Genomic DNA, 144,179 nt, shown 5'->3' on the forward strand with positions numbered 1-144,179 from the left:
GGAAGTGAAAGACGTCCTCGAGGACGCAAGTGGGATAGTTGCCGGGCAACCAGCGAAGCCCTTGCAATCTAACACGCATCAAGCGGGAGCTGCCGGTATGGAAGGGAAAGAGGCAGTGACGATCACGGTGAGCAGAGGGGAGAGTGGGGAAGTGAATGGGGAGCTGGGGGCGCTTGAAAGCCTTGAAAAAATGAATAACACACAGATGATGGATGCTCTACTGACAGTAGAGGCTGGATTAAATGTGGAATTGAACAGTAATTGCAAAGCTAAATGGGGCAGTCTGGCGAGTTTAGATTCACAGCAGCAGGCTAAGATCAGAGGTGCTAGGGGGGGGATCTCCTGAGTTCTATTCTGTTAATGAAGGATCAGACTCGACGGATTTAAGCGAGCAGGAGGGGGGCAGTACTACTGAGGTCACCACCTCGGGCTCAGATTCGGATAATTCCAGACACTCAAGGGATAAAAATACTCAAAGAAAAAAGAAAACAGGAGCAAGAAGAGGTGGAGAGAGTAATAAAAATAAAAAGTTGTCTTGGGATTATTCAGCAACCTCTGGGATTTATCAAGAGTCTGGTGATGGAAATGGGGCCGGTGGGGGGTCACCAGTAAGGAGTGCATCCCAGAATATAACTATGGAGATGATGTTTGGTACTTTAAAACAGATACAGTCTGAGGCCAGGGTGGAAAGTCGGAGGGCAAGGCGAGATACAAAGAAAATACAGGCGTCAATCAGAAAATTGAACAGGAAATATGAGGTGGTGGAGGAAAGGGTATCAGAAGTGGAACAGAGGACAGGAAGAATGGAGGATGAGATGACGGACTGGCAGGACTTTAAAAATGAACAAGGGAAGAAAATTGAAGATCTTCAATGGAAGATAGAAGATTTTGAAAACCGGCAAAGACGGAACAACGTAAGACTACTTGGTATTGAGGAAGGACTGGAGGGGCAAGACCCAAGGGGTTATGTTATCAAACTATTGAAAGGAGCTTTCCCAGACTCCCAGTGGCAGTGGGAGTCGGAAATTCAAAGAGCGCACAGATTCCCGCTCATAATGAAGAAAAATCATAGGGCCCAGCAGAGTGCATTGCCAAGAGCAATGCTTGTGTTTGTGGGGAACTTTCTTGCTAGACAGGAGATTATGGACAGAGCAAGACCAGACGCCAGGAAGACTTTTGATAATGTTACATTCTTTGCTAGACCTGACTTCTGTCATGTTACAGTTGAAAGAAGATGGAAGCTACGGCAGTTGATTTCCCCCTTTCAGAAACTAGGTGCAGAGGCGTATTTACTTTACCCAGCAAGATTAAAGATTGTTAATCGAGGGCAGATCAGGGTGTTTGCGTCAGAAATTAAAGCAGGAGAATTCTTGGCTGAGCTTACGGAACAGAGCAGAGGGGGAAAAAATAATAAAGAAAGAAATACACCTAAAACATCATAGAATATGATACTATTAAGCAACAGGCAAGGGCAGGAGAGAGAGGCGATCCTACAGCTGAAGAGGCCACACATAGGTCAGGATTGACATATTTGCCCGTAAAAGGGGGGGAGGGAGACAGGGGGAGGGGGGAGGGGTGGGGGGGAGAGGGGGGGCAGGAGGGGTTGGACATATGGTTAAATACAACACGCAAAGAGGAAACAAAGGGATACAATGCATTTGAGAAAAGAGTACTACAGGCAAAAGCTTATGGGAATAGAATGTGGTATCAATTGAAGGAAAAATATAAGACCTGGCGATGACTTTGAGGATTGCCTCTATAAATATTTGTGGTCTCAATAACGGAGGGAAAAGGCAGAAAGTAGCAGCAATGTTAAGAATGCTTAAACTGGATATAATTTGTCTCCAAGAGACACATATTGAAGAAAATAATAAATATCTACTTGAGCAAATCGGATTTGAGGTATTAGCCTTTACCAGACAGGATACCAAGACCAAGGGAGTAGCTATATTAGCTAAGAAGGGAGTCTGTAAAACAAAAAGAAAAAAAGAAGATCAGGGGGGAAGATGGGTTATAATTGAGGGAGAAACTAGTGCAGGATGCTGTACCTTAGTCTCGATCTATGGTTCTACAGAAGATGATCCAGAGGTTTTCGAATATTTGGATCAGGAATTGTCTTTGTGGCCAGAGCCAAATATCTGCTGTGGGGATTTGAACATAAATGGGATGAACGGTTTGGGTAGGACGGTATGACGGGTGGGGGGACGTACGGGGGGAGGAAGAAGAGGGTTTGTAAGGCTGTATGTGATCTTATGAGACATAATGCGTTAATCGATCTTTGGGCACAGAGACATCCACCTGGAACGGGCAGTACATACTATTCAGCACCTCATCGACTGGTTGTCAGATTAGACTACTTTCTGATCTCTAGCTCACTAATAGGTGTTAGTCAATTAGAGAGGCTGCCTAGGATGTTATCAGATCATAACCCGCTAGTATTGACACTCCCACAGAAGATAGCAGATGAGAGGAAGACTTATAACTGGACTTTTGAGAGAGGACTCCTTAAAGATGAGGGATATGTGAATAGAATGACATATTGGATTAAACAATTCTGGGAAACTAATAGAGGGACAGCAACAACTGCCATGGTTTGGGATGCCTTTAAGGCAGGCATCAGGGGGGGAAACTCTCTGCTTCACGCTTCAACGGACTAAAAAAGAGAGAGAGGAAATGGAAACAAGGATAAGGGATTTAAAAGAACTAGAAGACCTCCTAATACTAGCAATTACCAAGCAAGATCGGTTGGAAGATCTACTGTTAAACATAGAGTTAAAAAAGGCAGAGGCAAGTGAAAGTGTAGCAAGGAGGGCTGCGGCCAACTATTTAGCCAAAAGAGAGGAAGGATATGAGTACAACGAGAGAATTGGGCATCTCCTCGCTATTAAAACTAGACAGAAGTCAGCAGCGGGGGAGATCAAGGAAATTAAAAATGAGTTAGGAGTAGTAGTAAATAAGGTAACAGACATACAGGACGTGTTTAAGAGATTCTATACGAAACTTTATGAACAGGATATAACTAAATCAAAATCTGAGATCCCAGAATACTTAAATATTATAACGCATCCAGTATTAGAAGAGGACGAGAAAGATAAATTGGACCTTAAATTCACACTACAGGAGATTCAGGAAGCTGTGAATAGTCTCCCCTCTGGGAAAGCTACCGGCCCAGACCAGATTCCAGCAGAATTTTATAAAACATTTTGGGACATATTAGGGAAAGACATACATGAAACTTTTATTCAGGCACAGAGGGGAGATTCAGTACCACAATCTTGGGCAGGGGCTGACATTATTGTAATTTTAAAGAAAGATAAGCCTCCCCTAGAACCTGGGTCATATCGCCCAATAACACTTATGAATGCGGATGCTAAAATATACACAAAATCACTTGCACATAGGTTAAGTAAGGTTATAGAGCACTTGGTTAGCACATCACAGCACGGATTCATTCCAGGGAAGGGCACTACACAACACACAAGGCAAATGATTACGATTATGGACGCTATGGAGGTTGCAGGAGATCCTGTCGCGGCTATATTTCTGGATGCAGAGAAGGCCTTCGACAGGGTCTCTTGGGACTACCTATGGGAGGTAATGGAGTGGTATGGAATTGGCAGAGGGTACATTAGAGCAATACAGGCAGTGTACTCTAGCCCTACGGCTAGAATAAGGATAAATAAAGGGTATACCAAGACAGTACAGATACAACGAGGGACACAACAGGGTTGCCCAGCATCACCACTGCTATTCGCCCTCTATATAGATCCCATTTTACGGAGACTGGAAAAAAACAATAGGATTCCCCCAATCGAGTTACATGAGAGAAAATATAAAGTATTTGCGTACGCAGATGATGTGGCTGTCATCACCAACAAACCAGATATAGCAATACCAGAGATAGAAAGAGAAGCATCAAACTTCGGAGCACTTTCAGGATATAAAATTAATAGTGGGAAAACACAAATAGTACAAAATAACTATATGATATTTCAGGATAGTAGAGTCGTGAAGGAAGCAACATATTTAGGAATAAAAGTCACGGCAGATCTGGATATGCTGGTAGATCTTAACATCAGACCCCTATTAAGTAAAGTTAAAGAGAATACAGAAAGGATGCATAGATTACATTTGACATTGATGGGACGAATAAATGTAATCAAAATGATAACATTCCCTAAATTCTTATACCTATTTAGGGCAATACCGCTATATTTTGATCACATATGGTTTAACAAGATAGAAGCTATGGTAAATACATTTATTTGGGCACATGGTAAAACCAGAAGAGCATATCGACATCTTACACTTACAAGGGAAAGAGGGGGGTGGGGGGCACCTGACTTTAGATTCTATTATTGGGCGGTAGCTCTGCAGTACTTTCAGGGATTAATTGGTGGTGGCAATACAGAACAGGGAGTTAGTTCACAAGGGTTTTTCAATGTTTACACTGTGTTGATGGGGGACGGGGCACTAAATGGATTTTTGAATACAGTTGATTTCAGCTATTTCAAGCACACAAGATTTAAAACTCTTAAAGCTGCCTATACTATCTGGAAGACGATATCAAAGAAAATAGGGATAGGAAGATATAACAGGTACACACAGTTGTATACTAACAGATCTCTCCCGGGGGAGATATTTAGAGATTCAGTAATGAAGGAATGGGAGGACAAAGGGATCAAGAGAATCGGGGACTTACTGGACCAACAGGGTGGAATCATGCAGTTTCATGAGATCCAAAACATTTTTAAGGTAGGAAATAATAGCTTCTTTAAATATCTTCAGGTTAGAAGCTATCTTTCAAATAAACAAGGTGGATCTCTGGGCTTTGGCTCATGTCGTATAATGGATTATATAGAGAACAGCACTCATTGTACAATTCAGTGTCTATATGCAGAATTGGGTAAATACAAAAGTGATGATAGGGATAAATATGTGAGGAAGTGGGAGGAAAAAATTGGTTTGCAACCAGAGGGTTTTCAATTATCGCTTGATTTGGGTCGAACAACTCTATGCTCTACAACCTTACAGTCACAGCACTACAAAACCTTGTACTCGTTGTACTATACCCCGGCAAGGATCGCACAATGGGGAGGTACAACAGGAACTACGTGTTCCAGGTGTGATGCTAATGATGCAGATATAATTCATGTATTTTCAAAATGTCCGCAACTGTATTCTTTGAAAAATGATATTGAAAAATGTATTGATGTTTCACTAGGTTATAAAGTTAAGCTGACTGATGAATTACTATTGTTGGGGGTGGTGACAGGGGAAGATGATATTCCTACTGAGTTTATGTTTATGGTAGCCGCGGTATATCGTATATGTGTTGCAACATTATGGCTTGATAGAGCACCACCAACTTTTCAAATGTGGATTGCTAGACTATTGTCAACTTATAACCTAGAAAAAGCAATTTATGATAGGAAAGGGAAAAGAGGTAGATCTTTGGGTAAGAGGATTTGGAACCCAATTGAAAACTGGAAAAACAGGCCGATAACGTAGGAAGGGGAGGAGGTTGCGAGGGCATATAAAGTAAAAAAATATTAGTTGGTAAGATTTGAAAGTTAAAAAATATTATTAGTACTGTTTATCTGAATTTGTATGTTTATATTTTTCTTGGCGGGAAAAGAAATATGTCAGTATTGTAAACATTTAATTGAGTAATGCGTGTTGTAAATGTAACTATGATTTCTGGAGAAAATAAAAAAAGTTAAAACATAAAAAATAAAAAATAAAAGAAAGATTCCCCAGTCTAGGTCTTCGTCTTGCAGGTCCAGTGAAGAACCCCCCTCTCCCCACATTTGAATTAGCTGACACTACTCAGGGTTCGTTGTGGTGTGGCTCACTGGTTAGAGGCGACAGACCCGGAAGCAGAGAACGGCCCGGGACCAGGGTTCAATTCCCGACGTGGCAGGGTCGTGGATCAGGGTCAGCGGACTCAATAATTCTCGCCTCGGTGCCTACTCTAACCAGGGATCACACTCGGCAACTCTGGGCATTAGCTTGCCTCATCTCTACAACGGCCCCCCACATTCGCTGGGGATGCCTGGTTTCACCTTGGAGATACCCAGTAGGGACCATCTCACAGGGATAGCCAGGACGGGTTCCCCAGCGGTCTACAGCGCCACGACGCCTGAGGGCAGCAGTGCGCTTTACAAGACACATACATTTACATTTACATTCGTCCCCCCACCCCCATACAGCAATGTGTTCTCCGCCTTTCCTATTTAGTCTTCCCAGTTGTGGTATTTGGTCACCATTGAGGGCTCACCCTCACTCACTGCTGCAAACAAGCTTCTGTAACTCTCTAGATGTTGAATTTCTACCCATGTATGTCTTAAGATGCACTGCGTTTGTTCCATGATCATGTTACTGTATGTGGCCCTACAGCCTCACAATAACGCTTCAATGTCTTATGATTTGCATGGTGACTACTGTTTTCTTTGATAAACAGATTTGACATACAATCATGGCATTCAACCTGTCAACAGAACTTGCCACAGTGGTTTGGCTCAATGAACCTGTATCCAGTCCCATCTCTTGTGTCGCTGAATTGCTAAGCACATCCATTTTGCAAAGTATAGTCCTCATACCTCCATGATAACCTGTATGAAACTCCTTTTAAATAAATAAATCCTGAACACTAATGACCTCACAAACTACTGACCTCAAATTAGTTTGAACACCTTCCTTATTAAAAAATGTCCATGCACTCCACCGCAGACTGTTAAGTGAAACAGAGATTCAAGAGTACTGAACCCTCCCTAACTTTTCTGCAGCATTCAGGATGGTTTCCCACTACGACCTGCTCTGAACAATGCAGGAACGAGCAGGCATGTCTGTAGGCACACTCCACAGGATCAAGTATTTGTTTTCACAGCACAGTCTGAATGTCAATGAAGGCACATTTCAACATAGGGGAGAACGAGTTACATGCAACATTCCTATCTGTGTTATTATTGAAAGTGCCCATGGTTGTGTCAGGCATTTTATTCAGCCAAGTCAACTCTGTTTTCAGATTTAGGCATGACACCGACAAGCATTTCTGATGCGATCCGATCTAATATTACTAAGTGTCTTTATTATGCTTTTTCTGAAGCTGAAAGACAGCCTACCTACCGTCTTTGAAGGGAACAAACAAGGTGTTCCTGATTAGGGTAGAAATAGTGATACATCTTAATCAAGTGCCATTCCTTCTTGAGCACGGTTCCGAGTAAAATTATATTTTAAGTTTTGTGTTCTGTACTGAGATGTGGTTTGGCCCTCATATAAGCACAGTGGATAATGACAAGCATTCACAACAATTCATTTTAGGATTTTCTAGTTTTTTCAATCTAACCTCCTCATGGACCAACCAAGATCCATGTTAGTGATGGGCGCACGTCTTTGCTATTACCAGGGAGCATCTTTCAACCGGTGTACAAGGCACAAACAGGGACAGCACACCCTATTGTCATGAATGCCCTGCCCTGGGGCCACATTCAGTGAAATACAGAGCGACTGCATCAAAGCCACTCCTTGTATCACAGTAAAGGTGATAATCCACCTGCACTTTGAGGAGGGGAGAGATGCACTTGTAGGCAGCTGCAGTGAGTGACTGCACCCAGCTGTAGGGGGATGTCTGAGAGGGGTCCATGGGGACCCCTTCAATCCCTCCAGAGGGCAGCCCTAGGACGCGCTCTGACAGTTTGCCACCTTTTTGTTCATTATACGGCATGGGACAGTCAAAGCGATTTCCTCATTTGCATGGGGCCACGCATCCATGCAAATTACGAAACACCCTCTGAAGACAGGGATGTATGTATGTATGTATAGGCATTTATATAGCGCACTACTTACCCGTAGGGTCCCAAGGCGCTTCGACCGCTGCGAAACCCTTCCTGGCTTCCCTGAGAGATGGTCCCTTAATGGGTATCTCCAGGGTGAGACCAGGCATCCCCGGCGGTCTGGTGGGGCCGTTAGTGAAGATGAAGCAGGCTAATGCCCAGAGTTGCCGAGTGTGATCGCTGATCAGAGTGGGCACCGAGGCGAGAGAATTATCGAGTCCGCTGACCCTGGTCCAGAAACCTGCCGCGCCGGGAATCGAACCCTGGTCCCGGGCCGTCCTCTGCTCTCGGGTCTGCCGCCTCTAACCAGGTACTACATGTGCGCCCATGTTATCAGTATTACAGAAGGGTGTCACAGAAGCATCTGTGGCCCCTTCTGTAATATCGCAGTAACCTGGGGGCGCAAGAGCAAGTGCGTGCCCCTATTGTGACTTTCTATATTACCACCCCATATCTTTTGTCTTCTCACAATTAGTACATGGTTAGTGTATTGTTTCACACTCTGAAATATGTATGTCATAAATCCACAGACTACAAAGGACAGAGAATCAGGTGGCCAGATTGTGCTCACGCCTGAATAAACAGGGACATATAGCATTCGCTCAGATAAGCCGCTGCTAAACCTAAAAAGGCAAACTCTGCATTGTGCACATTGCCTTCCAAGAAGAGATGATGCAGACACCAGTAAAATATCAGTGGATAAAGGGGCCCAGATCCTGGAACAAAAATCACTCCACTCAGTTTGCGGCCTACCATGCCAGAGTGGGAGCACCCTGATTACCTCCGCTGTCCTGGTAGACTGGTCAACATGCCACCAGTTTCATACTCATCAAAAGAGGGTGAAAAAATGATGTATAGGATCAAAACAGTAGTGTAAAAAACAAGAAACAAATATTTTTCCTAAATCTCTACATATATACTATACTTTATACAGGTTTAGGAAATAAGTCAGCAACTTATGTTAATATCATACATAGGTATGTAAATGCAGTATGCCATCCTTTGTCTATGCATATGGAATAGCCAAAGGTTTGTGACTGTCACAACTCCTTGTAAACGACTGACATGAGAAAGTGTAAACTAAGCCTGTGGCAGTTGACACGTTTTTGGTGAATGTTCCCCTAAAATGAATCTTCATTTGTCCAGGTATTTTCAATACTAGTGGTAAACAGGAGTCTGAGTAAAGTTCATATGTGAAAAGCAACGGGGAAGGATATTTCGCTTGCTCACTCATGTAAACATGTTTACTGCAATTCATGATATAAGTATACAATTCAGGTCTCTCAGTCAAAGCTATTACATGTTAAAGCAAGCTCAAAACAGTTCTAACAAATACACACACAGGAGGGAACAGTTAACAGTTAAAAGAATGGTCAAGAGAAAAATGTAACCATATTTGTTGGCGAATAACAGAGTAGGGAAGGGTGGAGTAGGGGAGAACACAGTCCATAGGTCAACCAGCTGATGCAGAGTGTTGATCTAATATGGGAAGGAAGATCTGAAGACTGAAGAAAAGGGTGAGATTTTAGAAGTCGTGACTCTGACTTAATTCCTGGCATAAGGGGACTCACTCATGAGGAACTCAGTTTGCACTAAATTTCAGCCTTATGTACTTTCATCACAGACCTCCTGTCAGTGGAAGATCACCAGCCGTGGGCTTCACGCTCACCACTGCGTACTGCTAACTTCACTGAAGATGGCGTCCAGTCCATCGCTGGTGGTGGATAGTATGATGGACTCTTTAGTGTGGAATCTAGAGCATGTCAATGGTCTTACTTTAGTCTGAGACAGAATAAAATGAGCAAATGTCTATATTTTAAGCATAGTTCTTTAAAAACGTATTCTATCATTTACATTCACAGGTTATAAACTTGTAACACTTTTAGGCTTGATAAATAACTATATGTGCTTTAAGTCTGTTATATATGCTTGGGTCATTTTTTTCAAAATACCTCCCCAAGAGGCTGTAAGTTGTTTGATTCAGTAATGGGGTTTGTAAAATTGAAAGCTGGTTCCAGTACTTACTTTCTAGTCTGCTAAGTTGTTCAACATAACCAAATCCTTTGATTTTCACAGAACAATTCTGCTCCATATAGTTTGGGAATGTATGTGACATGATTGCTTTCCACATCAGCGGCATCACTCGTTAGGTAAAGTCAGATTTGATCAGTGTATACAATACTAAGACCAATTATATGAAGTTAAACAATTTAAAGTTTGCTGTACATACTAACCTTCATGTTTTAAAGAGTATTCATTGAAGGCTCCTGTGTGGATCTGCAACTGTCCATGGACAACAGCATCTATACCTGTATTGCGGCATGCGTGACCCTAACAGCAATGGTGTTTGCGATGAACGTCCTTTTATTGGGTAACCAAAATAAATTTGGTAGCAATTTATTAGTAAAAATTCCTGAAGTTCTACCTCACCGTCTTGCCACCTACACCAGCAGACCTGCCTCCAACCTCACTTGAGACGAGTCTGATCATCTCGAATGCATTGAACGGTGCCATACCTCAAACTGGCAATAGCGTGTAAGATAACTAAATTGGTGGTGCCCACCTTCTTTACTGGATTAACCTCCATTTAGTGTGCTTCAATCATGCAACTGGAAGAGAGCCTTTCCCTGATGCAGGTCGAGGGTGCACCGAGTCATCATCCAAGTAGCCTATGAAATGGTCAGGGGCATAGTTAGACCTTTTGCCATAGCTAGTCTTGATGCCACCCCTGCGTTTGCCGCCCCACGACGGTCGCAGGTAAGTGCGGGGGTGCTGCCGATTCCTACGTTTGCCGCCCTGCGATGGTACCAGGTAAGAGCCCCGAAAACTCTTACCACCCCCGCCCCTTGGTACGCCACTGGAAATGGTTACAGCAGCATAGGAGCAGATTGATACCACAGCTGCTCTCGTAAATGTGTGGCAGGAAGGTGCTAGCAGAGATGTTCAACAGACAGTTTAAAGAGCAACTAAGTACTTCTTCAGATCATGGTGTATGTCCTTCTTGGAATGGCAGTGAATGTTTATGCTTCTGTATCATGGAGGCAGCAGAGAGGGCAGCCTTGGCGTTCATCTCGGAGCTGTAGAGACCAGAGGCCTGTGAGAAGCGGCAATCCACCGAGCCCAGGACGCTGGAGCTCTGGACTTGGCCCCTGGAGTCGGTGTGTAGGGGAAGGTTTTCATTTGGGATGTGATGCATCACAATCAAAATGATCCTTCTTGCAGCTAGGACACGGAAAAGCAAAACACATGTATTAACATCAATGAAATTCAACTACAAAGCCAAATCAACTTAGACATGCATGTTGAATTAATGTATTTGCTCTCACTAAAGGATAAGAATAAAAATAAAAAACTCGAAGTCTGAATTATGGCTTATTCCTGTAAAGAGATATTTTACAATATTTATACAAAGGTATTAAGTAACCAAAGAGAAGCTCTGGTAAAGCTCTGTTACAAGCATAGCCCATGTGACAAATGTGTCAATTGCATGTAATTAAAATGTGGGTTTTAGCAGCGCTATAGTGCCTCATGATGCAGAGTGTACACGCCGCTTACATATGCGACATGCACATGATATTAAAATATTACAAAACATTTACAGATTGAGGGATATGAAGTCCCTTGGTAGGATCAGGTTAGGAAAGAAGCAACTACCAGTTTACAAAAACAAAACTAGAAAAACACAGAGAAATAAACACTATCAAAGCAAATTGGTGTGATGTTTGTAGTGCAGGCCACTGGCTTTGCCTATGGTTGTTAGTGTACCGGAGAGCGAGTGCAGACAAGCAAAACAGATGTCGTTGACTTCGTTAATGATTTTTAGCCATGTTGTACAGAGGCACCATAATGCGGTCATTGCATCATTTTAAAGGCGGGCGCCAACACAGGTGCGTGTGCCTACAAATTGAGGAAAGCATTTTCTTTCTGTTTACCTAGCAGAAATAGATTAGTTTAAAAAAAAAATTGCACATTTTTAATGTAACTAACGTGCTTTCTTTTTTAGTTTTTTTTTTTAAGACCACTATGTTTGGGTGGAAAGCAAGTGCTGACAAGGTAATATGGAGGGACAGAGAGTGTGAGATAAGGACGAGGGTGGGAGAGGTGGACAAGCAAGAGAACAACAATGGGAAAGCACACAGACAACAGAGGGCGGGCGAAGTGGACGATACAGACAACAGAGGGTGTATGGGTGGGTTTGGGAATGGGGATGCACTTTGATAATAAAGCTTGGGCAGGATTTGCAGCATTAGGCAAGACCTAAAAAGGTTGTAAAACAGTCCCTCATAGATTCCAATAGAGTGTAAGGACACACATAAAACAGCCAGCAGAAAAACGGTGATACCAACACACTCCTCTGGGCTCATCCAAGATGTGATTAGTAGTAATGTTGCAAGCCAATGGCTCATGGTTCCAAAACAAAAGAAGTCGACTAAAGTAGGTCAACCCAAAGCCCATTAAAGTGAAGTATGAGACACGCTATGTTCACTGTGGTGCAAGGTATGTACAATTCAAATCTACAAAGTTACAGTTTCTGAATGCATACTTTGTTACATGCGGGATGGAAGATATGCATTCATATGGAAATGTTCAAATGGAATACAGTCACAGATTTTCAGGACTACTCCCAAATATTTGTGAAAAATGTGTTGTATATTTATTCATGTAAAAATCTTCTGAGCAAGTGTAAATTCACTTTATAAAACATATTTTTAGGTCTCGCTACGCAGCGCGCAAGCGCTGCTATGGGGACCTTTTGGAATCGATCCGGGCTTTATTGGGAATTTGTGCATGTTTTTGCACTGTTCCCAATAAGCCCTCGTGCATGTGTGGTGACTACCTTGCGGGAGCGAGCAGGCACCATATGTTAGCAATCATTGCACCTGCCGCTGCTCGCTCCCACAAGGTAAAGACTGTCCCTTTACAAGTGAGCCCTCCCTCCTTCTGTTTCCTTGAAAGGAGGCTTCACTTGCGCTCTGTACCCATCTTGAGTGTAATTTTCTCACGCGTTCCCTTTTGTTTACACTGCGGTGAAATAGTGCCCTTGGATAAACTGGAAAGTAAATATGCTAAAACAGCTCACTTTCAGAGGCATGCTCTGCAGAAATCACAGCCGCGCTGCTCCCCAAAGTGATGTGTGTCAAAAATGCTCTGGGACTTTAGTGTGCGTCATAGAAAGTAAACACTCAGGGAGATTCCAAAGAGTTAGTGTCCCTTCTAATCTCTTTTTTTTTAGCCCAGTATTGTAATTAAGATTCAAATGCGCAGTCAAACATGGTTATATCAGAGCATGCTTTATCCGAATGGCGGGAAGGTCACCTTCCCACTCAGAACTTCTCGGTCACAGCTGCACCATTACCTTGGTAATTGTATTATAACGTTGATTAATTAGTTTGTGAAAGTTTGGGTATACAATATTAGATTTCAAATCATTGGCGTGTTTTATAATTGAATAGAAGTTGGCATCTTTGGAATTTCCTGTCAAAAACGTGCAACGTGCCTTGTGTGCAGTCATAAATGAACGAATGGAAAGCATGCGTTATCAAAGCTTCAAAGCATGCGATATTAAAACCTCATGGGCAGTGCGCTCATTCATAATTCTCATACCGACTACTTCCTCCCCACCCCTATTTGTCTAAAACTATGACATCACCTTCAAAGATTAGATTACTATCATAACTGACAAATTACCCCATGGCAGGCGAGCCCTCTTGACATTTTTTTTTGCGGTTTCATAGTGCTCGTCCTGGACCCAAAGGCATTTGAGCCGTTTCTGGATCTCTGAACTGCGGCCATATTTCAGTAGAAGAGCCGGTGACTGCTTTACTAAGCGGCACGCCGGATGCAGCTTTGGAAAGGGTCTCTTTCACTGCAGATTTTATCTGCATGTAAGGCGTACCTTCCTCGCTGTGGTAGGTGGCAATAAAAACACAACAGCATGAAAACACGTTGCAACATCTAAAGGATGGGCAATGCCTAGAAAAGTAATCATTCACCTGAACACCAGATTTGGATAATTTTTCCCTCCCTCGCTCACTTGTTCCCTCGTTTATCTCCGGACTTCTGTTTCATGTTCCCTACTTCACGCATACTTCCATTATGTTTCCTATTCCCTCCCATCTGCCATGAGCATACCCATCCTCTTCCCTCCTACCCTCTTTCCTGATCCCTCCCCCTTCTCTCCGGTTCCCCAGCTCCCTCATCTGTTCCATTAATCCCTCTCCTGTTCCCGTCTACCCTCCCACCATCGTTTCCACTCCAGTTAATACCTTCCCTGTCCTCAGTCCCTGACTACCCTATTTCCTCCTCCTTTATTTCCTCTACTGGTCATTCTTTTTGTTCTCTCGTTCCTCTGTTCTGCCACTGTTCTGTCTTTCCGTTCTGTTCCCTCCTTGCATGTCCTATTCTATCTTGCATCTTTCGTGCATTGCTCTATCTTCTGTTCCTCCCTAGTCTCTCTTGTTCCCTCATGCCTTCTGTCCTCCCTCCATGGCTCTAACATTTCTCCTTACCTCACTCCTGTGCCTCCCATTCCCTTTATGCATGTACTGGTCTCTCTTTTCGTCTCACATTCTCCAGTTTCACTCTCACATACCCCTTTCCCAGTTCCTTCCTTCTCTTTCTTATTTCTCCTGTTGCCTTCTTCCCTTTCCCGTTTGTTCTTCCATCCGCTTCTAACCTCTACAGTCTATTCCTTGCTCCTCTGTCTCCTCATTCCCTCTCATGTTCCCTCCTTCAACACCTGCTGCCTCTCGGTGCGTCGAAGTGTCATTTTGTCGGTATAAGCGATATTCCTCCCATGAGGGGAGAGGATGTGGGGTAACGGCCAGAGCTGCTGATTTTTTAGCTGGAGAAGCATGTTCGAGTCTCGGCACCGGCTCAACATACTGTGATTGTGGGCAAATCACTTATTGTCCCCGCGCCTACCAACAATGAATATGCCCTTGTGTAATAGAAATGGTGCTAATGTAAAGCGCTCCAATACAATAGGGTCGAGTTCGCGCTAAAACTACAGAAAACAAGCATTGGCATAGACAATAGTTCTCGTCTTTAGGACCTTATAAGTGTTTAGCCATGCAACAGTTAATTTTATTGCACCAAGTATATTGTGATGCATAACTAAATACTTATAAAGTCCCACAGGCGAGACCTATTGGCTATGCCAATGCTTGTGTGGAAAAATGGTTTACCTCACAAAGAAACGTATTGCACTACAAAAAATATTTTTCTCCTGCTTTTGTCAGGTGTACATTATCAAACTTTCCCAGAGTTGGAAGGGATTAGGGAGGAGTTGGCGAATACCGTTAAAAATGCAAGTTTGTGGTTGTGCACAAACCCACTGGACACTCTGGACACTCTAGCCTAGAAACTACTACTTACCGCCTGATTTTAGTCCGTGACTAAATTTGCTCACACGAAAATCTACATATGGGTAAATATTTTCATAAGAGAAAAAACAGTTTTGCACAAGTAAGCCAAAAATTCAAGGGTACACGTGTAAATAGCTTTAAGATTGAAACACAACATATTGACTCCAACAAGATCTTGCAGTTCAAATAGGTATAAAATGTAAATGTCCATCAATTGCCAAAAAGATTTGCACAGAAGGTAACTGAGGCAAAGTGAGATGAAGTTTGACACAATATGGTCAAGTGGAAAAGTCAGACTGTCAGCAGTCTTGTTGATTCGCATTTACCAACCTAAGTATTGGAATAGCAAGAAGAATCTAGGTATATTTACATTTTTGAGAATCCCTTGGATGTTTAAAAGTAAATTTTCCAAGAGGCTTCCTCAGAAAGTAAAATAAGAAACAAAGAAACGTACTGATCTCTGGTGGAATGTGAACTCTGGAATAATGAACGTGCCTTACCTTGATCAGAAAGCTGGTGTTAACGGATCCCATTCATAAACAAAACCTGTGCATACGTAGAGACTGTGAATAGGTATCAATGTGACATAAACAGATCCATTGTATATTCAGAGTCTCGTCAAATCAGCAAGGTGGAATAGGGAGGAACTTGCTAGGATCCTTACCCTAGCAATGTAAACCCTGGCATATTTCCAGATACTTTCATCAGAGAATTGACGGGATCAGAAGGCTGCCATAAGTTATCAAATCCGAGAATGCAATCCAGGGGCGACAAGTGGAGTTTTGGACAGGACAAGTCGTTTTTTTAATCATCTTGCCTGATGGACAAGTAGATATTTTATAAAAATTCAACATCCCTGCATATAACATTTAACTTCTGCAGCAGCTGTGACATATCTGTGCCCCCTTCCCTCCAGAAGAACTGAATAAACCAATTGTGTGAAATTATTTTGACTGTACTGCTTCAGAGGCAGAGCATACACACGGAAGCACTGAATATGAGTAACATAAAGGCAAAATCATAATGCTACCAAAACAAGGACCACAAATTCTTTAAAAATCTGCGGAGACCATGCAGAAAAGGCAAACTTGCTAAGCCCAGTGTTATTTAATGAAGAATAGCTGTGGTCACAATAAAGAGCAAGGTTGATCTTCCGCAGGAGGTTATTAGCATGAGGGAAGAATAAGATATTGCAGAAACAAATGGTTTTATATCATTTCTGAATTACGGGAGCACTGGAGACAGTCTAGTAAAGGAAGGGTCATTGTGTGGTCTGATCGCATACAATGCATCATTTTAAGAGTCGGCTCGTAGGGCAGAGCACGCACCTTCTGCAAGTTTTCAAATTCAAACTTTGGGGCACTAGAGAGAAGTCTTATTATGTGCTGCACCTTTTCCATAAATCTATGACATAAAATATTGATTAACAGCTATTTAAAATATGGTTTTACACAACCTCAGTCTATACAGATTGAGAATGAGCCTTACACCATCACCATACTAGTTGTCTCTAGAAAATCTTTAAATATTGCGCACAAATGAGTGAATAGACAACATGAGTTAATATTTATCAAATCAATGACCAACAACTTAATAAAAGAAGGATGACATGATGAAATGGATTTTCCAAATGTAAAATTATATTTTTCGCAGCAGTGTATTACTCCACTATACTTCACCCCCTTGACATCAGTCAATTGGAAAAGAAAGATATTCTATATGGCCTACTTACCGGAAATGTTCTCTAATGCATTGCTGATGTCTGTTCCAACACGAGAGACAACAGGGCAGAAGAGCAGTAGCAGCCTGTCTGAATTTCTTTCATAATTCTCTCTCCTCAGATGCATTCCACTGTCCTTTAGGTGCCGATCAATTTGATGTATGAACTGCTGCTCAGATCCAAATGCCTGCCCAGTAACTAGGACCTGTACACAAACGCCTTCCACAAAACACAAAGAAAATAATTAGACACATTAAAGTCAAACATACATTTCGATTTCATTTGTCCCACCCTGCCCCATCGTCTTTTACTCTTTTTAGATCGGAAATAAAATAACATGCATGTGTTTGCACATATCTGCAGATTTGAACTTACATCTTAGGTAGTTATAAACAATTCACCAATAAGGCCAGATTATGACTTTAGAGGTCGCGGGAGTAGGCGGTACGCCACTGCACCAAACCGTTGGAGGGGCCACTCGCCAGATTTAGAGTTTCTCCCTGTCTGGCAGGCTTTTTTGGGCATTCCGACAGTGGCGCCGCTAAAAAAGGGCACCACAATGGGAAAGCCAAAAAGAGTCCCTACACGGTATGAACGATTAAGGCAATGCCTTGTAGGAGCTAGTGTGCATGCACATAGCGGGCCACATGTTCTGTCCCCTTGTGTGCATCCGCATGGCGTGAGGCACCAGGAGGTCCTGTGGGGCCCCCGTTGTTTCCTCTCCACCACGGTTTTCATGGCAGAGGAATCGCCATGAAAACCGTGGCGGAGAGGAAACTTGTATTATGCTTGGTGGGACTACAGTTGTCCGGCCAAGCATCTTGCAACCTCAGGACTGACACGCCACTGCCATGGAATGCCGGGTCCCTGGTGGTAGTCCTATGGCAGTCCGACTGCCTAAGTCTTAATGGGACAGTCGGTCTGCCGGTGCGGCAGTGGCTGGACCGCCGCCACGAGTCTCACGCTCCTCGGGCCGACAGACTGGCCCCAAGTGTGTGCCGTCTACTTTTTCAATTCCCAACATGTGCCTCCACGTACTGTTTTTATTATCAAAACATGTGTTATTATCACTATTCATTTTTGGCATCAATGTAATTCCATTTCTCATTAACTGCACCATTCAAGTACATGAAGGCAACCACCAACTTTACAAACAGAACAAAAAAAAAGTGCATAAGTGGGTCATATTTAGCATTTACACACTTTACCTATAATTCTACATGCAGTCTTCTCCACCCACATGACTTAAAACTTCATTTTCATATTCTTGCCCTTCAAATCCTACCCTGGGACAATGGATTTTTCCCAGTGATATCACAGGCATATGCTTGTCAATAGTAAGTGTTACAACAGCATCAACACAGTGGTTAGGTTGCTTCCATTCCATCAGGTGCCTCTCCAGGACATTGTCTTGGTTTATAAATAAAATGTTCTACATCTTCTCATCCATACATAAAATATACAAATGTTAAACAGTTGTTTCCTGGATCTATTTATATTCCCCTCGATCATCTTTGTAAATGCGAAATTTCAACCTTTTTCTCTGACCAGTTGTGACTTTCTCCTGACTTACAAGTGACAGGTGAGTACGGCAACCTCAATGACTGAAATAACCTTCGTGAATAATGCACAGCGCTACATATTTGTTGGAATTGGATTTCCCAGGGTCAGTCGCTCACACACAAAAGGACAAGGATCTATCTAGACACATGCCTTGGCACAATGATTTTCTGTAACGTCACTATGTAAATAACTTTCGTGTGCATCAGGTACAATAAAGCTTTTCAGGTGGGTCTATGGATATGTAAGAGTTTCACGAATGATCTGCTAGTATAAAAGTTCTACAAATATGTTCCATGATGTATTAATGCTTAATACCAATACAAAAAATTAAAATACTCTCTATTCCCAATTTGTTGAAATACACTTAATTTCTAATTTCTGCCCTTTAACTGTACAATGAAAATTGGGATCTTACCTTTGTGCATGCATTGGGCCACACAGCATACCATTACACAAATTCCAAATCCTTTCTACCATCATTTGTGGGTTCCCTGAATTTGTCTGGATAATGTGCCTCTTGTGTAAGAATAGCTCTTGATGCTACTGGGATATGACAGTGGCTCTACAAAGACAATTGTATTGCTAACATTACCAAGGAAAACATGGACTCCCCACCTACCTATGAGAGGCACTTTGGTTTCTAGCACCCTAGCCGAATCTCCAGCCTCATGTGGGTCACCGGTAACTGTAGAAGAAATAAAGAAACATCACAAAAGGAGGATTCTAGCAGTAATACAATATGCAGCTGCAAAAACCTAGCACGCTAAATTATTAGTAAAATGGATCAGAGTATCTACTGGAGTAAAAAGGGTCTAGGAGACACTATAATTCAGCAGATATCGGCAGCAGCGTTAGACAGTATAATTTCCAACACCCACTCGCTGTCCCTACTGAAATATTTCTTTCAGGGCACCCAGTGCTAACCCAACAGGAGAGGACTTCCAGAACAGTTCTGACGTCCTGCAATCGGGCTCCTGATATATGCTTTTCATCAGGGACAATCTATCATGCATTCAACTACCTTACTAGAGTTCTCTGGGCACTAGCAATGCAATTATAAAATAACAGTAAACATTCACCACACATAGTTGTAATTGTGTCCAACTCCCAATCTTGGGAGTGATCATACTGCATGCCATAAAGTGCCCTAAAACTAAAAAACAACTAGTCCTTTCCTTAATGGTATCCGTACAATATGCAACTTGTAATAAAAGAGAAAGAAACCAAGTGAGTTGATCTATATATAAAGTAACCAGGAGGACATAGCATTCGACTGCAATCCATTGGTCGATAAAGGTTTTTGTGTAAAACAGAAAAAAAAAACCTTGTTCCACATCAATAAAGTGGAGTCACAATTTTTGCTCCCTTATTAAGGCTGCCCTCCCATATAAATATACATTTTCCAATATACTATTGGATCTACGTAGTGATTTAACGAAGTAAAAACCTTACCCGCTATGTACATATTAGCAGAGTTACGTGATTATCTCCACTTGTCAAAAGTACAGTTACAACATCTGCTTCTTTACTACGTTCTCCCAAGCACAGCAAATGTACACATTGCATTAACAAGGGTTACTTATATTATTTCATCCATCAAAATGCTTAATCTCATCCATCACCCCGCATAGGCAGATTTCTCATATGTCATGCACTCACTGTTCCTTCTGAAGGCTTTCTGCAGTTTACCCCTGCACTCAAAGGCTTACCAAGACTTTGCAGCATTCTTCCGCCTATCGTTCCGTGGACCACGAAGATTAGCTCCTTGGCCCACTTCTGGTCAACCACTCACTTGCCCACTTCTGTCACAGCAGTGTTGTAGCAGATGGGTTTTCCGAGCCCTGCCTTATTCTCAAGTAGCTAGGAAGAGAATCCTCCCCAGCTAATCAGACTACACACCCCAATGCACATTTCTATAACTTGTGAGAATAGTGAGGCAACTGAACCAAAGTTTATTGTGTCAGGGAAGGCACAACCGGAACCTGAACCGGAACTCAAGCAACCAAGGACCAGTTTCACCCTCGGTATGGGCTCATCAGCTGGGTATAGCTTGGAGCCAGTGACACGGTGTGCACGGGACCCAGGTCTGGCCATACCCATCCCACTTAGGGCAGCATTCAATAGTTTACAAAATAGTGATGGATTGAATGCTTGAATTAATCTCAGCCACTGGTAATTACTCGGGCCACATCCCAATCCATTGTTATTTTACACACCATGTCACCTCCATGTGGACCCAGCTATATGCAAATTAGTCTTGACCCTGCTCCAATCAGACAGCCGCATTGTTTCACTGCCTTGTGGAATGTTGTGTATCTTTATGCTACAATAAGCAGCTTGTGTGTTCTTTGAAAGACACAAGGTGTAGCGTCTGCTCATCAAGCTAGCTGTCATGTATGTGCACTAAATGGTAGTGGATATCCTTATAACTTCTTTTTCAGTGGGGGGCTCCTTGATGTGATCCGTGGCTTGAGGGTGGATATCACTCACTCTTTGAGGAGGTACGGTATCCATCATAAAACACAGGAAATGACTGCAAAGTTAACCACTGCTAATGAGTATTTGTGTGGTTGCTAAGCACTGTTAGATTTTGAGCACATGTTTCTGACAACATTTCTACATACGTAGTTAAGAACCCTTATAACTTAGCAAAACATTGTGGGATTGTGAAATGTTTACTTTCTGTTTTCTTTTTTACCTTTCTAGAATGACTGTGTACCCGCTACATATTCGGGCCAACATTGTGGCCGTTTTGATCCTTGACTGGCCAGTATAAATATTTTTTTGCATTATATAAGCACTTTGAACAGAGTGATTAATCAACTAAGGTCCTGATGAATACCCGGGAACCCCTTTAACCCTCTAGTGGGCAGAAACATGTTGACCACTGAGAGGGGTATATTTGGTTTACAACCCCAGTCCTTTTTTTAACTCAACCCCTTTGGACCTACATAATAAAGTTATTTTGGCCCTCTGGAGGTAGTTTTCACAAACATCACACATTATATTTTCACTAGCACTCTGTCCCTCACGGACTCTATTTCCATTGCTCATCAAAATACTTCAACTCCTCCCACTTTGGGAGTTGTAACCCACACCATGGACCTTGCAGTCCGGGTGTGAGGAGTAGACCCAATGATGATGCAGGTCACCCTCGGGTGAGTGAGGGTTCTCGTGCTTAAAAAGGATTCCTTCCATGTAAACAATTTCATTGCATCACACACATGCTATTTTGATAGGGTTTAGTTTCAGGCAGTGTACTAGCTTCTAGCCCTTTTTGTATCATAAGACTAGGTGTACTTGAGTGTTACTTATATATCATAAATTGCAATTATCACCACCCACAGTTACTAATCACCTTGATTATGATACGCAGGGGTATCATTCTTAGCTCACTTTAGCTTTTAATCAGTTGACCCCCACCAAAACGGTCAGCAACATGAGATTAACTCCCTCCCAACCCTAGTTCTCTGAGAAACTCAGACAACTGAAGCAGCCATGCAGAAGACAGGAGCGTAGTTGGAGGCAACAATACGACCTCAAAGAAAAAATCTTATAGAAACAAAGAAAATCTCAGATTATAAAGCTCTGATTTTCTCCAGAAAAGTGGCGTATTTTTCCCAAAAATACTGTCAGCAAATAATCCATCCAATGAAATGTTTAGTCAAGGTTTTTTCTCTAAAGTCTAGAAAATAGCTTCCATTTTACCTCTGCTAAAAAAAAAATGCATCTTAAAGCTTTGGACCCAAGCAATTACAGGCCCATTCCATCCAAGATTGTGGAGAAGGCATTTAATAGAGAACTCACTTTCTAGCAAATTGTTGGATCACACACAATATGGTTTCGTGAGCCAGCACAGCACTGAATATGCTTCGATAACTTCATCAGAAGAGCTGAGAGCCATCTTGGATGGGGGTAATCATGTGGCACTGACTTTGTTAAGTCTCGCGGCCACGTTCAATAAGGCCGATCACACAAGGTATTGATCGACGTATCGATTCTCTGGGAATCAGAGGCTCAGCTCTTGCACTGCTTAAGTTCTTTCTATCTGACAGAGAGCAAATTGTAGCTATTAACCGTTACCCTTCCAGTCCATTCTCTCTCCCATGTGGAGTACCCCAGGGCTCTTCATTCCGCCCTACACTTTTTAGGCGATATGTTACACGCCTAGCCAAACGTATCAAATTATTTGGGTTTTCTGTGATTTTGCTATGCAGATAGCACCGAGATCGTTGTCTTCGTGGCCAGAAACCAGCAGGAATCAGATGCCAGTTTTCGCAGCTGTATACATCTGATTAGTTACTGGATGACTAATATCTGTTTAACTCCTTCGGTGCTTATGACAAGCTCAGCTCATCATGAGGCATAGTGGAGTGCCACGGAACGCCCACGCGGGGATAATTCCCCTCCTGTGCGTGGCGTTCCATTGAGTGGGCGGAGTCGTGACGAGCTCAGCTCGTCATGAGCACAGCTCCACTTTGCTGCATGACGAGCTCAGCTCGTCACCAGCACCGCGGGTGGCCCCCCTCCCCTCTCCCGCGCCGCGGAGTAATTAGCCCCGCGGCAAAGGGGTTAAAGTTATCTCCGGCAAAACAAAAGTATTGCTTCTAGGCAACAATACCTCCTTTTGGTATCTAGCTTGGTGGCTGTCAGATATGGGAAAATTACATGTTCCTGTCTCCAAAGTAAAAAACTTGTGGATAGTATTTGACTATCATTTGTCATTTGAGAAGCAGATAATGCAGTGACCTCCTCATGCTGCTTTAACTTAAAGATTCTGAGAAAGGTTTTCCCTTTTATTCCTTTGAAACTTAGGAAATTAGTGGTCACTGCCCTCATTCTCTCAAGGTTGGACTACTTCAACCCCATGTACATTAATTTGCAGAAACAGTTACTTAATAAGTGACAGATTCTGCAGAATGCTGCAGCAGGATTATTGGTAGGAATTCCTAAGCATTACTCTGCCTCTCAGGCCCTGTCAAACTCCACTGGCTACTGGTGCAAAAGCGCATAGATTTTAAGGCATTATGCATTGCTTTTAAAGCCCTTCATGGCAAAGGACCCAAATATTTAAAAAATACATTTGTCTGGTACGTTCCTCCCAGAACTCTGCGATCTTTATCAGCCCACAGTTTGGTTGTTCCTAAATTTTAGAAAGCCCACTGGGGAAGCAGAATCTCTGAATGCCCCGCCTTTACATATGAAGGAAAAATCTCAAAACCTGGCTTTTTTAGGTCGAGCTGACCTAGCATTCAATGCGAAAGCATTGAATGCTGTCAGCAAGACCACTAATGTTACCCGTATTTGTGAATGTGGACACGAGAGGGTGCACGAGCGCAGAGCGCAGATGTCACCTCGTGGGCGCGCACGGCGCCGTGCCCCCTCTCGTGCCTCATTCCCATGCGCAAACACACTCCACACTCACGCATGCGCACATACACGGCCACACACACACTGCATACACACACGCAGACCCACGCGCACACACACAGACACATTCGAACACACACAGACACACGCGCATACACCCCCCTCCCCTCCCACTCACCGGGCTCTTTCGGTGTGTTCCGTGTCTCCTCTGCAGTGCTGGTCGGGCACTCACCGGGCTGTTGCTGGGGATCGGGCTCCTCTCTGCGGCAGTCTCGTCTCGTCTCGTCGCGGCACCAGGGGGCAGGACTTCACTTCCGGGGCTCCCTCCTGCACCTGGGAGCCCCGCAACACTCTGGCTGTTTTGCTGTTGGCAGCCCCGGGACTCTCCTCAACTCATGGGAGCCCCAGGCTGCGGAGAGGCCATCAGTCGGCCGGCTTCACTTCTTCCTCGGCGGCGGCGGGCGGGACTTCCTGCCGGATTGCAGGCCCCGCCCCCGTCTCGGCCAAAAGTGCCTGACTTCCGGTTTTCACGGAGCAGGGCTGCGGCAGTGATTTCTTTCGGGGGCAAGAGCGGTAGGCATCCTCGAATTAAAATATAATTATATATGCGAGGTGGGCACTCGCAAAGGACCTAAAAACGGGTCTCGTAACTAATTAGATAAAGTGCACTCGGGGCAAATGCCGGGTGGGCATCGGCCTGGTAACAAAGCGCTCTTAAGCGTACAAGCATTTTTTTAATTTGAATTCAGTTTCTCTTACTGCAGGCACGATTTGCTTTGGCGTCTTTACCGCTCTCCCTCCCTCCCGTTGTTTTCGTTGTTTACCCCACCCTTTCTCCTCCCTCCCGTTGTCAGTGCCTTCTCACTTCGGTGGAGCATGTGCACGATTTGTTTTACAAATTATTTTGGAATATCTTCCGCTAAGCTGGACACGCTGTTAACTGGCGAGAAGTAGCGCTGTAAGGCCCTGTGGACACGGTTCATGTGCTTTGTACTGCTGACGCACATTCTGGATACCATGGGTCTCGGCTGCACGTGCCCAGCTTCACCGATCGGGACATACACATCTTTGGGTCACGTGACTTCTGTGGGTGAGTTACTCCAGTTGGCGTCAGATATGTGGTGGCTTCTGAACATCTCCATGATAAATGACTGTTATTCTTTTTGGATTATTGAGAGCGTCATCCTGTCTTTAAAATGTGTTGGTGTCGCCCAAAGGGTGGGTTCTTTGAGACACTGCTGGGTGCCCAGAGCGTGGCATTGCTATGTATGAATATCAACTCTTGGTTGAGTCTCCTGGACTGACGTGACCCTCCCTTTTTAGCTCCTTTTCCATGAAGAACTGTTGGATCCCCGGACCGCATGGGACTGAGTGTTCAGTGATTGTGACACGTGATTGACAGAAGAGAGTCCAGTTAAGTCTCTTCAGTGAAATGGGGATTTTATGTCCCCAGTGATTGCATTAAACTTGTTTTAAGGGGGACTTAAAACAGGTCTCTATCGGGCTCTGTCTTGTGTCTTGGAACAAGTGGTCAGTTATTTTCCAGAGTGACAGCAGTCCCATCACATTTTCTCTCTGGATTTCCCTTCTTTTGGAAACTCGGGAGCTGCAACAGTATTGTGGGGTCACCAGGGCTTTAAGTGGAAGCTTTTTCAATATTATATGCAAACCATAGTTGCTTCTTATTTATCATATGCAACTAACAACCATTGACAAAGCCAATAGTACTGACTTGCTGTATGTATGATGTTACTTGTTGTATCATATATCTGGATGCAATGATAGAAACAGCACGCTATGCTAAGCACAGATTTTTAGCTTATGTTTTTTTTTTAAATCATGCGCTTATTTACACTGGCCACGCCCCTTTGAGAGACCCACTAGCTTTTTCATCCCACTTAAAGCCCTGCCTAGCAGAGATGGAGCTGGTTAACGTGTCTGGTGGTTATGCAAAGAAAATTACGTATTTGTGCCGCTCTTTGTTAACTGCTTTCAATCACAGCTTTTATTATTGAGTATTTTTTACTGACGTTAATGTAAAGGGTAAAGTTTGTTACGCAATACACAGATCACGTAATGTTTCAGTGATTGGTCTTTTACATGTTTGAGGCATACCAAGTGTCCTGGACTATGCATTACTTTAATGCACATGAGTTGATTGACTGCGTTCCTGCTCAGCACGGGATTTGTCGTATTGTTTAATATCCTATTATCCAGTGTCAGTAAACTACACTAATCTGCGTCTCCTGATGAAGTGAGCACTAATCCTGCCTACAGGTCCATACTACAGTACAAAGTACACATCTTGGTTCATACTGGGTGCAGTGTGTGCACAGGCTTGGCGCAACAGGGTGGATCATGGCCTGGCATCGCTGAGATGATCTGCTCCAACCACACATCCCATTGCGTCCAGCCCCCCTAGATTTAAACTTTGCTCTAATCTTTGGATTATGAGTCGTATACCCCGGCCGTATTTTATTTGTAAAATGTTTTCTTTTAAATTCACGAGGGCCCAGTAGCTTTCCCAACAGAACCAAACAAGAATTGACAAAGTCAGAAGTCTGGCAGCCAACACCAGACTTTGCCAATGCTTTTTTTACTACTGGTAGGGTGCTTTGTCTCGATTTTCCTTTTAATTGTGGTGTTTTTGTGACTCTTGGCTCCCGTTGGTCAAACTACTTCTGCATCTGCGTAATGTGTTTGCGAATCTGTGGCACCACTGAACGCCACAGCATCATTCAGCACCACTCAACACCACAGCACCACTCAACGCCGCCACAGCACCACTCAACGCCACAGCACCACTCAACGCCACAGCACCACTCAGCGCCACAGCACCACTCAGCGCCACAGCACCACTCAGCGCCACAGCACCACTCAGCGCCACAGCACCACTCAACGCCACAGCACCACTCAACGCCAGAGCATCACTCAGCACCACTGAATGCCACAGCACCCCTCAATGCCACAGCACCCCTCAACGCCACAGCACCACTCAACGCCACAGCACCACTCAACGCCAGAGCATCACTCAGCACGCCACAGCACCACTCAACGCGACAGCACCACTCAACGCGACAGCACCACTCAGCGCCACAGCACCACTCAGCGCCACAGCACCACTCAGCGCCACAGCACCACTCAGTGCCACAGCACCACTCAGTGCCACAGCACCACTCAGCGCCACAGCACCACTCAGCGCCACAGCACCACTCAGCGCCACAGCACCACTCAACGCCACAGCACCACTCAACGCCACAGCACCACTCAACGCCACAGCACCACTCAACGCCAGAGCATCACTCAGCACCACTGAATGCCACAGCACCCCTCAATGCCACAGCACCACTCAACGCCACAGCACCACTGAATGCCACAGCACCACTGAATGCCACAGCACCACTGAATGCCACAGCACCACTGAATGCCACAGCACCACTGAAGGCCACAGCTCCACTGAATGCCACAGCATCACTGAATGCCACAGCATCACTGAATGCCACAGCATCACTCAACGCCACAGCACCACTCAACGCCACAGCATCACTCAGCACCACTGAATGCCACAGCACCCCTCAATGCCACAGCACCCCTTAATGCCACAGCACCCCTCAATGCCACAGCACCCCTCAATGCCACAGCACCACTCAATGCCACAGCACCACTCAATGCCACAGCACCACTCGATTGCCACAGCACCACTCAACACCACAGCACCACAGCACCACTCAATACCACAGCACCACTGAATGCCACAGCATCACTGAATGCCACAGCATCACTCAACGCCACAGCATCACTCAACGCCACAGCATCACTCAACGCCACAGCATCACTCAACGTCACCGCATCACTCAACGTCACCGCATCACTCAGCACCACTGAATGCCACAGCATCACTCAGCACCACTGAAGGCCACAACATCACTCAGCACCACTGAACGGCACAGCATCACTCTGTGCAACCATTCAACAACAACTGGTTCTAATAGGTTCTCTCAATGTTTCAAATCTTTATTACAAATGTCACAAAAAGATGTTAATATTTCACTTCTGTTCTTGGATTTTCATCACAATAAAATACACTGAACATAATCTTCCCAAAAGTTATTTACAAAAGTTTAAGCTATTGCCATTATAAATTACAATAACTTTTATTTAAGTATTCATTATTAAAAAAAAGCCATTGTTATTTGTAATATTAATACATCTAAGTCAAGCTCGCATACTGTCTAAAGTACCTAATGCGGTTTGGACACACTCTATAGTACACAGTGAAGCACTGTGACTCTTGGCTCCCGTTGGTCAAACTACTTCTGCATCTGCGTAATGTGTTTGCGAATCTGTGGCACCACTGAACGCCACAGCATCATTCAGCACCACTCAACACCACAGCACCACTCAACGCCGCCACAGCACCACTCAACGCCACAGCACCACTCAACGCCACAGCACCACTCAGCACCACAGCACCACTCAGCGCCACAGCACCACTCAGCGCCACAGCACCACTCAGCGCCACAGCACCACTCAACGCCACAGCACCACTCAACGCCAGAGCATCACTCAGCACCACTGAATGCCACAGCACCACTGAATGCCACAGCACCCCTCAATGCCACAGCACCCCTCAACGCCACAGCACCACTCAACGCCACAGCACCACTCAACGCCAGAGCATCACTCAGCACGCCACAGCACCACTCAACGCGACAGCACCACTCAACGCGACAGCACCACTCAACGCGACAGCACCACTCAGCGCCACAGCACCACTCAGCGCCACAGCACCACTCAGCGCCACAGCACCACTCAGCGCCACAGCACCACTCAGTGCCACAGCACCACTCAGTGCCACAGCACCACTCAGCGCCACAGCACCACTCAGCGCCACAGCACCACTCAGCGCCACAGCACCACTCAACGCCACAGCACCACTCAACGCCACAGCACCACTCAACGCCACAGCACCACTCAACGCCAGAGCATCACTCAGCACCACTGAATGCCACAGCACCCCTCAATGCCACAGCACCACTCAACGCCACAGCACCACTGAATGCCACAGCACCACTGAATGCCACAGCACCACTGAATGCCACAGCACCACTGAATGCCACAGCACCACTGAAGGCCACAGCTCCACTGAATGCCACAGCATCACTGAATGCCACAGCATCACTGAATGCCACAGCATCACTCAACGCCACAGCACCACTCAACGCCACAGCACCACTCAACGCCACAGCATCACTCAGCACCACTGAATGCCACAGCACCCCTCAATGCCACAGCACCCCTTAATGCCACAGCACCCCTCAATGCCACAGCACCACTCAATGCCACAGCACCACTCAATGCCACAGCACCACTCGATTGCCACAGCACCACTCAACACCACAGCACCACAGCACCACTCAATACCACAGCACCACTGAATGCCACAGCATCACTGAATGCCACAGCATCACTCAACGCCACAGCATCACTCAACGCCACAGCATCACTCAACGCCACAGCATCACTCAACGTCACCGCATCACTCAACGTCACCGCATCACTCAGCACCACTGAATGCCACAGCATCACTCAGCACCACTGAAGGCCACAACATCACTCAGCACCACTGAACGGCACAGCATCACTCTGTGCAACCATTCAACAACAACTGGTTCTAATAGGTTCTCTCAATGTTTCAAATCTTTATTACAAATGTCACAAAAAGATGTTAATATTTCACTTCTGTTCTTGGATTTTCATCACAATAAAATACACTGAACATAATCTTCCCAAAAGTTATTTACAAAAGTTTAAGCTATTGCCATTATAAATTACAATAACTTTTATTTAAGTATTCATTATTAAAAAAAAGCCATTGTTATTTGTAATATTAATACATCTAAGTCAAGCTCGCATACTGTCTAAAGTACCTAATGCGGTTTGGACACACTCTATAGTACACAGTGAAGCACTGGCAGCAGGAAGCCTCATAAAGAACTGAGTGATATTCTGAAAATAGTCAAAGTGGTACATTTTATTAAAAGAAGACCCATGAAAGCGAGATTTTTGCTAAGTTGAGTGACGACATGGGTTCTGAATACTCATGCGTCTTGTTCTATAGCAGTTCTCAATGGCTGTCTCTCGATAACTCCATGCTTAGAGCGTATCAGCTGAGGAATGACATATACTCGTATCTACACGATGATGAACATTGTTTCGCTGACAAATGTTTTTGCACAGACACTAATCAAAATGGCTTTTCTTTCTGATCGTTTTGAAAACCTGTATGCACTGAACAAGTCCTTGCAGAGCAATAATACTAACATCTTGCAACTCTCAGCCAAAGTTTCAGGCTCTAAGAAGAAAGTGATCCTTTTGAAAAACAGTGTAAGCAAAGGTGACTAAAAATGTTTTCCTTCATTGGACCAGTTTCTGCAAAACAATGAGATGGCGCTATAAGTGGAACTGAAAACAGTTTTTGTTCTGTATTTGTTACACATGCACCTTGATAAATATTTTTCAGAGGATGAAGTGGAGCCAATAAAATAGGTGAGAGATCTCTTCAATGTTGAGATACCTCAGCATTTCAACAAAAAGGAAGCAGAACAGCTCATTGACATTTGAAGTGGCTCATCGTTGAAAGTAAGGTGCCAGTCTCAGTCACTGCCAAACTGAAGATGAATACCCAGTGATAAGCAAGAGAGCCCTGGATGTTTTGATCTGGTTTGCGACTTCAAACCTTTGCGAAGCTGGTTTCTCAGCAGTTGCTGTGATATCAAAATATAGGGCGAAAATGAACCTTGAAATAGAAATGTGTGTTGTGATCTCAAAAAGAATGCAAATATTCGATGAGGTATGTAAGGAAAAACAAGCACATCTAGGATTTTTTAAATAAATGTAGGTCTTTTGTACTTTTTTTTAAAATTCAGACTCCATTTTTTTTCTCTTGCTTAATAAAAAACATTTTCTACAGACTTTTTTTATGTTTGTGTAGTTAATCTTACATGTGTTAAAAAGGGTTGTCAAGTCACAAACATTTTTGGCAAACAATATTGTATTGTTTCTGACTTAATCAATTAAACATTTTTTACTAAACAACTGTTTTATTGTGTTACATCTATGATTAGAATACCTTTATCAGCTTCATCCCAAATATTTTTAGGGAGAAAAACTGGAAGTACTCTAGAACTGGGGCTTACATCCCCCCACCCGCCAAAAAAAGTACCATAATGGGGAGCCGCAGCCAACAGGTCAAGAGAGCCGCGTGTCTAACCTGTTTGAGAACCACTATACTAGTGTATTGTAATATGGTTATATATTATTGCACACTGCAGTATTATCTGTATATCATAGTTTGTACATTTAGTGGTGCACAAATGAATCCATGCAATTTGATCCTCCATCAAAGTTCTTATAGCAATAGGTAGAACCACTAAGACTATTGGGCCAAATGGAAGGAGGTATTTGTGACATATCCGAATGCAACACAAGGTGACAAGGTAGATTGAGGTAAAAACATACTTTTACATTGTTTAGGTTCGTGTTAGAAACGGGACCCCCGAATGGCCAGGGCTCGCGCCAAAGTCAGTCAAAGATCACCATTCCCAATTCTGGGCAAGGGAGTTACACACCAAGATAACCCTGCTCACCCTCTAGGTAACGTGACGCGAGCAGCAAGGCTAATCTCGGAGGTGATGAGTAAAGCGTTTGCGCGCGCACCCAGCAACAACACCCACGGCCCACCACAAAGGGAACTCCACACAAGGTTATATAAAAAATAGCCTTTGTATTATAGCAAAACACATTAGATAAAAACACACACTTTACAATGTGCCAACAGGCACGGGCAAAATTTACAGGGGATTATGTACAGGACAGGGCCACCTGGACCACTGTCAGGGGTATGCACTTTCAGAACTAGCACTTGTTGTAATTAGCACTTTGTAGGAATAATAATACTTGTAGATATAACACTTAGCACATAGATCCTATCATAACTGTAGCATCAAAAATAGTACATGTAGCACACAACCAGTAATTACTGGTAAAGGTAGGTACCTTCTACGCCACCCTAACCACCTTAGGAATATCACGCAGGGAACTAGGACCTTCTAGCAGGACCTATGGAAGGAAAAACAATCACCTAAGCATATAACACATAGCATAGGGAAGGAAGCAAAACACATGAAGCATAAAAACATTCAGATGTGTAAGAATAACAAATGCGCAGGAATCACATTGGCAAGTAAATCATAAATTGCGCAAGGTGCACATAGGCACCGCACTAGAACTGTCCCTTAGGCCAACTGGCCTCGCAAGGGCTGAAATGCCCTTAGTCCAAAATGTCAGGGCAGGCTGAGCAGGCAGCCAAGAACACAAACCTAAACGTGGCAACTGCCCACTAAGTGCTGGGCAGCTGAAAATACTGATGGGGCCAACGTTGGAGCCTCGTGGGCTCAAGAACAACAATGGGGCCAAGCACAGCGTGGGAGCCTCGGGGCTCTGACCAACTAACTGTGGGCTGGGGGCCTCGTGGCCCTAAACAAATACAATGTCACCCAAAAGCCTCTCAGGGCTCGTAAACAATGTGGGCTGTGAGCCTCTCTGGGCTCTAAAACAACAAAATGCCCCCAGAGCCTTTCGGGGCTCTGCACACAACTGCGGCGTCGTTGGAGTCCCACTCCTGGGGCCTCTGAAACAAGGAAATGCCGCCTCGAGCCTCGCGGGCTAGTAAATACAACTGGGGCGCTGAGCCTCTCGGGGCTCTCAAGACAAATGTGGCGCCGTGAACTTCTCGTGGCTCAAACACTACTGTGCCCCCGCGAGCCTCTCGGGGCTTGAAAACAACTGGGGCCTTTGCTCTGGAGGGGAGGGGCGGGCACCGGCAATGTGCCCCAACACGCCCCTCTCCTCTGTGATGACCTGCACTTACCAGCTTTCTGTAGGCTGTGCTCTGCGGCGGCTCTCTCTCCTGGGTGGCCGGGCTCTCCTTCTGGCAACGGAGCCCCGCCCACACCTTCCGTCACCGCTCTTCTCGCTGCCCGGCTGCGGGCGGCCCGGGGGTGAATTAGAGGGGTAGGCTCTCTCGGAATTACTCAATACAGGCCAGCAGGGTCAAATTCAAAAGCAGCAAATACCGCAACATGCGGCGTGGGCAGCCGCGGAAATGGAATAAAAGCGCTACTACGCGCTTGGGGAAAAAGTAAAAGCGCTCCCAGCGCTACAGGTAAAATACAGCGCTCTTAAGCGCTATAAGGGAAATAAAGCGCTCCCAGCGCTAGGCAGGGGATCACAGCGCTCCTCAGCGCTGAAGGACAAAATAAAGTGCTCCTAGCGCTATGAGCAAGGGGGAGCTTCACCAAAGTTCTTAGGTAGGCAGGGGGGCAAGGCTGGGCCCAGAGCCAGCTCACTGGGCCTCCAGGAAGGGAGACAATCCAAGTGGCGGTCCTCCTGCCCAGCAACAGCAGCAGCCCCCTCAGATAGGACCCTGAAAGAGAACAAATTGTAAGGAGACACAGCCTCTTCTTATACTGTAAAATCCTTTGTCTGGCTTCAGGGTGAGGGGAAAAACCAGTCGCAGCTGGTTTGTGAGCACTCTTGATGTGCTCAGCCCCTCACTCTATTCACTGGCAGGACTAGGGTCATTAGGCGCATCACAGGGGGTGGAGCCAGCATTGTGTGGGGAAAGCCCAGCCCTATTCAGGACCCAGTTGCAACCCTCCCTCACATCACTCATGCTAATCTCTCCACTCACCACCGGGCAGACCTATTCAGACTCCTGGAGCCAGGCTCACCAGCCAGCTCCAGACAATCACACGCCAGCACACTCACTGCACACACACATCAATGTCTAGAAGTGGCACTTCCACACTAGACACATACATGCTGCATACATCTTTGTGCAGCATTCAATCTCACGAGTTCGCACATACCAAACTCGAGCCTGCACTCCCCACACATCAGGAATTAACATGGACACACACATTCCCCATGCATTCCTATCGGAGGGCAGGCCAGTCTCAGTACACACACGCACTTTACCCTGGGACACAGGAAAAAATTGCGCAGAGACCAAAAATCACCAACACAGATCACATACTAAAAGCAAAAAGATTAGGGGTGAACCTGCCAGAAGGGCCAAGTCCAACAGTTCGTATCAGCGGGAGGTATTCTGGACTTTTCTTCCCATTGTGCCAGGTGACGGTCAAGGTGAACTAAATGCATTTGATGAAACCATGAGGAGTATGGAAACAAGATTCATGTCGAATACCAGAATAGCTTTAAATTTTACATCTGTGTTCAAAGAGAGGGCAAATCCTTTGATCCGGTCCTATTGAGTTTGGGAACTCTATATCTGCAATTTTGAAATCATGTCAGATGAGGCATCACATTATCATCAATTTAAGAAGAAGAACAACCAAGAACAAGTTTGAGTGCAAGGAGATCCTATTCTTAAGGAAAATGTTATTGGTTTTTGCCCATCACGGCCATCCAGGTATGTCATCTATGAAAAAACTACTGAGGATTTGTTTTGGGTGGCCTGAAAGCGATGGGTTAGAGAATGTGAGGAGTGCTATAACAACAACAGATCATTACTAAGGATTAAAGGATTAAAGGGCACCCCTTACATCTGTCTTGTGGCCTAACACCCCTGGCAGAATTTAGCTTTGGATATTTCGGGGCCATTTTGTTGCAGTCAGTTTGGAGATCTTCATTAGTAGCTATTAATTATCAATCAAGATGGCCAGGTGTCACATTTGTTGAGGGTTTTCGTCTCAAATAAGTTCCCATTGCACTGTACGGCCCCCAATCCAATGCCTAGGTGGAGAGGTTCAACTGTATCATCAAAGACAATGTTGAATGGGCATTGTCAAAGTGCCTAGACTGGAAAGAGAATAGAAGGGAGAAAATGAGGACATTCCACATTATGCCACACAGTACCACGGCAGAATATCCATTTGAACCATTGAAGGGAAGGGAGCTTTTCTCTATGATATGTCACTGGTGGTTTAAATTGATAACTATAAGTAGAAATGTGCTTGGTGTTTCGAATACCTTGCTTAAATAAATTACCATACACATGGAAATTAAATAGTTAGCTATCAAGTCTTGTTGTGACAGGAAGGACACAATGTGCGCGAATGATGTGAAGGTGGGTGATAGTGTCCACATATTTAAACCTGGTCAAGTACAGAAAAGAGATTATATGTATGGCAGCCCAGCAAATTGGTCAAAATCAATAGGAACAGTGTGGTGTCGCAAGATGGTAAAGTGTGGAGTGTGACTAGGGTGGCAAAGTGTCATTTGGAGGAAGATAGCTTGCGGTTACCATCTTATGAATCAGGTGCTTTAATTGTCGATTCTAGATGTTTGATTGCCATTCCTATTCAGGATAATTAGAATTTGAATTTGAATTTAAAAATATTTATTTAGCGCACTTTTACCCAGCGGTTTCATGGCGCTTTTCAGATTGCGAACAGCAGCGGTGGCAAGGAGAGATTAGGCAGTAAAAGCTCGGGAGAAAAGCAAAGTTTTAAGACTTTTCCGAAACTCAATGTAAGAAGATGTAGTGCGAAGTCCCATAGGGAGGGAGTTCCAGAAAGCTGGAGCGAGAACAGCAAATTTTGTTCCACCGGCCTTCTTCTTTCTGAACCGTGGAGTGGCCAAGAGTGCCATGTGGGTGGAGCGGAGTTCTCTACCTGGCATGTAAGGCTTGATGGCAGAGCATATAAACTCCGGAGCGGTGCCCATTCTGGTCTGGAAGGTGAGGCAGCCAAGTTTAAATAAGGCTCGCTCTTTCACAGGCAACCAGTGTAGTGCCTGCAATAAAGGGGTGGCTCGATGAAATTTAGGCAGGCCATGAATCAGGCGGGCAGCCTGGTTCTGCACTAGTTGCAAACGGTGAATAGCATAGGCCGGCGCGCCATTATAGATTATGTTGCCATAATCAAGGCGTGAGAGCACCATTGCCATCATGATGATTTTTAGAGCCGGGAGGGAAAAGAAGCGGGAGATCTTCCTGATTGTCCTGAGGGAGAAAAAACAAGAGGACACCACAGAACTAACCTGAGTGTGAACAGAAAGTTGGGAGTTAAGGATGCCAAGAGTTTTAACCTTAGGAACAGGGAGTGGGGGAGCACCAAGTGAAGGGGGCCAATGGGACGGAGACCAGGGGCTGCAACCACCTCCGGTCAAGACCAGCTCCGTCTTGTCCGGATTGAGTTTGAGGTGGTTGCAGTTCATCCAGTCCTGAATGAACAGCATAACAGTTTGGACATTCAGGGCGGATGAGGGAGAATGGGAAAGGTTGAAAATTAGCTGGAGGTCATCGGCGTAATTAAACACCGTGACCTCGAGCTGCTGCAACATAAAAATGAGGGGATAGATGTATAAATTAAACAAAAGAGGGGAAAGTGAAGAGCCCTGGGGGACACCACACACTACCTTGCGGGAGGCGGCAGTGAAGCCGGTGAGATGGACCGCCTGGGCCCTCTCACTCAGGAAGGACTCGAGCCACGCAAAGGCCAAGTCCTCTATGCCCGCCGCCCTGACACGGGTGAGAAGGATGGAATGGTCCACTGTGTCAAAAGCGGCGGACAGATCTAAGAGGATGAGGGCTTGTGGGAGGTTGGTGTCGATGCCTTCACGTAGCCCGTCCATCACTGAGATCACCACCTTCTCCGTAGAGTGGAGGGGCCGAAAGTCCGACTGGCAAGGGGAGAGGCAATGATTTATCTCCACATGGGTGCTCAGGGTACTAGTCACATGGGTTTCTAAAACCTTGGCCAGATAAGGCAAGAGAGAGATGGGACGATAGTTAGAAGAGGATGATGGGTCGGCGCCGGCCTTTTTTAAAATAGGGATGACGACCGCAGATTTGTGGGGGGTAGAGACAACCCCATTGCTAAGTGAATCGTTGAGGAGTGTGAGGGGTGGGGTGGGACAAGCTAGGAAGATTTCTCTAAGGATATGAGCAGGGGCAAAGTCGAGGGGGGAACCCGACTTCACCTTTTGAAGCAGGGGGAGGAGTGTGGCTTTAGTCAGTGGAGGAATGGTAGTTAATTTAGGGATGGTGGGAGGGGGGGAGGGATTAATGAATGTGGGAGATGGAGAAGGAATGTTGGTTTTACTCTTTGCGACCTTTTCAACGAAAAAATCATTGAGCGAATCGCAAAGAGATTGGGAAGGGGGAATCGTGGCCGTGGCTCTGTCAGACGAGGCCAGTTCATGCACAGTCGCAAAAATTTCTTTTGATTGAGACTCCGCTGCCAGTATCCTGTTTGAGTAGAATTCGGTTTTGGCATCAAGAATGCCTTGTTTATATATCTTGAGGATAGATAAGTAGGTGGCTTTTAGAACAGGGCAATACGCTGTTCTCCATGCTCGCTCGGCTCTGCGTGCAGCAAGTTTCTTCTCCTTAAGGTCTAAGGTGAACCAACGGTTAGCGGCGTGGGCTCGCTTGACCGTGATTCGCCTCAGAGGGGCGAATTCATCGCCCGCTTGGGTCAGCCAGTTGTTGATGGTAATCAGCTGAGCAGGGGCTGCAAGGCCGGAGAGGTCAGGGCTGGATTCGGCCAGAGACGAGCAGAGAGATGGCATGTCGGCTTTGCCCCATTTCCTAACCCAGGTGTTCTTAGGGAGCGGGGGCTTTGTCTCTGGGGCTAGGGCAAGGGAAAATTAAATTAAGGAGTGGTCAGACCAGGAACAGGTGTGCAATATCAACACATTGAGACCTGATTAATCAAATTCAGTCTTTAGTAATGTAACAGAAATCTGTGTGTTCAATTACACTTCTGCTACTAATTCTATTGCTTCTTAATGTTAAGCTCAATGGAAGAATTAGAACTCAACCACATAGGTTGAAAGACTACATTTAATTGTTAATTTTTGAAAGGAAGAAAATGTGTTACACTTATTTTTCTTTAATATTATAATGCTAAAATCTTTTCTCCATTACTAGCCAGGCTCGTACTTCGTATCTGTGCCTCTTGTCAAGCTCAAGAAATCTGTATGTGTCACGCTTTTTAAATTTTTCAATTGATTATCCCTGCATCTCTTTAAAAGGCCTTTTATTTGTGTCAGTTCTGGTTGCTGTGTCCACTATCCATAGAAATAATGCTCCTGCTCATCTACTGCTGTGTGCTGCCTCCTCAATCAAAAACAAAGTATGCAATACTTGACTCTGCTCTAAAGAGGGAAGAATAATTTGAAAGTGTTCAAAAGATCAATTAGACACCTTTTTTCCATTATATGGGGGATCTCCTAGCTCATTATAAACAAAGTACAGATTGAAGCATACATGAGTAAGTTGTGCCAGAAGTAATTAGGTAGTCAAATGTTGAGTTACGGGTACGATGTACCTACAAGAAGGTAATGGAGACTCTAGACAGTGTGTTTGCCCCAGTATTGGAACTTTCATAGATTCCCATGCTTTGTATCATTCCCCATCGTCGGAATGGAAGCCTCGGTAAATAGAAAATACCTAAGTAGTAAGAACAAAGTGAAAAAATAGGCCTAGGCCTCATCTCATTTTGTAGCTTATCCACCTCTTTTTGTAAAAGAGACAACATTCTTGCAGTAGCCAATCAGAGCAGCCTCACCCCATAGAACCTTCCTGAGAGAGCCTCAGATTTTCTACCGCACGTTGTGCAAGGGAGTCTCCATTGAGCTCTGCTCAATTTTCTTCACTTCTGAGTATTTTTCTTCAACTTTTGCCTATTTTTTCGTCATATCTGACAAAGAGAAGAAAGCACTTTTTAGAGCCTGTGCTAATTGCTCAAAAAAGAGGTTGTTTGTTGAGGACAAACATGAAGACTGCATATACTGTTTATATCTGGATCATAAGGCCACGCCTGCTTCCCAAAAATCTCCTCACCACGGTGAAAAGGAGAGGCAGGGAAAGCTTGAGGAGTCGCAACCTTCAAAAAAGGCTAAGAAGATCGTCCCTGTGACTTCACCACCCTCTGACAAGGATAGAGGGGTGAAAAAGCCTTCTACTGCGACTCAGGAGGTTGTTTCAGACAAGAAACAGGTTCATCGACGGTGAAAACCACAGGTAAGCCGATGATTTCTATCAAGAAAGACTTGTCTGTAAAATTGGCCTCGTCCACGGGCTCGTCGACGATGGCTACGACGACGGCACCTGCGCCGTCAACGATGTTTAAGACGCCTGATGTCTGTTCGTCGTCGCCGAAAATGACTTTATCCACGTCGACGACGACCATGTCGACGACACCTGTCACCTTGCTGCTGACGACGAGTTAGTCGACGGTTCCGTCGACGATCCAACCATCGTCGACGATGACCATCTCCCCGTCGACGACTCAATCCTCGACGACGAGCGCAGTTTCTTCGTCTGCGCCTCCGTCGACGAAACAGTCTATGAAGATACAACCGTCGACAACGATTCCGTCGACGACTGGAAAAGTTGTTTTTTCACACAGAAAGAGACAAATAACACCGGAAATGACATCTCCACCACAAGCCCAACGGTTTCCTCCTAACCTATTGCTGGATGAGGACTCTGAAGAAGAGGCTTATAGCGATTTTGGCCCGGCTTATAGCCCTTCTGACTTACAAGTAAAATTACAAGACATCAGTTCTGAGGAAGGTGAAATGGAGCAACAACACTATGTTCCACAGGATTTTCATGAACAACAGGAGATGCCAAGCATGCAGGTTCCTTTGCAGAAACCTCCACGTCAATCTCAGCAGGAGATGGTGGCGATGCCATCCACTCTCATCTCTGATCTACAACTAATGTTGCAGGACTATCGGAGGCGATTTCCTACTCCTTCAGGAGGTTCAACAGGTACGCCCTCCTACACCTCCGCCTCAGTTATCATAGCCTGTGGCAAGACACTCTTTGCGTTCAAGAGGGCATGACCCAGAGCCCGTAGAACATCCACAAGAGGTGGTGCCCATTCGGGATGATACAGATGATGATAATGCCTCATCGGATGTAGATCAGCAAGTGGACCCTGACCAAGACCAGAATATAGACTGAAATCAGGATGACCTTCGAGATCCAGACGTCACAGGGCCTGATACCGCAATCTCTCCTCCAGCAGATATCGGAGGCTTTCACAACTTGATGGAACGAGCTTCCAAGAGATTTGGTCTTCCGGTTACCACAGTTCAGTCCAAATGTTTTTTGAACGATTTCAAAGAACCATTACCCGGAAATCCGTACGTTCAATCCCCATCATTGAACATGTTTGGTCTGAAGGCCTAAAAGCTATGCAGAATCCGGCCACGGTCCTCCTGGTGCTCCCCAGACTGGAGAAAAAATATAAGGCGCCGGCATGTCTACTAGGTCAACCAAAACCGGACTCTGTCATTTCCCAGGCCGCACAGAGTAAATCTACAAACCCATCCACGCCGCTAACGACGCCACCGGATAAAGAGGGCAGGTGTTTGGACAATGTTGGAAAAAGATTCTCCACAATGGCCAGCCTCCTCGTTAGGGCGGCTAATGCTTTGTCGATTCTGGGGAGATACGATCGCCAGATGTGGTGTGACCTCTCCCCGTTTGTGGAAGAACTTCAGGATGCATCTGAGGACGAGGTAAAAAAGATCTTACTGGAAGGAGAGCGAGCCTCTTCTGAGGTAAATCGACTGCGCTATGGAGCGCTAGCCGGCTCGGCAGTTCTGAGACGCCAGGGTTGGTTAAGAGCCACGTGGTTTAGACAAGAGGTACAAAATAAAATTCTGGATCTGCCTTACGATGGGGAGATGTTATTTGGCAAACACGTGGATGACGCCTTACAGGGCATAAAGAAAGATACGGATACGGCCAAGTCCTTAGGAACTTTACAATACCGCAAAGTGCCTTTTAAAGGAGCAAGAGGAAGAGGATTTTCCTCCTATAGAGGCGGCAATCAGCACCGCTACTCTTCCTACTCCCAACCTGGCCAAACATACAAACCCCAGTATTCACAGAGAGGTTCTTTCTCTCGCCAGCCACCGAGAGGACGACAAGGGCAGCAGAGGAGAGATAATTCCAAGAGACAATAGCAGCCAGGTGGCTCTTTCTACTGTTCTTGTGCCCTCATTAACACCAGTGGGGGGCAGGATGGTCCATTGCCTCCACAACTGGATGGTCATAACAACAGACCAGTGGGTCCTAAACATCATCAAGAAAGGACACACGTTGGAGTTCCAAGATCTTCCTCCAACGAGAGCTCCAGACGCCTTTACACCCAAACATCTGAAACTCCCTCATCTTGAGGCCCACTAACTCTTCACCAAGGGGGCAATAGAACCTGTACCTCTCTCCCAAAAGGGGAAAGGGTTCTATTCCAGGTTCTTCCTGGTTCGGAAGACAAAGGACAAGTGGCGTCCGATCTTAGATCTACGACAGCTCAACACTTATCTCATCAAGTTGTCCTTCAGGATGGTCACTCTTCAGGACATCCTCGGCCTTCTCAATCCAGGGGACTACATGGCGACCCTATATTTGGAATACGCTTACTTCCATGTACCCATTCATCCAGCTCACAGGCAATATCTTCGATTTACAGTAGGCAAGAGCCATTTTCAATTCAAAGTACTGCCTTTTGGTCTCCGGTCCACTCCGCGGATCTTTACAAAGGTACTGGCTCCGGTGGCAGCCTTTCTCAGAAAGCAGTCTTTCGAAATCTTCCCATATCTGGACGATTGGCTGCTAAAGGCTCCTTTGTTCCAAGAGGCGTCCAGGGCAGTCACGAGCCGCAGACAACTGTTCGAGCAGCTGGGCCTTCGGCTCAACAGAGAAAAATCGATTTTGCGCCCCTCCAAAACAGCGAAGTTTTTGGGTGCGATCCTAGACAGTGCTGCCTGGCTTTTCCTTCAGAAGAGCACCAAACCAAGCTAATTCTTTCAGCTCGCTTTCTACGGACACGGAAGTTTCTGTCAGTTCGCAAATACAAATCGCTTCTCGGATCGATATCATCCTGCATACCATTGGTACCACACTGCAGGCTGCGAATGCGTCCACTGCAGGAACAGTCGGACAAACAATGGCGTCAGGTGACAGGCTCCTTTGACGACAGGATTGTCATCACTCCGGAAATGCGGAAGGAAAGCAGCTGGTGGTTGCTAAAAGACAATCTTTCAGTAGGTTTGCCATTCCAACTTCCACCATCTCCCATGGTATTGACAACAGATGCTTCCATGGAGGGATGGGGAGAGGTCCTCCAAGAACTAAAAGTCAGTGGTCACTGGAGCTCAGTCCAATCAAGTTCCACATCAATCTACTGGAACTTATGGCCATTCGTCTAGCCTTACAGGCTTTCCTTCCAAGGATCCGCAACCGTTCAGTGCTGGTTCGTACAGACGTGTTATAAGCAGGGGAAAACCCAATCAACACTTGTAGGCTTGGGCGCTAGATAGTTAAGGTCAAAGTATGCTACAAGGGACTTATTTAAGAAGGTAGTCAATCTAAGTTGTGAGTCGTACATATGTAACACACTCAAATGTATCCACAGGTTATCATACTTAGTAATTAGTTGAAATAAATCAGTGGAAGGTAAAAAGAGAGCACACAGAGAAAGAAAATATATTCAGAAAATGTTGTATTTACTGATGGAACATCAATTTAAGGAGACAAATACAGAAAAGTGAATTAAAGCAACAGTCATGAACGGAGATAGACAATAATTTCTCTACAGTTCACAACTAAAACATCAACTCCTTGTGTATATAACAGACAACAAAAAATAATTAATAGAAAGATGGTCGTATGTTTGTGCCAACGCAATGTTTCTGGAGATGATGGAAGTGTCGACGTTTCGGTCTAGTGGGCAGTCGTCATGTAGACCATCATCAGGACAGAATATTTCATTGCTGAAAAAACTCCCTACATAAAACAATGAATTCAAATTACTAACAAAGCATCATCTCCAGAAACGTTGCGTTGGCACAAACATACGACCATCTTTCTATTAATTATTTTTGGTTGTCTGTGTTGACAGCGTGGCTCCTGAGTTCAGAGAGTTCCAGGGTTTTAATCTTTCAGGAGAATGTAAAGACATTTTGGCCAGGCCCGAGCGCCTAGTACGAATAAAACCTATCGGGCTAAGTGGAAGAGATTCTGCCTTTGGTGTCGGAGAGAAGGTCTACATCCATATACTTCTGGAAAGGGGCGACCACTCGGTCCCCCCGAACGTATGGATGAGTGCCTCGATCCCCCCGGGAAGCCATTTTTGGGCGGGAGGCGCGTCTCGGCTGGTATGCCCGAAGCGGCGTAGCCGGGGCGCGCCTTTTCCCGCCCTAGAGTGGGCTGGCCTAGACACCGACGCAGCCAGCCACGCCCCCGGGGCGGGCAGGGGCGGGTTTTCGCCCGCCCTGAAGACGGATAAAAGAAGGCGCAAGACCAGAAGACGTCCTCTTGTTCTTGTGCTCCGAAGCTGCACCTCCTCGCTACACGTGAGCTCGGGACGGAACGAAGAGCCAATTTTGAGCGTTTTGATCCTTTTCTTTGTCTTTCAGAGACTTCGTCGGAGAGATGCCCAAGAAAGGCCCAAAGAGAATGACGACCGAGCAGATGGTTCGGGCCCTTTTCAAGGATATGTCCGACATAAAGAAGCGGCTGGCGGAGCGAGATGGGGAGGAGGGATCGGGCCAACCACCGGCTGGAGGGAGACCTAAGAGATCGAAAAGGGTTCCAGCTGGGGGGGACGCCCCGGCTCCCTCTGCCCCGCTCGAGGCGCCGACCCCAGTACCGATCGAGGGGAATCCAATCCCCGTTGTCGTCACCCCGACACCTAAGGAAGACATGCCCCCCGAGCTGGCAGCACAGCTAGCGGCATGGTTGGGGGATAGCAGTGATGGCGCCACGGCTGCTGAGGCACAGGCGCTGATCAAAAAGCTTCGTGAGAAGAAGGAGGCAGCTAGAGTGGCCGTACCGTTGGCAGGGATAGACAAGCCGCAAGCGGCAGAAGCTGCGTCCGGTTCAGGTAAGCGGCCATTGCCGATTGCACGGGACGAGTCAGCACCCTCTCGTAGAGAGAGATTGGGACAGCATGTGCCTTTGGCCATAAAGGAAAAGATCTGGGCAGGGGAATACGTGAATATTTTTTCCTTGCTTGTTGATCATTACGATGTGGAGCATGTAAAAAGTCAGAAGGACCTAATGCATCCGAGTGTTTGGCGCGCAAAAATGGCCGCCTTTAAGGTAAATGAGAACATTGGGAACTGGGGCAATGCCTGGGGTATTTTTACGTCGATTTTGGGGGAACGTAGGCCCGAGTTGCTTCCTGAGTTTCCCGTTTACCAATCACGAATTATGGGTTACTCAACGGCGTATCAAGGTAACCATTGGTTTTGTTATGATAATCTGTTCAGGAAGGAAAAGGAACATAACAAGACTTTGACCTGGGATTGTTACGATTCTTTAACGTGGGATAAAATGAAAGAATCGGGAATGTTACGAATGCCATTGGTCGGGAGCAATGTTGTTGACTACTCCCGCCAAAATGTGGGGTCGCCCTTTCGACCAAGTACGAGCACCGACGACCAGTCGAGGCCCGCAGGTAATAACGGGAGAAAGGGTTTCTGTTATAACTTCAACAAAGGGAAATGTACCAGGCCTCCGGGGTCCTGTAAATTTAAACACGAATGTAGTACGTGTGGGTCATCCCATCCTGAGTCAGCGTGCAGAGCCAGAACGGGTGAGAATGGGGGCAAGGGAGGCGCCAAACAGGTCTAATTTAGTCCGAGGGGCGCCTCTACCGACCCCGATTGATACCTTGGCAATGATCCCCTGGCTCAGTGATTACCCGGATCGTGCGTCTGCCGGGGTGCTGCGGAACGGTTTTACACATGGTTTCCGCATCCCGGTAGGGGACTTTCAGGGTGTAGGGATTTGCAAGAATCAGCTTTCTGTTTTACAACATTCATCTGTGGTGCAGGAAAAAATTCAGAAAGAGGTTAGCCGGGGACGGGTCGCCGGCCCGTTTAGTGTACCCCCGGTACCGGATTTTGTTTGTTCTCCGTTAGGGGTGGTCCCCAAGAAGGACCCAGGTGAGTTTCGTCTGATCCATAATCTGTCTGCGCCACACGGCCTTTCGGTGAACGACGCAATTGATCCTGAAGTTTGTTCGGTGCGATACGCATCGTTTGATGAGGCAGTAGCCATCTTGAATCGCCTGGGGCCCGGGACGTTGATGGCGAAATCCGATATCGAGTCAGCGTTCCGGTTGCTCCCGGTACACCCAGACGACCAGCGTCTTTTGGGATTCGGGTTCCAGGGATCATTTTACATGGATAAGTGTATGCCAATGGGATGCTCTATATCATGTGCCTATTTTGAGCAATTCAGTACTTTCCTGCAATGGGTGTTTACTAAGAAGACGGGTTTTCGAAATGTGATGCACTACCTTGACGACTTTTTGTTCCTTGGCCCCGCCGGAAATCCCGAATGTGCCCAGGCCTTAAACGAATTCTGTGGGTTGATGGGTCATTTGGGTGTGCCGTTGGCACCGGGAAAAACTATGGGTCCCACGACTTGCCTCGAGTTTTTGGGGATCGAGTTGGACTCAAGGGAGGGGTGTTTCCGTTTACCGGCTGGCAAAGTGTTACAATTCGGGTCAGCCCTCCGAGTATGTTTAAATACACCCAAGGTTACACTGCATCAGTTGCAACAATTAGTGGGGAAGTTGAATTTTGCCTTGAGAGTAATCCCAATGGCTCCCCCTTTTTCCCGCTCCATTGCCCAAGCGATGGTCGGCCTGAAGGAGGGTCATCATCGCACGAGGTTATCGGCTGAGGTCCGCCAGGACATGCGGATATGGTTAGCATTCCTGGCGGACTTCAATGGCCGAGTCGTCTGGAACAAGCCAGCCGTGTCCTCGGAAGAGCTTGGGCTATGGACGGATTCAGCAGGAAGCATAGGGTTTGGCGCCATCTTCGGCACGAGCTGGTCTGCTCAAAGATGGCCCCTATGGTGGCACGAGAAGGGGCTAACGGGTAATATCGCTTTCCTTGAATTATTTCCCATTCTCGTTGCCCTGAGAACCTGGCCAGAAGGTTTCAGAGATCATTCTGTAGTTTTTTGGTCCGACAATATGACCGTGGTTGAATGCATCAACAGTCAGTCAGCCCATTGTAAATTGATTTTGAGGCTGCTCAAAGAAATTGTCTTACTATGTATGCAACTGAACGTGGTTTTCAGAGCAAAACATGTCCCAGGGGTGATGAATCAGGCTGCTGATGCACTGTCTCGTTTTCACATGCAGGCTTTCTCGGGTTTCCTTCCTTCAGCGGACCCGGAGCCGGCACCCTTCCCCGAAGCTCTCTGGTCTCTCGGTGCCCCGAACTTCGTCACCTCGTGGGAGAGAGTCTAGCACCCAGGACAAGGAAGGCATATGAAGGGGCGTTCCAGGCCTATTTAGCCTTTTTGGGGGCAGAGAGAGGGGGTCTTTGGGGTCAGGAAGAGTGGGTAGTACTCTTTCTTATGTCTTTACACAGGGCTGGGAAATCGGTGGCTACGGCCCATAGGCATCGTGCCGCCATTTCCTTTGTTGCCAGGGCCCATGGCATCCTGGACCCAACAGCGTCTTTCACAGTACAGAAAGCGCTGCGTGGGTGGCAACGCCTAGAGGGTCGCAGAGTAGACGTGAGACGACCGATAGGTCTAGACAGGTTGTCCCTGTTGCTGGCCACACTCCCGAATACATGCTCGTCCCCATTTGAGACCTGTTTGTTCCGGACTGCATTTACGCTGGCGTTTCACGGGGCTATGAGAGTTTGTGAGCTGGTTGCAAGGAACAAACAGGATGTGACGGGGGGCTTGTGCAGGGAGCATGTTCAGATCAGGGGGGACGCGATGATTGTCTCCTTTCTCCGGTCTAAGACTGACCAAGATGGGAGAGGGGACTGTACGATCATTCGCAGGAACCCCGAGTCATCCATGTGTCCGGTACAGTGCTTAGAAGATTACCTAACACAGAGAGTGGCATCATGGGGGGGGACATTGTTGAGGCATGCAGACGCCACCCCGCTGACGAGGTTTCAGTTTCAGCGGGTGCTTGCAATGGCCATTGCCGCAGCGGGCTTGGACCCGGGCGAATTTGGGACCCACTCCTTTCGTATAGGGGCTGCCACTGAAGCTACAGCCAGGGGTCTTAATGTAGAACAAGTGAAACGTGTGGGGCGTTGGTCCTCCAATTGTTATAAGAGGTACGTGCGATTGCACATGTTGTGAAGCTGTATTCGTGTACTCACGCCTCTTGTTTTTTGTTTATTTTCAGTTGTGCAAGCTTACGCGGCAGGGCAGACTGAGCAGTCGACCCAACACCAGGCCAGCGGTCGCACGTCACCGGCTGTGAAGAAGGAGGTGTGGGTCGTGGGCCACTCATACGTGAGACGGGCCGCAGACGTATTCAAAGCAGGTGACATGATTCACATAGCTGGGGAATACGGGTACAGAGTGTCCTTCTACGGAAGGGGCGGTCTCTGTATTGACCAGTTTCAGGAATTTTTTGAGGGCCTGTTAGGGCGGATGAGGTCACCGCCGTCCATAGTCATAGTACATTTGGGGGGCAATGATTTGGTCACCACCGGTAGACGACTGCTCCTGGAGGCTATGCTTTCCACGGTAAGTTGGTTAGCGAGGAGAGTTCCGGGGTGCCTAATTGCGTGGTCTCATATGATTCCACGAAAAGTGTGGCGGGGGGCTATCTCGATCCCTGCTTTGAATCATTCTGTTAAAAAGTTGAATAACAAAGTAAGTAGGTTGTTCCGGTCCAAGACATTGCATTCAATCTCGCATAATTGTATTAATGATGATAGTATGTATCTGGGGGATGGTGTGCATCTGTCGAGGGCGGGGAACGAGTTACTCATAGGAGACTTCCTAGCCTGGTTAAAATCTTTAAAGCATGACCTTTAGGTAGGAGTTTTGTGGGGGGTCCGGATAGCCGGTCAACTATCCGGACCTGTGGCGGTAAGGTCATGATCGGTGAGCACTAATTGGTAGATCCCTATGAGTGGGCGTCACCCAACACGGATGGGAGCGCTCGGGAGAGGTGGCCATTGGCCCCTCAGTGGGGAGGCGGTCCCGTCTAAGGGCGGGTCGCCGGAAGTAAAGGAAAGGCGGTCAAGGCCCCTTCCTTTGTAGGAGGGGTTACAGCCCCCTCCTGGGGAATTTCCCGGGGCTAGTGTCATCTGCGACGGCAGATGCGGTAAGTTGTGTGGGGTGGGGAGAGGTCAACGATACCTTCTAGATACCACACACAAGTGTTCGAACGACCTTTAAATGGCGTCGAGTCTTAAGTGCCCCCGTCAAGTCAAGGGAAATTGTTAGTAGTTGCACTTGTGGTAAGCCCCTGTGCCATCGCCCCTCCTAAGTGGGAGGGGTAAGTCTGGTTAGGGATCTTGACACCGGTTATGACCTTGCCGTTGGCCCTTAAACGTTAGGATGTACAATTTCAGTGTTCTTAGAGAATGTTTTGTAGGATGCTAGTTCGGCTAGGAGAACCTCTGTATTAGAGATTATGTTAAGGTTAGCCAAACATCGTAATGTGATAATGAAATTGTACATAACATGAAAACGTTTAATGTTTTAATTTTTTGTTTTAATAAATACGGCCGGGATGGTCACTCCATCCCACATCCAAAAACTTTAAGAACAGTTTCCGGTTTCCCTTCCTTTTGGGGATTGTGTTGAGAGGGGGTGGCGGGTATCTCAGCCATATGGAAAGGGGCGACCACTCGGTCCCCCCGAACGTATGGATGAGTGCCTCGATCCCCCCGGGAAGCCATTTTTGGGCGGGAGGCGCGTCTCGGCTGGTATGCCCGAAGCGGCGTAGCCGGGGCGCGCCTTTTCCCGCCCTAGAGTGGGCTGGCCTAGACACCGACGCAGCCAGCCACGCCCCCGGGGCGGGCAGGGGCGGGTTTTCGCCCGCCCTGAAGACGGATAAAAGAAGGCGCAAGACCAGAAGACGTCCTCTTGTTCTTGTGCTCCGAAGCTGCACCTCCTCGCTACACGTGAGCTCGGGACGGAACGAAGAGCCAATTTTGACCCACCCACCAGCCCCTGAGGACAGCAAAGTTGTTGTGCAATAAAGTGAATTGATAAGTTTGTTGTTCCGTTTTCGTTTACAGGCTTTAACAGTATCAGTTTGTGGTTAATAAAGATGGTGAATATCGTTTAGGTTGTTACGATTAAAGTGATTTGATGTGATGTTGCATTTTTAGCATGTTCCTTCGGTCGTAGCGACCAATGTTTTCATAGGTTGAAGAATTGTCGTATTTATTTTTTGGTAGGCGGTAAGGTCATGATCGGTGAGCACTAATTGGTAGATCCCTATGAGTGGGCGTCACCCAACACGGATGGGAGCGCTCGGGAGAGGTGGCCATTGGCCCCTCAGTGGGGAGGCGGTCCCGTCTAAGGGCGGGTCGCCGGAAGTAAAGGAAAGGCGGTCAAGGCCCCTTCCTTTGTAGGAGGGGTTACAGCCCCCTCCTGGGGAATTTCCCGGGGCTAGTGTCATCTGCGACGGCAGATGCGGTAAGTTGTGTGGGGTGGGGAGAGGTCAACGATACCTTCTAGATACCACACACAAGTGTTCGAACGACCTTTAAATGGCGTCGAGTCTTAAGTGCCCCCGTCAAGTCAAGGGAAATTGTTAGTAGTTGCACTTGTGGTAAGCCCCTGTGCCATCGCCCCTCCTAAGTGGGAGGGGTAAGTCTGGTTAGGGATCTTGACACCGGTTATGACCTTGCCGTTGGCCCTTAAACGTTAGGATGTACAATTTCAGTGTTCTTAGAGAATGTTTTGTAGGATGCTAGTTCGGCTAGGAGAACCTCTGTATTAGAGATTATGTTAAGGTTAGCCAAACATCGTAATGTGATAATGAAATTGTACATAACATGAAAACGTTTAATGTTTTAATTTTTTGTTTTAATAAATACGGCCGGGATGGTCACTCCATCCCACATCCAAAAACTTTAAGAACAGTTTCCGGTTTCCCTTCCTTTTGGGGATTGTGTTGAGAGGGGGTGGCGGGTATCTCAGCCATATGCACCGCACCAACTCTTGCCTTACATCCTTTCTCTTGCGAAATCTGGATTGGCTCCTTCTTCTGTAAAGGTACATCTAGCGGCCATTTCTAGATTTAGACGATCATCATCAGGTCCTTCCCTTTGGTCTGCAAGGATCATTAAACAATTCCTGAAGGGTTTATTCAGGGTTTTTCCACCAGTCCGGCCTCCACCACCAGCCTGGCATCTTAATTTGGTCCTGTCACATCTAATGAAGGCCCCATTTGAACCTATTCATAGGGCCGACCTGAAGTTTGTCTCATGGAAACCGGCTAGAAGAGTTAGTGAGCTCCAGGCTTTCACAATTGAGGAACCTTTTCTACAATTCAAAATGATGTTCTCATCCTAAGGACAAATCCTAAATTTATTCCGAGGGTACCCTCAGAATTTCATCTGAATGAGCTGGTGGTCTTAAAATCCTTCTTCCTGCGGCCCTCCACGCCAGCTGAAAGGGCTCTGCACTCTTTGGACATTCACAGATGTCTCAAGTTCAACTTGGAGCGCACAAGACTGTTCAGAAAATCTTCCCAGCTTTTTGTTTCATTCAGTGCTCCACGAAAGGGGTGTCCAATTTCTAAACCCTGCATTTCCCGCTGGATATCCAGTGCAATACACTTTTGCCATCAAGCAGCGGGGAAACCACTTCAACTAGCAGTTCGTGCTCATTCAACGAGATCAATGGCTTCATCTGTGGCTCTTTTCTCAGGTGTCCCGATCAAGGACATATGTAGAGCGGCGACATGGAGCAGTGTCCACACCTTCACTCGCCACTACTGCTTGGATTCTTCTGTGAAAGAGGATGCGGCAGTGGGCCAGGCGGTTGTGAGGAACCTTTTCCAATAAGTCGGTGAGCTTTCCTTACTATCCCGCCTTCCTGGTTGCATACTTTGTATTACTTGTAAATGTTCTGCTTTGTGATGCAAATGTGTATCTGTTTTTCTTATCAGGATTAAGTATGACATTTACAGGTACACATATTACAAAATATGCTTTTCTCTTTACTGCTAGCTATTCTGATACAAAGCAAGAATACAAGTTACTTACCTGTAACTTTGGTTCCCTAGTATTGGTAACTTTCATAGATTCCCATGCGCCCACCCTCCTCCCCTGGGAAAGCTCAGCCTTATTGTCCAATGATGTTGCTGTTCACAACGGCTACGAAAATCTGAGGCTCTGAGGCTCTCTCAGGAAGGTTCTATGGGGCGAGGCTGCTCTGAATTTGGTCTCTTTTACAAAAAGAGGTGGATAAGCTACAAAATGAGATGAGGCCTAGGCCTATTTTTTCACTTTGTGCTTACTACTAAGGTATTTTCTATTTACCGAGGCTCCCATTCCGACGACGGGGAATGATACAAAGCATGGGAATCTATGAAAAGTTGCCAATACTGGGGAACCAAAGTTACAGGTAAGTAACTTGTTTTCTTAGATGAGAAAAGATCCCAGGAGGGTTAATCATATATCTTGACAAATAAATTATTTTCTTTTGAGATGAAACTTCAGAAAAGGGCCACACAGAATTGACCTAAGCATGAATGTCCCAGTGAAAATAACAATCAGGATGGTCAAAACAAGCAGTCAATTGACTTTTTTTAGAAGACTCTCCAGGAGAGATGTGTGTGATCCTTCACTCCAAGGCGGTGTGTGAGGCGGTGTGTGGCCAAAATAAGAGGTAATGAGTCAATAACCATGCTAAATGTCGACTGGCTGGAACTGGATGGGGAAATGTAGATTGATTTGTATATGGCCCACACAAGTGCTCTATAAAGGCCAAATTCCAAGGTACAAACGCAGCAGTGAAATTAGGGATGCAATTATGAAGAAGGTTGGTAAACCAATACCCCTATTGAATCTATCAACACACAATACAGTAGCAAGTGGGACACTAACAGATGCCCCTGACATTTTGTATACAGGCAAAGAAGGTACTTAAAAAAGATCCTTAACAATGCTTGTAGAGCAGAACTAGGATATCCATTACTGCTCGAGATTGAAAAATAGATCTCGAAATTCTGTGTATATCTCATTAAAAACAACTAGGTATTCCGCTTCTAAGACCCCAAGGATCAACAAAACAAAAAAAGTAATACCGCTGCGAGATAAATTCTTCCTATAACAGACAAGAAGGAGCTCACTACCGTAAAAACATAGTGAATGACAGAATCATCATAACTAAACCATTGAAACAAGGTGAACAACATATATAATCCACTGGGACACAGGGACAGACAAAATACAAAACAAATTAGCAAATACTATGGGACAGGAATTATGCCATAGCAAAATAGGTGTTCTCCTGAAAGGAGCTTCATACTACAGACAACTAATTTCCTCATACAGAATCAGCCGTTCAGGCAAGCCCCAGAACTATTATGCCAAACAACGTGGCCTGGGCCAGGCAGAAAATGAGGTACACGTCTTCAAGCACTGCTATAAGTAGGATTAAAGAGTAAAATACTACTATTCAGAAATCCCAGATAGGACCACTGTTTTACCAAGATTTATGGAATTACACGAGATGTGTATTCTACAAGCTAAAAGCCCACAGCTGGCTGTAAAGACACCAAGATATGGGTCAGCAATTAGCACAAGATGCTTAAAACCCAAGTTCACAACTCTTAAAGGAATCAAGATGTTGGTGCAAAACTCAGTTGCTTCTCAAAACCACACCAATCTACCCTATATAAATATGTCAAATAACTATAAAAAACATAACTAACAAATACAGGAAATAACTTTCCTGACTATATTCTGGGGCAATACCTACTCAAAATGTATTGTCAAAATGGTTGGGATGGTGGTCGCTTACCTGAAATTGATTCTTCTTGGGGGGGTTGAGATGGTTGTTCCTCTGGCGTCATGGACATCCCCTTCAAATGTAGCAGAACATTAACTTTTAGTAAACAAGAAAGAGCATTACCAAGAGCAGACTATTTTTATACGTAAATTTTTTTTAAAAATCCCCTAATCATAATGTTTTGGTTATATTTACACCATACAGCAAAATTGATTCACTGTGCTTACATATAACCTGCAACCAATATGTGAAGAAGCTTTTCATAACTAGCTACAAAGAAAATTCTAAAGGGAAAAAGTGAATTTGCTTCTAAACACTACAATGAACATGTATTACCCAATGTATTTGTATTAAATTTACTTTCTTGATGGAAGGCCATGTAGTCATTTTCAAATTGGTGGCAAGCGTTTAATTCATTAAGCCATCCTGTAAGCTATATAAGGGAAATTGCGGAAAAAAACAAAACCGGTGTTAATTTTTCCTTGCTGAATGACAAACCATGAATCTGGTTTGCCGCGGGAATCTTTCCTGCTAGGAGTTCCCATGTATTGCTATAGGGTAATATGTTTTTTGAAGAGGATCTCATGCCTCACAAGGGCTTTGAAAGCCAGACCTGTACTCACATCACCACCCTCTGAAATCTGAGAGGTTAAACTGGAGTACCTGGATGGTGCCAAGGAATAAGACTTGCAGATAGGTTGAAAGAAGGGATATGAAAAAGGTATGAGGATATTAACTTTTGGTCAATACCATGTTCTCAAAATGTGCAACAACGGAAATCTTAAGTTAATGCTTAAGTTTCAGAGCATTTTTATGTCATGTGTAACTGGAACAACAGTGTTAACACACATAAGCCACACTTTTAGGCACGTGTGCGGATAACACAGGTGCTGTATAGCTCTGGTTCACCCACACAAAGGTGGCACCAAGATTTGTAAATAAAAGAAAGGGCATGTTAGGTTACTTTCAGAATGAGTTCCTGTAATAAGTCTGGAGAAACAGGGATGGGCAAGAGTTGCAGTGGTCATCGTAACGGTGAAATACTGATGTGCCTCAGCGTTTATTGGTAACATTATCTGAATGAACCTGGAGCAGCTACATTTTTACGGACACATTTTCTATTCAGCTGACTGAGAAGGCGTGGGAAACAGATGTATGGATGTACTGATCTGTGGAACAGAATTTGTCTTAGCATTGACAAATCTAATATGGCTGTGAATACTTTACAGACTTTTTATTTCATCTATCACTATTTCTTTTTTAACCCCACAAGCTTGAAACACTTCTCTAAATACTTAGATGTGACCTGTTTGCTCTTTAATTGCTTAAAAGCAGATTTAAAGCATGTTATTTGAATGTCCCCTTGTTCACGATTTTGAAAACAGGTTTTGCACCAAATTAATATAATTTTTAGGTTTTGCCTGGCGTCCGCTGCGCAACAGCGTTCGCGCAGGCGAAAACTTTTGAGAAGCAGTCTGGGGCTTTTCCCGCCTCTCTGTTCCATTGGCTAGCTCCATAAATGGAGGCTAGCCATTGGAACAGAGATGCGTCACTCATTCCCCGAGCAGATTCGTGGGCGTTCTTGCGATTTTTTCGCTCTCTGCCCCTTTGTGAACGTCATTGCGGCGGTGGGCGTAGTTTTTTTTATTTTTGAAGGTTTGTTTTGGTCATTTGTCCGAAGATGGCGGCCGGGCAGTAGCTTACTTGAGAAGCTCCGCCGTGCCGTCTTGAACCAGCGTGTGCCAGTTCCCGCCCCCTCCCGCTGTCCGTGTGCCCGTTCCCGCCCCCCTCCCGCTGTTCGTGTGCCCGTTCCCGTACCTTACCAAGAATCAGCTTGTGGAAGGGCTGCAGCGCCGCAATGATTGCATTGCTCTAAGAGGCTTAAGCACACCCCGGCATGTTGGATGCTTAGCTTGCATGCGAATGTAGAACAGGGGGCAGCTGTGCGGGCACTGTTTCGACCTCCGTCGTTTAAAAAAAAATTCTTTTATTTTGCGGCTGCGCGGGTCCTGCACATATGCGTTAATGCATGAATGAATGTTCGTGTTTCTCCTGCACGCATGGGTGTATATATGAATGAATCTCCGTGTTTCCAGTACATTACCATCTGCTGTCCATCCTTCCACGTTCTATGAGGTGCTAAACTACGTTCTCCTGCTGCAGACAGACCATCTCTGCAAAAGAACCTGCCAGTGACATGCCAGTGGTAATTCTTTGGTCTACACTTATGTATCCTTCCTCTTACTGTCCACTGGAATCTTATCTTTTTGCCTCTATGTAATGAATCTCTCGAATGAGCTGGTCACGTAAGCAAATCTGCAATGACAAGCACTGGCTGTCAGTTACAACCAATGAAAATAGGCATTCTTATTGAGCAAATGTTACTTTGTGATACCTCGGAATCACCTAGCTGCGGGACAGTGGCCAGGCCTCTTATCATTGGTCCATTTAAGAGACCCTAATATTGCTGGTGCCGACGCTGATCAAGCTAATGCAATGCAATTCGATTTCTTGAGCACAAAGCGAAGGCTGAACAATATTTATATTACCAGATTATAATTTTTTTTGCAGCACTCTAGTCACGCGAGTTCTGTCTAGGTACAAATTTACTTTTCTATTTTCTCCTTCTGCTGCTAACTAACAGCACAAATGAAACTGCCAAATCGGCCCTTCTCTACTATGCTGTGCGTGTTCTCCCGGCCGCCTGCAGGCGTGTGTGGACAGATGGCGATATTTATTTTCCTGTCATGTTTGGTGACTCCAGATGCAGAGAGAACAGATAAGATTGTTTCCTTTTAGCGAGCCTCCCTCAGTGGCCCTTAAAACGACATGCAGTTGTGTTTTCAGTGTGCTTCAAGATACAAACCACAAAGCAAGAACATTTCCCTATACCCATGAATTATTATAACGTGCTTTTACATTTGTGACCCGTACATCGACAATATGTGAATTACCGTGGAATTCATAATATTTCATTTTATTGTAATTGCATGTATACAGCGTTTACCACTTACCTACATCTTTGCTAAATCGTTTTCTATTTAACACTTGACAGTGTCCCTTCCGCTGCTACCCAGTTAGTCATCACTTTTTACACAAATAATTTACTCCATTCTGTTTATTAAATGTTTGCCTCTAGCTTGTCTTCAGTGCAGGGGTTATCTTAACTTCGTGTGCCAAGACACATTTTTTTCATAACTCTTTTTCTAACCGTACGATCTTTTTCAAATGCATGTTTTATGCATTTTCTTGTCCTCCGCAAATAGAAGTACCTAAATGTATCTCTTTTATGTTTCGCTATAAATTATAATTCTTTTGGTTCCTTGTGAAACTTGAGTGAATGCAGGTAGGCCCTTTTCTTGTTTAGTATTTCTAACAAACTAGCAGCTTCGTCTCGTACCTCGCGTTCCCCATGCTGATAATTTTCGACTGCACGGAGAATTACACCCTTTGCAGACGGTAGGGTAAAAGTTGAAACGTGCTCCCACCACAGGCATTCCCTTTCTGCATTAAGGGAAGCTAAGGTTTCACATTCTGGTTTTTATATGCGTGAGTAAGGACTATTCTTCCATAGGAGGGAAAGAAAGGGCTCATCAGTTCCCTAATCCTTTTAATGTCGAATTATTCTGAAGGAAAAAAGACCAGAACTAAGGATACCGCTGTGCAGTGTGACGTGTGCATGTGGAATGTTAACACTTCCTACTGGGTCAGCCAAAGCCCTGTAGGAGGCAGTCATGGAAGATGTGCTGTGCCCCCTCCTAGCACTGCGGTGCTCCTCAGACCCTGCCTGGACTTAGTGCTGTCCTGTCACCCCAGGACTGCCCATGCACATATGGATCCTGTACGTACGCGTGACCCTGAGCTGCTACTGGTCAGGCATTCTGATTTCTTGAGCTTTATAGGGCACAGACATGTTGCCTCCTGGCCACACCGGACAGCATGGTTACAAGTGATTATCAAAGAATTGCTGACTATTAATGTTATTTGCAAACTTCATGCTCATGATTGTGCAAAGTGTAGGTGTGGTGCATCAGTTGTTATGTTGTTTAAGGGAGGAGCAGAGGACAGACAGTTAGGTGGTAAGGGGCGGCATTGAACATCGCAAGCAGTTAGAGTTAAGTCTGACGGAGAGATGGGATACACTTCAGATTGTTGTGGGTCACAGATGTGTTCGCAATAGCGGCAATGCATTGAAACCTCGCCTATTAATCAAGGGATCAAACCTGCCGCACAACAAATAGCTGTTTAGAACCCTGCCGGCTGGCGAAGCAAGTGGTGTGTTTTGGCTCTGGTGCCAAGACTTTGATGAAAGAGCAACCAAGACATTCATTGTAAGGTTTAACCTGCAAATTGAATGAAAACCTGTTCCATAATTGTAAGTGGATCCAAACATAACAATGTAGTCATAAGTAGGAGAGCTGAAAAAGTGGATTTTGTTGCCTGTAAAAAAGGTAGCCAGAAACTCTTTCATGAGATCAAAAACAATTTGTGTTTTCCTTCAAAAGATTGAGTCTGGTGTGTATGTCAAATATTACCTCTTCAGCTAGAAAATTGAAAGCCTGGTTAAATGGTGAAAAAAGGCATAGCATTTCAGCAAAATAATGGCACACATTTCTATGTAGGGTGCTACAGTAATAAATGTCAAAACAGTTTTGCTGCCCTGCATTAGACTGAATTTGGAAGCAGAATCGACATAGAAAGACTACTTAACCTTACCCTTGCGACAAAGGCCAATCTAGACACAAAAGAAAACTAAACTACAATGACATGCTAAATAACCAAGACACTGAACAGGGCTGTGCTGAATTATGAGCCAGAGGAAAGATCTTTCCCCTCAGCTAGGACAAGGTGGAATGTCCAACTATCATCAACCAGTCTTGGCACACAAGCAATTTCCAACCCTTGCCCGCTAATCAGGATTCATAACGAAATTCCTATTCCTTTCCAACCAATGAAGAAACTGAAGGAAATTCCCAAAATTTGCTGGCTAATCAGAACAGATTTGGACATTCCCACCCCTTACCAGCCAATTACAATACAGTTAAAAAGTTCCCCAAAACAAGCTTTATAACAAATTATCAATATCATCTGAAGCATTTCAAAGCCAAGTCAGATCATCTAATCTCTCTACCCTTTTCCTAAGCCAGACTGTTAATACACTGAAGGAGGACTTGCCTCTGGACAACCACTCAGGCCACAGAAGAAAATGTTGGCCCTTCACCAACCACTCACAACACAGAGAACATTCTCACCCCTTCCAAGCCCACCAGGGTACAAACATTCATTTTTCTACACCTCCTAAGCTTTTGAGGATACACAAGAAAATGTCATCACTGCCAGCCAGTTAGAACACAGAAGGACATTTCTACCACAAGAAGCGTTGCCACAAAAAGCACAGTAACCTTACTTCGCCTTATTCCCGTCACTGATGATTAAATCCTATTCAACATCCTGGAAAATTGAAAAATGTATCTTACTGACTTATCTCGTACCTTTTCAAACAAAACCAGTCCATTCATCTGGGCATCTATTGGCATTGCAAATGACAATGCCATTTATTTATCTGTTTTCAAAACCAAACAAATTGTCATTTACAATGCCAATAGCTCTAACTTTTGCAAAGGTGAGACCGTTGCATTGTAAATGCTTGTTAAAGTTAATATCTCTTTCTCATTTTTAAATCTTTGCTTAGGTATTGTCGCTCCAGATTGGTCTGTATTTGCTCAAGGTCACAAATTAGTGACATATTCTTTTCCTTCAAAATACTAGTTTCATTTTTTAGTAAATAGACAGTCCCCAAACATCAACTCATCATTTTCATTAAGTAATCATATGTACAGACGCTTCCCAGGGACAGAATCCGCTTTAAATATCCAGGCTTTAAGATCTTGGATGCTCACCACAACGCAATTGGATGCCTATAATATGCCAATAATGTTTACCATTATATCAGAACCACCACTGTGCAACGGTTGGACACCATAAGAGCAGGGATCCTCACAAAATCTCAGTCACAGCCATTATTATACCAGGGCAGCCATCATCATGAGAGGGCGGGCCAAAATTAGGTCAGTCATGCTCACAATGTTTCAGTGATGGATGCCAGTATGCAATCATGGCCCAAAGATGACCAAATTATATCAATGATAATTATTATGTCGGGGCAACTATTAAGCCAGGAACAGACACAGTTGTCCCAAAGATGAACCCAGTATGTTGGGGAGCAACATGTTCTTTTGTGATCTTAGGCACCAGGTCTAGCTTCTAGGGAGTTGCGCTGTCTTATCAGGGAGACAGACAATGCCAAACACGCAGACAGGCACCCACATAAATATGCACACAAATATACCTGCACAGTGAGGCTTAGAAATTAATCTCAGCTTTGGATCCAGCCTCTGCTCTCCTCAGCTTCTGGTCTGATCAATTACCTAACTCACACATGTCTCTCGGACTCCTGCTGGCCCACACTTAGGTGACTCCACTCCGACTCTAGCTCTAGCTACTGCAGTCACTTTTCTTTCCATACCCATTATTCACACATAAAATACAGTACAAACCTGGGTCCATGACATGAACCTGGACGGCTTCAAACCCCAACTTTCACTGGATGCCAATTCTATGTCAGGAAGCAGAGGCGAGGATTATGCTTGTCATTTCTCCATTTATTAAACAGTAAGTTCAAAGTACAAGAAAAAACAGCAATGAACTACATGGCCCGAAGCGCTCAGAGGTAGTCATGGAAACCAGGCAACCAATCACAGTCCAGCCGAGAGTATATATGGAATCCCACGTCGTAGTCCTTCCTCTTTCTCCATTGCTGCCCCGTCAGTTAAGTCCCTGCTTTCCTTACTACGACGTTTTTGGGCTTGTGGCGTGGGCAGTTTTGTTTATTGTGTATTTTGTATTGCTTCTAACTGCTATTGCCTGTTGACATTAGCGGGTTTCTCCGCTTGCTTTCCGACGCGGTAGGCTTTGCCCGAGCGTCTTTGCTAGGCGTGTGCGCAGTAGGAGGCGTCCTGTCAGACGCTTGTTACCGCCACTTGTGTTCTCCTCAGCGCACTTCACCGTGCTTGTAGCTCATACGCGCTGGAGGCTTTGCGCTTCACTTTTGGTTATTTTAGCCTCCTCCCCCCTTCACTGCCACCGCGTGTGCAGCGGTAGGTTGGACGGGCTTGGCCCAGGCTTTTGCTTGCTATTGTGTTATTTTAGCATTGCTGTTTTACTGACTTGGTCTGTGTTTTTGGGTACCTGTGTTGGGGGAGCACACTATAATTTCATTGGGTGTTGTGTATGGGTGCCCATCCTTCTGTCACCATGCAGTCTCGTCAGGACCATGATTACACATCCAATGTTGATGTCATTGAACAACCGCCCTTATGCCGCCCTCCTGCAGAGGTGGACAAGCTCCTATCCTCAGCAATTGCCCAGGCGCTTGCCCCCTTGCAGGACAGCATGGCTAAACTGTCTGCTCATGTGTTTAAATCTGCTGGTCTACTGGGAGACAGTGGGGCTGGGCCTAGTGGTTTACACTATGGGGTACCACGTAAGGCTAAGAAGCGTGACGCGGGGCACTTAGAGGGCTTCAGCAAGCTTGCTGAGGTGTTTCATAAAAGTGCACGCACGCTTAGAGGCGCAACCTACCGGGAGGACGACTCACCCGGCTTTATTGGTGGCGACGCCACCCAGGACCTTGACCCGGAGGAAGGGTTTCCCGAAGAGGGAGATGGTGACACAGACGATGTTTTTGATGATGATGGTGACGAGTCATCTGAGGATTTGGTGGATTCTGGAAGGTCTTGGCGCCCTAGGTCCTCTAGCTCTGAGGTTGGTGATGGCGAGCCGGTTCTTCCGGAGATGTTTGACCCAAATTGTATTTTCCGCCCACGTTCCACTGAGTGGATTCCTGACAAGATGACTGCGGATTATGTAGCCGCAAAAATTCGTCAACCATTGACTCAAGATGTACGTTCTCGACTGCGGTCTGAGTGCCCTCGTCCCACTCTTCCTAACGGGGTTGCAGCTACGCTTGAACTTGACCCTAAATTGTGTACTTTCTTTGTGAAATACATGAAAGATCCGAAGAAAGGGATTGATAGATCATGGAGGGCATGCCAAGATAAACTCCTGGACGTGGTTGCCCCCCTGACGAAAATTATTGAATTAGCTCAACGCTCTAGGGAGTCAGGTCAGCCTCTTCCCACTGACAATGTTGCGGGGTGGGCTCAGAGAGCCATGTGCCTTTTAGGAAATGCAAACTGTGCACTCTCTGCCGATCGTCGCCGTTCCCTTCTCCTTAGGGACCCGAAGTTAGGGGAATTATCCTCGTCTGAGGCAGGTGCTGTTGCACAAGGCACTTTGTTTGGTGATCCTTTTGTGAAGGAGTTGGGTAAATTTGTAGCTACTTTCTCGGCTCTCGACAAGGCGCAGGCCTCAATGAAGAAAATTTTTCTGAAAAAGGTTTTTGCAGGGGCCGGCAGAGGCAGGGGTCACTCTTCCAGCCGCCAGTTTCAACAAGGCTCCAATAAAAATCAAGGCAAAAGAAACAACGGATGGAACAATGGGAGACAGGGCTCCTTCTACCCATCTCGAGGAGGCAGAGGCCAAGGTAGAGGCCGTGGCGGAAACCAGGCCACTTTCAAAGGATTTAATGGTAAGCATTCCTCTCCTCTCCCCGGTGATTCTAGGGGGCAGGATTGCTCAGTTTCTAGCCACTTGGTCAAGTCTCACTTCCGATTCTTGGGTTCTAGAGACGGTTCAGGGGTTTCACATAGAATTTTACGGAACTCCCGTTCAGCTCTCTCGTCCTCGCCCCTTGGTTCTTTCCGCCTCAGATCAGGAGCTTATAGACAGAGAAGTTCAGGATCTGCTTCTAAAAGGTGCCATTATTCCGTTCCACCTTCATCCGACAGGTTTTCTCAGCAATATCTTCTTGGTCGAAAAGAAGGACAAAGGGTTCAGACCAGTGATCAACCTCCGTTCATTCAACGAATGGTTGGTTTATCGTTACTTCAAGATGGAGGGCATCCATCTTCTCAGGGACCTTCTTCTTCAGGAAGATTGGCTTGTTCGGTTGGACCTCAAAGATGCTTATCTTTCGGTTCCAATCTTCCCTCCTCACTGCCGCTTCCTCCAGTTTCTGTGGAGGGATCAGGTTTAAGAGTTCCTTTGGACTATCCTCAGCACCCTGGTGCTTCACCAAACTCCTACGCCCGGTAGTCGAACATCTCCGCACCAAGGGGATTCGACTAATTATTTATCTGGATGGCATTCTAATTATGGACCAATCCAAGGATCTCCTTCTCATTCACCTACGGGTCACGATTTCTCTTCTCCAATCTCTGGGGTTCATCATCAATGCCCAGAAGTCGGACCTAGTCCCACAACAGAACATGACTTTCCGCGGTTTTCGTATCAACATGAGGGACGCTACCTTGCATCTCCCTCCGCCAAAAATTTCCAAAATCAAGAAGGAGATTCGCACGGTCTTGCGCCTGGACAGGATTTCCCTTCGACAACTGGCCAGGATTGTGGGCTTACTGTCTTCTTCGATCCAGGCCATTTTACCAGGACCCCTGCATTACAGGGCCCTTCAGAGGTTAAAGGCTTTTCATCCCCGTCGAGGTCTCACTTATTCGGAGCTGAGCTCCCTTTCCACGGTGGCAAGAGCGGAACTTCTTTGGTGGCTGGACCACATGGATGGCTGGAACGGGAGGACGATTTTCGGCTCCCGTCCGGATCTGGTGATCGAATCGGATGCCAGTTGTCAGGGCTGGGGAGCCCAGTGCAGCCCCTTTCTGTGGGGGGCAGGTGGACAGAGGAAGAATTACATCTCCACATCAACTGCCTAGAACTCCTGGCGGGCTCCTTCGCTATTCGTTCGTTCACCTTGACCAGGGTCTCCTGTTGTGTCCTTCTTCGGATGGAAAATACGACAGCTGTTTGTTATATCAATCGCCTGGGGGGCACTCATTCCAAAGTCCTGGCGGACCTTGCCAAGGACTTTTGGAATTACTGCCTTCTTCGCCAAATCTCTGTGACGGCGGAGTACCTTCCGGGGGCTCAGAACAGTGTGGGGGACAGTTACTTCAGGAACTTTCGGGATGCCAGCGACTGGAGGCTAGATCCGGCTGTGTTCCGACAGATTTCAGACCTTTGGGGCTGTCCTCTGGTGGACCTGTTTGCTTCCAGGTGGAACGCCCAGCTTCCGCGTTTCTTCAGTTGGAAACCGGATCCGGGGGCGGAAGCGGTGGACGCCTTCCTACAGGATTGGTCGGTGTTCCCAGCTTATGCGTTTCCCCCGTTTCTTTTTATTCAGAGGGTGGCAGCCCAGGTCCGCAGACTGCGGGACTCTCTAATTTTAATCTCCCCAATCTGGAAAGCTCAGATTTGGTTCCCGTCCCTTCTGGAGCTATCATGGGACAGTCCTCTTCGGTTACCATCTTTCGACCACATTCTGACAGATCCATTGGGTCATCCTCATCCTCTGGTTCTCCAAGGCCATCTACATCTGGAGAAGTGTGGCTCAGTGGTTAGAGGCGGCAGACCCGGAAGCTGGGATCGACCGTGGACCAGGGTTCGATTCCCCGCCTCAGCGGGTCTCGGGCTCAAAATTCCACGGCCTCGACAATTCTCGCTCCGGTGCCTACTCGACTCACGGGGTCTCACTCTGCAACTCTGGGCAATAGCTTGCTTAATCTCCACGACGGCCCCTCGCAGCGGGATGCCTGGCTTTCACCCTGTGGACACCCTGCCGGGGCCTCTCACAGGGGAATACCAGGACGGGTTCCCTAAGCAAGCGCCAGGAAGCCCTTTGGGTGACAGGTTGCGCTATATAAATACACCTACATTTACATTTACATTTCATATCCTGGAGGATTTCAGGGGACGATGGTCTAACAGTTCGCTTTCGAGAGAAGCTGAACTCCTCATTCAGCGAGCCTGGGCCCCAGGCACCACCAAACGGTACCGATCAGCTTGGAACCGGTGGATTTGTTGGTGTGTGGCAAAACACCTGGATCCCGTGGGCTCACTTATCACTGACTTAGTTAATTTCCTCGCTGACCTTTTCCATAAAAATTTGGCATACTGCACCTTTAATTCTTTCAGGTCAGCAAATTCGGCTGGTCACTCCCTTGCCGATGGGTCTCCTGTTGGGGAACACCCTTGGGTTTGCAAATTGTTGAAGGGAATTCGTCTCTCCCGTCCCCCTGAGCCCCGCTATTTGGGCCTTTGGGACGTTAATATAATTCTGCGTCTTCTCTTATCTTGGCAGGACAATGATTACTTGTCCCGTAAGGAACTTTCTGCTAAGTTGGCGATTCTCCTATGCCTTATCTCTTGCAAGAGGGCCTCTGATGTTCGCGCTCTAGACATTTCTGCCAGAGTTTTTACGCCTGAAGGTGTTACCTTCACGGTTTCCAGAAGGACAAAATGTAATACCAGGTCAGTATCCTATCCTGCTTTTCCTGATTCACCTAAATTGTGTGTTGTCCGTTGCCTTAAGGCTTATGAGAATATAACTCTAGAGGTTCGCCCTCCTGGAGAGAGACAACTACTTATTGCCATTAAGAAACCCTTTCAAGCGGTTTCATCTCCCACCATTGCTCGTTGGGTCAAATGGGTCATGTCTGAGGCTGGCATTGATATCAGCAACTTTGGCGCTCACTCCAGTAGAGGCGCTATGGCCTCCAAGGCTGTCCAAGAAGGGGGCAGATTGGAGGACATTATGAATGCAGCTGATTGGTCTTCTGATTCAACTTTTAAAAAGTTTTATTTTAGGCCAATTCACGAGGCCGCTACTCTGGTGGTAGGTAAGCTTTAAACTTGCATAATCCTCGCCTCCGCTTCCTGACATAGAATGAGAAATTTCCTAGTTATCACAAAGGAAAGTTTCAATTCTATTAAGGACGCGGAGGCGAGGATTATCCCCCCCTGGCTTCATCTAGCCTCCCTCCCTTTGGGTTTATCTGGATCGACAGCTGTTTCTTCATATCAGAGGAGTATTGCTTTTATGATATTATGATTATATTTTTATTATTGCTGATTTTCTCTTTTGTCTGATGACTTACTCCTTATTTACTGTTTGCTTTGTTTTCAGCATTCCCATGTGTGGCTTGCTACTTCCAATCTATTTGGACAAGATGTTATTATATTCTCTCTTTCCCTAGGTTCCGATCAAAAAACGGACTAGAGGATAGAGGCCTTCCCTTCTGGCAGCAGCAGAGAAAGAGGAAGGACTACGACTTGGGATTCCATATATACTCTCGGCTGGACTCTGATTGGTTGCCTGGTTTCCATGACTACCTCTGAGCCCTTCGGGCCATGTAGTTCATGGCTGTTTTTTCTTGTACTTTGAACTTGCTGTTTAATAAATGGAGAAAGGACATGCATAATCCTCGCCTCCGAGTCCTTAATAGAATTGAAACTTTCCTTTGTGTTAACTAGGAAATTTCTCATTTACTTGAATTCACCATGGACACCAATCACTCTCTTAAGGAACACATGGCCAAAAAAAAGACAAAGATGGCCTGGTAAGAGCTCTTTCTTCTAAAAACTTAGAGTAAGCGACTTCAGAAATGCTGTTTAAACACTTGTATTCTTGCATATTGATGGTAGTAATGCCCTATGCCATCGTCTTCCAGAAGCCACACTGTCACCATTTAGCGGCATCCTTAGTGCCACAGCATGTCTCGTTCAGAGCCTGAAGAAATATGATTACACCACGCCCATCCTGACGGAACTCCATTGGCTTCAATTGCTGGCCTGTACTATCTTCAAAACCTTTTGCATCATTAACAAAAATATCACAATGAGCATCCCTGCCTATCTTGCAGACAAGCTCACTAACTGGCAGATCACCCGAGTCCCACTCGACCCCGCTTTCCTGCGTGACCACAGGGGAGCTGCCTACTCATGGTCAAAGTCCAGCCTGACCAGGAGTCGACCTCGCTGCATTTCTCCTCTAGCGACCAGTTGCCAGGCAACAAGACGGCTGCCATCTTCCCGTCTGACGACAGTAGCGCGTCGCAGACCCGGCCCACCCCCACAAGCTACTTAATGGCGGCCGTTGCACTGCATTAGCAAGCCGGAGTCCCATGCCACCCCATTCTCCTGCCTGACCACAGGTGTGCTGTCTACTCCAGAACAAAGTCCAGCCTAACCAGGAGCAGCCCCAACCTCGCTGCATTTCTCCTCTAGCGACTGGTTGCCAGGCAATCGGATGGCTGCCATCTTACTGCTTGACAGCACCAGCATTTCGCAGAACCCGCCCACCGGAGCCACCGGTTACATAATGCCAGTAAGCCCGTCTGCGCCCGTCCGCACCCAGCACCGGTACCCCTGGTCCTCCAACCATCCAGCTCTACATCAGCTCCACCCTCAGAGGATTGGACCCAGGGCACCGAACCGGAATCCATGGTCCTCCAACCATCCACCTGTACATCAGCTCTGCCCTCAGAGGATTGGACCCAGGGCACTGCAGCACCCGCTCACCCACAGACACTGAAGGAGCTTTCCACTGCCCCTACACCAACGCCTCCACAAAGACCATTGAATGCCAGCTACTTAATGTCCGCACACTGACCAAACACACCCTCGAACTCTGGAACACCATCACCACCACCAGCCGGACGTAATCCTCACAGAGACCTGGCTCAATGATTTCTCAGCCCCTGACATAGCCAACACCACTCCTACCAGCTACAAAATGACCCACAGGGACTAGCCAACCAGTAACAGGGAGGAATTGCCATAATCCACAAGAATTTCATCAGGCTCATCACTTCCCATGACCCCTACTCACCCGACTTGGAGTACCTCAACTTCCACCTCCAAGCCAAAGCCCACTCAGCCATCAGAGGTATGCTCACCTACAGACCACCAGGACCCTGACCACCCTTCTGCAACTCCATACCCAAAGTCAGTGCAGCTCTCGCCTTGGAATCCAGACAGTGCCTCTTCCTCAGCAACCTGAACTTCCATCTCTAAGACCCCTAAGGTACCAACTCGGCCACCCTGCAGGACTCCATGGACAACCTGGGCCTCAAACAGTTTGTCACCAACCTCACACACACATCCCCGCCACACCCTTGACCTCATCTTCACGTTAAACAACAAAACCCAGTTCCGCCACACGACTGCACTCACCTGGACGGACCACAGAAGCGTTCAATTCACGATCGCTTTCAACCGAAAGACCACCACCACCGCTGCCGGCTGCAGCTTAAACACCATCACAAACCTCAATCGACGACCGCCCTCAACACCACCACCCTCCACACATCCGACGACGTCAATGGAGCCTCCACCCACTCATCGGAATGGATCACCACCAGCGCAGCCTCCATCGCACCCATCAAAAACACTCCGTAACAGAAGAACCAACAAACACACCAACTGGTTCACCCTCAAATTCAAAGCAGAATACTGGAAATGAAAACCATGAGAGAAACGCTGGCGCACCAGCAAAGATCAAGGTGCATGCACAGCCTTCAAATTCTATTACAGGACCGGGGGCTTCGGATTAAGCTTACTCTTTCTTTACTGTAAAAACACAGCAGCCAATAAACACACAATTTAGTATATAAAAACTACATTGTCCATGATGCTTTGCATCAACCATGCATCCTTTGCCCTCATAAGAGCCCTGGGAACAGTCCCATCTTCCTCTTTTTTTGCTGCTCACAGCAAGAGATAAGTACCCTACTCATTACTGCTTACATGGCCTGGTTTATGGTTTATAATCTTGGACTGTGGCGCTTTGTTGGGCATTTATGCAGAAATGTATGGTTTAGCTTGTTTTTTCTAATTTCACTGTGGCTTTGGTAAAAACCTTTGTTTTTGGCATTGTGTAATTTTTCCCAGCGTGGGTGCTTCCCGCGATGTTGTAGGGTCTGTATTCATTTATTTTATTTATTTGGTGGCTCTGATTTATTTCAGCTGTTTGGCTATGCTGTATACAGCGTTTCTCTGACGAGCGCGAGAGCGCTCCGTGTCGGAGCTCAGCTCCGTGCTCTTCCTCTTCACTCTGCCGCATCGCGCTCAGTAGTGCAGTCTGTACCCGGCCACTAGGCGGCTGATTTCACCGCTGTGAGCGGTCGCGCTGAGGAGCTGAAGCGCTAAAGGGCTCTCCCTAATCGCCCGCAGCGCTCGAGGAGCCTTTCACCACCCGGCCGACGTGGGTAGCGTCCATTGGGCTTGTTTTGGTAGGATTTGGACGCGTGTTGGGCTGCACACGTCGGATTAGTTCCGATTTTCACATTTTCACTGCGTTTCCGCCTGGAGGCTGGTGGACTGGGACAACTAACTGGTTGTAATAGAAATTGCCCTTTAGGAGTGTGCACACGCTCCTTATACATCTTCATTTCGGCTCCTACGCCTTTCTTAGGCTGCAAGAATTTGAGTACAGCTCAGCTTTGCTGAGGGGGTCTGGTACTTGTATTGACTTTATATATACTTTCAGGGGGCAATTGGGCTGAACCCCCCCCCCCCCCACCCCCCAACACTCCTCCTGGATTTCCTTTCCTCGTAAGAGCTTAATTGATCATTCCATTGCCCCACTGTAGTGAATATTATGGAGGAGTGGCTGCAATATGATGAGGAGGCGGAGGATGAATATTATGAGGAACAGCCTGAGACTGTTATTGAGGACAAGATGGTGGAGGCTCTGGTTGCTTCACTCCAATCCTCGGTTAACAAGGCAATTGAGAGCGCAGTACCCCCGACTGTGCAACAAGCATTGGCAGCTGCTCTTAAGCCAATAACAAAGCAGCTTGAAGGTTTTGCAAAGCATCATGGGTTTACTAAGGATAAGTCTAGCAAGGTTACTCCACCAGCTAACAAGTCAGTGAAGGAAAGTCAATGGCCGCACGCTAGTGCCTTAGGTTCCCTTCCCCCGGCATCTGGCGCGGATCATGGGTACGCTTCCAACGGCAAAGCGAAGAGCAAGCAGAAGGTCTATGTTGACACGGTCACTACCAATACTGATACTGACACCACCGATACCGATACCGATGAGGAGGCCCCTCCCAAGAAAAAGGCAAAGAAAGTTGCCTCTTCCAGTTCAGTGACTCCTGCTAATACACCTTTTACTTTCAACCCTAGTGAGATTGTTCACCCAAGATCATCCGATTGGGTTCCGGCGCCAGAAGTCGCGGAGTATCTACAAGAGAATATTAGGAAAGGTTTTGATAAGGAGGTTCGGAACCGACTTAGGTCAGAATGTCCCTGACCAGATCTAGCCCATAAGTTCGCTGACACCCCAGAGATTGGTGTTAGTTTGCTTACATTCTTAAAGAAATTTGCAAAGGATACAAAGAAAGGGATCGACCGCGCTTGGCGCGGTTGTCAGGACAAGTTACTTGATGTGGTTGGACCGCTCGCAAAGATTCTGGAGATGGCCTTAGCGGCCAAAGAAGCCAACATCCTGGTAGATCCCGATATCCTTGTGGGTTGGACTCAAAGAGCCATTTGCCTGCTAGGCAATGCCAATTGTGCAATCTCCACAGAACGTCGCAAGTCCCTACTCATGAGAATGGACACTAACCTGACAGATCTAGCGGCAGCGGAACCAGGGCCCCTGGCCGAGGGCAACCTATTTGGTGATCGCTTTGTGAAGGATGTGTCTAAGTACGTTGGCACCTTCACTTCGCTTGATAAAGCGCAGGCAGGAATCAAACGTGTTTTCCAACAGGGCCTTTTTAACAGGGCCGGGCGAGGTAGGGGACGCTCGCCAGGCCGTTTCTCCAACCAGGGTCCCCCTAGAGGTGACTACGGATGTGGTAGAGGAGAGTGGGACTCGACAAGAGAAGGCACCTTTTATCCCACTCGACAGCCCTATCCTCTTCAATGTGTATCTTATACCGCTAATTAAATTGATCCAATCATTTGGGATCAAAACAATCAATTATGCGGATGACACACAGCTCATTCTCTCGTGGGAAGGTGAAGATGCCATCCCGTTCTCAACCTTCCACGACTGCTTAAGAGAGACGGCCAGATGGCTACATAGTAACTCCCTCCAGTTCAACGCCGCGAAAACGGAGGTCCTGTTCTGCTCCGGCACCAAGATACCCCGTCAGTTCCCACATGAATTCTGGCCCCCGGAGTTCAGTGTCAAACCTCTACCAGTGCCTTCCGTGCGCAACCTGGGAGCCATGTTGAACAACAACTTAAGCATGGAAACCCAGGTGACAAAAACTGTGGGGATTTGTACTGCCCTGCTCCGATCACTGCGAAAAATCTTGCCTCTTCTCCCGGCACAAGCCAGGGCGTCGATAGTCAGGTGCACGATACTCAGTCGCCTTGATTATTGTAACGCCCTGCTCCTGGAGTCTCCAGTCACGATGCTGGACCGACTCCAGCGTATTCAATCTGCCGCCGCCAAGCTGGCTCTTGGCTGGACGAGAAGGGCCTCAGCCACAGCTGCTCTGGCTGAGCTTCACTGGCTGCCCCTGAAACAAAGAGTGGCATTCAAGTCCCTCTGCATTGTCTTTAAGGCTCTGCACGGACTTGGACCCAAACCTCTGCAAGCCCTATTCCAATGGTACACACCTGCGAGAAACCTACGCTCTTCTTCTGCTTGTCTGGTAAAGGTACCCAGATTTAACAGAACTAGAACAGGGGGCCGATCGTTCAGCGTAGCCGCGGCCAAGCTTTGGAACTCCCTACCCACTGACATACGTCAGACTCCACAGCTTCTCCCTTTTAGGAGACGTATTAAGACTTGGCTCTTCCCCAAATAATCTGTCAGCCCAATTGTTCTCCCGGTCTACCGTCAATAGAGTATTTTCCAGCGCCAGGAAGCCTGCAAGGTGTCAGTTCGCGCTTTACAAATTCTCTAAATAAAATAAATAAATTTAACAGACGCAGGTTCCAAGGTGGTGGCTAAAGAGCTGGTTTCCACGCCCAGAATTCCTCAGGTGAGTGTACTGGATTCTTTTCTTTTACCATTGGGGGGTCGCACTCAGTTCTTCCTTCACAATTGGCGCCTCCTTACTCAGGACACGTGGGTCTTACAGACGGTACAGGGATTTTGATTCGATTTTTACGAAACGCCCAGGCAGGACACACCTCCGAGGACTCTCCATTTTTCCCAATAAGAGAGAGTTTTTATAGACATCGAAATAGAAGAATTGCTTCAAAAGCACGCCATAGCATTGTGCTACTACAGTCTGCACGGGTTTTGCAGCAATATCTTCCTTGTTCAAAAGAAGGGTGGAGGTCACAGACTAGTTTTGAATTTGAGGGACTTCAATCATTTCCTAGTCTACAATCATTTCAAAATGGAGGGAATCCACCTGTTGGCAGATTTGTTACAACAGGGAGATTGGAAGGTAGGGCTAGATCTCAAGGATGCATACCTGTCCATTCCCAATTATCCTCCACATCGTCGTTTCCTTCAGTTTCAATGGAACGGTCGGTTGTTCAAGTATTTGGCCCTTCCTTTTGGGCTTTCCTCTGCTCCTTGGTGATTCACGAAGGTGATGAAACCGGTGGTCGCGCATCTCTGGGAGCAGGGAGTACGCTTGATAATTTACCTGGACGGCATACTGATCATGGCTCACAGTCCAGAGTTAGTGTCACAACATCTGCAGACGACTATTTCATTGTTACAGAACCTAGGGTTTGTGATCAATCAGGCCAAATCGGCATTGAGCCCGTCCCAGTCGACGGACTTTCTGGGCTTTGTGATAGATTCCCAGAAGGCTCAGTTGAGCCTTCCGAAGTCGAAACTGAAAGACCTGAAGAAGGAGATTGTGTCTCTTCTCAGCAAACAGATGGTGTCACTCAGGACGATCGCCAGAGTAGTGGGGTTATTGGCGTCGTCCATCCAGGCAATTTTTCCAGGGCCCCTTCACTACAAGGCGCTACAGAGTTTCAAGATACAACATCTTTAGAGAGGTCTGGCTTATACGGACCTGGTTCCCCTTTCACAGGAGGTGCGAGACGAGATGCGCTGGTGGCTGAGCCACGTAGAGGCGTGGAACGGAAGGGCCATTTTAGGCTCTCAACCCAAAGTGGTCATAGAATCCGACCCCAGCCGTTGGGGTTGGGGAGTGCGCTGCGGTGGTGTTTCCACAGGCGGAAGGTGGTCTCTTCAGGAGTTAGCATTGCACATAAATTGTCTAGAGCTCCTCGCAGGGTCGTTAGCGATCCGGGCTCTGTCCCCCCAGCAGGCCTCATGTTGTATTCTTCTTCGAATGGACAATGTGTCTGCGGTGCGGTACATAAACAAGTGTGGGGGGACGAGATCATCCATGCTAGTGGAGATAGCCAAAGACTTTTGGCACTACTGCCTCAATCGTCAGATCACAGTTATAACAGAATACATACTGGGACAGTCCAAAGTCATAGCGGACTGGAACTCGAGACATCTCAGGGATTACAGCGATTGGAAGCTTCTTCCCAGGGTGTTCCGATGATTACAGGACCTGCGGGGTCCGTGCCGGATAGACTTGTTTGCATCCAGGCTGAACCGGCAACTTCCCAGTTTTTTCAGTTGGGAGGCCGGATCCAGCAGAAAAGGCAGCTGGCGGTTTGCCCTATAGATCAGTGAATAATTTCCGGTCTGCCATTTCCGCGGGCCATACCCAAATAGACGGGAGACCGGTGGGTATGCACCCTATGATATGCAAACTTCCTAATGGCATAAGAGTAGCAAACCCTCCCAAACCCAAGTATTCGGGATTATGGGATGTCTCATTGGTCATTAAACTCTTTGATAGTTGGCCTACTAACAATCTTCTCTCGAGAAAGCAGTTATTCGCAAAGTTAGCTATGCTTTTATGCTTGTCGGCTTGCAGACGCTCATCGGATGTTCGTGCGCTGGAGATTACAGGTAGAGTATTTACTCCGGAAGGAGTTTCTTTTACTATTACGAGATGTACGAAAACTCTATCCAGGCATTTTGAATATAATGCTGTTCCAAATAATGCTAAACTATGTGTTGTCCAATGCTTGAAAACATTCGAAGAATGTACTCGTTCTCTGAGACCGGTGGGTGTCACCCAGCTTTTGATTGCTGTGCAGAAACCTTTCAAACCTGTGTCCGCTGCGACTATTGCCAGATGGCTCAAATTTATCATGAAAGAAGCTGGTGTCGATATTCAACTGTTTGGTGCACACTCGGTTGCGTGGTGCCATGGCATCAAAGTCATATATGTTGGGAGCTAACATCCAAGATATCATGCATTTTGCTGACTGGTCGTCTGAGTCGACATTCAAGCAATTTTATTATAAGCCGGTGGGAGATATAACATCTGTTGTTCTTGATAAAGCGTTAAACTAGCATAATCCGAAGCCTCCGGTCCTGTAATAGAATCAAAAATTAGCTAGCATTTGCGCCAAGAATTTTCAACTCTATTAAGGACATGGAGGCGAGGATTATCCCACCCGGCTGTGTTCAATGTGTTAATCATGCTAACCCGCCCGTTGTTATGAAGCTTAATGCTGGTGCTAACTAGAAGTTACGGGTTGTTCATGTCTGTTTTTCCTAGGTGCTGATAAGAAGAGTGAGTGACGAGTTATTCCGTTGAAGAATTGAGTTGAAACTGAGTTTCCTGTTAACTTTCAGGTTGGAAGATATTATAAAACTGTTGGTTAATGGACTATTTTCTGCAAGTACGAGCAAAGAAAGAGGAAGATGGGACTGTTCCCAGGGCTCTTATGAGGGCAAAGGAGGCGTGGTTGATGCAAAGCATCATGGACAATGTCGTTTTTATATACTAAATTGTGTGTGTTTATTGGCTGCTGTGATTTTACAGTAAAGAAAGAGTAAGCATAATCCTCGCCTCCTGTCCTTAATAGAATTGGAAATTCTTGTTGCTTTTTTGATCCTACCACACCATCAAAGAAGCACAGAAAGCCACACTCGCCACCAGCCTCCAGTCCACCAACTGCACCAAAGAACTATTCCACATGGTCAGAGAATTCTCCTCCTCCAGACGCCATTGAAAACACCTTTCAGCTCTCCCAATCCCTCTGCGACGCGCTTGCCGACTTCTTCTGCACCAAGATTGCCAACATCTACAAGAACTTCGAACCTCAACCACTGCCACCGGACCTCCTGGCTCCTCCCACCATCCTCCCACTCCACTGTCTGACCGACTGGACACCCTTCGACACCGAAACCACAACATCCATCATGTCCTCTGTCCATTCCAGAGCTCTGACTGACCCCTGCACTCACCACGCCTTCAACCTCGGACACAAAAAAAATTCAATCAGACCCCTACTCACTAGCATCATCAACTCAGAGCTCAGATCCGCCAGATTCTCAGAATCATGGAAGCACCCCAAAGTAAAACCATTTCTGAAAAAACCCAGAGCGAACCCATTCGACCTCAAGAAGTACCGGCTTATCTCGCTTCTTCCCTTCCCAACCAAGGTTCTGGAGAAAGCTGTCAACTGCCAACTCACGGACTGCTTGTAATCCAACCACCTGCTCGACCCCTCCCAATCTGGATTTCGCTCCAACCACAGCACAGAAACACCCCTTATAACCGCCATAGATGACATAAAAGCCATAATTGACTGTGGCAAATCAGCAGCCCTGATCCTCCTCGACCGGTCAGCAGCCTTCAACAGAGTCTCCCACCAACTTCTCGTCCAAAAACTTCAGCACATTGGCATCTGCGGCAACGTCCTCAAACAACTATCCTCAGCTGCTCCTCCCTCCCACTGATAGTATAGGATAGTCCTGTTCTCGTGAAGCGCTGTGACCGTTCTGACCCGTGCAGAAGCGGTCGCTCCTCTCACTCCCTGATCTCCTGGGTATCGTAGCGCTATATCGCTGACTGCTGCCAAAAAAACAATTGCACATTGCACGTATTGCATTTCAAACTGTTTGTGCCTCTTCAACATCGTAGCGCTCTATCACTCGCATTGCATTGCTCGACTTTAAAAATTGTTTGTGCTTTAAAATTATTCATAGAGCTCTATTGCTCGCATTGTAATTAGTGCCTGATTGTGTCGGTGCCACTGCTCATTGCGACGTTACACACTGTGCCCCAATCTCACCCTGTTTCGCTTTGTTGTTGTTGCTGCCATTTTGTTGTTGTGCCGTCCCAGCCCGTCTCTCCACCCCGCTCCCGCCTCCCAGCTGCTCCTCCCTCGCTCCGCCCCCCTCCATTATCTACATATGTCAGAGCAACACACGCGCAGCGTTCACGCACTGTGGACGCGCCCTAAGCACGCCGAAGGCGCGCCAGAGGTATGCCCGTCTACGCCCGTCCGCGCCTGGACCGCGCCCAGCGCCAGACCCCCTGGCCCTCGCAAAACCCACTCCACCCGCAACCCTCTCTGCACTCAACCCCGGCCTTCTCCCAGTCTGCCACCAAGCCGCCCCAGGACACACTCATGGACCCTTCACCTGCCACTCCTGCAAGTTCGACTGCATCAAGACCCACACCAAATCTACTAACTCCAAACAGAGCTCCGACACTAACCACCTGAAGTGCATCCTGCTCAACACCCACTCAGTCCACAGACACGCCATAGAACTTTGGAACCTACTCGACACCACATCGCCGGACGTCGCCTTTCTTACAGAAACCTGGATGAACGCCTCATCAACGCCCGACATCGCCATAGCCATCCCGGACGGCTACAAGATCATCCGAAAGTACCGCATCAACCAAACAGGAGGAGGCATCGCCATCGTTCATAAGAACACCATCCGCATCACGACCAGTTCCAACGATAACCTCGCAGCCGCCGAACACCTTCACTTCCAGATCCACACCGACCCCAAGACCACACTCAAGGCACCCTCATCTACAGGCCACCAGGACCCCGCTCACAATTCAGCAAAGACATCACTGACTTCATCAGCCCACACGCCCTCCCCTCCGAGGACTACATTCTACTGGGAGACCTAAACTTCCACCTGGAAAAGAACAACGACAGCAACACCACCACCCTTCTGGACAACCTCGCCAATCTCGGACTCAAACAACTTGTTGACACCCCCACCCACTATGCGGGGCACACGCTCGACCCAATCTTCACCTCCAGCAAGCACATCTCCTTTAATCACACCACAGCTCTCCATTGGACGGACCACAGCTGCGTTCACTTCAACTACAAAAAGACTACGACCCACAACCACTCACAACCAATTCCCCGCAGAAACTGGAACAAAATCACCACCGACCAGCTCTTCACATCGCTTCACCAAAACCCTCCTGCCAAATCATCGGACCCAAACCTAGCAGCCACCAACCTCACACAATGGATCACCCACAGCGCTGACGAATTAGCACCCTTGAAAAACCATCAAATCAAGCAAAGTAGCAAAAAAGACCCCTGGTTCAATGATGACCTTAAGAAATCCAAGAAGATCTGTCGCACCCTCGAGAAAGCCTGGCGAAAAAACCCAACCACTGACAACCTAGCTACCTTCAAGAACGCCACCCGCAAACACCACCAACTGATCCGATCCACCAAGAAATCAGCATTCAAGGATCGACTCGACAACAATGCCCACAACAGCAAGGAACTATTCAACATCGTCAAAGAGTTCACCAACCCCACTGCCGGCACCAACGACATCACTCCCTCCCAAGACCTCTGCGACTCTCTAGCCTCGTTCTTCCACAACAAAATCGCTGACATACATAACAGCTTTAGAGACCAGTCCGGAGACCAGTCCACCCCACCCACCTCCGAACTAAAACCCCCCTCCAACAACCTTTGCGCCTGGAACCCAATCACCACTGAAGATACCATCCGCCTGATGAACTCCATCCACTCAGGATCGCCAACCGACCCATGTCCCCACCACATTTTCAACAAAGCAGACTCCATTATCGCACCCCATCTCCGAGACGTCATCAACTGCTCCCTCAACTCCGCTACCTTCCCGGAAAGCTGGAAACATGTCGAACTCAGTGCCCTCCTGAAGAAACCCACAGCAGACCCCACTGAACTTAAAAACTAGCGCCCCATTTCGCTCCTCCCATTCCCAGCCAAAGTCATTGAGAAAGCTGTCAACAGTCAGCTCGCCGCCTTCCTCGAATCCAACAAAACCCTCGACCCTTCACAGTCCGGCTTCCGAGCCAAACACAGCACCGACATCGCCCTCATCGCAGCAACAGACGACATTCGAACTCATACTAGACAACGGAGAAACAGCTGCCCTCATCCTACTTGACCTCTCCGCAGCCTTCGACACAGTCTGCCATAGCACCCTTAAACAACGCCTCAGCAACATCGGAATACAAGGAAATGCATTGGACTGGATCATCTCGTTCCTCGCCGGAAGAACCCAGAGAGTCCGCCTCCCCCCTTTCAAATCGGAAGCCACTGAAGTCATCTGCGGCGTTCCACAAGGATCATCACTCAGTTCCACCCTCTTCAACGTATACATGAGTCCCCTCGCGCGCCAACACAATCTCAACATCATCTCCTACGCAGACTTGTACATTTGACGTATGACCTTGAGTAACACTTCAGGTCAGCCGTTTGAGACAAGCATTACATTGGGTGATCTCATGCATCATTACATGCCCTTCGAGATGGTTGTGGGAAAATATCTATAGGTGTGCTAAGGTGCCTTAAAATAGTTTGCATTTCTCATGCAGTTGAGGTGAGCCGTTGTGCACTTAGGCACCTTTATTGATGAAGTGCAATCTCGTGCAGTTGTTGTGTCCAAATAGTGCACGGTAACGTGTTGAACTAGGTTCTATGCCGGTGTGAGGGATCATGCGTGCCTATTAGTGCTCGGTGACACATTAGAAAAATTCCTACACATACCTCCAATGGTTGTGTTTAGTCTTTACGGTCTGTCGTGATTAAAAAAAAAAGGGAAGAATGGTAGACGAGAGAAAGAAAGAAAAATGGTGGGAGAATGGAGGGAAAAGAGGAGGAGGAGAAGTAAATAATAATGGTTCTAAATAGAAAATATTTTTATTCTATTGATTATTGCTCTTAATAGGAGATGCCAGTTTTCTTAATAGTTTTTTCTATTTCTAGTTAACAAATAGTAATGGGCAAAAAAGAAAGCTCACCGCAATTCCGGTGATATTTCCGACCCGGAAGGGCCCAGGACCATTAAAAGTATATTGCGAAGTAAAGTACCAATGCTGAAAATAAAATTAAACATGGTCGTGTAAATCTTACTTAGAGTATAATAGAATGGAATAACGTAGTCATAGTTAAACCTTATTCTAAACATCTAAAAATCAATCAGTGCCTTTATATGTTGGCGCTCCTACATTAGGAGGATGCACACTGCACCGTGTGATTCTATGAGAGACAGATTGCAAATATTCCCATTAGGCAATAAGTAAAATTCCTTGCGTACATGTATGGGGATTAGCGAAAAAAGTGAAGCGTTTAAAATTACCTCATCTGGTAATTTGCGCCCCTATCATCACTTAATTAGGAAGAAGGGCTATTCGAGTGAGATCTTATATGAGTAAATCATTGTATTGATGCGTACTATTACCTTGCAAGCGAGTGCGCTTGTGCTGTATCGCCCGGGGGAAGGATATTAGTGTCAGTTCTTTTCCTATCTGAAATGAAATATGCCCAGATTGCGTTGGTATGTGAGTACACTGCCAAACAGCTTGTATCACTCTAACTTGCCAGCGGTGTAAGTAAAGGAAGCCTACCTTAGCCTCTGGTATGCCGGAAATGAATTGTGATACTCCGCAGCCTCGTCCGGACTTGGTGTCTGAAAGACAAACAATCCGGACAGGCAGGTATGAAATATCTATGTAGTGGCTGAAGTATATGAACACAATGAGCCTCCTGAAACGATATCGCTAGGTGCTTTACCTCCAGAGCGTTGTGAATTCTTTCCTTCTTCTCCCGGGTCTCCGTTGTTCGAAGTGCGAACACGTGACCCGGAAGTGAATCTGCCTGAAATAGTGTACGGCCCCCTTTGGTGACGTGTGCGTCTCCCTGATAGAGAAGGTTTAAAGGGATAGAAGCCGAACAAAGAAGCCTGGACAGGAAAGCGCCTCTTAAAAGAAGATTTGACATTAGAATTCATGATTTTCGAATCGGAAAGGAACTGTATACGTATTTCTTTAAAGGGACATATCTATTATCACCAATATGATATAGTGGTACATGCACGCGATAGAAAAATTCTTTCATAACAATCCGCATTGTGAGGCGGGTGAGTGTTATCGTGAGCATAGTGCAGTATGTTCCATGCCCTGTGCTGTAATAAAATCTGTTTGTGAATAAAGAGAATATCGCAATAGACTCGCATATTCTCACAACGGTTGTGAGGAAACGTGAAACGATCTTTTCCCAACCTCTCTTACAATCTAATAACAGTATTTAAAAAATCAGATTATAAGGAAAAATCATTAATGTGGGATAGTCAGAATGCAAACAAGGGTTTGTATCATGACTGTCCTAATGGTAGGTCACATTCAATTGAAGCATAATTAGCATACTGTTAGAAAGGGTGAACTAGAAACCTAGTAGAAACCCCTATGACAAACAACAAATACAATTAGAGTCTAGTACAGTAGAATGTTACATCACATCATTGCTTCATAATAGTCATCATGGTATACGGTGAGACAATTTTCCACTTGTTCTGCTCTTATTCAGAAATTTAATCTCCTAGGAAAAATTGTAGCTCTGAGTCAAAGTTGAGGCCTAGCTCGACTGCGTACATTTTCATGATCCACATTGCCTCCATGCGTCTTAACTTCAATTCTCTGTTGCCTCCCCTAATTCCAAGATTTACCACATCGATACCGAAAAAAGAAACCACTTTCTCGCTTTCAGAATTCTGGCACCCTGCCACATGTAATGCTACAGGGTATCTTGGATCCTGTTTGATTATTGCCCTAATATGTTCCGATATTCTTTCCTTGAGGGCACGTATGGTGCTACCCACGTACTGTTTACCACATTTACACTCTATGATATAGATTACGTATTTGGTGAGACAGTTAATGTTGTCGTTTATGGAAAAACATTCCCCTTTAGGGTTACAAAATTGTCTTGTATTGTGTTTGGCCCACCTGCACATGGCACACAATCCACATTTGTAAAAACCCTTATTTTTTAAGGAAAGCCAATCTGTTGCCCTTAGACCGTGTGGTACAGTTGGACTCAATCTGTTTCTGAGGGTGTTTCCTCTTCTGAAGCAGATCTGGGGCCTGTCCGTGATAAATGGAATTAGGGATTTTTCATTTTTCAGAATTCTCCAATGTTTAATCATGCTTTTTCTTAACGTGTGATGAAGTGAATTAAATTCCGTAATCAACCTTATTGTGTTAATTGTGGACAAAGCTTGTGTTTTTGGTTGTAAAATGTCAGTTCTTACAACTTTGTTGATTCTCCTCTCAGCTTGTTTAATTATATTACTAGCGTAACCTCTTTTGGAGAACCTGGTTCTCATGTCATGTACACAGTCTATATATTGTGATTCTTCACTACAGAGCCTTCTGGCCCTTAGAAATTCACCATATGGTATAGACTTCACCTGGTGTGGCGGATGGGAACTGTTAGCATGCAATATAGAGTTACATGACGTGGATTTTCTAAACAGCTTACTGTGTAAGGTGTTATCCGCCACATATAGTTCTATATCTAAAAATTCGATTCTGGTTTTACTGTGTGTCATGGTAAATTTAATTTCCCATGTGTTATTGTTTAGATAGTTAAAGAAATCCATGAGTAATTCCTCTGAGCCTGACCATAGGAGAAAGCAGTCATCTATGTAGCGACCCCAGAAGATTATATAGTCAATGTATTGGGAGCCCTTGTCCCCCCAGATGAGATCAGATTCTAAGTTGCCCATAAAAAGATTAGCAAACGATGGAGAAAATTTAGACCCCATCGCCACTCCCTTCTTTTGTCGATACCATTTTTTGTCAAAAACGAAAAAGTTGTTATTAAGCACCAGTTCCATCATCTCTGATAGCATTGCAGTATGTTGATACAGTGTGGCTGGTCTGTTACCCAAACATTTATTCATAGCAAGTAGTCCCAAATCGATATTAATACTGGTGTATAAGGACACAACGTCCATAGTGACAAGAAATGTGTCTGGTTGCCAATGGATATCAGAAAGAATACTCAAAATGTGTCTGGAGTCTTGAATATACGAAGGAAGATTGTGTACCAGAGGACCCAGAAAGAGATCTATGTATTCCGCTATCCTTTCAGTGGGACCCCCTATGCCCGAGACTATAGGTCTACCCGGAGGGAAGGGCTGGTTCTTGTGTACCTTGGGGAGTGTGTAGAGCCACGGGTATGTGGGTCGAAAAACTTTAAGATATAAGTATTCTTGGTCATTCAGTAGACCTGACTGTTTCCACACCAAAAGTTTATCATTGATCTTAGTTGTCAAGGGGCCTATTGGATTGAAGGGTATTGGTTCGTAACAAGTAGCATCTGCCAATTGACTATGAATTTCCCCTTCATAATCAGTTTTATCCATCACCACTACATTGCCGCCTTTATCGGCCTCTCTGATAACAATGTGTGTGTTGTTACTGAGAGAAGTTAAGGCTGCTCGTTCTCCTATTGTCAGGTTATCAAGGTATTTAAACGATTTAACAGCATAGTTGGTATTGGTTCTGTCAATGTCCTCTAGTACTCTCTTGTGAAATTGATCTATTGCATTTCCTCCCGTTAGTGTTGGTATCCATCTGGATTTACTTTTTAAACCACTAGAGACACTGTAGTCTGGGTCTATGTCAAGTTCCATTAACAGTCTGTCCATGTCATATGGTGAATCCTCCATATCAGTAATAGACAAGAGTAAATGCGTAGCTTGTACATCTTTTATTGATAGAAAATCATCTGTATTGGAAAAGACAGGAATATTCTTACTACCTACGTCAGTGGTAGTTTTGTCAGAAAAATGTTTTTTCAACTTCAGATTTCTAATAAACTTAAAGAGATCTATTTTGAGTCTACAAAGGTCACCTATAGCAAAAGGATTGAAGCTCAGACCTTTGCTCAACAATGAAATCATATCTGGATTGAGTTCATGTGAGGAAAGGTTGATTACCTGGACCTCTGTCTGATTAATCGGGTTTAGTTCCTGTTCATGCCTGATCTGAGCTTGCTTCTGTACTCTGTTCTTTGATCTCCTGCCCCTACGGGTTTTGGATCGGGTGGATCTCTCTGGACTGGGAACCTGTTGCCTCTCCTGATTCTCTGAACCTCTACGGAAAAAGTCGCCACACTGCCCGTGGCAGAGGTTTCTGGTTCCCCACTGCTGAGTCCCGCACTGCTGATAGAGGCATTGCTGGACGAGATCGAACTAGCTCCTGTTGTAGGTTGGTTAATGGTATTTCTAGTCTTGTTATTGGGAATGAGTGGGTCATATTTGCTAGCGTAGGTGAATACCCTGCCTTGCTGGTAATCGTTTTCGTCTCGTCTAATCTGTCTCGCTTTCCTATTCTTGATATCATTTTGTTGCTTGAGAAGGATATCATCCAGGATATCATAGTTCTTCATTGTTGCTTCCGGAATATTCAGATCTTTAATTTCCTGTTCAACCACAGCAATGTCTGCTTGTAGCTTGAGTACTTTGCGATCAGAACTCTCTATTAATATGTCCATAAGGGTCATTGAATTAGCTGTGAGTGAATCCTCCCACTTGGACAAGAGGTCTGCGTCTAGGTCATCATAAGTGGGAAAGATTTGACCTCTAAGGCCCCTGGGTATTCTCTTAAGTCGTAGGTATTGTTTAAGAGTAGTACCATCCCACCATTTCGCATTCTCCTGTTTTTTGAGACGTTCTAGTTTAATAAATTTGTCTCTCAGGCCTTCCTTACGTGGAGGATTTGTACTGATGGTAGCAGTTATGGTGGACATGCCTTTCGCTAGATTATCAAAGAGTTCCTCTGCTGCTTTGCCCCGATCCATATGGGCTGATTCTGGTGAACAATTCTGATAGAAACAAACAATCTAGGTAAGATTGTAAGTGGAGTGCTAGGCGGCAGCCCTATGCTGACTCAATAGACTTGAAGACAGAATGGTTTATAGGGTGTCAGAAAATGGGCGCACTGCCAGTATGGTAGCACTATAGAACTAGGTAAATTGTGGTGCAACTGGGTGAGTGGACAACCATATAACCACTCTGAGGAGAAGCAAGCAAGCTAAACTGCTCCAAAGTTACAAGAAAAAGCATACCCTATGCACACACTTGGAATGTAAAAATTGGAAACAATGTTCATATGCAATAGTCCAATGTGATACAGAGAAACAACAATAGATTGCAAATTGTGAAGATGAATAAATCTTTGTCAATAAAGAAGTCTTGTTCTCCTTGTTTTATTCAAACACAGCATGTGGACAACCAGCCGACACGTGTTTCATCGCGTTTTCGCGACTCTTCAGGGCTGGAAATGATATAGAAAACAAGGGGCTATATTTGGGGATTTGTACATTTGACGTATGACCTTGAGTAACACTTCAGGTCAGCCGTTTGAGACAAGCATTACATTGGGTGATCTCATGCATCATTACATGCCCTTCGAGATGGTTGTGGGAAAATATCTATAGGTGTGCTAAGGTGCCTTAAAATAGTTTGCATTTCTCATGCAGTTGAGGTGAGCCGTTGTGCACTTAGGCACCTTTATTGATGAAGTGCAATCTCGTGCAGTTGTTGTGTCCAAATAGTGCACGGTAACGTGTTGAACTAGGTTCTATGCCGGTGTGAGGGATCATGCGTGCCTATTAGTGCTCGGTGACACATTAGAAAAATTCCTACACATACCTCCAATGGTTGTGTTTAGTCTTTACGGTCTGTCGTGATTAAAAAAAAAAGGGAAGAATGGTAGACGAGAGAAAGAAAGAAAAATGGTGGGAGAATGGAGGGAAAAAGAGGGAGGGAAAAGAGGAGGAGGAGAAGTAAATAATAATGGTTCTAAATAGAAAATATTTTTATTCTATTGATTATTGCTCTTAATAGGAGATGCCAGTTTTCTTAATAGTTTTTTCTATTTCTAGTTAACAAATAGTAATGGGCAAAAAAGAAAGCTCACCGCAATTCCGGTGATATTTCCGACCCGGAAGGGCCCAGGACCATTAAAAGTATATTGCGAAGTAAAGTACCAATGCTGAAAATAAAATTAAACATGGTCGTGTAAATCTTACTTAGAGTATAATAGAATGGAATAACGTAGTCATAGTTAAACCTTATTCTAAACATCTAAAAATCAATCAGTGCCTTTATATGTTGGCGCTCCTACATTAGGAGGATGCACACTGCACCGTGTGATTCTATGAGAGACAGATTGCAAATATTCCCATTAGGCAATAAGTAAAATTCCTTGCGTACATGTATGGGGATTAGCGAAAAAAGTGAAGCGTTTAAAATTACCTCATCTGGTAATTTGCGCCCCTATCATCACTTAATTAGGAAGAAGGGCTATTCGAGTGAGATCTTATATGAGTAAATCATTGTATTGATGCGTACTATTACCTTGCAAGCGAGTGCGCTTGTGCTGTATCGCCCGGGGGAAGGATATTAGTGTCAGTTCTTTTCCTATCTGAAATGAAATATGCCCAGATTGCGTTGGTATGTGAGTACACTGCCAAACAGCTTGTATCACTCTAACTTGCCAGCGGTGTAAGTAAAGGAAGCCTACCTTAGCCTCTGGTATGCCGGAAATGAATTGTGATACTCCGCAGCCTCGTCCGGACTTGGTGTCTGAAAGACAAACAATCCGGACAGGCAGGTATGAAATATCTATGTAGTGGCTGAAGTATATGAACACAATGAGCCTCCTGAAACGATATCGCTAGGTGCTTTACCTCCAGAGCGTTGTGAATTCTTTCCTTCTTCTCCCGGGTCTCCGTTGTTCGAAGTGCGAACACGTGACCCGGAAGTGAATCTGCCTGAAATAGTGTACGGCCCCCTTTGGTGACGTGTGCGTCTCCCTGATAGAGAAGGTTTAAAGGGATAGAAGCCGAACAAAGAAGCCTGGACAGGAAAGCGCCTCTTAAAAGAAGATTTGACATTAGAATTCATGATTTTCGAATCGGAAAGGAACTGTATACGTATTTCTTTAAAGGGACATATCTATTATCACCAATATGATATAGTGGTACATGCACGCGATAGAAAAATTCTTTCATAACAATCCGCATTGTGAGGCGGGTGAGTGTTATCGTGAGCATAGTGCAGTATGTTCCATGCCCTGTGCTGTAATAAAATCTGTTTGTGAATAAAGAGAATATCGCAATAGACTCGCATATTCTCACAACGGTTGTGAGGAAACGTGAAACGATCTTTTCCCAACCTCTCTTACAATCTAATAACAGTATTTAAAAAATCAGATTATAAGGAAAAATCATTAATGTGGGATAGTCAGAATGCAAACAAGGGTTTGTATCATGACTGTCCTAATGGTAGGTCACATTCAATTGAAGCATAATTAGCATACTGTTAGAAAGGGTGAACTAGAAACCTAGTAGAAACCCCTATGACAAACAACAAATACAATTAGAGTCTAGTACAGTAGAATGTTACATCACATCATTGCTTCATAATAGTCATCATGGTATACGGTGAGACAATTTTCCACTTGTTCTGCTCTTATTCAGAAATTTAATCTCCTAGGAAAAATTGTAGCTCTGAGTCAAAGTTGAGGCCTAGCTCGACTGCGTACATTTTCATGATCCACATTGCCTCCATGCGTCTTAACTTCAATTCTCTGTTGCCTCCCCTAATTCCAAGATTTACCACATCGATACCGAAAAAAGAAACCACTTTCTCGCTTTCAGAATTCTGGCACCCTGCCACATGTAATGCTACAGGGTATCTTGGATCCTGTTTGATTATTGCCCTAATATGTTCCGATATTCTTTCCTTGAGGGCACGTATGGTGCTACCCACGTACTGTTTACCACATTTACACTCTATGATATAGATTACGTATTTGGTGAGACAGTTAATGTTGTCGTTTATGGAAAAACATTCCCCTTTAGGGTTACAAAATTGTCTTGTATTGTGTTTGGCCCACCTGCACATGGCACACAATCCACATTTGTAAAAACCCTTATTTTTTAAGGAAAGCCAATCTGTTGCCCTTAGACCGTGTGGTACAGTTGGACTCAATCTGTTTCTGAGGGTGTTTCCTCTTCTGAAGCAGATCTGGGGCCTGTCCGTGATAAATGGAATTAGGGATGAACAGGAACTAAACCCGATTAATCAGACAGAGGTCCAGGTAATCAACCTTTCCTCACATGAACTCAATCCAGATATGATTTCATTGTTGAGCAAAGGTCTGAGCTTCAATCCTTTTGCTATAGGTGACCTTTGTAGACTCAAAATAGATCTCTTTAAGTTTATTAGAAATCTGAAGTTGAAAAAACATTTTTCTGACAAAACTACCACTGACGTAGGTAGTAAGAATATTCCTGTCTTTTCCAATACAGATGATTTTCTATCAATAAAAGATGTACAAGCTACGCATTTACTCTTGTCTATTACTGATATGGAGGATTCACCATATGACATGGACAGACTGTTAATGGAACTTGACATAGACCCAGACTACAGTGTCTCTAGTGGTTTAAAAAGTAAATCCAGATGGATACCAACACTAACGGGAGGAAATGCAATAGATCAATTTCACAAGAGAGTACTAGAGGACATTGACAGAACCAATACCAACTATGCTGTTAAATCGTTTAAATACCTTGATAACCTGACAATAGGAGAACGAGCAGCCTTAACTTCTCTCAGTAACAACACACACATTGTTATCAGAGAGGCCGATAAAGGCGGCAATGTAGTGGTGATGGATAAAACTGATTATGAAGGGGAAATTCATAGTCAATTGGCAGATGCTACTTGTTACGAACCAATACCCTTCAATCCAATAGGCCCCTTGACAACTAAGATCAATGATAAACTTTTGGTGTGGAAACAGTCAGGTCTACTGAATGACCAAGAATACTTATATCTTAAAGTTTTTCGACCCACATACCCGTGGCTCTACACACTCCCCAAGGTACACAAGAACCAGCCCTTCCCTCCGGGTAGACCTATAGTCTCGGGCATAGGGGGTCCCACTGAAAGGATAGCGGAATACATAGATCTCTTTCTGGGTCCTCTGGTACACAATCTTCCTTCGTATATTCAAGACTCCAGACACATTTTGAGTATTCTTTCTGATATCCATTGGCAACCAGACACATTTCTTGTCACTATGGACGTTGTGTCCTTATACACCAGTATTAATATCGATTTGGGACTACTTGCTATGAATAAATGTTTGGGTAACAGACCAGCCACACTGTATCAACATACTGCAATGCTATCAGAGATGATGGAACTGGTGCTTAATAACAACTTTTTCGTTTTTGACAAAAAATGGTATCGACAAAAGAAGGGAGTGGCGATGGGGTCTAAATTTTCTCCATCGTTTGCTAATCTTTTTATGGGCAACTTAGAATCTGATCTCATCTGGGGGGACAAGGGCTCCCAATACATTGACTATATAATCTTCTGGGGTCGCTACATAGATGACTGCTTTCTCCTATGGTCAGGCTCAGAGGAATTACTCATGGATTTCTTTAACTATCTAAACAATAACACATGGGAAATTAAATTTACCATGACACACAGTAAAACCAGAATCGAATTTTTAGATATAGAACTATATGTGGCGGATAACACCTTACACAGTAAGCTGTTTAGAAAATCCACGTCATGTAACTCTATATTGCATGCTAACAGTTCCCATCCGCCACACCAGGTGAAGTCTATACCATATGGTGAATTTCTAAGGGCCAGAAGGCTCTGTAGTGAAGAATCACAATATATAGACTGTGTACATGACATGAGAACCAGGTTCTCCAAAAGAGGTTACGCTAGTAATATAATTAAACAAGCTGAGAGGAGAATCAACAAAGTTGTAAGAACTGACATTTTACAACCAAAAACACAAGCTTTGTCCACAATTAACACAATAAGGTTGATTACGGAATTTAATTCACTTCATCACACGTTAAGAAAAAGCATGATTAAACATTGGAGAATTCTGAAAAATGAAAAATCCCTAATTCCATTTATCACGGACAGGCCCCAGATCTGCTTCAGAAGAGGAAACACCCTCAGAAACAGATTGAGTCCAACTGTACCACACGGTCTAAGGGCAACAGATTGGCTTTCCTTAAAAAATAAGGGTTTTTACAAATGTGGATTGTGTGCCATGTGCAGGTGGGCCAAACACAATACAAGACAATTTTGTAACCCTAAAGGGGAATGTTTTTCCATAAACGACAACATTAACTGTCTCACCAAATACGTAATCTATATCATAGAGTGTAAATGTGGTAAACAGTACGTGGGTAGCACCATACGTGCCCTCAAGGAAAGAATATCGGAACATATTAGGGCAATAATCAAACAGGATCCAAGATACCCTGTAGCATTACATGTGGCAGGGTGCCAGAATTCTGAAAGCGAGAAAGTGGTTTCTTTTTTCGGTATCGATGTGGTAAATCTTGGAATTAGGGGAGGCAACAGAGAATTGAAGTTAAGACGCATGGAGGCAATGTGGATCATGAAAATGTACGCAGTCGAGCTAGGCCTCAACTTTGACTCAGAGCTACAATTTTTCCTAGGAGATTAAATTTCTGAATAAGAGCAGAACAAGTGGAAAATTGTCTCACCGTATACCATGATGACTATTATGAAGCAATGATGTGATGTAACATTCTACTGTACTAGACTCTAATTGTATTTGTTGTTTGTCATAGGGGTTTCTACTAGGTTTCTAGTTCACCCTTTCTAACAGTATGCTAATTATGCTTCAATTGAATGTGACCTACCATTAGGACAGTCATGATACAAACCCTTGTTTGCATTCTGACTATCCCACATTAATGATTTTTCCTTATAATCTGATTTTTTAAATACTGTTATTAGATTGTAAGAGAGGTTGGGAAAAGATCGTTTCACGTTTCCTCACAACCGTTGTGAGAATATGCGAGTCTATTGCGATATTCTCTTTATTCACAAACAGATTTTATTACAGCACAGGGCATGGAACATACTGCACTATGCTCACGATAACACTCACCCGCCTCACAATGCGGATTGTTATGAAAGAATTTTTCTATCGCGTGCATGTACCACTATATCATATTGGTGATAATAGATATGTCCCTTTAAAGAAATACGTATACAGTTCCTTTCCGATTCGAAAATCATGAATTCTAATGTCAAATCTTCTTTTAAGAGGCGCTTTCCTGTCCAGGCTTCTTTGTTCGGCTTCTATCCCTTTAAACCTTCTCTATCAGGGAGACGCACACGTCACCAAAGGGGGCCGTACACTATTTCAGGCAGATTCACTTCCGGGTCACGTGTTCGCACTTCGAACAACGGAGACCCGGGAGAAGAAGGAAAGAATTCACAACGCTCTGGAGGTAAAGCACCTAGCGATATCGTTTCAGGAGGCTCATTGTGTTCATATACTTCAGCCACTACATAGATATTTCATACCTGCCTGTCCGGATTGTTTGTCTTTCAGACACCAAGTCCGGACGAGGCTGCGGAGTATCACAATTCATTTCCGGCATACCAGAGGCTAAGGTAGGCTTCCTTTACTTACACCGCTGGCAAGTTAGAGTGATACAAGCTGTTTGGCAGTGTACTCACATACCAACGCAATCTGGGCATATTTCATTTCAGATAGGAAAAGAACTGACACTAATATCCTTCCCCCGGGCGATACAGCACAAGCGCACTCGCTTGCAAGGTAATAGTACGCATCAATACAATGATTTACTCATATAAGATCTCACTCGAATAGCCCTTCTTCCTAATTAAGTGATGATAGGGGCGCAAATTACCAGATGAGGTAATTTTAAACGCTTCACTTTTTTCGCTAATCCCCATACATGTACGCAAGGAATTTTACTTATTGCCTAATGGGAATATTTGCAATCTGTCTCTCATAGAATCACACGGTGCAGTGTGCATCCTCCTAATGTAGGAGCGCCAACATATAAAGGCACTGATTGATTTTTAGATGTTTAGAATAAGGTTTAACTATGACTACGTTATTCCATTCTATTATACTCTAAGTAAGATTTACACGACCATGTTTAATTTTATTTTCAGCATTGGTACTTTACTTCGCAATATACTTTTAATGGTCCTGGGCCCTTCCGGGTCGGAAATATCACCGGAATTGCGGTGAGCTTTCTTTTTTGCCCATTACTATTTGTTAACTAGAAATAGAAAAAACTATTAAGAAAACTGGCATCTCCTATTAAGAGCAATAATCAATAGAATAAAAATATTTTCTATTTAGAACCATTATTATTTACTTCTCCTCCTCCTCTTTTCCCTCCCTCTTTTTCCCTCCATTCTCCCACCATTTTTCTTTCTTTCTCTCGTCTACCATTCTTCCCTTTTTTTTTTAATCACGACAGACCGTAAAGACTAAACACAACCATTGGAGGTATGTGTAGGAATTTTTCTAATGTGTCACCGAGCACTAATAGGCACGCATGATCCCTCACACCGGCATAGAACCTAGTTCAACACGTTACCGTGCACTATTTGGACACAACAACTGCACGAGATTGCACTTCATCAATAAAGGTGCCTAAGTGCACAACGGCTCACCTCAACTGCATGAGAAATGCAAACTATTTTAAGGCACCTTAGCACACCTATAGATATTTTCCCACAACCATCTCGAAGGGCATGTAATGATGCATGAGATCACCCAATGTAATGCTTGTCTCAAACGGCTGACCTGAAGTGTTACTCAAGGTCATACGTCAAATGTACAAATCCCCAAATATAGCCCCTTGTTTTCTATATCATTTCCAGCCCTGAAGAGTCGCGAAAACGCGATGAAACACGTGTCGGCTGGTTGTCCACATGCTGTGTTTGAATAAAACAAGGAGAACAAGACTTCTTTATTGACAAAGATTTATTCATCTTCACAATTTGCAATCTATTGTTGTTTCTCTGTATCACATTGGACTATTGCATATGAACATTGTTTCCAATTTTTACATTCCAAGTGTGTGCATAGGGTATGCTTTTTCTTGTAACTTTGGAGCAGTTTAGCTTGCTTGCTTCTCCTCAGAGTGGTTATATGGTTGTCCACTCACCCAGTTGCACCACAATTTACCTAGTTCTATAGTGCTACCATACTGGCAGTGCGCCCATTTTCTGACACCCTAAAAACCATTCTGTCTTCAAATCTCCTACGCAGACAACACCCAGCTGATCCTCTCCCTCACCAAAGACCCAAACACCGCCAAAACTAACCTACACGAAGGGATGAAAGAAGTAGCCGAGTGGATGAAGAACAGCCGTCTAAAACTGAACTCGGACAAAACGGAAGTCCTCATCTTAGGATCATCCCCCTCCGCCTGGGACGACTCATGGTGGCCACCGGCCCTGGGAACCGCACCCATACCAACGGACCACGCACGTAAACTGGGCTTCATCCTGGACTCCTCCCTCTCGATGATCAGACAAGTCAACGCCGTCTCATCATCATGCTTCAACATCCTACGTATGCTCAAAAAAATCTTCCGTGGATCCCCACCGAAACAAGAAAGACGGTCACCCATGCACTGGTCACAAGCCGACTGGACTACGGAAACACCCTTTACGCCGGAACCACAGCCAAAATACAGAAAAAACTCCAACGCATCCAAAACGCATCAGCCAGACTCATCCTAGACATCCCCCGCCAAGCTCACATTTCCGGTCACCTGAAAGACCTCCACTGGCTCCCCGTCAACAAGAGAATAACCTTCCGTCTCCTCACCCACGCACACAAAGCCCTCTACGACCTAGGACCCGAACACCTCAACACGCGCCTGTCCTTTTACACCCCCACCCGCAAACTACGATCGTCCAATCAAGCCCTCACCGCAATTCCTCGCGTCCAAAGATCCACCATGGGGGGGAAGATCCTTCTCCTACTTAGCGGCCAAGACCTGGAATTCTCTCCCCATCCACCTCCGCCTTACACAGAACCACCTCTCCTTCAGAAAACAACTAAAAACTTGGATATTCGATAAGTAAAGTACCTCCCCTCCCTCAAGCGCCTTGAGACCCTCTGGGTGAGTAGTGCGCTTTACAAATTTTTAACTTGAAACGTCGCAACCCATCATCATCTCATATGCCGAAGACACCCAGCTTATACTCTCCCTCACCAAAGACTAAATCAGCCGACTGGATGAGAACCAACTGCCTCAAACTCAAAAATAACAAGACTTCAGAAGACCTCCCCTCTCTGTGGGATGACTGCTGATAGCCCTCTGCTCTCGGACCCGCACCCACCACCCACAACCTTGGCAGCATCCTCAACAGTGAGCTCTCCATGAGAAAACAGGTCAACTTGGTTGCCCCCACCTGCTTCAACACCCTCAGAATGCTCTGCAAGATCTTTAGATGGATCCCAAGAGACACCAGAAGAATCGTCACACAAGCCCTCATTACTAGTCGACTTGACTACAGGAATGCCCACTACACCGGTACCACCACCCTCCTCCTCACGCGCCTCCACACCATCCAGAACACCGCACAAAAATCCTCGAACTGGCAAGGCGAGCACACATCACCCCACCCACCTCCGCAACCTGCACTGGCTCTCCATTAAGAAGAGCTGCCATTCAAACCGCTCATGCATGCCTACAAAGCCCTCCACAACAAACGACCCGAATGCTTGAACAATCGCCTGACCTTCCACCACCCCACTAAACACCTGCAGTCTGCCTCCCTGGCCCTTGCCACTGTCCTCAGAATCCATAGTACTCGAGCCAGAGGACGCGCTTTCTCCCACCTCGCTGCCAACGGCTGGAAAGACCTCCCTATCCACCTCCAATCCTCGTCCTCCCTTGCCGAATTCAGGAGTGGCCTCAAGACCTGGATGTTTGAATAGATCCCCCTTGCAGCGCCTGCATACACCCGTGGCGATTAGTGCGCTCACACATATCGATTGATTGATCTCAGCACACCAGCAACCAGGACACCATCAGACTGCAGACTAAAAAGTTTAAAAACAAAAAACAACAGAACATCAGGTCTTTTCGATCTATGCACTCAAGCTATGAAACCACAACCCCATAGCCAACAGGCCTGCCCCAAAGTTGCTCGAATTTAGGAAAGAGTTGAAGACTCACCTCTTATAAGAACACTACAGGACAATGCATTAACCGCCCACAACCTAACTTCCTCTTTTCTTATTCGATTAATGTATGCTCGTCTTCGATAATGTACATCTCTCTGCTGCCTTTTACCATATACATACATACAGACATACATAATGTGACTGAACGCATACACTAATACATCATATATAAAAGCATTGACAGGAAAAAACATTTCCTGGCTAGGTAAAGCACTTGGTATGTGTTTCATTGAGACTTAGATGTGATCCCAAAATAAAACAATAACAAACATGCCAAATTTGTGTTTGATTCTTGAACAGCCTGCACTTAATGAGTCGCACAGATGTTCCCACCATATGTTTTTACAAGCCCCCTTGTGAAGCATATGTTGCAAAAAGGACTTGATTTTTCCCATCGACACGTTTGGGTTCCTGGCCTGAAGAAGAACCGAAATCAGGAACAATCAGGGTTGAAACCCACAGCACTGACTATCATCAAGGACAAAGACATTTTGTTCTGCGTCTGGGCGAGGCAGAGAACTGTGACCGCACTCCTTATAAGAAAGGAAGGCGCTCTGCGCTGATTTCAGCAGCCACGGGGCTCGATCACGAAGCGGTCTGCTCTGATTCCACGTTATGCGGATTGCTGTCCCCCTACACTAAATATTATGGCCGCATTGCACCGATTATGAAGGCAATTCTGCATGAGCGAGGATTTCCACTTTTCACTAATTGTCCTGGGAATTCTGTACTTTTTTAGGATTTCCACTTTGGGACTGACATTAATTTACCATTGAAATGAAACTCTCAGCCAGCCCCGATTCAGCAGCGAGTGGCGCCACGGGAGTTATTTTTATCCCATTAAAATCGAAACTACGAGCCCCAGCATGCAAAACTGTCTTGTCTAAAGTCAGGAATGAAATGGAGGCTACTTGGAAGCTATTCAAAACAAACGTCTTTCCCTCTGCTCGAGTTAATGCTTGAAAATCGGTACTAGGGAGTCAGCTCCACGCCATCCCTTCGTAAACCGTGTGCAGTGAAGATGAATGACTGAAACAGCCCAGCACTTGTATCCGAGCTCACCGATGGGTGCCAGAGAGGGTGAGTGAGCGCTACAGAGGGGGCGTGTGAGCGCTACAGAGGGGGCGTGTGAGCGCTACAGAGGGGGCGAGTGATCGCTCGCTACAGAGGGGGAGAACGAGCGCAGGACCGCCAGCATCCAGGGTATAAGTCCCCGCCCACCTCCACTGCCCTGAGGAGCAATGTCTTTTGGGGCACTTACATTTCCGGGCGAACCATGTCCCGGTCCGCTTTGCCATGGCAACCTCCTCCATAAAGTCCCAAATTTATCTAATAAGTAGTCCATTCTGCCGCCACAACGGACCCGCTTCTGCTGCGAGCCCTCGCTCCAGTGCTTCCGCCCGCGTCGCTCTTGTAATTGTGGAAAGAGAAAGTGAAACTTCCTACGGCAGCAGGAAGCGCCACGAATGAAGGGCGCGTCGGCCAGAAAGCGTGTCGAAAACCTCACGGCATTAGGGTTCTTGTGTGTCACATGACGTACAGCTGGTCTATTTTTCTCGGCAAATCATGTGCCTTTTCCCCCACTTTAGAGCTCTGCAAGTCTGTACTCCCCCTCTGAACATATTTCAAATGTCAGTCAGTGAGAGGAGCCGGCGAGCCCGGGCAAAGCCGCCCATGACACAGTTTGCCCTAAGGGAACTTTGAAATGTCCTCGTCCCCCTCCATCCTTCTTACGGTCTTTTTTCATTCCTTCTTTCGTCTTCTCTTTCCTTCTTTCTGTCTTTTTTCCTTCTTCCCTTCCTTTTTCTCCAGCTTTCTTTCAATTTTTTTTCTATCCATCAACACATCCTTCATTCTCGTCATCCTTCTTTCATCCATCCCTCCTTCCCTTATCCATCTTTCTCTTTTGTCTTCCTTTATACATCCATGCTTCTGCCCTCCATTTATCCTTTCTTTCTTCAAGTCCAAACACCTATAAAGCACTTCATTCACCCTTTGCTCTTCCATTCATTCTTCTGTATTCATCCACCCGTTTCTCATTCATTTTTTTCACCCATCTTCAATCAATCAATCAGGCGTTTGTTGAGCGCGACAACTCACCCATAAGGGTCTCAAAGCGGTGGGGGGTGCAGGGTGTGTGAAATTCACCGCTTCCCACGATGTGTGATGCGCGCTGCGGCCATTAAACAAATATGCCACCCATGCGTTTGCTCATAAGGCGCGGTCCTGACTAACTCGCGGGGCCCACGCCTCTTTATTTTATACAAACGTCTGGCGTCACGCGCCAGCACCAGTGCTTAGAGTCCGGCTGCGGGTAGACTGAAACGCTACCCAGCCGAACACTACATTCCTTCTAACCTTTATAAAACAAATAAAACACCAACATGTTCATCTGTTACCAGTTCCGGTTGAGCCGCTTGCTCTCAGCTCCTGCTCAGTCACCAGTCTCATCCTGCTGCGAGTCTTTGGTTAATCACACCATGAACCCCGCTAAACAGGTGGAGGGAGCCGGAATGTTCCGCAGGCAGTATCTGGAATGCTCTCCCTGTGATGACGATGGGCACGGAGTCACTTCCTGCGAGACTCCGCCTTCCGTAGCTCTCACTGAGGCACTGGACTGTCGTCTGTCCTGTTCATTCATAGGAATGGATCCTTGGCCTTCTTCTATTTCCTCATCTGCTGTCCTGGGCCAGCCTCCATATTACCCTGTGGTGGAATGTTGGGAGTCCCTGCATTTACTTTTTTGAAGAATGATACATTCTGTGTTGAGTTCTTCTATTCTTCTCCGAGCTGTGATCATCGTGCCTGTCCGGCAAGTCACTGTCCATGGGCCCTGTTCGAACGGGAGATGGAACTTGCTCCCCGGGTGCCTGTCTTTTACATAGACCAGGTCTCCTTCTCTGATAGTCGACGCCTTCTGCTTTGATGCAGATCCTTGAAATAAGGGTATGAGAGTATGAGAGGCTTATGGTCGGTGGAGACTGTAAAGGGGTGTGCCTACATGCCCAGTGGATGGCGATCACCTCTCTTTCTATCTGGGAGTAGCGCTGCTCCGTTTCCGTTAGGGAACGGCTTGCGTAGGCAATCAGGGGCCATTCCTCATTGTGTTGTTGCTGTGTGAGTATAGCCCCTAGCCTGTAGGCACTGGCTTCAACGGCGACATTGGTGGGCCGGACCGGGTCAAAGTACGACAACGTGGTATCAGCTGAGAGGGCTGCTTTAGTATCTTTAAAGGCTTGTTCTTGATCTGGGCCCCACTGCATGTGGACTTCGTCAGCTCCCTGAGGTGCTTTGTGATGTTTGTTAAATCCGGGATGAAACGCCCACAGAAGTTGACCATCCCTAAGAAACTGCGTACTTCCGAAATGTTGGAGGGTGCTGGAGTTTCTTGAATGTCTCGCACCTCGTCGGGGTCCGGGTCCACTCCTTTGTCCGAGAACGTGTAGCCAAAAAAACTGATTTTATTCTTGAAGAACTGGCACTTTTCTTTGTGCCGGGTGAGTCCGGACTCTTTGATCCGTTGGAGAACGCTGCATAGTCTTCTGTGGTGGTCTTCCACTGACGAGGCGTATACCAATAGGTCGTCACACACATTCAAAACCCCTGGGTATCCGCCGAGGACTTCCCTGATGGTGTTCTGAAATACCTCAGCGGCATTCGAGATCCCGAAGTTGAGACGCTTGTATCGCCTAAGGCCGACGTGGGTAAAGAAAGTGGTGATGTATTGAGAGTCCGGATGTAAGGGTAGTTGGTGATATCCTGAATGTAAGTCCATTTTTGATAACCACACTGCACCATTCAGTTCTCCCAGGATAGCATCGATGGTGGGGGTTAAGTGGCGTTCCCTTTTCACGGATGCATTTGGGAGGTGCATTTCGCCGCAGATGCAGACCTGCCCTGGTTGTTTTGGTTTTCCCGCCACTACGATCTGGGATACCCACGGAGTATGCCCACTGACTTTCTCTAGTATCCCTTGTTTCTCCAGTGCTTCCAGTTCATCTTCGACCTTTCTCCGTAGATGGAATGCAATGCGCCTATGTCTCAGCGCTACTGGTTGGACTGATGGGTCGATGTGGAGGGAGACCTCTTTCCCTTCCAGGCATTCTTTCTCCTTGAAGATGTCGTCAAACTCCTCCATGATGGTCTCTATTTCCTCTTCTTGGACGGCGAGGGCAAACGAGATCAGCTTCAGCTCTTCTGCTGTGTGGCCGCTTACTAGCATCACGCTTTCTTCTTTAGTCACGTACACTGTGGTGGGGACCTGGAGGTCCTAGTGTCTAAGGTCCGTTTTGAAACATCCCAGGAGTGGGATGGGTGTCTTTTGCCCATAGGCAAATACGAAAATCTTTGCTTCGCGCAAGGGTGGTTGTGGACTCAAATCGTTGTAGTCGTTGGCAGCCATCAGTTCAATTGAAGCCCCTGTGTCTATGGTGGCCTGTACGTCTTGGTGGTGAATCTTGAGTCTGCACTTTGGAAGCCTCCGCCTTTTCCGAGGTGATTGACCCACTGCGAACACATAATGGACGGGGTATGGTATTCTCCCGTGTTGTCGTCCATATCGTCACTGTCTTGCCTTTCAGTTACGGTCCTTGCTGTTTCTTTCCAGGGCTGCGATGACCTGCAGACCGCCGCAAAGTGGTTCATAAATCCACAGGCTGTGCACCTCTTCCCTTTTGCCGGGCATTCTTGCATGCGGTGGGGTGTGCCTCCACAGTAGCCCCATTCTTTCTTTCTGTCTTGTAGATGCTTTCCCGGGCTTCGACGGTGCTTGACTCTCACTACGTTCACCAGCTCCGCCAAATTTGCCTGTTCCGTCTTGATGGGGCGATGGAGGGCAGCCTCCATGTGGGATGCTCTGGCCTTTGTAATTCTTTGGACCGTTCCAAAGTGAGGATGTCAGCCAGGAATTTGCCGGATTCCTGGAGAATATTCTCTCTGAGCTTTGACGAGTAGCAGCCCTGTATTATCTGACCCCTGATCTCCTCTTGTTCATCCTGGACCACGTGCTGGCGAGTTCTTTCAAAAGCCCATGAAAAGTGTCCAACGACTCTTCTTGTTTGGCCTGGCGAAAAACGAACCTCTTGTAGTCTCTGTTCGCCATCGGCTCAAAGTGCGCATTGAGAGCGTTGAGCAGTGTCACGTACGTTTTGGGGGTAGCCTCTACCAGCGTTTTGTAAATGCGGTGTATGTCCTTGCCCCCCAGATGGAGGAGTAGCGCTCTGCCCCGTTAACGGGATATCCCAGCCCCTTCAAAGTAGAGCTGGAGACGCTCTGTCCAGTCCCTCCATTTCGGGGCGAGGGAAGAGGGGTCTCCGTCCACAATGAATGGTTCAATTGCAGGAATCGCCGCCATCAGGGCATGGATGTGGGCGTACGTCATGGCACGTGCACTGCCTCTTTGACAGGCCTGAGGGCAGCCGCCTAGCCGAGGTTGCGCTTGGGTTCTGTGTACCGTGGTGTGCCAGGCTGTCTCCAATCATCAATGCCCCCAGGGGTTGCTGCTCAGTGTGCTATGTGAGGTGACCCCAGAGCATGGGGTGCAAGGGTTAATAGCCCTTGTGGGCGCAGGATATGGCTGGGGATACCAGGCCCTCTCATATGGGAGTAGGCTGTCTCTTACCGGGGCGCTCAGACTCTCCCTGGTGGCAGCAGGCAAGGCTTCTGTGCAGGGCACTGTGAATTTTCTTTTCTTTTTTTCTTCAAAACAGTCCCCTGGTGTGAGTATCAGAAACCGCCTCATCGCAAGTGTGAAATTCTCCGCTTCCCACGATGTGTGTGTGAGAAGTTTGCCTGATATGCAGTGCTCACTATTCTAGTGATCACTATGTATCAGTCCAAACGACCCTTATTGATGATTGGTTGTAAGTCAACCTTATAGACCAGCTATCCTAGTAGCATGGACAAGAGCAGTCTTTAGGCTAAACTCTAGAGGGCGTGTTAGGCCAGCTGTTATACCATAACATATACCCCTCGAACACCAAGCGAAAGGACACCACACAAGTTGTTATGAAAATAAACAGATATTTATTTATAACACAACAGCCCTGGACTCTTTATGAGGACAGGGCGCTAAGCACAATACAAAGCTCTTAAAGAAATACTGAAAGTCGCACAATTTACACAAATGCCCGAGGGCACGAAAAACCATATACTACAAAAGTGGAATGCGAAATTACTAGCAGGTAAGTACTACTCTCAAAGACTTTAGTATTCCAATTCGTATGACACCTTACTCGACATGTTTTGATAAAGCGATACCAAAGATAGCAAATAACCGCGAGGATTATAATGCACTTAAGAGTATATGGTACGCGTTATCATGGAACAGCTATTAGGACTTGGTTCCGCAAGCTGCAAACGGGCTCAGCTCATGCCAGAGCACTATCTCACATAATTCCAAGCACTCTGCCTTCAGGATTGTTAAGGCCTGCCATAGGAGTGACTGATAGGAATACATGTGTCCATTTTAGGGTTAGATATAGGCATACTATATCTAAAGCAAAGGGTGATTACACCACCTTGCCCCAGCTGTCGTGCAGCCAGTTTTGTCAGATTTGGATGGCCAGCCAGGGGTGGCATAATACATGCTGCAGCCCCTGGTAGGCCCTGGGTACGCCTATGCCCTGGATACAGGGACTGATAAGGTGACTCAGTATCCAATTAGATATGTACCTAAGGTACATGGAATCAATTTTACAGAGAGAGCAGTAGGCCTGGGGCCCTGAATAGCAGGGTCCCAGGTCAACTAAGTCGGAAAACCAGCAAAACACCAGGCAAAATGTTGGGGGCAACCATAGTCAGGTATCCACCTTCCTACATAACCCCCCCGCCCCCCAAACGAAAGGAGATAAGGCTATCCTTGACCAGGTAAGCCTATATTGCCTGAGTGGCCATATGAGGTGGTATATGCACTGGCATGGTTACCCCCTATCTCGTGGTCGACTAAGCAATCCCTCACCCTAAGGGTATCTGAGGGTCTCCACCATAGGGAATCTCTACCTGTAAGAGGATGGTGTGGGAATGGAGTACTGAAGTGAGACTTCACTAATGTTGGGCTCAACTTCCTCCAATCACTATCCACCATATGTGCCTTTCTTTCTAGGACTGAGTTGCTGTGAGCTCCCAGGGTAAACCTCTGGCTACCTAAAGCTGGAGGCTGAGTCCCTCTGTTTGGCTTACTGGAGGGACAGGTCAGGTTTGGGGTTTTTAGGCCCCAGGTTTGGCGGTGCCCAACAGTGTCCATCTGTGGGAGGTCCCTAGCTAATTTTAAGGGGGATCCCTCAGGAGTTTCTTTTATTTTCACTGGGCTAGGATTACTAGCTTCAGTGCCCTTAATCTGCTGATTGGGGAGTTCTTTTGGCCAGGGGGCCCTTTGGGGTCCACCACTGGCCTCCCTGACCTCCACAGCCCTGGGCTGACTGAGGCAGGGTAGAGAGGGGCAGGTTACCTGCTCCAGACTGGGTCCCACCTTGGAAGGGTCCACTGACATCAGGGGCTCTGCCAGGCTAGGCCTGACTACCTCTGGGGCAGTTCCTTCACAAGGGGTCAGATCAGTTCCCTGAGGAGGCTGATCCTTTCCTAAAGTCTGGTGGGAGGGAAATTTCTCTTCCTCCTCAATACTCTGTCTGAGTGGAGTGATCCATAGTTTCAGGCTTCACAACACTATTATCTGTCTGAGTTTGAGCTGTGGCCATCATAACTCCACCAACCTTTTCAGGAAGGGACTCAGTTTGGGTATGGGCTGTGACCATCACAGCCTTGCCAACCTGTTCAGGAAAGGCATCTTTCTGGGATAGGGCTATGACTGGCACAGCCCTCCTGACCTGTTCAGGGAGGACGTCTTGGACTGGGGCTGTGGCTATCACTGCCCCACTAACCTTACCATGGAGGTTTACCATTTTAAAAGGGGTTTCTTGCTCTACCTCAGCCCAGATCTCTAAATCATTCCCCAGTAGGCAATCTACAGGCAGGTTTGGTGACACTGCCACTCTCTTGTGGCCAGTGACACCTCCCCAGCTGAGATTGACCACTGCTATGGGATGATCTCTCTGCACTCCATCAATGTTGGTTACCTGGTATGTGGCTCCAGGTATAAGTTGCCTTGAGGGGACTAGGCTCTCAGTCACCATGGTGATGCTAGCCCCTGTATCTCTATAGGCTTCAACTTTTGAACTATTGATGAGGGGCTCCTGTCTGTACTTGCCCAAAGTGTTGGGACAAGTTGTGAAGTGGGCAAACCCCACGCCAGTCTCACAGACAAGAGTATCTAAGTTTGGGGACCTGGTTAGGCCAGAGTCCCCAGGAACTCCCAAAGCAAATGCACCCAGATTCTTGGGGGCACTCCCACCACCTGGGGGATTACTACTAGTAGTAACAGGAGGCTGGGAAGTTTTACCTGGGGGTATGTTCTCCTTATTGTTGTTGGCCTTTGGGCAACTGTTGTCACTTTTGTAATGGCCTACCTGTTTGCAGGTATGACAATAAGGTTTCTTTTGGGTATTGGAAGGATTTTGGGACCCACCCTTTTTAGAGGAGTTTTGGGGCCCTGGGGTTTGATCAGAAGATGTATTCCCACCCTTCTCTTGAGGCTTGGTTGATTCCTTCTTTTGTTCACCACCCTGGTTCTTAGGCCTAATCCTGGTTCTGACCCATTTGTCTGCCCTCTTACCCAATTCTTGTGGAGAGGTCAGATCAGAGTCTACCAGGTGCTGGTGTAATAACTGGTTCTGACAATTACTTAAGACTTGCTCTCTCATAATTAGATTGTACAATCCTTTGAAATCAGTAACCTCACTTCCCAGTAGCCAGCCTTCAAAAGCCTTAGTGGCACAATCAACAAAGTCAGCCCAATCCTGAGACTGAGTTTTCTGGGTGTCTCTGAACATCAACCTGTACTGTTCAGTTGTTAAGCCAAACCCATCAACCAGTGTATTCTTCAGGACTTGGTAATTGTTAGCATCCTCAGCTCTACTAGTGAGGAGCTTATCTCTACCTTTGCCTTCAAAGGAGAGCCACAAGATAGCTGCCACTGACTCTGGGGGATGCACTGGACAGTGCAGGCCCTCTCCAGAGCAGTCATCCATTTGTGGCTGTCATCCCCTTGTTTAAAGGGGGGCACTATCTTACTCAGGTGTCTAGTGTCTAAACTCCTGTCCTTTTCTCTAGGTAAAATGCTGCCACCAGTGGGGTCTGCCCCACTCAATTTCTGCTCTCTAGCAAAGGCAAGTCTCTCTTTGGCCGGGGCAAGTTCTTCCCTTTCAATCCTCAGATTGACTTCCCTCATTTTAGCTTCATGCTCTCTTCTCTGAGGGGATGTCATCCCTCTGTGAGAAGAGGTCTGAGAGCCATTGGTTCGAATGGATCTGTTAGAGCCTCTGGATAGAGACCTAACTCGTCCATTCCCAATGTTAAGCCTGCCTGAAAGTGGCCCTGGGGTTCCCCCAAGTCCATTCTCATGCCTGCTTAAGTTGGTCCTGGTGAGTCTACTGACTTCTACCTGACCCTTGTCTGCCTCATCCCCTGATAACTCCTGTTCCTCTTCCTCCTCATCACTACCTGTGCCATTAAGGTTGAGGTCAGGGTCCCCAAGGGTTCCCTCTAAGGGGGGCATGTTCCCATCTGGATTAGGAGGGCCTGTGTTAGAAGCCCTCCTGGCATCATAAGTCTCTAAGAGACCAATCAGGAATGGGATGGTAGGGTTAGAACCCTGTTTTAGCTTCCTGGAGGTACACACTTGTCTCATCTCCTGGAAGCTAAGAGCTGCATATCTTGATATGACCTGTGGAGGGTCAACTGACACAAGGGGGGCCTCTGAGTTCCCTCCTTTGTCTGACATGCTTTTCTAGTGAGGTGTAAGTGGTGCACTTACCTACACTATTTGTTTGCCTACTGATCCCTTGCTAAGAGTTGTAGTCAGGGTGTGCTAGGCCCTGTTGAACTACAACAGCCGGTTCAGTAGAACTCAGAGTATTCTAAGCTAAGTTATATGTACCTTGGTACTTATGTGATCTTTCAAATGATATTCTTAGGATACGTGTGGTAAAACAACAGCAAGCTCAAATCCCAACCGCTGCTCACCAATGTGAGAAGTTGGCCTGATATGCAGTGCTCACTATTCTAGTGATCACTATGTATCAGTCCAAACGACCTTTATTGATGATTGGTTGTAAGTCAACCTTATAGACCAGCTATCCTAGTAGCATGGACAAGAGCAGTCTTTAGGCTAAACTCTAGAGGGCGTGTTAAGCCAGCTGTTATACCATCACATATACCCCTTGAACACCAAGCGAAAGGACACCACACAATTTGTTATGAAAATAAACAGATATTTATTTATAACACAACAGCCCTGGACTCTTTATGAGGACAGGGCGCTAAGCACAATACAAAGCTCTTAAAGAAATACTGAAAGTCGCACAATTTACACAAATGCCCGAGGGGCACGAAAAACCATATACTACAAAAGTGGAATGCGAAATTACTAGCAGGTAAGTACTACTCTCAAAGACTTTAGAACCGCTGGGCCTACAATGCTGAACCCTTAGATTAGAAGCAGGAGGCCTAGGGACGTCGTGTGCAGAGTGGAAACTCTCACGCGTGATGCGGGACAAAGTCTATGGATACTAGTAAATGCAAAAGTTAGTGTTCTCGGGCGAACCCGACTAGGTAGGTCAAAAACGAAAGTGGATCTAGACACTTAGAGAGTTGGTCTACGCTGGAGCACCGTGGTACTCGGTTTACCTAGCCCAGGGGCTGCGGCTGCATAGGGTTCAAGTGTCGTCGGGAATCCTCGTTGACGAACCAGAAGCCTGAAGTGGAAGTTGCTGGCAGGCGACCAGTGAAGATGTTCCGGGCTGATCCAAGGACTGGATCAGCTGAAGAAGAGTACCTGTAAGCAGAGGGGACCAAGTTCTGAATCACTAGCCAGTGATTAGGTGGGCACCAGGATGGCACCGGACGAGGTCACTCAGCCAGGTGAAGAGGTGACACTGGATTCTGCTGCTGCACGGACCAGGGGCGCTGATGTCGACCAGGCTGGAGGTCTGCGAGCTGTCCCACGTCGGATGTCTGCTGCTGGTGATGCTGGATCCGGTGAAGGAGGCAACAAGCCTTGGCTACGGCAAGCCCACGTGGCGACACAAAATAGCGTTTTGAGAGGACCAGGAGGGTCCGAGGAAGGTCCCCTTCAGGAGGAGACTGGGGCCAGTCTAGAGGAGCTAGACCAGCGGTGAAACAAACGTAGGACATCGTCTGGAGGGTCACTAGCCAACGGGCAAGTGACCGGACAACGTGGCAAGCGACACAGAAGCAAAAGGGCCCCACGCAGATCTGGAGGATGCTGAGGAGCTGGACTTCGGTGCTCGTGCTGCTTGGGGTTGGGGCTTCTCTTACCCCAGTGCACCCACTCGAGGGTCCCTCGGTGGTCATGCTGGACAAGCGTAGTGCAGTTCTGAAGATGGCCGGTCCCTCGAGGTCTCGTCACACCCATGAATCTCAGCTGGGCTGATGATGTAGGTAGAGGTCAGAGGTGCCAGGGAAGCCGGGTCACGTCGTGCTGGTCGGTCTGGTTCCGGAGGAAGGACGTGCAGCAAACCGCAGGTTACTTGGTTGATGCCCGCTGATGCAGGGTGACTACTCCTTAGTCACAAGGGAGAAATCTTGAGAAGAAGTCTTGAGTTCCTTTCGTAGAAAGTAGTTTCAGGATTCAAAGATGATCTAACTTGGAAGGGTCCCCGCTCCCACCTTTATTCTAAAGAAAGGGGCTGGCACACGACTAGGTCCTGCCCATGGGTGGGACCAGGAAGGGGGGTGGTTACACCCCTCTCCCCTGTTCGGACTTTCCCCAGCTCAGGGGCTGGTGTGCCCCTGGAACTGGTTCAAGCCGGCATATGCACAGTGAGCACTGGGGTGCCACTTGCAGTCACCTTCCTATTCAGCCCTGCCTACCTAGGATACACAAAACCCTGTCTGGGATGGTGCTAGCACCGCCCCTGACAGGAAACCCTTTGTCCAAGCTCTCCTCGCTGGAAGGACTCCCAGCAGCAGGAGGTCAGACTTGTGTCTGTGGTGGCAGCATCCATTTTGTGATGCTGAGGCTTGAGTTAACTTTAACCGGGGTTCACAGTTACACATATGTCGTGTCCCTCTAGAAGGGTGGAATGCTAACCCCGTCGCCAGAATTGGCGAGGGGTTAGTATTCCAATTCGTATGACACCTTACTTGACATGTTTTGATAAAGCGATACCAAAGATAGCAAATAACCGCGAGGATTATAATGCACTTAAGAGTATATGGTACGCGTTATCATGGAACAGCTATTAGGACTTGGTTCCGCAAGCTGCAAACGGGCTCAGCTCATGCCAGAGCACCATCTCACATAATTCCAAGCACTCTGCCTTCAGGATTGTTAAGGCCTGCCATAGGAGTGACTGATAGGAATACATGTGCCCATTTTAGGGTTAGATATAGGCATACTATATCTAAAGCAAAGGGTGATTACACCACCTTGCCCCAGCTGTCGTGCAGCCAGTTTTGTCAGATTTGGATGGCCAGCCAGGGGTGGCATAATACATGCTGCAGCCCCTGGTAGGCCCTGGGTCCACCTATGCCCTGGATACAGGGACTGATAAGGTGACTCAGTATCCAATTAGATATGTACCTAAGGTACATGGAATCCATTTTACAGAGAGAGCAGTAGGCCTGGGGCCTTGAATAGCAGGGTCCCAGGTCAACTAAGTCGGAAAACCAGCAAAACACCAGGCAAAAAGTTGGGGGCAACCATAGTCAGGTATCCACCTTCCTACAGTGTGATGCACGCTGCGGCCGTTAAACAAATACGCCACACATGCATTTGGTCATATAGCACGGTCCCGACTAACTCGCAGGGGCCACGCCTCTTTATTTTATACAAACGTCTGGCGGCAAGCGCCAGCGCCAGTGCTTAGCACCTAGCTGCGGGTACATTGAAACGCTACCCCGCCGAACACTACAGGTTGCATCATCCATTCTTCTTTCTCTCCATCCGACTCATCCCTCATCTTCTCCATCTATCCCTGCATCCATCCATCTCTATCTAGTTCATATCCATCCTTGTCTCACCTCCGACTTCCCTTCCTTCCAGATTCTCCATTTGTCTGTCATTTCAGCTCCATCTGACTGTTGTCTTATCGCGGCATTTACGGGCTTCTTTTCAGTGACAGCAGCCTCCGATAATCCTTCTAAGGAGATATGAGCAAAAGGGTGAATGCTTCTTGTGAATCAGAACTGCTAAGTGGCTCCCACCCCTTGTGCTAGCTTCTAAAAGGTTCTAAAGTGGGGGTAGACGTTGCCCAGTGCTTTAAATGGAAAAAATAAGTGCAGGTACTCACCAAATTGAGATGTGGACTAGGGGCGGGGCTTGGAGGGCGGGGCTATGGGGGCAGAGTTATTTGCAGTGCTAAGGGATCCAGCCAGGGGCACACATTTAATGTGTTTGAGATTAAATTGGTGTGCAGATGTTATGTTATGTTATGTTAAGGGGTGCTTATAAAGCGCACTGTCACCATGAGTTTCCTGGCGCTGATTGGATGCTGAAAGAGACAGAGGGACTTTAGCTAGATTGTGGAAAAAGCCAGGTTTTGAGTGATTTGCGGAATTGGATGAGAGTGTTAGAAATCCTGACTGGGGGAGGGAGGGAGTTCCAAAGTTTGGGACCAAGGTAGGCAAATCTCCGACCACCAGATCTGCAGAGTTTAATAGAGGGGACAACCAAGAGGTGTAAGTGTGATGATCTGAGGTTACGTGAAGGACAATAGGGCCGGATGAGGGATTTCAGGAAAGCGGGGCAAGAACCAGAGAGAGACTTGAAAATAAGGCAGCCAAGCTTGAAGGCTGCCCTTAGGCTAACAGGGAGCCAGTGCAATTTGATGAGAAGGGGTTTGGCGGACTGCCATTTCGGTATCCCGAGGGCCAGTCTCGCCGCCTGGTTTTGAATGATTTGCAGCCTATAAATGGAACATTTGGGCAAACCGTGGTAGATGGAATTCGAAAAATCCAGGCGGGAGAGGACGAGGGCCATGATCACTTGCAACAGAGCATCGGGGGTGAGGAGGTAAGCCACCTTCCTAATCCTGCGCAGCTGGAACATGCAGGAGGAGACCACCGTCCCCACCTGGGGCCCGAGAGATAGCCCAGCGTCAATGGTGACCCCGAGGCTTTTCACCGAGGCCACCGGGATAGGAGGGGGGCCAAGTTCTGCCGGCCAGAAATATGGACCCCAGTGGACAGCGCTCCTACCAGGAAGGAGGAGCTCCGTCTTTCCTGGGTTCAGTTTAAGCTGGTTCTGACACATCCACTGAAGGATATGGGACATGACTGCCTGGAAATTGGGAATAGCAGAGGGAGAGTTTAAAGAAAAGATGAGTTGCAGGTCGTCCGCGTAATTAAAGACGGTGACGTCCCACTGCCTCAGAGAAAAGAGAAGAGGACGAAGATAGAGATTAAAGAGGAGGGGGGATAAGGAGGAGCCCTGGGGGACCCCACAAGGCAGGTGCTCCCTGGGAGCCCTGAATGTGCCTAGGCTGAGGGTCTGAGATCTCCCAGTAAGGAAGGATTTGACCCATGCCAGCGCCAGGCCCTGGATGCCGGCCTGTTCGACACGGTGGAGAAGGATGTTATGGTCCACCGTGTCGAAGGCGGCCGACAGATCTAATAATACCAAGGCCTGGGGGGTACCCTTGTCAGCTCCGTCTCTCAAGGTATCCAGGACGGCCAGGATCACAGTCTCCGTAGAGTGACCAGGTCGAACACCGGCCTGGTTAGCTTCGAGAAAGTTAGAACTCTCGATAAACCTAGAGAGGCAGGCAGTGACATGGGCTTCCAAGATTTTAGAGAAGAAGGGTAAGAGGGAGATAGGGCGATAGTTCGCCGGGACGGCAGGACCAGCTCCAGGCTTCTTCAACAGAGGCACCAGAACAGCCTCCTTGAAGGAGCTGGGTACCGTCCCGGAGAGGAGAGAAGAATTAAGCAAGGGAAGGATGCAGTCAGGTAAAGAGTGGCAGATGTCCCGAAGTATGAAAGGCGGACAGCGGTCGTCAGGAGAACCAGACTTAATGCGGGCGGCCAGAGTGGCTAGGGATGTGGGATCTAAGGGAGGGAACTGAGTAATGGAAAGAGCATTATGAGGGGGAGTAACAGAATCAGCGCCAGGTGAGGTGACCGGAATAGTGTCCTTAATCAAAACAATCTTCTGTATAAAAAAAGTGCTGAGTGCATTACAGGATTCCTGTGTAGGGACCTGGGTCGGGAACGTCCTGGGATCAGAGGTAAATTCATCCAGGACTCTAAAAATCTCCTTCGACTTGCAATGGGCTAGTAAGATTCTCTCTGAGGCATAGGCTTTTTTGGCTGCAGAGATGGCAGATTTATACTTATTACGGACTGCCACATAAGTATCTCTGCTTGACGGGCAGTAATCTCTTCTCCACTTACGTTCTGATTGGCGAAGTTCCAGCTGTATGGCCTTAAGTTGGGGAGTAAACCATTTATGAGAATTACTGTGTCGGGACAGAGGGAACTTGATTAAAGGGGCAAAGATGTCGCTGGCTGACACGAGCCAGTCGGAAACCTGGCCATCTAGCTCGTTGATGTCAATGTCGTTGAGGATAGGGGGGCGTGTGTGAGACAGATGAGATAACAATTTGGAGGAATCAACAGCCTTCCACTTACGAGCCATGCCACCCTCCCGCAAGGGGATCCTGATCTGGCCAGCCACCGAGATGGTAGTATCAATTAGAAAATGATCAGACCACACACAAGGTGTGGTAAGCGGGCTGGTGGACTTAACCCCATGGACCCAGATATGGTCGAGTATATGACCGCCACTGTGAGTGGGAGAGGTGACTAATTGGCTAAAGTTCAGGCTCGAGAGACCTTCGAACAATTCAGTGGCATGAGGGCCAGCATCCTTATGCTGGAACCAGTAGTTGAAGTCCCCGACAATGGCTATGCGTGGGGAGGAAGTGGCTAGACTAGCAAGCTGTTCAATAAAAGATACGGGAAAGGAGGACATAGGCTGGGGGGGGGCGGTAGAGTACCATAAGGGTGACTGCACCTGCCTCAGTCCCAAGGCTAAGAACCAGGTTGTCCACTTCAGGAAGAATCATAGATGTGGAAGCAATAACCTTAAGGTTCTTACGCATTACCGCTGCGACCCCCCCCCCCCCGGGACGGCCCCCTGGGCGGTTGGTGTTTAGCAGGTAGTAGTCTGGAGGTAACGCTGCCAGGATGTCCGGGAGGGAGTCGTCAGTGAGCCAGGTCTCAGAAAGTAGAAAGACGTCAGGCCTCTCAGTCATAAGTAGGTGAAAAATGTCAGTTTGATGTCTGACAAAAGAACGAGTGTTTAAATAAAGTAAACAAATCTGTGACTCGAAAGTGGTAGGTGAAGTGGAAGGAGTGACCGGGCCCAAGTGAGGGGGAAGGTAACCTGCGATTCCAAGAGAAGTAATCCGCGTCCAGATGTCCAGCGGTAGAGGGCTAGCGGCGGAATGTAAGTGCATGAGGGCAGAAGGGGAGTAGGAAATAACGGTAGCGGCATCCCTGACCCCTGGGCCCGTCCGGCCGCGGACGGGCGCAGACGGGCTGGACTTAGGCGCGACTTCGGCACGCGAACGGCGTGCCCGCAGCGCCCGTCCGCTTCGCTCCCTATAAGGGGGCGCCATTTTATAGGGTAGATGGTTGGTGTGAGGCTCCGAGCGCTAGACCGCTCGCCTAGTGAGCCTCCTCACACAAGATGGCGGCCAACTGTGAGCCCCGGCAGGACTTGAATCTCCTGCAGGACCGAGTGAAGAAGAGGGGGAGGGAGTGCAGCGCAGAAAACGCCCAGCGCGCAGCCCCAGAAGTACCTGCACAACGAAAATTGTTATTAGCAGCCAAAAACTGTAAAATTACATTAAAATGCGCGAAGTGCGCAAATTGCCTCTAATACATAGCATAATTCACAAACACTCGCTCTGGTCAATTTCGAGCGTCCTAACAGTTGGGGGGCCGAGTTAGCATAATGATACTAAAGTATTTCCGGTATATTTTGAGTATTCAATTTCCCTTATACGTACAAAAGGGTACATTCGATGTCTGTAAATGTAATGCAACGTGGTGTAAGGTGTCCTATTATTATATTGTAGCGGAGTAGAAGCTAGAGAAGGTCGCTGCCACTGAGGCTGTCAGTCAGCATTGTGCATTATAGCAACGCTCCAGTTTGACAGCTGAGGAGGTGCTATAATTTGTGACTTTGCATTTCAATGTGGTGATGAGGATCACTGCACTGAAATGCGATAGTCTAATGCCTGATGTGTGGTACTTGGCAGGACTGCATGTGCTTTAGAAACGTTTACATTCGCCTCTGCCCACATTACTAAACCTTGATTCCCACTGGCTCTGCACAGCATCACTATCACTACCTTCTCCCTCAGTCTGGCTCCAAACAAGTGCTGCCCTACTCTGCTATACCTGCAGAAAGCCTTCTCCGAATTCCTTAGAGCCAGGAGACATGCACGTTAGCAGGCCTTGATCACACACCTAGAGGGCAGACAGGTTTTAAGGCATGGGCAAAGTGGGCAACAGCCCAGGGCCCCAGCCTTTCAGGGGGCCCCCAGACAGAGCCCGATCTGTTCTGCAGAGTCTTGCCCTTATGACGTGTACTAATTCTTAAACAATTTATGTTAAATACCATGTTTCCTTTAATTTATTTTTATTGTGGGCGATATGTGAGAGACTATTACAGATATATTGCAGAGAAATGTTGTTTGTTTCATGCAACATCCATACAAAAAACTTTTTTAGTTCAAAACAGGACCTCACATATGAGAAATGAGAGGGTGTCACAGAGATTATTTGTAACATAATTAGTGAGCTGCTGCTATGTTACAATGTTGAAAACACACAGAACTATCCCTGAATATTTTTTTTTGTGTTGAAATTTTTTATTAAGAAAATTATAAATAAATTGCAAAGATAGATACAAATGCAGAGGAAAAAATGAAACATAATATAGATGAGGAAACCATACATTAATTAAGTATAATAAAGAAGGCATAAAACAATACATCCTCTGGAATTCATAAGGCAGAAAATAGAAGTGAAAAAGAGAAGAAAAGAGAGAAAGGGAAGAAGGGGGAAGGAGAAAAGAAGAAGAAAAAAAAAAGGATGGTGGGCCCCAGAGTAACAAACTGGTTATGAAGAGAAAAATGGGAGTAAGAAGAATGGTAAGAAACGGAAAAAAGATTTGTGGAAGAGAAATTAAGAACGAGGAGGAGTCGTAGAAGAAGAAGTAGAGACAGGGTCATTATCCACTGTGGTCTCTAGGAATGGGGACCAAACTTGAAGAAAGATGGAAGCTTGGTCCTGTAGATTATAAATTATACGTTCATAAGAAGCTGTTTGTATCATTGCCACCAACCACTCCTCCTGGGAAGGAGGCAATGAAGACTTCCAATGACGCAGTATACAAATTTTCGCCGTGGCTAAAGCAGTATGGAGGAGACGGGTCTGTGGTTTAGTAAACTTTGAAAGGCCACGAAAGTCATGTAAAATTATATTCGCAGAGGTAAAGGGTAGGGATAGTGGCATAGAATGAGCCAAGGTATTTCGTACAAAGATCCAAAATGATCTGGTACAAGGAAACTCACATATGATGTGCGTTATATCACAACCGGAAGCAGAGCATCTCCAACACAAGGAATGGGAAAGTAGCTTGGCATGATGTAATTTGACCGGGGACCAGTGCCATTCATGTAGAATTTTAAAAATACAAAATTTAGGACGAGCTTCTCGAACACCCTTATGCAAACCTTCCAAAGTGAGATCCCATTGAGTATCTGAGCATGTTACAGAGAGGCGTGTTTGCCATTTTAATTGAAGGCTTTTTGAAAGGGGTTGTGAGAATAAAGGGTGTAGGAAAGTCTTATAAAGACCAGAGGTGACTCCCTTAAAAGTGCCCCATAAATTCAGATAAGATAAAATAGGAGAAGCGGATAATAGATCAGGTGGGGAACCTAGATGTTTTATGATAGCTTGTTGAAGATGAGAATATTTACAGGATTGCGTGGGTGGGAGGTGAAATTCCTCACTCAATTGGGGAAAAGATTTAAAATTATCACCATGAAACAGTTGTTCCAGGGAATGAATACCAGCTTCCTGCCATGAAGGCCAGGAGACAACGCGACCACGAATCCGAATAGCCGAGTTAGACCATATAGGAGCAGTAAAAGGAAGCCGCGAGTTAGATTTGAGGAGACGGTGGCTTCTTTGCCAAGACTTAAACATGGCAGATAAAATAGGATTTTTAGGGTCAAGAGAACTGGATCCCTTGCCATATAGAATGGACAAACCAGTGCCAGAAGCCAATAAATGACGTTCAAGTGGAACCCATTGGGGGATGTCCTTAGATTTAGGTAAAAAGAAAGAGAGATGAGAAAGATGAAGAGCAAGGGAATAGTGCTCAATAGAGGGAAGACCTAAACCTCCATGCAATTGATGGGACTTTAATTTGGCAAAGGCGAGACGCGGTTTAGCTGCACCCCATATAAAAAATGTAATTTTTGAATCAATAGACCGAAGAGTAGCCAGAGGAATAGTCAAAGGGAGCATACCCAGAACATAAAGAAAACGCGGTAAGGTGACCATCTTAATCGCCTGAACCCGCCCCCAAAGGGATAAACCAAGGGCCTTCCATTTATCGAAGTCTCTTTGCATTTGCGCAATCAAGGGAGTGAGATTGTCAATGACAACGTTATCTAATCCTCTATTGAGAAGTATCCCCAAGTATTTAAGCCGAGAAGGTTGCCAGTGAAATGGAAAACCAGAGATTGCATCCTTTGTAGTGCCAAGGGACATAGGTAAGGCTTCGCTCTTGTCCCAGTTTATTTTATAACCGGAAAAAGAAGAAAATTCGTCAATGATATGGAGGAGAGCAGGGAGAGAGCGGGGAAGATTAGTAAGTGTAAGAAGAATATCGTCCGCATATAAATAAATCTTTGAGTGACCAATTGGAAGAGGAACGCCCACCACAGCAGCCGATTGACGAATTGTAGCAGCTAGAGGTTCCATAGCCAAAAGGAAAAGAAGAGGAGAAAGTGGACAACCTTGACGAGTACCCCGCCGAATGGGAAATGGAGTAGATAGAAAACCTCCACAATTAACTTGGGCAGATGGGCTATCATAGAGTAGTCGTACTTTAGCTATGAACTGGTCACCTAGTCCAAATTTTTGCATTATGGTAAAAAGGTATTCCCACTCAATACGGTCAAATGCTTTTTCAGCATCCAAAGAAAGAAGGAGGGCATCACTGGAAAGATGTTTAGCGGACCATAGGGCATGGGAGAGAGTACGTAAATGATTGCGGGAGGAACGACCAGGAACAAAACCTACTTGGGAGTTATGGATTAAAGAGGGCAAAACCTTGCGGAGTCTTGATGCTAGAATGCTGGCAAGAATTTTAACATCAGAATTTAAAAGAGATATAGGACGATAACTACTACACAACAGAGGATCCTTACCCGGTTTTGGTAAAACTGCAATGATGGCTTTATTAGAGATAGAACCAAGAGAGGACTCCTCCACGGCTTCCCCAAAGGCAGCATGAAAAGTATCAAGCATACTTTGACCAGTCCATTAAAAAAATTCAGGAGGAAAACCATCATCTCCTGGAGCCTTATGGTAAGGTAAGGCAGATATAGCTGAAGAAATTTCGTCCTTCGTAATAGGTCCCTCAAGTAGAGCCCTGCCATCATCGGAAAGCCGCGGAAGATGAACTTCATCCAAAAATTTTGACATCGCCATCATATCCACCTGAGTGCCTGGGGAATATAAAGATCTATAAAAAGAAGCGAACTCCTCAACAATCTCTTGTGGCCGAGTAAGGATATCACCACCGCTTGATCTTATTGCTGGAATCGCCATAGCGGCCTCCCTTTGACGCAATTGTGCAGCCAATAAGCGACCAGCTTTTTCTCCTTGTTCATAGTGGCGGCCTTTCATTTTTTGTAAGGCGTATTCCGCCTTAGAAGTGAAAAGAGTATTAAGGGACATACGCGCCTGTTCCAGTAACTTCCGGTTTTGGAGAGATGGTTGCGAAATATATAATTGAGAGAGTCGGCGAATATCTTTTTCCAAATCAATTTGTGTGGCAGCATTCTTTTTATTATAAAGGGCAGCGTCTCGCATAATTTGGCCTCTAATAGTTGCTTTAGCAGCTGCCCAAACCGTCCGTTTAGAAGAAACCGAATCTGCATTATTGAGAAGATAATCATGGAAGTGGGACTGCAAAAGAAGTTTACCCGCAGGCGTTTTATATTTGTTGATATTCAAACGCCACGATTTGCGCCCCGGACTCATAAGACCCAAATCCAGAGACAAAAGGACAGGTGAATGATCAGATAAAGCTGCTTCTAATATCCTGGAATCAGTAACTAGTCGGACTGAATTTTGCGAAAGAAGAAAGTAGTCAATACGCGAGAACGTACCGTGGGTAGAAGAAAAAAACGTATATTCTTTGTCCTGTGGATGACTGAGTCTCCAGTGGTCAACAAGACCAGCGTCAGCAAGAATGTCACAGAAGACGGCTCTGTCCGAACGGTTAATAGTGTCAATGCAACCTGTTCTGTCAAGAGCAGGATCCAGTGCCAGATTCCAATCACCACCAATGAGAAATTGAGAAGCATTTATTTCCGTAAGAAGGCGATTTAAACGAAGAAAAAATTGCTTTTTGGCACCAATCGGGGCGTATACGGAACCAAGACAGAGAAAGGAATTGCCAATCTTCAATTTAACAAAAACATACCGACCTTCAGGATCTGACCATGACTTTAAGATTGTGAGAGGAAGTGACTTCCGAAAAAGGATGGCGACTCCGCATTTACGAACAGGGTTAGGGTTGGCAGGATCAGGTTTAGAGACTGAACTGTGAATGACTTTACCAACCCAGTCTCTGCTGAGCCTAGTAGACTCAATGTCATCCAAATGAGTCTCCTGCAATAGAGCAACATCCACATGCTTAGAATGTAAATAGGAAAGAACTTTTTTGCGTTTTATGTAATGAGTAAGGCCATGAACATTCCAAGAAACCACAGACAACGGAAGGATAGAAGGCATGATGGTAGGTTTGAGTTAACAAGAAGTGAGGAAGAACAGAGAGAAAAGAAGAGAAGAGATGTTACTCTGGGAGGAAAAAGGGGAAGAAAAGAAGGAAAAAGAAAAGGAAAGTAAATAAGAACAGTAGAAGAAAAGATTAACCTAGACTGCTAACTGCGGGTCTGGGCGCACTTAGAGCAACACCAGAGGGAGCTGGACCCCCTTCGAGAAAGAAAGAATAGGGATCTAAAGGATAAATGATAACATGAAATACATAAAGCATAAGAGAATAAGATATCATCATCCAAATCGGGATCACTCCTTGTATTTCCCCACAGGAGGCTGTCACGAAATATGATAAGAAGAGTAACCAACACATCAAAACCTCCCGTATTCTGAAGATGACATGAGAAGGACATGAGAAGAATGAATAAAAGTAAGAATAATAAAGCAAAAGGAAGATGTGAGACCAGAAGAGGAAAGTAGAACCTATTGAAGAAATATGAGAAATCGTACTTATCAGAGTAACGAAAATAAATAATACCCCATTTAACAACCAGTAAAACAACATTGGGAGGGAGAAGCATTGAAAAAGGGAAATTGACATAAGTGGTACCAACTTCAAGGAAAGGCTGCGATCAAATAAATACTCTGAGGAGTTCAATCATCTAATTCAAAAAGAAAACATAAAAGAACAAGGAGGCATAAGCTACAATATAAAACAGAGAATGGGAATGATTACATCAGAAAGAGGAACACATCAGTAAAAGAGAACCTAGACGAGAATAGTATGACAAGAACAAAAAGAAAAGACATAGCTAATAAGAAGAAGACAGTAAAGGGAAACATACCAACATTGTCATTGAAAGGGAGGTAAAGAGATAGTAGATATAAGAAGAAGAAGAGATACCCTAAAGCCAGACAGCCGAGAAGAAACAGAAGAAAGATGGTCAAACACCGTTTGAATCAAGAAAACAGAAAAACAAAGAGACATCATAGAAAATCGGAGAAAGTAAGACATGAAAGACATGAAATAATTAGTAATAAGCATACCAACATGAACAGCATTATTCTTATATTATATGATAAGCAGACCTGAAAGTAGTGAAATAAATGCCAACTGTATAGAACTAATTCTATTGTAGCATGCCGTAAGACCTCGGTGAGGTAAATAAGCAGTGAAAGCATCACGAACAAGAAACACTTAAAACAGAGAAAATAAAATTTCAATCAGTATCAGAGGGTGTTGTGAGAGGCATTTGAATGAAGAAAACAGAGAAACAAAGAGACATCATAGAAAACCGGAGTCAGTAAGACATGAAACAATTGGTAATAAGCGTAACAACAGGAACAGCATCATATGTAGGAAAATGGACAGGAATAGAGGAAAATCCCTTGAGGGATGAGGGACAATCGTATATTATATGATAAGCAAACCTAAAAATAGTTAAATAACTGCCAACAGTAAATCACATAATAATAGTAAATATAGAAGGGCAATAGAGCACTGAACCTTATATAAAACACTAAAAAGAATGAATCCTATCGTAGCATACCATAAGACCTCGGTCAGGTAGATAAACAGTAAAAGCATCATGAACAATAAACACTAAAACATTGAAAAAATTCAATCAGCATCAGAAGGTGTTTTAAGATGTGATCTAGACTTGTCCCTTTGCGGTGTGTTAGTGTGAGAGGAGACAGAGCGTAGAGCCGAATCTTTGCCATCCTGAGAACGAGGGAGACGAGTGGGATCTCTGCCACGTTGCTTAGATACAGGAGAGGAATATAATGGAGATGTTGGAAGATTCGTAGATGAGGACTTGGACTGAGCAGAGTGAGCAGAGGAAGGAGACTGTGTTTCCATATCGTCGGACCTGATATGATTCAGAAACTGTTGTAGTAGTGCAGGATCATAAAAGTCTTTGGACTCTCCATTCCTAGTGATACGAAAACGAGCAGGCTCAAATAAACCGTATTTGATGTCCATTTGACGTAGTTGGGGTCGCATGGAAAGAAACCCCTTCCGTCGTTCATTCGTTTCTCTAGAGAAGTCTGCAGCCATGTAGATGGTATGACCCTGGAACAGAAAGGAACCACGAGTGTGAGCCAATGATAGAACTTGTCTGGTTTGCTCATGGCGAAGGAAACAAGCAATGATTGGTCTAGGTCTTGCAGAAGGTCCAGGACGTGGTGGGCCCAATCTGTGAGCACGTTGGAGCTCAAGAGGAGGAGTAAAAGAAATTCCAGTTAGAGTGGGAAGAGCATCACAAAGAAAGGACTTCATATCTTGCTTTTCAATATTTTCTGGAAAGCCAAAAAAACGGATATTGTCCCTACGACTGCGATCTTCCAAATCGATGATCTTACTGTGTAGGAAAAGTAAGTCTTGATCGGAACCCTGAACCGAATCCAGACGACCCTCTATGTCCATTATTTTGGAGTCCATTACATTAATCCTGGAGTGAAAGGTAGTGAGCTCTGCCCTGATGGACTTAGTTTCTATAGGTAAGGAAGTCATAGTAATGTCCAGACCTTCTAACCGCCGGTTGACCCCAGATAGTTCTTGTAAAATGCGTTGCATAGTGTCAGATAAGGATTTATCACTCTGAGGCAACGCAACTTGCGATGAAGGAGGTGACGTAGATCCATTACCTTTAGCTGCCACAGGACCGGATTGCTTTACCACGTCATTGAAAAGTGGTTGCTTAGGCCCACGGCCCCCATTTCTGTTGTTAGACATGTTCGCGCACCACTTCAATGATGGTTTACAGTAGCGAATGGAGGAAATATTGGGATATGAGGCAATGGTGAAGCCAGGAATGTACCAAATAGCAATGAGGCAACAGGGTGTACACAGCAAGAAAAATAGCTAATACGAACAGCAGATAAGTAGCTCCTGCAATTGGAAAATTATAACCAAACCTGCGTACGTAAATTACCTCTTTAGCAAAGCATGTGAAAACAGTAAATGACTGCAGAAAAAAAAACAAAGCACATGAGCCCACAATAGAAAATAGTGACTGCAATTGAGAAGTTAGCCGTCAACCTATTCCAACTGCGTTTTTCTGTAGTAATAGAACTGGTAAGGTACCATATTGGGGGAATAAGACAGAGAACACATATAGGAATAGCTGAGAAGGCCAAGTCAATCTGACACAAATAGCAGCTAAGCAAAAATGCAGAGATCAGGTGGTGAAAATGAGAGGGAAAAATAAACCAGTACTCTTCCACTCTTGTACTCTTATACGTTCCAGTATATCTGCCCTTGCAAATGATATTCACTTGTTACTGCCACATGAAACAATGTAATAGAAGTGATAATGCAGGCAATATTAATTTTTCCCCCCAATGCTGAGAAATTAGCTGGGCTCAAGTGGGTATTAAATTAATTAGCCATGGTGCCTCGAAAAAGAAGTATGCCAGTCAATTAGGTTGCATTTCAGTCTTTATGGTGATGCCTTTCACAGTTGCCCCTAATAAAGGGTAAAAAGCCGGAACAGTGCTTATAATCCTATAGGTAATCATTAAGTACTGTTAAGGCAAAGCAAGAACGTGCTGAAAGAAATTCCCTCGAAGAATATTACCAGGAATGCTGAGGGAAATCTTTTCCTAAATGATCCTGGAGAGGGCAGCATACACCACAAATACAGTACTATGGCAGGCAAAATGTATTTTCCCCCAGCTCAGAGCCCAATGTGAATCTGCCAGTACTGTTAATTTTTGTCCCTTCAAATGACAGTCACAGTTTACTTCCACGCAGCAAATAAATAGTGAAAGGAAAAATTCAGGTAATTTTCAGCTCTGCCAATACTGATATTACTGCTGTGCACAGTTACTGGGATAAACACACTTCCGTGAAAGAATAATTATGGCAGTCTTTCATTGTATCCTTCATTCGTGTCAGAAGGCATTCTCAAAATATCCTGCATTAAAACTATCCTGAAATGAGCTTGAGGAGGGCGCTGCTCATTGGAAACCTGGGCATTGAAAAAGCCCACAGAAAGTCATCCTGCAACAGTACCGTCAGAGGAGGCGCGGCCCTGATGTGAAGGAGGTGCGGCCTTGTGGTAGCTGGAGCGCCGCCTCATCTGAGGAGAGGCGCGGCCACGAAAGCGCGCGAATGCCGGGGCGTGCGCTGCTGAAGTCGGCCGCCTCACCGTCACTCTGCTGCCGCGAAAATGAGAGCCGCCATCCGGGAAAGAAGGACACCTCTGCAGTCCTCACAAGCTCCAGAGCCCTGCCAGCGCCAGAGAGTCGACCCACTCGAGCAGGTGAGGCGGAGAAGCTCGTCATGGGTCCGTCCCTCGGCGGAGCTCTGTTAGCAGGTGGCCATCTCCCTGCGTGGCCAGACCACGCCCCTATCCCTGAATATTTGATGTAAAGACGTTTAGAATTTGGACGAATGTGCCCGTTAGTGATCTGCCCAAAGACTGCATGAACGGGCTGAAATTGAATCAGGAATTCAAAACTGTTCCCAACAGGGGCCCCAATAATACATTTGGGCCAGGGCTTCCAAAATCCATAAGATGTCCCTGCTAGAGTGCTAGTGACTCCACAGAACCTGAGTGGACACCGTATCAATAATCACAGTGTGAGTAGGGACCCTCCAAAACTTCCTGATAGGGTTGTTATTGATATATCATTTGCTATTTTTACCAGAACCAAGCGTATTTGATGAGAAGAGCAGTCCCTATTAGTTCATAATTTATTGTATAATGTGGATGTTTCAGTGCTTATATTTGTGCCGTCGACATTAAGACCATGTACTCTCAAAGCTGCATCGTTAGATGGTTTGCAAATTGGTGAGCGTTTGTATCTATGCTGGTTTGTTTTTTTCTGTTGTTACATTGCTCTAACCCATGGCAATAACAGGTAAAAGATGCATAAAGGGACTTTGTTTAAGAAAAAGTTATACAGTTATTTGTATTGGATCCACTTTAGGGGTGAGTCTAATCAGAACAACCACCCAATTGTCATTCGACAAAATCAATGAATGAGTATATAAAGCACAGCACACAGGACTACCTTATGAAAGTACAAAAATATTTATGTATATGTAAAAAGGAGTACACATGAAAAATGAATTCAGCAATAGTTCATGCTCATACTCATTCATTGATTTTGTCGAATGACAATTGGGTGGTTGTTCTTATTAGACTCACCCCTAAAGTAGATCCAATACAAATAACTGTATAACTTTTTCTTAAACAAAGTCCCTTGTAGGCATCTTTTACCTGTTATTATCAGTGTTGCCCAAGCCTCCAAGGGTGTATTGGGTTCCCCTGTGATTACATTGCTTTGTGCGCAGACAATTGTCTGCTGTGGGTCACTTTTTCACGTGGTGGTCAAATAGGAATTGATATTCCACAATCTGAGATAGCATCAGGCTCTTTTATTCATGTTTGAAGCTGAAATATTATCTTAATACAGACGAATATGTGTTGAAGATTGTTGCAGGTCCCTCCCTGTTGGGCACACGAGGATCTGTGACACATTTCCCGTACGAATCTGATTTGAACCAACTAGAGACGTTGAAAAAGAAATTGGTTCGAACAGAGCTCCATGTCACATTTCTAACTGATTGCTTGAATGCAAATATTATACCTACAGATCAAAAACATACCCATCCTCTTCAGAGAAGACGAGGATTTTAAAATAGGCTTTAGTTTTGCATCCAACAAGTGATCACGCACCTGGATGGTGCTTAGTATAGAAACAGCCATCAAGCATATCAAGATGCTCTCCAAGGAGATTGAGAATTTGGAGAACAAAATCAATACAGATTTGAGCATTGTTAATGCAAAAACACTGCTAGACAAAATTGCGCTGACAATAAAATATTTTGAGGAATTCAATTCTCATCAAAAAACGGACATATTACATAAAGATATCAGAAGGTACAGTAAAGAAAGAACATATCCTTACCTCCAAAAAGATTTTTACCAGCCGCAAGGTCCCAATCAAGGCTTTAACCCAATACAACAGAAAAGGGCGGCCTTTTCCAACACTAACTCTAATACCGATAGTGATCAGGCATCGGATAACGCATATAGACAAACATACGATCAACAGCCTTCAAAATCCAGGCAATCTTTTTTAGGTCAGGACCGGAGAGGGTCCGGCCAACCACAGAGACAACGAGCAACTAAGAGAGGATGGTTCCGGAACCAATACACACCAGGCTTCCGACAGACCCGGAACCAATATTACGAAGGGTTAATACTTCCCAGACCATTCCAATTTTCAACCTCTCAAAGCACCAACTATCAGCGGCTGAAATTTCAATGTATTTGTTTATTTATTTATTTATAAACAGTTTTCTATAGCGCGAACTAGACCCTTGGGTATCAGAGCGCTTAACATCACATGGTATATTATAAACACAGCAGAGTATATAGCAAGCAATAGATTGAAAACATTAGTTAGTAATACTTCCAAACCTAATCTATAGTTGGATAAAATACTGAAACGAGAGAAGACCGCTCCAGTAGACATGATAAAACTGTTCTGAGGTAGTAACTGATTGTTTTCTCCCATCCCCTGGTTTGTTTCTTGCCTTCCGCCAGGTCTTATCTAACAATAGTCATATTCTATATATTTGCCACATTGTTATCTAGTAAGCCCTCACTGAATAAGTCTCATATGGTGAGTTGTCTACCTATGGGAGGAACTTGCTCATGAGAAAGATCTTAGTTTCCTTCTTAAATGATGTAATGTTCGAGATTTTTCTGATGTTCGCCGGAAGAGAGTTCCATATTCTGGGGGCTGCACCAGAGAACGATCTATCATAGGTTTTTTTCTTCTTGAAGATAGGAGGTCTCAGCAGCAAAAAAATGGCACTCCGGGCAGGTCTGTTTCCTCCTGAGATTTCTATTTTCTGGGCAAGATATCTCGGTGTGTTGTGATGAATCGCATTATGAGTGATACATGTCATTTTTAGCTGTATTCTAGCTTCATAGGGTAGCCAGTTTAAAGCTTTTAGGTGAGGGCAGATGTGGTCAAATTTCCTCGATCCTGTAATAAGTCTTGCCGCTGCATTGAGGCACGCTTTTAGGGGGGCTGTGGAGATTTTTGGCAGACCTGCTAGCGTTGTGCACCCGTATTCAATTCTTGAGATAACCAGAGATTGAACAGCTAGTTTTAGGTCATTCTCTGATAAAAAAGACTTCATTTTTCTTAAATAGTTCAGATGAAAGCGTGCGTTTTTTGCCATTACTTTAATGTTTGTTTTCATATCAAGGTGTTCATCCAATGTGATTCCGAGGGATTTCGCTGAATCAACTAGAGTAGGGGTGCAGTTTAGCGCTGTGATCATTTTGGACCATTCCTTCACTTCTGCTTGGTTCTTTTGAGGTGTGATGAGTAAGAATTCTGTTTTATTAGCGTTTAGCTTGAGATGATTGTTGGTTAGCCAATTTAGTGTCATTTTGAGGGCCTCGTTCATAGTGGGTGTGTCTTCCAGTGATGCAATCTTGATGTAAAGTTGCGTATCGTCCGCGTACATATGGTACGATATTTTGGAATTACGCAGGATTTCTGTAAGGGGTTTGATGCATAAGTTGAACAGTGAAGGAGATAGAGTAGATCCTTGGGGTACTCCCATTGTGCTTGGGCATGGAGGAGACAGAGATTGGTTTACTAGGAATCTCTGAGTTCTATTCTGTAAGAATGATTCAAACCATTCCAGTACAGTGCCTGAAATTCCCATCCTGTCGTGGAGTCTATTGAGAAGTTTTTCGTGATTAACTGTATCAAACGCTGAGGACAGGTCTAGTAGGATGAGTAGACAAGATTGGTGTGATCTAATGCTTGAAGTGCATCATCGACTATGTGAAGAATTGCTGTTTCCGTGCTGTGGCCTGATCTGAACCCCGATTGGCAGTCATCTAATAGAGAGAAGTAGTCAATCTGTTGGCTTAACTGAATCTGTACACATCTGTCTATTACTTTGGCAAGAAGAGGGATGTTGGTCACTGGGCGATAGTTATTTGGATCTGCCGGGTCTGCTGTTGGTTTTTTGATGATCGGGGCCACTTGTCCTGTCTTCAGGCATTCTGGGAGGACCCCCTGAGAAAGTGAGGCGTTTATAATTTCAGTCCATATTGGAATCAAAATATGGCTGATTTCTTTCAGACATTTTGATGGTAGCGGGTCATTATAGTGATTGTTGGGTTTAGTGTCAGCGAGCGTTTTAGCAATCTCATTCTGGTCTAATAATTTGAAGGTGTCCCATTGTGCCATATTTTTTGTCGCATTATTCGCATCGTTCGGTGTAGCTTGTGATGATGGTGTGTTGTAGTCCGGGTTATCTGCTGCGAGTTCTTTTTCCAATTCGTTGGCTTTGTTATTGAAAAAGGTTGAGAATTCTTCGCAACTTAGTTGTGTTTTAGTGACTTCTTGGGCAGTTTTTGCCAGCTTATTTGATTGTATATTTAAAATCTCAAACAGTTTCCGTGGTCTGTTTTTGGCGTTATCCAGTTCAGTTCTGATAAATTCCTTTTTTGAGTTGATGATCTTTTTATTATATTCCTTTCTGATTTTTCTGAGGGATTCAGCTCCGGGGATGATGGGTGTTGTCTCCATTTTCTTTCTGCACGTCCCAGTTTTCGCCTATCTTCATTCAATATTTCATTAAACCATGGGTTTTTAATCTTTTCCGTAGCTCTTTTTAATTTGAGTGGTATGGTGGAGTTGACTATTTTCGATATTGTGGTAGTGTAATGGTTCGTTAGATCAACCACATTCTGTGTGTTGTCAGGTAGGTTTAGGTCTCTTTTGCAGCTTTCCCTTAGAAGATCCATATTCGAGTCTCTGGTTTCTCGTATCCATCTTTTCATTTTGCTGGATTAAGTGGTTTTTATCTTCTCTCGTGACGGTATCAGGAAGGTTATGGCGTGGTGATCTGACCAGTTGCAAGGATCTATTGAGAGTATTGAAATGTCATTGTTCTTTGCAATAATCCAGTCTAATGTTGCTCCTTTCGCGTGAGTAAGTTGTAGGCATGCTTGGGATAATTTTAGCTTGGTTAGGAAGTCTTTAAAGGCAAACATTATTACTTTGTAATTGTTGGATTTTGACAGCGGTGGGTGGTAGCTGTCTTTGGTTCCCTTGAAAATTACAAAAAACAATTTGATGGGCAGAATGTAGATCAATGTCTTACATTCACCCCAGTACAAGGATCTGGGCCTAAATCCATCGTTTTTTGCACTCCACACCACCCTGGGTCAGATAATGGCTTTATGCAAATCAGCTCTGACCCTGTGCCCCATGGGAACAGTCCAGTCCGAACTACAACAGCCATATCTTTCCCAGACCGGAATCAAGCATCCGAGGACCGGACCGGTTTCGAGGTAACACCTCTCATCAGCCCGGCTAGCTTGACTCCAGTGGTGTGGAGGCTCTGGGACCCACGTCTGAGCTACCCCAGTACACTCAGGGAGAAAATTACAAAAAACAATTTGATGGACAGAATGTAGATCAATGTCTTACATTCACCCCAGTACAAGGATCTGGGCCTAAATCCATCGTTTTTTGCACTCCACACCACCCTGGGTCAGATAATGGCTTTATGCAAATCAGCTCTGACCCTGTGCCCCATGGAAACAGTCCAGTCCGAACTACAACAGCCATATCTTTCCCAGACCGGAATCAAGCATCCGAGGACCGGACCGGTTTCGAGGTAACACCTCTCATCAGCCCGGCTAGCTTGACTCCAGTGGTGTGGAGGCTCTGGGACCCACGTCTGAGCTACCCCAGTACACTCAGGGAGAAAATTACAAAAAACAATTTGATGGACAGAATATAGATCAATGTCTTACATTCACCCCAGTACAAGGATCTGGGCCTAAATCCATCGTTATTTGCACTCCACACCACCCTGGGTCAGATAATGGCTTTATGCAAATCAGCTCTGACCCTGTGCCCCATGGGAACAGTCCAGTCCAAACTACAACAGCCATATCTTTCCCAGACCGGAATCAAGCATCCGAATGTGTGACATTGATCCACATTCTGTCCATCACCTGTTTTGTTTGCAATTGCCGCCGTAAGTTCGCTGGGGATGCTCAGACGTGGGTCCCAGGCACTCCACACCACTGGAGTCAAGCTAGCCGGGCTGATGAGAGGTGTTACCTCGAAACCGGTCCGGTCCTCGGATGCTTGATTCCGTTCTGGGAAGGACATGGCTTTTGTAGTTCGGACTGGACTGTTCCCATGGGGCACAGGGTCAGAGCTGATTTGCATATCGCCATTGTCTAACCCAGGGTGGTGTGGAGTGCAAAAAAACAATGGATTTGGGCCCAGATCTTTGGACTGGGGTGAATGTGTGACATTGATCCACATTCTGTCCATCACCTGTTTTGTTTGCATTTGGTTCCCTTGAAGCCACCTCAAAATAATACTTTTTTTACTTAATGCTGCATGGGCTATGCGCTGTTAATACCTCACCATCTGCTTTTCTAGATAAGTCTTTAATCCCTTCCATGCTGATGACGAACCCCAGCCGTCATGCACTACGGTGCTCGTGTGCTGATGACGGCTGGGGTTCGTCACGGCCCGCCCCTGTTCGTGCTGTTTACAGCACACCAGGGGAATCGCGGCCGCATGGAAAGGGTTAAAGGCGTTGACCTGTTTGCCGTTGTTGTCATTTCAGTGTAGATTAAAATCACCTAAAAATATATTATTAATGTCTTTGTTGGTATTGGCAGTAATGATCTCCATTAGTTGGGCAATGAAGTTCATGTTCTTTCCAGGTGGGTGATATAAGGCATGTAAGTTGCAAATCTGTTTGTTGGTTTTTCTTATATGGATCCCTAGGTATTCGCATGATTCGAGAGGGTCTGAATGAAATTGGCCAATTTCTAAGTTTGATCTGTGGATGCAGGCAATGCCCCCTCCTGCCTGTTTTTGTCTGTCAAGTCTCACTATGTTATAGTGCGGGGGCACCAGCAGGTCCAAGACTGGGGATAAGGATTCGGATAGCCATGTTTTGGTAAGGATTGTTACGTCTATTTCCTGATTGATAAAGATATCGGCAATGTCAGAAGCATGTTTCGCTGCCGATCGGCAGTTGAGCAATAGGCATTTTAATGATTTTTCTGTACTATCTGTGATCCAGTTTGATGGATCTGTGGTTAGTTGGATTTGTTGTAAGTTGTTGAGATTGGGTTTCCTATCATTCCTCGCGGATGTTCTGTTTGCGTCTATCGGTACTCTTTTGATTTCCTGTGCCCTATTGGGGTCCGTTGTCTCGTACTCCCCGAGTAGTGCTAGTATATCTACTTCCGTTAAGGGATTTTGATTCCTATCTGGTCTGTTTTGCCTGTTAGACAATGGCATCGCTCTCTTGTTGTTTTTGTCTTTCGTTGTATATAATAGCTGGTTGATGTGTTCTACTTCAGTGTGCGTGTTTTCTGTAGTATCCCGTAATTTTTCTATTCCTTTCATGGAATTTAATAGTTCCTGAGACAGGTTCTTGATTTGTGTTTGGATCTCAAGAATTTTTCTCATGATCTTAGGTGACGTTATGCGATTGTTCATCCGTATATTTCGATCTTCACGTTTTCTGTTCTTGAGTTTTTGTACTGGCCCATGTATTTTTGTCTTCTTATTTCTTCCTTAGATCGGGTTTCTCCTTTGATCATAACTGCGGTGTTGGACGTTCTGTCTACGTTTGGAGATCCACGGCTGTTGTTGTTATTTGTATTTCGCGTTCTCTCTGCTTCATTCATGACCAACGTTCTTTCTGTTCCGCTTAAGGCTTCTGGTTGGGTAATCGGTTCCTTAGGGTCTCTAGATGGAGTGCCAATTTGTTCATGTTCCGGTCAGTCTCTGGTTGGGGTACTAATTATGGAGATAGTGTCGGATGATACTGTGTTGTCTTCTGACAGATTCTGTAGTTGTAAAGGCCTAGTGACTCTTAATTGGGTAGATTGATCAGGGTCCAGGTGGACTCTAGTTGTTGTGCTACTTAAATTGGTGTTGTTGGGTGAGACAAGGTAGTCTTCAGAGCTTCTCTGGTGCATTGGATTTGTGTTCTCTACATTTCCTTTTTGGGATGAGAAGATGTTGTCGAATTTTTCCAGGTCATTGTTAGAGGCTTGGATCATCACTATCCCATTCTTGAAGATAGTTATGCAGAGGTCCGCTCTCAGATTGGGAGAAGCTTTTGTCATAAATTTTGTACCATGAGGAATGTTAGTAGTGGATTTTATATAGAGTAATGTTGTGAAGGCATTGCGCCATTTCGCCCTTCTTCTGGTGAAGAATATCATATCTTTCGTGATGACTCCTTTAGCCATACACACGAAATGTCAAAGATCAGTGTGTCAGGATTTTTCCTCAAAATGTTATGCTTACATTTTTTGGCTGCATTCTTAGAAAGATAGGTTGGGTATTTTATGATGTAGGTGTTCATACTTGTTAGTTCCAGGTAGTTTTCCTCCATTTTTGTGATATGCGAAAAGAGTACCAAATTCGTTTTGCCTCTTCCTATTAGTGTGAGTACTCTCTTCTAAAAGTACCAAGATTATAATTATATCTGAACCTGGCAGTATAAATGTTCTCTATTGCAATGCTACTTAAAATTTCTGTTTATTATATTCGTTTCTCTACCCGGTATATTCTTTTAGTGGGGGAATACATTGTTACGCTTATATATTAATTGTGTTATTTGTGTGGGCTTTCCAAGATGCCCGCCGTGTTTATTATCTCTTTTTGGACTGAGTCCTATCTCTCTTTCTATAGTTATAGTCCTCTTTTACTTTCCATGGATTGAATCAGCCCTTGGAATAAGCTCCCTTCCCTTTGTTACTGATTAGCAGTCCTCTTTCACTTTCTCTAGTTTCTTTCTGCTGATGTCGGTGTCTTTCTCTCTTTCTAGAGCTTATACTTGTCCACTTTCACTATCCATGGTTTCTTTCGGCCATTTTAGGGTATAATATTGAATATTGTTGTGGTCGTACTAGTCAGATAGAATTACCTTTGTTTATGTAGTTCGACTTACTGACTGTTGCGGCCGCCATTTTAAGGTCAGGGTGCCGCCTCGTGGTTTCCATCTCGTTTTCTGTGCTGCTCTAATTCCTCATAGATTATTCCAATAGTTTTGCACTTTAAGACCTGCTGTGGGTTTTGCCTCTGAATATTCCATGCAAGCGCCTCCTGGTTACCGCTCCCGTCCCTCACCTCGACATACTGTCTGTTGCGGCCGCCATCTTAGGTCAGGCGCGCCGCTCCGAGGTTTCTATTTCGTTTTTCCGTGCTGCTGTAGTTTCTCAGTGAATTTCAGTGGTCTTCACGCCACTCCTTCTCCAGCCGCTCCAGGTCGACGTCGCTCCGGTTCCTCAGATGATGCGCTCTCCTGCTACTTTCTCGTTCGCGATGCTGGTCTGCCTCCACACTGTTCCTCCGCAAGACGTTTTGATCGTCGCCACTGGACTCTCAGCTCCGCATCTGTGGCCCCTCGTCGAGTTCCAGTAAGTCGCTTCCCTATAATAGCAGTGCCTGAAACGTTTTGGTCATCGCTGGGCTCTCAGTGTTGCATCCGTGGCTCCTCGCTGCTTTCCAGTAGTCGGCTTTTATTTCACACTCTTCGCATCGGTCTCGGCTCACGTCCATTCACTAGTTGCTCCGCATAAGGATCATTCGTTTCTAGGCGGTTGCTGTGCGGACTTTATCGGGGTTTAAACAGGGATTTTCGCCTCTTTGGTTATCCCCAAACCCGGGAGCTCCCGCTAGCAGCCATCTTGCTAGACGACTAGACTCTCAGCAGGACTTTTATGTGTACCCACTAACAAAAATGACAATTTCCAGACCAAGTTGGAGCTTTATAAATTCTTTCGCTCCTTAAGACTCAAGAACTTCTTTGCTAATAAGGTCATGCCACAGAACGACGACACCACTGGGTTGCACAACCGTTCCACATTTTCCCAACCAACACCATGGTAGAGAAGGAAATCATCACCTTTGAGAATGCGACCATGACTGAAATTGACAACTTGTTCAAAAGGCCCCCCTATGCTAAATACAATCTAACTACAGAACAACAGTGAGCACTTAAAGATCTGCAGGCTTTACCAAATACCATCATTAAACCTGCAGATAAGTGGGTCGGGATTGTACTATGGGATGAAGAAGCCTATAAAACTGAAATACTTAAACAACTGTCAGTAGAGGCACACTACAAAAAGCTTCCCAACAACCCCACAAATCGCTTAGAAAAATGTAATAGCCAAATTCAGTCAAATGTGACTCGATGGTGTTGGCTTAGCGAAAAGGAGGCAGCGTTCTTGATCAATAAATCTGCTACTATACCGGGTATTTACATCCTACCGAAGGTACACAAAAACGCGGTTACACCTCCCGGTAGACCGATTGTGTGAGGCTGCAACTCCATTTTAAAACCTTTAGCCTAATACGCAGATTTTTTCATCCGTCCTTTCGCAACTGAGGCTGAGATCTACATCAGAGATACTACTGCAGTCATTAATGTGGTGTAAAACCATCCCTTTGACCCTCTATTAGAACTCTTAGTGTCTATGGGCATAGAGAGTTTATATACAAACATACCGCAGCAGGAAGTACTAGGAATTATAGAACACCTACTGAACAACAGACCTAGACCACATGTACCAACGGAATTCATAGTTGAGTGTATAAGGATTTCACTCTGTGAAAATTTCTTCCTATGTGAAAAGACTTTCTACCAACAACTGAAAGGCGTCGCAATGGGAGCTGTTTATGCCCCGGATGTGGCAAATATCTATGTTTCTGATTTTGTAGATAAATACATTTATGACGTGCTCAATTTCTTCTCAGCCAATGTAACATGCTGGCTGCGATATATAGACAACGTCTTTTTAATCTGTGTAATGTGATGCTCAGCCTGCTTATGTGTCTGTTTGAATGTTGGGAATTAGAATGTTAGTAAGCTTGGAGTCAGTTGATCTATAGGCTGAGCGAGATACAGACTGCTCCTGGTGGGGTTCCTTATTTATGTACTTAATTTCCTGTAACTTCTATCTTCAATAAATTCACATGAAGTTACCAACAACAAATGGACTATTAATCATAATTTTACATCTGGCGACGATTTAGAAACCGACCTCTACTTCAATTTACAAGAGACTTTTTAAAAGAAAACGAAATGGAATGAAAAGAAGCTATGTTTAAAAAATAAAAGATAAGGAACGAAACGGAAAAGGAAACCTTCTAAGCAGCTCAAGTGTACTGGCACCTTGAACCCCACCAGTGACCTGTCATTAGTCGCCCTCAACATCAATCGTGCCATCGGCAGATTACTCAATCCACGGACAACTCTGAACTGCTTTTATGCTAGCACCTGCCTTCTTCCGGTTCCTGTGACACAGATCGCTCTGCACTACAGATCTGTCAGCTACATCGCGTTTCAGCCGCCTTGCCTGCTCTTCAAAATACTCAAGGCTTCATTTTCAAATTGCCGGCAGCCTAAGAACATTTTACTCTTTCCTGACAGCCTACAGTCCACAAGTCTTGTATTGGACTTAAAGGTAGGGTACAGTTCCTGTATGTACCGCACCGCAGGTGAGCCCATCGTATTTGCTGCGTTTATTTGAGTGCTCTCTTTTGTTTATTTTCGCACCCGCAGTGGCGCGGCACATTGCGGTGACATTTTATTTGATTTTTGGTCATTTTCAACAACCTTTCATTGTGGTCTACCACTTGACAGTTTAACCGCATTGCCACATTCAAATCCCGTTCGAGCTTCTCACCGAGCGCACGCACTCAGCGCATGCCACCTCACCTGCTTCCAGTGTCACCGTCATCCTCTTCTATGACGTGAGTCTGCTGTCAGTGACATTTGGGAGCACGCTGTTGACGGGAGCCTTCCGGTATCTCTCACGTTTACGTCGACGTGCTGCCATTTTGATTGACACTTTTCGTCAGCTTTCATCAGCTCATCATTTCATGTGCAGTCTCCTACATTCCATCTGCCTTTTCAGTTTTCTTTACAGCGATAGGCACGCTTTGTTATTAATTTGCCTATTGCATGTCAGCATTCTCTACAGCGATAGGCACGCTTTGTTTTAGTCTTTTCCAATTCATTTCAGCATTTTCATCGCAGCGATAGGCACGCTGTCACTGTTTCTCCAGACTTGCATTCCACACATTCTCTGCATGTTTTTCTCACGAAAATTGGAGCGCAGATCTTCCACAGGTACTGAAGTCGTTTTCTCTGGAAACTCGTTACGTCAATCTGCTGTTTATCAAAGTACAGTACTTTTATTTGTCACAACACTGCCACCTAATGTTTATTTTCCATCATTGCACTTCGATGATGAATTTATATGCTTATGCAAAGTAGAGATTGATAATGCAGACGTCGAAAGTTCCGTTAAGTGTTACCTCTATTATGCAGATGCTATTACCTTTATCTGCTCTACACTTACATTATATTTACAGTTACATTATTCATAAGTTCTTAATGATTTGAATTTTACGGTGATTTCAGAATAAGTATAAAGTTTGTATTTCAGAATATCTGAAATATCTTTATTCGGCAATTTTATCACCATAAAAGAGCACATATACATATACAATTCACATTTACCAATAAAAATTTGTAAAATACATAAGAACAGGGAGATCTCATTTTGATAGATTTACAACACAACCAGATTAGTATCAACCAGTAGGGCCCCCCGAGGTTTTAATAAACGGGAGCGTATCCGCCATGCATTTCCCAAAAATTTGGCCACCCCACAGATCATGAGGGCAGACGAAGAGTCTGTAGAGAGGACACGGAGTGCCTGTTTATGGCACCTCAGCCCTAATTCCCTACAGACCGGTTTCAGCCAAAGCTTCCTCGCCCCTTTATAGGCTGGGCATGCAAACAACAGGTGGGCCACCGATTCCTTGGGGGCCGCACAGCCGGGGCATGTACGTGAGAGGGCATCAGAGGCCGACCAACTTGCCGTGAAATCAAGTACTGGAAGCGTCCCATAGCGCAGTTTCAGGTACAGCGATCGATCCCACGGTTTAGTTATTAGGTCTAAAAAGGGTTCCAATTTCCTTACACTCTTAATTGATAAAAATTTGTCCGTAAGTGAACCCACATTCGTAGCCCTCGTGGCCTCACTCTGGACCCAATCCCAATAAAGTTTTTTAATAACGGCTTTGGGTGGCGGGGATTGAGACTCCCATGCCTCTCTTAGACCCAGGTTGATGGCCAAATCCTTCAGTTTTTTTAGCCATCCTATTTTATTACCTGTGTCCAGCAAGAGTAGATCATCCATCCCTTCTGCATACTTAGCCAGCTCCTCAGTTCTTCTTAGTCGAGACCAGAAGAGCAGCGGGCGAAGCCTCACCAGGTCTTTTAACGTTCTTCTGCCCAAATCTAGTCTTAGGGGGATCATTGGTGTTGAAGCAGGGAGAGCAGCCACTTTCCTAAAGAAATTATTTTCTGCCACCATCAAATCTGTAACCCCTTCAAACCCCCAAAGTTCGGAGCCATATAATGCTGAAGGAAGAATCTGACCCTCATAGATGGCCATAACTGGAGAAACCGGTTTACTAGAAGATTCCCGGAGTTCCTTCAGCGTCACCCCGGAAACTCTATGATGACTAAGGAGCATTTTGGAAAGATGATCTTTCCAGGTCATACGGCTGTTTATCCGGACTCCAAGATAATCAAAAGATGTGACCAGCTCAAGGGGGGCACTATTGAGCACGAGGTGATTTTTAAATCTTTTGGAGGGGGCAAAAGCCATCAATTTGGTTTTTGAAGTGTTAATGGTTAAGCCTCGAGTAGTACAAAAGGAGCTAAACAGGTTCAAGAGTTTTTGTAAGCCCACCGGGGATTTAGAGATTAATAGGGTATCGTCCGCGAAGAGAAGTGTGGGGATTTTCTCCCCCGCCAGGGATGGGGCATCCGTCTCTTCCCCCTTCAGATGATCCACAACTCCGTTTACAAATAGGGAGAAGAGGGTCGGAGCCATAACACAACCCTGGCGTACTCCTCTCCGCACAGGGATCTTATCTGTTAATTGTCCCTGCGATCCCCATCTAACCCGCGCATAATTCCCCTCATGCAGCTTCGTTATTATATGCAGAAGGCTACTGGGAAACCCCATTTCGCCAAGTATTTGCCAGAGTTTTGCACGAGGGACCAGGTCGAAAGCAGTCTTGAGATCTATGAAGGCCATATACAAACTGCCTTTCTTGATGGTAACCGCCTTCCAATAGATTGCAAAAAAGCGAAAGACCTGGTCCATCGTGCCAACCTTCTTTCTAAACCCCGCCTGCAAGTGGGAGAGAACACTAGCCTCCTCTATCCAGTCGTCAACTCTCGAGATGATGACCCTGCCAACCACTTTCTGGATGATGTCAATCAGACTAATGGGTCTGTAGTTCGCAGGGTCATCTCTTGCCCCCTTCTTGTGCACAGTAACTACCTCGGCTCCTTTCCAGGAGTCTGGTACTTGATGACCCCTCGTGATCAGATTCATAATACTGGCAATTAGTTTGGCCCAAACTTCTGGCTCAGCCTTCAGCAGATCTCCGGGGATCCCATCCTGCCCGGCGGCTTTCTTAGGGGTAAGGCGTCTGATTGCCAATAATACTTCTGAGGGCGAAAATAACAGATCTGTATCGTCCAGTTTTACCCCATCACCCAACCCATTCACCCCCAAACTAGATATTTCCTCTATGCCGCCATATAGGGATGAAAAGTGAGTAAACCATTGCTGGCTAGTTATATGTACAGCCAGTGGTTGCGATTTACCCTGCCTTGTTTTGTTAATCAAATCCCAAAAGAGGTTCGAGTTCTTACTGCTCACAGCCAAGGAGAGTTCCTGCCAGTGCCGTTCCTCCCACTCCCGTTTGGCCAGAACTAGTGCTTTCAGATAATCCTTTCTGGCCACTCTAACCAGCAAAGGGTCACCCGAAAGCAGAGCTCTTGTCAGATTTTTCCTAGAGCTCTTACAATGTTCAGTGTACCAAGGTTTGCAAAGAGTAGACGGCATAACCGGAACCCTATTACCTTTCCCCTTGGAAGTAAAGAATTGGCCCACTTGGTCTATTGTTGATTTATAGACAGAATCAAGTAAGGGGTGATGGTGATCAGTAGGGCGGTTGTCTCCCTCCCAGATCTCTAATTTAGAGGACAGACCCTCAATCAGGGTCCTAATACTATCCATCTCGTCCTCCCCTAGGTTGGCCTTGTCCCATTTTAATCTGCGGTTGTTACTACATGGGACCACCTCTTTAGATATTTTTAAGGAGTCACTCACCCCCCTGACATTAAGACCCCCCCAATTGAACTTACAGCACAAGGGGTTGTGGTCACTATCCTGACTAGGAGAGACCTTCATGTCAATGAGGTCCGCCCAGAATCCAACATTCAATAAGATGTAATCTATTCGGGACGGGCCTGATAGTCTGTTAAAGGTCACTGCCCCTGACTGGTCGGATAAAGTCCTACCATTAAGGGCTCTTAGTTTAAAATCCCTAGTCAGTGCGTTCAATTGAATAACCTTAGGTGACCATTTCTTAATAGTGGGGAGGGAGAGCGTTGGAATGGACCATTTCGAATCCTCCTCTTCAATTCCCAAAGGGTCATCCCCAAGGAGGGGTTCGAAAGTACAGTTGAAATCACCCCCCACAAGGATTTTAGCCGAACAAGAGCAGTTGGCTAAGGCCATTTCAAGGGCTGATAGAGTCAAAGAGGTAGAGTCACCCGGTGTCCCTCTAACGTAAACATTGAATAGGTCAAGCCTGGCTGCATCCTCCCGTCCTCTCACCGAAAGGTGGAGTATGTCATTACAGTCCACATTGTGGCGTGTGACCCCCCAGTTCAGGTCTATTTTTAACCAAACAATGAGCCCACCCGCTGGTCTGCCCTTACCTCTACTTACAGCAGGCACAAAGTGGGTGGAAAACCCCGATTTGTGCAGCGGGACTAAGCTCCATGTTTCCTGGAAGAGGCAAACTTCAAACTGCTCAATGAATGTATGCCACTCCGGGATGTCGAGCTTCCTCTTTAACCCGGCAATGTTCCATGATAGAAGGTTTATTACCCGTTGTCCTCTGGGAAAAGAAATGCTACCCACCACAGTCGGACTCTCATCAGCCGCCCTACTCGTATGATTCCCCTCCTCACTAACCGGTGAGGTAGTGGATATAGGGCAACCATCCATAATAGGTGGAGGCCCGGCTAGCCCAGAATCTTCATTAATTACGTTGGGTATTGCCGTATGGGCGGTAGGTAAACTAACTACTCCTGCTACTGTGGACCCTCCGTTTAATCCAGTATCCTCTGCTCCCGAAAGTTCATACTCACCCCCCCCGAGCCCCAGACTTCAATCGCAGTCTTCCAGCCCTGACAGCTGAGAAAACCGATTGTAAGTATCCAACGGGGTAAAAGGTATTAGGTGGTTCATCCTAGAGCCCATGTTCAGTGAATATCTATTAGGAACCGTAGACCAAGCGGTATGAAGGTCGGGCATCCTGATGGACTGGTGCCCATACTGGGGATAATTATTAGTATAGGAATTTATAAGGGGCGGCCTGAAAGACCGAGATCTCTTGTCGTATTTAGTACTAGTTGCATCAAACCTGGGGTAAAAGAATGTTAAAGCCCGTGGGGTGATGCCAGTTTCTCCATTCCCAGGTGGCCAGTTTAAGATATAATCAACTGCCCGCGGGTCTCTAAAATTAACCACTACTAAGTCCCCCTCTATATTTTTCGTGGTACTCCCCAGCCAATTAATCCTTCTGACATGGACTATGTCCCCATCTATATTCGGAGCTATCGGCATATGCATCCTCAACCAGTGGATGATTTTATTCTTAAGGTCAACATAACCCTCCTTCTTATTACCTATTAGCGGTGGCACCCCCGATAAAACCACAACGTAGGGCACAGCTTCTGGGGGGATCTCGACTTGTGGAACCCTTTTATGAGCAGATCTACTATTTTCACCGCCCTTGACTGTATTTTGGATGTTGCTAATCGGAGCCTTTAAGAGTGGTTTAGAGGGGGCGGCACCAGATGCAGTAGCTGTTGCCTTTGAATGTTTAGACGGCAATAAGTTTTGTGGAGGGGGGTCAACTCTACCCTGGGGCTGGCTAGTTTGCTTAATCGGGGCGGGGACAGAAGAGATTCCAGGTTTCGTTGAGGGTTTAATAGGAGGGGGCCCTGTCAAGGATATAGACTGCACCACCCCATTCCCTTTGTTAACAGTGGCAGTGGACAAACTAGTTATAGCAGCTTCCAAGATGGTTAATCTAATTTCAACCCTCTTGATAGACTCATTAATAGGGCGGAGAAGAGATCTCAACAAAAATTCCAAATTCCCTGTTGCTGGAGAGGGAAGTTGGGGTGAAATAGCAGATGGCATTGCACCATTGTTGTCAATTGGAGCCACGTCATGTGTATCCACTACAGCAGGGCAAAGAGTCGGTATAGCCTCACCCTGTGGTGTTTGATCCTGCTCTACAACTGCTGGGGCCTCACGTATAAAAAGAGTATTAGGCCCTTTACCAAAATCGGTGTGCGATGTTTTGGCTGTGCCTAATGTCACCCTATGTTTCTTCCTTCTTTTACTGGGGGGAGGGCGGTGAATCTGGACTACAGATAAGGACTTTTTTTTTTGCTGTTTGTGTTTAGAAATCTCTATAACACGGCTACTGCTAGGGGTGGGTGAGACACTTACAATGTCCTCTGAGGGCAAAGAGGGGGTAGCTACAAAGTCTCGAAATAACAAGGGTACTCCGTCTTGGCTAGTGTTAACCTCGCTCAAATCAATCAAATCAGTCGAATCACCTTCCCGATTCAGTACATGGAGACTATCGGAGAGGGGTCTGGATTTCATATTCTCAACTGAGCGGCGCCGCTCTGCCCTGCGCTCAGCTAAGGTAGCGTCCTTTTCCCCCTCAGTCTTCTTAGAAAAGTAATTCTCCAGTGAGCCATTACGTAATTTAGGGATTTTACCCGGAGTAGCCTCCTCTGTTGCCATGTCCCTCTTGTATCGGGACACTATCCTCCAAACCGCAAAATGTAAGGGGTCTGGCCCAGCCCGGCCTCCTGCGGCCCCGGACGGCCACAGACGGTCCCGCCCTTGTCCCGGGCTTCTCCCGGCGCCCTCCCGCGCGCTCCCGCGCAGCGGGAACGACTACTTCTTTTAGGGTGAACTAGGGGGCGTGGCCGGCAGGGAGAGGAGCCCAGCTGACAGGGGCGCGCGGGGACTCCTGGAACACAGAGTCCACCCGCTCTACCCTCGCAGCCCTGCCGGTACACAACTAGCCCCAAACAATGCTCCACACGCTGCTACCTCGAAGCGGGACCCGCGCAGCGGGTCCGGCGAGCAGCAGCGGTAGCAGACAGGAAACAGCAGAGGTCCGAGGCTCCCAGTCCGTGGCGTTGAAAGAAGGTATGAAATGAAATGCTCCCGCTGGTGTGAAAGCTGCTGGTAATTAAATACCGCTGGGGTTTGAGGGCGCGGCCGGCAGGGAGAGGAGCCCAGCTGACAGGGGCGCGCGGGGACTCCTGGAACACAGAGTCCACCCGCTCTACCCTCGCAGCCCTGCCGGTACACAACTAGCCCCAAACAATGCTCCACACGCTGCTACCTCGAAGCGGGACCCGCGCAGCGGGTCCGGCGAGCAGCAGCGGTAGCAGACAGGAAACAGCAGAGGTCCGAGGCTCCCAGTCCGTGGCGTTGAAAGAAGGTATGAAATGAAATGCTAAATAAGTATTTTACTGTAAGCCTTTCATGATTTGTATACAGGCATGTATAAAATGAAATGATTTTACAGTCATAGTTAGTCTCCATGGCTCACCTACCCAACAGTAAATTGGATTTTATGGTGTGTTTAAAAAAAAAAAATATATATATATATATATATGTTTATTTACATATATATATCAGGTGGTAGTTCGTCAAATATTCTTGATGTTTTAAAGTGAGCTAATCCTTCTACTGTTTAAAAGAAAAAGAGAGGAAAAGTGCAAATGCACTTTTAACCACACTAATGCAAATGCATTCGTCTATCCACTGTTCTTTAAATTTACGGTGGTTTATTAGGTGTGGTTCCTTAAAAAAAAATGCATTTAACTATGCACTGTTCTTAAATTTATGGTTTATTACGTGTGGTTACATGAAATGCAAATGCATTCTCCTCTGCACTTTTAACCACCCCAATGCAAATGCATTTGTCTGTCCACTGTTCTTCAAATCTATGGTATTTATTACGTGTGGTACTTTAGAAATGCAAATGCATTCGTCTGTGTACTGTTAACCACACCAAGCTTATAAGCTCCACAGGTAAAAGCTTTTAACCTCCTCAGGTTCTTTGAAATGCAAATGCATTCGTCTGTGCACTGTTCTTCAAATTGATGGTATTTATTACGTGTGGTCATTTAGAAATGCAAATGCATTCGTCTGTGTACTGTTAACCACACCAAGCTTTTAAGCTCCACAAGTACAAGCTTTTAAGCTCCTCAGGATCTTTGAAATTTAAATCCATTCGACTGTGCAATGTTCTTTAAATTGATGGTTTTCATTACGTGTGGTCCTTTTGAAATTTAAATGCATTTGTCAGTGTACTGTTAACCGCTTTTAAGCTCCACTGGTACAAGCTTTTAGGCTCCTCAGATACATTTCATGTATTGCAATTTATGCACATGTTGTACTGTTTTTATGGTGCGTCCCCACATCTACTTATGTGTGGTGTGTCTCCATTTATTTAATGTGTTTAACACACATTCGTACTGTTGCACACGTTTCTTTGTGTGTTATATTGTTTTTATGGTGTGTCCCTAAATCAACTTATGTGGTGTGTCCTCATCTGAGTGGTGTGTCCCCATCTATTTTATTTCATACTGTTTTATGGTGTGTCACATCTACTTATGTGGTGTGTCCTCATCTATTTAATGCGTTTAACACACATTCGTATTTTTGTACACGTTTCTTTGTGTGTATACTGTTTCATGGTGTGTCCCCACTTCTACTTATGTGATGTGTCCCCTTCTATTTAATGTCTTTTACACACATTTGTACTTGCCACATCTTACACGGTGTCATGTTTTCTTTTCAGATTGTACTCTTGTATTATTTCATGTCGGCCCGGCCAGCTTTCATGATCTTTGTACCTGAGTCGCCTCCTGTTCGTGTTGTGGGAGTGTTTTGGTTGTTTGTTTTCGGGAAAAGGGAGACGGGTGATTGAGTTGTCTTTAGTGCCTTCAGTCTCTCTTATTTGTTTCTCCAGTCATCTTCATTGTTTCCTCCATTCACTACTTTATCTTGTCATCGCAGTTTCTCCTTTTCATTATTAAAAAAAGAGAGATGATGTAAGGTGACGCTTTTCATTATTAAAAAAAGAGAGATGATGTAATGTGATGCTCAGCCTGCTTATGTGTCTGTTTGAATGTTGGGAATTAGAATGTTAGTAAGCTTGAAGTCAGTTGATCTATGGGCTGAGCGAGATACAGACTGCTCCTGGTGGGGTTCCTTATTTATGTACTTAATTTCCTGTAACTTCTATCTTCAATAAATTCACATGAAGTTACCAACAACGAATGGACTATTAATCATAATTTTACAATCTGGAAGGGCAGTAATGAACTTCGGTCTGAATTCCATGACTGGATTAATTCTAGAAATCCCAACTTGAAATTCACTCTAGATTCAGATAATCAAAGTATGAACTTCCTTGATATTTCAATCAAAGTGGGAAATGATAACACACTATATACCACCTTATTCACAAAACCGACAGCAAGGAACACCCTACTTAAATATGATAGTCATCATCCGCAGGCATCAAGGGATGGTCTGTCCTTCGGACAGTTTCTCTGCTTGCGCAGGAATTGTTAGAGAAGGGAAGATTATTTCCTCGAAGCTAAGAAACTAAAGGAGAAATTAGCATCACGAGGCTATCTAAATAAACTACTCAAAAAATAAATCTCTCAAAAGGGCATGGTATAACAACAGGGATGCCCTCCTGGAGGTAAGACACAAGACAAAACAACTCCATCTGGTGTGTGTCACACCCTTCGGGACTGCGACTAATGAGATCAAGAAAATAGTTAAAAAATCACTGGACTCTATTAGCCTCACTCCCAGAACTGGCTGAGAAACCACTATTCTTCTTCAAAAGGGGTACAAACCTAAAAGATTGATTGGTCCATGCCTACAAAATGCCAGAACAGAATGTAGTCGACAATATGAGACAGCTTACACCTGTAACTGGACATTATAGGTGCAATAACTGTGCAGAATGTTCAAGTACCATCAATTTAAAATCTGTTGATCTCAATGGTGATAAGATCATGGTTAAGTCTTTCTCCAACTGCAACACCACTAACGTTGTATATTGTATTCAATGCCCCTGTGGCTTGAAATACATCGGCAAAACTACACAAATGGCCAAGAAACGGATCCTGCAGCATCAATTGAGGATTAGATGCAAATTTGAGAATGCACCATTAGTTGATCACTATGTCCAAGCTAAACATACAGAGAAGGACATGCTTTGGTGGGTAATAGAAGTGGTGAAACCCACGATCAGACAGTCTAATGTAGATCAGGTCCTGATATTGAAGGAGAACCGGTGGATCTGTCGAGCTGGCAGTATTAAATAGGGTCTGAATTCTGTTACAGAATGGCACACTTTAGCTTGCCTTTAATGTGCATAATCCCTCAACTAGATGTGCGAGCTCCTATGAAACACCAAAATGGAAACACTGTGGTTACATTATGTATATGTGAACTGTCATTTGCATTATGTATTTGGATCATCTCGATAATCTATGTACTGTATCTTAATGTAGCAAGTATCATGTTAACGGCAAGTCATTGATGTGCAGTAAGTCATCGATGTGCAGATGCCAAGGAACTAATTTACAAGCTGAGATATTTCAAATGTAGTTATGAACATGGCATAATTGGTTTTTATTTACCATGACTTCAGCAACATGAATTATTAGTGCACAATCTCTGATTGTTCTCTACCTACCTTGAATGTAGCAGTAAAATGCATATTCTTTTCAACTTGTAATAACCTGTATTGATTGTACATCTAGTATCTAATTGTAATACTATGGAAACACTATGTGAATACGAACTGTTATGCACAATGCGCAATGAGATTATTTTAATTATGCTTACACAGTTTATGCTTGCAGCGGGTACCATGTAAACAAGATGCATTGTCTTTCGATATATTGCCCCATATAACATCTATGCCTCCTGGCGCAATGTGTATACATTCCAGGTGAAAATCACTATGATACAGGATGTACATAGCCTTTTAAAGATTTTTTTTACTTTGATGTGCAATAGGATTAAGGATTATTTCATTTTCAATAAGGTAGACTAAGATGGATGCCATCTAATTAGAATTTCTTGAATCGGCAACACGCTAATTTAACCTCCTCGTCACTCGCATGTTGACTTCGGGTGACCGGGACTTATTAGACGCCACGACAAACCACTATGGTTCGCCTCGTGGGTGCCGGACTGATGCTAGCATTCACTTGTTCCCGATGTAAGTATTCTCATTATATGTTAGAGTTAAGAAAGGGACAGCATTCTGTCTTGCGTGCAGCGCAATAACTGAAGAATAAATAAGAAAGGGGTAGATTATGTCTTTTATTGCAGTGTCCGATTTTTACCAATGTTTGAAGCTGCTATATCTCGGTATTGCTACCCTGTATTAAAATGTAGGGTGCGACTCGTTTTTTCTAAAATTAGAGGCACCTAGTAATATGCCGCAATACCAAATATATTTCTGTATGTTAATAATTGACAAATAGCGGATACACTGCTTTGCACTTGCCGTGACACCGTGAGAGATAGACACGCATAGTAGAGTGTGTAAGTGCTATTTAAAAAGGGTAATTAAGATTGGCCGGTATTTTCATGGCACAGAATGATCTGTTACTCACTATGGCCCGCAGTAATATTTCTTGTGAAGCTTGTGTTAAGAATTAAGATGGAATTACTTTTATCAAAAGAAAGTACACACCCTTGGAGGTGATAATAATGCAGCGCATAATAATACCCTGACTAGAGTGTTTGGTATAAGTGACACTATTGCTAGGGTAAACTTGATTTCCAAGATTTGACCTGGTTGAGCAAATATATATCTGGAACAACTGGGAAGCAGGTTCATCTTAACTATAGTATTGGTCATCACCTTTGGAGAAGAAAAATAGGACAGCTTCATTGAATAGATGTCAAATATACCAGTTCAGGAGTATACAATGTTGTTTTACATTACAGAGACACGTTTGTTAAAACTAAGACTGGAGGTGTAATAATCCCCACTACAATCGCTGTTAAATAGCAGGACTGAGCCTTGCATTGCTACCTGAAATTTGGACTGACTTTTACGTAAGGATCGGGTCTGATAGGATAATAACGCCAAAGTAGAAGTTATTTCACCTAACAGATAACAGTTGATTATATCAGTTCTTCTTCTTAATTTTCAGTAATAGTTCTGATAGTTCAACGAGCTGGGTTGAATACAACTCCACATCAACGAGCTGGGTCGAATACTACTCCACGATGAGGATTTATCGCGTTGAATCTGACTAAGAAGAGTAAGCAAAGCTATTTTTAACCCCTTGCATGCAGGGCTCATTCCCCCCGCTGTGCTGGGGGAGGAGGGGGCGCGCACAGCGCCCTGGTGCTCATGTCCGCAGTTGAGTGTGTTGATAGAATCGCAGCATGCTATCAGCTTTCACCTGGAATGTATATAGACTTCCAAGCTGCATGACATTTTGGCCTAATTTGGTTATAGATGCTTTTTCATGAATTGTAGAACAAAGTTGATTTCACCTTTTTCACGAACTATTGTTGAATTCATGTTTACTCCTTTTTACATATATATAAATATTTTTGTACTTTCATAAGATATTCCTGTGTGCTGTGCTTCATATACTCATTCCTTGATTTTGTCAAATGACAATTGGGTGGTTGTTCTGATTACACTCACCCCTAAAGTAGATCCAATACAAATAACTGTATAACTTTTTCTTAAACAAAGTCCCTTGTAGGCATCTTTTACCTGTTATTATCAGTTTTGCCCAAGCCTCCAAGGATGTATTGGGTTCCCCTATGATTACACTAACCCATGGCAGCCAGGCCCAACCTTCTTGCACTCTACAAACATCACTGAATACAATTGCAATCCAAAAGCGCATTAAAAGAGGCATCTTTGACCTTTTTTACTCAAACAGGATGATGGACAGGACTTGATAATGTGGCGTGTGTTTTGCCTGACAGCAAAGCCGAAACTGCAACTCCGCAGCTGAAAAAAAACCTGTTTATCATCAGCAATTGAAAAAAAAATTGTGGGGGTTGGAGGAGTTGGTAAATCTATTCGTAGACCTGCCATTTGATAAGCAGGTGTTAAATCCGCCCACCATCTGCATCAGCGCAGAAGCACTTACCCACAATTATGTATTGAAATTCATGAACATATTTGTAATTGTTTATAATTATTTTTACAACCCGGTTTTTCCATCCCTCTTTTGGTCATCTACTTTTTGTTCTGATTCTAAAGCATAGATTTGAATAGAATCGCACAAAAGAACCAAAGTTTTGTTGTTAGGCATAATAGCGGGCAGTCGGGTTCTCACAAAAATGCATGAATTCCTACGTACAAAGAGCATGCAGGATGCATCCAATGCCTCTTCGTACACTACAGTGTTTTAATTTACATTTATTTAGTGGAATTTAGTGGAATCAGGCACTTTTACGACATAAGGAACCTGGCTGTTTCTTCATTATTTATTGCTGAGGGTTCATCACGTGACTCAACGGTAGGTCATGGGACCACCATTATTCACCTATAGACTATCCCAGTCATATTGAAAAGGGCGACACCAGTGTGGCAGCCAGCTGGGCACCACACATGGGCCTGTGCAGGCAAGTTAGAAGAGGGTTGAGCTCTGAATGAATGCCTGCAGGCTGCCGCTCAATTAGCACATTGTGGGGGGGTACATTAGCACTCGATCAGAGTACTTTAGGAAAACGGACTGAATCATTGTCAGCTGGGTTGCGCTTCTTTTTGTGCATGCCAATTGCCCTGAGCTTGGCTGCTGCCCCATGAGTACCGGTACTCTCTTTAGACAAAGAGAAGTTTCGGTACTCAAGAGCAGAAAATGTAGAAGTGCTGTACCGGCCCATTTAAAGCAGTGACGCATGACGCCCCTTCCTATGGACGCGTGGGACAGATGCTGAGTTCATCCAAGTTTTACTGTTTTCATTTTGGCCTGAAAGTAAAACAAACAAAGCCAAGGCTCAT

At 45.5% G+C, this 144,179-nt stretch overlaps 1 protein-coding gene across 2 annotated transcripts; it reads right to left on the bottom strand.

Annotated features, from left to right (window-relative positions):
* Window positions 1–9,057: 9,057 nt before the first annotated feature.
* LOC147664904 (uncharacterized) lies at window positions 9,058–94,198 on the bottom strand. 2 transcript variants are annotated; one of them, XM_086949907.1, is made up of 6 exons: window positions 94,045–94,195; window positions 78,285–78,346; window positions 52,684–52,744; window positions 19,105–19,170; window positions 16,935–17,141; window positions 9,058–11,057 (listed from the first exon to the last, which is right to left on the bottom strand). In XM_086949907.1, exons 1-6 carry the CDS (start codon window positions 94,094–94,096, stop codon window positions 10,819–10,821), a joined length of 687 nt encoding a protein of 228 aa, XP_086806033.1. In that variant the 5' UTR covers window positions 94,097–94,195; the 3' UTR covers window positions 9,058–10,818. The 2 variants fall into 2 exon arrangements, with proteins under 2 accessions (XP_086806033.1, XP_086806034.1); XM_086949908.1 differs by lacking the exon at window positions 78,285–78,346 and having other exon boundaries at window positions 94,045–94,198.
* Window positions 94,199–144,179: the final 49,981 nt, after the last annotated feature.

This window comes from Lissotriton vulgaris, unplaced genomic scaffold (assembly GCF_964263255.1).
Source record: "Lissotriton vulgaris unplaced genomic scaffold, aLisVul1.2 SCAFFOLD_608, whole genome shotgun sequence".
NCBI lineage: Eukaryota > Metazoa > Chordata > Amphibia > Caudata > Salamandridae > Lissotriton > Lissotriton vulgaris.

Excerpts from the sequence above, each read along its gene's own strand:
- LOC147664904 (XM_086949907.1), bottom strand. The coding sequence starts at position 94,096 with ATGGAGGAGGTTGCCATGGCAAAGCGGACCGGGACATGGTTCGCCCGG. Across the intron at positions 17,142-19,104 it reads AACCAAAGTGCCTCTCATAG|GCGTTTGTGTACAGGTCCTA; the intron begins GTAGGTGGGGAG and ends GTTTTGTGGAAG. Across the intron at positions 11,058-16,934 it reads TGCATTAGAGAACATTTCCG|CTGCAAGAAGGATCATTTTG; the intron begins GTAAGTAGGCCA and ends TCCGTGTCCTAG.